This window comes from Ictalurus furcatus, chromosome 17 (assembly GCF_023375685.1).
Source record: "Ictalurus furcatus strain D&B chromosome 17, Billie_1.0, whole genome shotgun sequence".
Lineage (NCBI taxonomy): Eukaryota > Metazoa > Chordata > Actinopteri > Siluriformes > Ictaluridae > Ictalurus > Ictalurus furcatus.
The window spans coordinates 11,633,395-11,777,573 of record NC_071271.1 but is presented as its reverse complement, the minus strand read 5'-3'; the positions used below and the strand labels follow the sequence as shown (position 1 = coordinate 11,777,573).

General features: G+C 39.1%; 9 protein-coding genes and 1 long non-coding RNA gene across 13 annotated transcripts in view; 3 read left to right on the top strand and 7 right to left on the bottom strand.

The window, feature by feature from the left end:
- The window catches only part of ywhae1 (tyrosine 3-monooxygenase/tryptophan 5-monooxygenase activation protein, epsilon polypeptide 1), an 11,789-nt gene extending 779 nt beyond the window's left edge, over positions 1 to 11,010 (bottom strand). Inside the window, exons 1-7 of one of the 2 annotated variants that reach the window (XM_053646922.1) lie at positions 10,823 to 11,010; positions 8,657 to 8,856; positions 8,464 to 8,570; positions 7,570 to 7,776; positions 7,074 to 7,210; positions 5,310 to 5,351; positions 1 to 702 (exon numbers count right to left, since the gene is read on the bottom strand). The exon at positions 1 to 702 is cut by the window's left edge and continues 779 nt beyond it. In XM_053646922.1, the coding sequence (XP_053502897.1) occupies positions 5,344 to 5,351; positions 7,074 to 7,210; positions 7,570 to 7,776; positions 8,464 to 8,570; positions 8,657 to 8,856; positions 10,823 to 10,886 (723 nt within the window). In that variant the 5' untranslated portion in view covers positions 10,887 to 11,010 and the 3' untranslated portion in view covers positions 1 to 702; positions 5,310 to 5,343. The remainder of the gene's footprint in view (positions 703 to 5,309; positions 5,352 to 7,073; positions 7,211 to 7,569; positions 7,777 to 8,463; positions 8,571 to 8,656; positions 8,857 to 10,822) is intronic. The other variant, XM_053646921.1, reaches the window with a different exon arrangement.
- Positions 11,011 to 13,282: 2,272 nt separating this feature from the next.
- crk (v-crk avian sarcoma virus CT10 oncogene homolog) lies at positions 13,283 to 17,579 on the bottom strand. The gene is made up of 3 exons (XM_053646920.1): positions 17,056 to 17,579; positions 15,570 to 16,138; positions 13,283 to 15,489 (listed from the first exon to the last, which is right to left on the bottom strand). The coding sequence occupies exons 1-3, from the start codon at positions 17,273 to 17,275 to the stop codon at positions 15,352 to 15,354; spliced, it is 927 nt and encodes a 308-aa protein (XP_053502895.1). The 5' UTR covers positions 17,276 to 17,579; the 3' UTR covers positions 13,283 to 15,351.
- A 2,565-nt stretch (positions 17,580 to 20,144) lies between these two features.
- lrrc75a (leucine rich repeat containing 75A) lies at positions 20,145 to 44,316 on the bottom strand. The gene is made up of 4 exons (XM_053647302.1): positions 43,876 to 44,316; positions 38,658 to 38,786; positions 32,555 to 32,667; positions 20,145 to 22,130 (listed from the first exon to the last, which is right to left on the bottom strand). The coding sequence occupies exons 1-4, from the start codon at positions 44,128 to 44,130 to the stop codon at positions 21,275 to 21,277; spliced, it is 1,353 nt and encodes a 450-aa protein (XP_053503277.1). The 5' UTR covers positions 44,131 to 44,316; the 3' UTR covers positions 20,145 to 21,274.
- Positions 44,317 to 48,362: 4,046 nt separating this feature from the next.
- tmem199 (transmembrane protein 199) lies at positions 48,363 to 52,466 on the top strand. 2 transcript variants are annotated; one of them, XM_053647063.1, is made up of 8 exons: positions 48,385 to 48,452; positions 48,543 to 48,620; positions 48,713 to 48,907; positions 49,079 to 49,152; positions 49,664 to 49,753; positions 49,854 to 49,896; positions 51,580 to 51,692; positions 51,854 to 52,466. In XM_053647063.1, the coding sequence occupies exons 3-8, from the start codon at positions 48,739 to 48,741 to the stop codon at positions 51,947 to 51,949; spliced, it is 585 nt and encodes a 194-aa protein (XP_053503038.1). In that variant the 5' UTR covers positions 48,385 to 48,452; positions 48,543 to 48,620; positions 48,713 to 48,738; the 3' UTR covers positions 51,950 to 52,466. The 2 variants fall into 2 exon arrangements, with proteins under 2 accessions (XP_053503037.1, XP_053503038.1); XM_053647062.1 differs by having other exon boundaries at positions 48,363 to 48,620.
- A 184-nt stretch (positions 52,467 to 52,650) lies between these two features.
- Positions 52,651 to 72,187, bottom strand: smtnl (smoothelin, like). The gene is made up of 10 exons (XM_053647061.1): positions 71,916 to 72,187; positions 71,119 to 71,740; positions 59,845 to 59,926; positions 59,505 to 59,759; positions 59,359 to 59,412; positions 59,062 to 59,140; positions 58,777 to 58,920; positions 58,549 to 58,672; positions 55,098 to 55,249; positions 52,651 to 53,638 (listed from the first exon to the last, which is right to left on the bottom strand). The coding sequence occupies exons 2-10, from the start codon at positions 71,581 to 71,583 to the stop codon at positions 53,512 to 53,514; spliced, it is 1,482 nt and encodes a 493-aa protein (XP_053503036.1). The 5' UTR covers positions 71,584 to 71,740; positions 71,916 to 72,187; the 3' UTR covers positions 52,651 to 53,511.
- A 4,886-nt stretch (positions 72,188 to 77,073) lies between these two features.
- On the top strand, positions 77,074 to 81,600 carry LOC128621554 (uncharacterized). 2 transcript variants are annotated; one of them, XR_008388288.1, is made up of 4 exons: positions 77,074 to 78,425; positions 78,594 to 79,079; positions 81,293 to 81,360; positions 81,435 to 81,600. It is a non-coding gene; the product is annotated as an uncharacterized LOC128621554 (long non-coding RNA). The 2 variants fall into 2 exon arrangements; XR_008388287.1 differs by having other exon boundaries at positions 77,074 to 79,079.
- Positions 81,601 to 87,899: 6,299 nt separating this feature from the next.
- dhrs13b.2 (dehydrogenase/reductase (SDR family) member 13b.2) lies at positions 87,900 to 95,930 on the bottom strand. Its single transcript, XM_053647406.1, has 8 exons — positions 95,651 to 95,930; positions 94,135 to 94,320; positions 93,759 to 94,016; positions 93,313 to 93,642; positions 91,727 to 92,056; positions 91,422 to 91,514; positions 88,869 to 88,891; positions 87,900 to 88,409 (listed from the first exon to the last, which is right to left on the bottom strand). Exons 1-8 carry the CDS (start codon positions 95,721 to 95,723, stop codon positions 88,401 to 88,403), a joined length of 1,302 nt encoding a protein of 433 aa, XP_053503381.1. The 5' UTR covers positions 95,724 to 95,930; the 3' UTR covers positions 87,900 to 88,400.
- Positions 95,850 to 101,053, top strand: gemin4 (gem (nuclear organelle) associated protein 4). The gene is made up of 2 exons (XM_053647405.1): positions 95,850 to 96,296; positions 97,379 to 101,053. The coding sequence occupies exons 1-2, from the start codon at positions 96,284 to 96,286 to the stop codon at positions 100,555 to 100,557; spliced, it is 3,192 nt and encodes a 1,063-aa protein (XP_053503380.1). The 5' UTR covers positions 95,850 to 96,283; the 3' UTR covers positions 100,558 to 101,053.
- Positions 101,054 to 101,100: 47 nt separating this feature from the next.
- On the bottom strand, positions 101,101 to 106,709 carry dhrs13b.1 (dehydrogenase/reductase (SDR family) member 13b.1). The gene is made up of 5 exons (XM_053647407.1): positions 106,362 to 106,709; positions 104,408 to 104,526; positions 103,603 to 103,726; positions 102,793 to 103,119; positions 101,101 to 102,648 (listed from the first exon to the last, which is right to left on the bottom strand). Exons 1-5 carry the CDS (start codon positions 106,483 to 106,485, stop codon positions 102,389 to 102,391), a joined length of 954 nt encoding a protein of 317 aa, XP_053503382.1. The 5' UTR covers positions 106,486 to 106,709; the 3' UTR covers positions 101,101 to 102,388.
- Positions 106,710 to 109,422: 2,713 nt separating this feature from the next.
- Positions 109,423 to 144,179, bottom strand: part of sez6b (seizure related 6 homolog b) — a 178,003-nt gene continuing 143,246 nt past the window's right edge. The window contains exons 6-18 of the mRNA XM_053647675.1: positions 140,940 to 141,108; positions 140,365 to 140,531; positions 137,678 to 137,872; positions 136,642 to 136,780; positions 123,174 to 123,370; positions 121,612 to 121,806; positions 118,268 to 118,459; positions 115,573 to 115,767; positions 115,358 to 115,396; positions 114,362 to 114,470; positions 114,163 to 114,262; positions 111,797 to 111,909; positions 109,423 to 109,937 (exon numbers count right to left, since the gene is read on the bottom strand). Of these exons, the coding sequence (XP_053503650.1) occupies positions 111,829 to 111,909; positions 114,163 to 114,262; positions 114,362 to 114,470; positions 115,358 to 115,396; positions 115,573 to 115,767; positions 118,268 to 118,459; positions 121,612 to 121,806; positions 123,174 to 123,370; positions 136,642 to 136,780; positions 137,678 to 137,872; positions 140,365 to 140,531; positions 140,940 to 141,108 (1,778 nt within the window). The 3' untranslated portion in view covers positions 109,423 to 109,937; positions 111,797 to 111,828. The remainder of the gene's footprint in view (positions 109,938 to 111,796; positions 111,910 to 114,162; positions 114,263 to 114,361; positions 114,471 to 115,357; positions 115,397 to 115,572; positions 115,768 to 118,267; positions 118,460 to 121,611; positions 121,807 to 123,173; positions 123,371 to 136,641; positions 136,781 to 137,677; positions 137,873 to 140,364; positions 140,532 to 140,939; positions 141,109 to 144,179) is intronic.

The following is a 144,179-nucleotide window of genomic DNA, read 5'->3' as shown; positions in this document are numbered from 1 at the left end:
GTCCGCACCACTGCTAAGTATCACTACGTAACTCCTACTTTGTGATGTTAAGCATTTTGCTCCACATGGATAAAGAAACTTGCAAACTTGCTCTGAAAAACTAAATTGACAAAAAGAGCACTTTATTTTTGACTTGCCCTTTCCAAGGTTTAATCATTTTAACTGCATTTGATAATTGCACTAACACAAATATTACAGCTCCAACAACTAATAGCCTAATAGTAGACATATCAGTAATAGTAATAAAAGTTAATTTTGCAATTACATTAAGAAAAAAACTCATATATCCAGCAACTGATAAAATGTTGAGGAACAAAGCAAATAAACTTAAAAAAAAGGAACATTGTACCAGGACACACACACAAAACACAAAAACGAAACAAACAAACAAAAAAATCTCTAAGCTCTGCCCATCAGAAATTACAGTTGATGTCTGTTTCAGAAGTGGTTTCTTGTTTCAATTGAAGGGATAATAAAAAAATGAATATTAAAAATAAAACAAATAACAAAAAAAACCAAAAAAAAACAAAACAAAACGGAGGCATCAAGCTGTTGCGTGTCATTCTTGAGGTTGGGCTTAGTGGCCACCTTTATGATGGGCTTTGGGAAGGGGGCGAGTGGGCTGGAGTCTCATATTGGCTGTGATGTTTCACTGGTTCTCATCCTCCACATCTTGCAGCGCCTCTTTATTCTGTTCCTCACCTGCACATTGAAAAAATACATCAACATATCAGAATTCAGCATGCGACTTTCTTTGAATTGTGTATTTTAAGATTATGTCCTGACAGCAGCAAACAGCCAATGCACCAATAATCAGAGCATGTTCAACCAACACCAAAGCACTTCTAGTGGAGAACGCATGCAACGAGGAGAAATAAATCATTAACAAAGCAGACTGTGGATAAGGGAAAAAAACAAACAGTACCCAAGTGATCGATTCTCACACACATTCCTGTGGACTTGTACAACCAAGTGCCAAAAATGTCCACAAAATCCAGTTCTTACTTCGAACCATAACCAAGGATGCACAATTAATGATGGTTATATTTAGATGACAATTGTATAAAGTTGTATGTTAAATTCTCCAGCTGAATCAAAAGGTTGGTTGAGAACATTTTCTTTTACAGTTTGTCAACTGCAGACTCCAGAGGAAACACAGCATGGCAGTTGTGAGAGTAATTCCTGAACTAAATATCACACTTCACTATATTTGTGGGACACCGACACCCAATCGTACATGGAGGCACATCATGTATGGAGATACACTGACGATAAAAACGCTGTTGTAAGTTTCAGTCATTAATTGCAGAAGCCTATACAAGCAGTGACGCCATTTTGTACTGGAACCCGGAAGTTAGCATCACACTGGTTCCCTCGACACAAACCAGTAGGATTTTCCCATAGGCTTCTAGATTATCACAAAAAATAAGCTCTGTGATCAACAAAAGTTTACAATGCTAACATGTTTTCTCCATCAAGATAATTTTCACAAATGAACACAACCTTTATGAAGTTTGAAGCCTAAATACAATTGGCAGAAATAAAAAGCTAACCTTATGCTATAAATGAACTACACCACAGTTGCATGACTTCAACGTCATCATCACTGAGCTTCTGACAACTTTTCCAAACTTGATTTAAAAACAGCTTCCATAATATGGATTTACTCTGTTGGGTAAAAAAGGTAATGTTGACAAACAGTAAACAAGAAATTTATTTTCGTAGACTCTGGGTATTCTGCTAAAGCTAATGGTGTCGCATTACATTTAATGTCCCAGACAAGGTCTTTAGTCCCGTTTAGTAACTTGTTAGCAACCGCCTTTTTCAATACACATAAAAGCTTTAAAAATCATGAATGGGGTATTAGTGGCATATTTTATGTCGTAGAACAAAACATGAAAATATTTTGAGCTCGTGTTCACCACAGACCTTATTTCAGTCTTTTAACCAAAATCCCATTCAAACAACCCATTCAGGATGATGGAACCGGAAGGGCTAAAATGCTAACTCCTTTCTGGGTTTTGGCATACAAAAGCCACTTTTCCACTGCATGGTACGACTCGGCTTGCTTTACTTTTCCAAGCTTGCATTTCCACTGCAGTTTAGTGTCACCTCAACACGGGTGCCGTCTTCCACTCAGGTACTATCCACAGTGAAAACCCCCCAAAAAGCGAGCAGAGTCGAGTCGAGCCGTACCGTGCGGTGGAAAAGTGCCAAAAATGACATCATCCCTGCACCACTCTATTTGAGCTGTATCTGTTTTACCAAGGGAGGTATTATAATGCAGATGATTACGAACAAAATCATTAATTTTATCCCAGTACAAACTAGCAATACCCTTAGTTTTTCCCCCAAGTCTGGAAAGTTCAAGATGCCCTGATCTTACTTTGTCTGAATTTGATTTGATACCAGGCACAAACATCCTCTTATTCACTGAATCAACTTCCTGCAATCTTCTGCTGCCAAGCCATGTGAAACATCAATGGTACAATGGCAGTGTGCTTTAAGAGTTCACATGCAAGATCTGTCGTGTGAGTCACAGCAACATGCATTCAGTGATAAGTCCACTGCTAATCAATGTAATATATAAACCTGATAACAGACAAAGCCATGTGTTATAGTAGTAATACTGAGTAGGGATGCACTGTTGTATTGGCCAATAAAAGCAGTTATCCGTGCTATCTGACATCAGCCAAATGTTTAAAAACAGCCAATGATCAGGGACGATTATATCCTGTCGATCAAAAGGGGGACAATTAACCTTTACCTCATGCTGTGTGTGAAGAAAATGTCTCTTGTGTGGAATTATTTTACATTGGGTGACATTGACAGCAGAACTGCAATTTGTAAGCTCTGCACTGCTAGAAATTCACGAGGTGGAACAGTTGCTAAAACTTAACACATCTAATCTGATTACCCACCTTAAAGCTCAACACGAGAAGGAATATGACGGGTTCGTTACAGCTAAAGCAGAGGATGCTTTAGTTAAAAAGGGACGAGCTTCATCCCATCCAAAGGCTACAGTTACTCTGTCTATAGTGCAAGCGCCTGACAGCACGAGAACATTCAAACCAGACACCAGAAAAGCTCGAGACATTACTCAGAGAATAACGGAGTTTATTGTGCTTGACGTTCGACCAATCTTCGTAGTGGAGGACACGGCTTTCAGCGACTTGTAAAACACCTTGAGCCTCGGCGTTATTTTGAAGAAGTCTGCTTACTGGAGAACGTATTCAGTGTGGCGGATGATAAAGTTATTCTTTACATTTCTTTTAAAGTTGCGTACTTATCAGAAATTTGAATCAAGGTATTAAAAAACCATCAAACTATCTATATTGGTAGATTTCATTCTTAAATAATCTGATATTTTGTATCGGTGCATCCTTAATACCGAGTGTTTTGTCCACAATGATGCAGACATGTACATCTGGGTTATCGTGGCCATTTGTGCAAGTCAGACACTTTATCCCTTTCAAATGGGCCCATTATGTTCTCCTCAATAGTACTAATACTGTTTCCAGTTCATGCACTACACTCACAACAGCAGTATTTCACAGTCAGTCTCTGTAAGAGACCATCAGTGATCATCAGATATGCAACGATACTTGCAAAGTACTCAGATGAGGACATCTGGTCATGTGAATTATCCACATTCTTGATTTTTTAGAAAAACTGTAACTATAGGTACTGTAAACCCATATGCTGCAAAAAATCTTAGCAAGTATAAGATCATTACGGCTATTACTAGTCACATTTACTCACTTCAGGCTTAAAATGGCCTTATTCTATTGGCAGATATTTTTTCTTTCTAGAAATAAACTTGAGATAAGCAAAATTATGTGCTAATAGATTAAGATCATCTCAAGCTTAAAATGCATAGAAATATCCGGAAATAGGCTTAGTAATCTTATATTCGTTTCAGATCTGATAAAAAGAAATAGTTGAATTTCCCTATATTCAAAATATTTTTACATGCTAAGATAAAGCAATTTATTGAAGTGTAGATGTGAATGTGGTGATCCAGCTATTTAATTTAACACATTCGTTCTGAAAGCAGAAGGTGTGCTGAGAGTCCTCGGCTAAGAAGAAACTTAAGTTTTGTAAATATAACAGCAATAACATTAGGCCCATTACTTGATTAACCTCCTAATTCTTTTGGGAAATTTTCACATCCGTATGTCCAGACTGAACATAGTTAAGCCACTACTCATTAGATTTTAAAAATTAAGCTTGGCAGCCCCTTTGAAATATTATATTTATTCATATAATTATTATATAAATATTTAATATGCTCTTTTGGGGAAAAAGCCATTAAAAAAAACATTTCCTGTATTCGTGTAAAACTTCTCGTTAAACTAGTTATTAAACTGTTTGTATACGGTTCTTTTAAACTTAAGTTTTGTTTATTTGCACAAACTAGTATGCTTGTTAGATTTCATCCTGCAGCTCATACAATTCATCAATTATTTTCCTTTTATGGGATTCATTTTATATCAATAGAACCACAATTCTCAACGTGGTGTTCAGTCAATTACCAAAATTACAATATTTATTATTAGACTATCTGACCCTATCTGGTCCCTTAAGCTGAATGAATTCAATCCAAACCACAATTACTCCAAACAAGTAGACATGCAAATAATGTAAATGTGTTCTGTGAGTGTAACGTGGAAAAACTGTACAAATTTTACGAGAATATCTAAATAATAGGATAATATTTATTAAATAATCTGTGCTGAGGAATTCTGTGCATTTAAAAAAAAAAAAAAAAAAAACAGTTAAAAAGGGTCCCTGGCTACAAAAAGAGTTTTAATTAAAAAGTTTGTATTTAAACCATGTACTTAAACCAGCATGCTTTTTAGATTGCATCTTGGAGCTCATACAATCCATTAATAATTTTCATTTTATGGAACTAATATTATATAGATAGAGCCACGGTTCGCAAAATGGGGTTCATCAAACAGTTAAAAGGGTCCCTGGATACAATGACTTTGAGAACCCTGAGTTAGAAAATGTGACTTTTGGCAGCAACTGTTCATATTACCAGATGCCCTCAGGTAAGCATTTACAATTATACTAATACTAACGGTAATTTTTAACCACAAACACTTTGTGTTTTCCACAACGAAGCCTCCACATCTGCAGACTCATATTTCTCATATTTTAATCTCCATAAAACTGTTAATATCAAGACATGCTTGAGACACACAAGTAGTTTTCTGAACTTAGCAAACCTTAGCACAAAGGTTAAGGTGAGTGTGTGGCAATGTGGTTAGCAACAGAGCAGAGCAAGAAATGGGCTCACTTACAAATACAATTTGTAGGCAATTAACTTAACACCCTTTAGGAATCTAAACAGTAAGAAAGGGGAGGGGGAAATGGTTAAGTGGACGACAAATACATTTTGGACAATAAAGATTATATAGAAATTTAATACAGACTGCAGAGATTGTGTGTTTGATATTGATCCTAATTTCTCCTATTCATAGCACGAATGCATTTCAAATGCTTTATTTAATCTCCCAAGTTACTGATTTATTGAAAAGGACACAATAAATAATATTTAGATTGTTGAAATGTTTTGCTGGAAGCACAGTGGGAACTAGTTAATGCATAACTAGTTACAATTCCTTAATTAACATGCACAAGGGCTTCCTATAGTTATTTACCCAAGTGATACGCAGTACTCCGTTTCTGAACATAATGTACAGTGAGTCATCTGTATTACTTTACTCACTGTTTACAAAGAGAAACGCAGCACTCGTTATTCAGAATTCAAGAACTGGACATACTGGTATCCAAGCAAACTTGAATAAAAATAAGTAGAACTCAAAGAAACATCTGATTAGACTCTCTTGTTAGACAGTTAAAATACATGATTTTGCCTCTATAATTAGGTGTTTGTGGCTAGCTAGTAGCTACTGTAGAGTAACAACTGGCACAATTTATGCTCATGGGAGCAAAGTGTAAGCTTTCTAATGAGACTTTTTATTGTTAGAAATTTTTTATGTTAATTTCCAAGTGGTGACAAAATGCTCTAATAAAAAAACAAACAAACAAACAAAACATTGTAGCCATACATGGAGAAATAAAGGTGCCCACAATGCCAGGAAACATGCAAGAAAATCTTGCATTTTTTCCCCCACTGGCACTAAAATTTAGTGCTGAGCGATACAAATAATATGGATATCGTGGTATATTGATGTATCTGCGATATCGCTGGTATAGTGATGTATTTTTTTGTTTGTAATAATTACAAATTAAATGGTACTGAATGGATGCCTTTGATTTGATGTAACTTAAAAAAATTCTTTGTAGGCATTAAAAGAATCGTCAGTCATTTTAACGGGTTTTTGTTTATTTTACTACTGTTTTAAATTCTACATCATGATGCGAATTGTGTATCACAGAAATGTCCAATTATTGTGATATATTTTTGTCATACCACCCAGCCCTACTTAAATTACACCATACAGCCAAAGGTTTCTGAACACCTGACCGCCACGCCCATATGTTCTTCCCCAAACTGTTGCCACAAAGACGGAAGCACAGTAGTACAGGACATGTTTATATGCTGTAGCATTACATTTTCCTGCCACAGCCACTAATGAACCCAAACATGTTCCAGCATGACAATGCTGCTGAGCACAAAGCGAGCTCTATAAAGACAAGGTTTGCCAAGTTTGGATTGGAAGAACTTTAGTGGCCTGCACAGAGCCCTGATCTCAATCCCACTGAACACCTTTGGGATAAACTAGAACGGCATCTGTGCACCAGGACTTCACACCAGTACCTGACCTCACTAATACTTTTGTGACTAAATGATCAAATCCCCACAGCCATGCTCCAAAATCCAATGGAAAGCCTTCCCAGAAGAATGGAGGCTGTTACAGCAGTAAAGGGGGAAGAGATTAACTTTGCAATTGGATGTTCAACAAGCACATATAGATGTGATGGTCAGGTGTCCACATACTGTATATTATATTACACTCCTGTTCCACTAATCTTCACTAATTTCTTATGGCTATCCTCTATTTTGAAATCAGGTGTGTGATGCATGCTGACTGCCTTACCGTCACCCTGCATATCTGAAGTCCATAGTGTCAGATTATCACGTAACAGCTGCATGATGAGTGTGGAGTCCTTGTAGCTTTCTTCACTCAACGTGTCAAGCTCAGCAATAGCATCATCAAATGCTGCCTTCGCCAACCTGAAACCAATAATAATCGCGTTACTTTGTTGTACTGCCTTCCCAATTAAACAAGAAGGTAAGATATTAGACACAGAGCTGACATTTCAGCCCGAGCGTTCTCCCAGCATTAGTCACTGCCGATTCCCAAGCTGTCAACACGTGAACCTAAGATAGTAGGAGCCAAAATGGGCTTCCTCTTTAATTAGCCTTTAAGGATAGCGCTCACAGTTCATCTGTCTGACCGTTTGACAAGCCATATAAAAAGCTCAACAATCTACATAATACAGTGAGAGCTTGGCAAACTGTGGGCTGCTTCTGGAGTTATATCTCAGAGCTGCATTTAAAAAATAATAATAATAAAAATGCAAAACACAAACCTGCATGCACGGTCAGGAGAATTGAGGATTTCATAGTAGAATACGGAGAAGTTCAAAGCGAGACCCAAACGAATAGGGTGTGTAGGTTGAAGGTCTGTCATTGCAATATCACTAGCAGCTTTGTAAGCAACCAAACTGTTTTCTGCAGCCTCCTTCCTGTCATTTCCTGTGGCAAACTCAGCGAGATACCTGTGGTAGTCGCCCTTCCTATGAAATCAGAGACACAAGCCAAAAGTGTGATTATGTTGTTATATATACACATACATACATGTGTGTGTGTGTGTACATACATATACATACATACATACATACATACATACACACATACATATATATATACATATATATATATACACATATATATATATATATATATATATATATATATATATATATATATATATATATATATATATACACACACACACACACATACATATACACACATACATATACACACATACATATACACACATACACACACGCAGCCATTCACCACTTTCGTTTGAGGCTCTTCTGAAAATTTTCCCACCGTTACATCTGGCAGCTTTTTAAAACATCGCAATGTGTGATATAAACAGTTTAAAAACGATATATGTTGAATGCTTAATATGTATTATGTCTAAGAAAATAATGAATATTAAAAAAATGGCAAGCAGCAAAATTGGGGATGAACAGTTTGAGACGACGACATCTGTTTACCAAAATGAATTACTATGATTAGATCCAATATATTAACCTATACATATAATCCTTTTTGATATAACCATATTAATCCATCCGTGAGGTAATCCCCATTTAAGAAATCCCTTTTTTGTCGTACCCTTTTCCATATGTCCAAAATAGCATTAATACATGTTTCACTTGCACCTTTTTACAAGATGAATTACGTACATTTTGTAGTAGAACACCTTGGACTCTCCTGAAGTAGCAGCTGGAATTAGGTGCTTGTCCAGCACATCGAGGATGTCATTGCAAATCGATTTCAGCTCTGTCTCAACCTAAATATGAAAAAGATTCTGACTGAGACACAGAACAAAACTGGCAATTGTTTTACGATTGGATTAACTGGATCATAACTCCTTACTGTTTGCCTATACTCCCGGATCATCTTCAATTTGTCCTCTCCTCCCTTGCTTTCTTCTTTCTGCTCGATGCTGCTAATTATCCTCCAGGATGCTCTTCTGGCTCCAATGACATTCTTGTAGGCCACCGACAGCAGGTTCCTCTCCTCCACTGTGAGCTCGACGTCCATCCCTGCCACCTTCTTCATGGACTCAACCATTTCTATAAAAATTAAACAGTGACTTAGCAGAGGAATCTTTGCACAGTGGTGTTTGTTTCACTGCAACAATAAATCTCTTATCCATTCATTAATTATTGAGGCACACTTGTCATGCTATGATTAGTGATTTCATATTTCCAATACTTGACAGATACACATTATGACTGAGTGCTTACAAAACAAAAATACACTACAGTAGTATTTTAGCATCAGACTGTTCGGATCCACTGCTTAATTCACATGTATGTGAACATATTTCCTTTACAACAGGAAATATACCAACAGCATTCAAGATATTCCACACCCACTCCGAATTTAAACATGACCTGACAGTACCTTAGCGATCAAGCGAAATGTTGAACACGGTGAAGCGTTTAATAAGAGGGTTTTTTTTTTTTTTTAAACTGTGGAGCATTTCTCCACATATGCACTTTAACAACGATGAGATCCTAAACAACTATATATGGTGTGAATGACGCCGTGTCGAATTCTACTGTCAGCAGCACGGACGGTGATGGAGAGCTCAGTCACATCTGAATGGTAGATTAAAATTATATTACTTATTATTCCTGATGGAGAGGCCTTGACTGTGTAAAGGCAGAGTTTGTTTCTTGATCAATCTGAGGTAGTACAACATTCTTGAAAAAAACAGCTCTAGTTGGTAAAGCATGCTTCCAAGATGTTCTTGTCATATAACTGAATTTGCACAGATTGCACCCTCTTGCACACCAAGCAATGGAGAGTGAGTTTGTTTTTAAAGAAAGAAAAACAATAATAATGTGCAGGAAAACACACTGAAACCATGCTTGCTCCTAACAAGCTGCTATTGTAAAGCAAGACCCATCCAGTGGGTATGGACATCTACACTCTAGAGAGTATTTCATTGGATGAACACAAAACTAGTGCAGGATGAGTCATCAAAACGCTGTAATCATTTTACTCAATCAAATCACAAACTATAAAAGCAAAGCGTGAACATATCCAATACTATTTTTTTTGTGCAGATATACTGCAGTGTCCATAACACTAACTAACTGACAGGCATCAAATAGCTCTTAAAAGACCAGTTTAAATTTCAGGGGCATTTTAAACTTAAGTTAAACTACCGTTTAGTGCATGGGAATACACTGACCACTATAGTAGACTGGACCCACTGCTTCAGATAGCAGTCACCTAGCCAGTTTGACAAAGAAAAATGTCCTCGTGTTCTCATTACTATTATCTTCGGCAATATATCTTAAATGAATAAAAATGACGGTTAACAGTGTTTCATATTACTTGGACAAGTTCGTCTAATTCACCTGCGTATTGTGGTTTTTTTTTTGTTGTTTTTTTTTGCACCAAGCTGAGGAGAAAGCCTCGTCGACATGCAGCAGCGTTGCTCTATATAACTCTCACTACATGAGCTCAGCCTGCTGCTGTACCTACTTCAGGCTGTAACCTAACAAGTTTGGAAATGACGTTACTAACACCGTTGCTGTGTTGACAACCGAGATTTATTCAAAGAGTAAACCAGCAGATTTGTTTAATCACGATTACTGCAACCTATAATTAAATCTATCGGTGTCAGGTGGGGTGTAGAGGTCTGTAACTCCCCCCCAGCACCACCCCACCCCCCTGCCTTGGCTAGCAACAGCTCGCCTCGCCCAATAACTATCCGCCATTTTGTCTGTTCCACTAACGTCTCCATCTTCATTCCATCCCTCATCGAATTCTGATGATCCAAGTAGTTTGTTCAGGCGAAACGCATTCACGTTAACCGACCCAGAAAGCAGGTTAACTACACAGCTTTATCCTACCTATTAACCAGTTTAACTAGTTGTTTACATTTGCTGCATAAGCTAGGTGGCTAAAATTAGCTACCAGGCTAACTAGCGCTAGCTAGGAAACACTACGCCCGAGCTAGCGTTAGTGTGAGGTAACAGGCTAGAGTTCAGATAACACCGCTTCTTTTAACATTCATCTTACCGTCATATCTCTCTGCTTGTTCAGCAAGCTTAGCTTGATATACTAAATCCTCCCGATTAGCCATAGTGAATAATGTGCGGAGAGTGGACTTCAGCGACGGATTTGAAGAAGAGGCGCGTGAGTGAAGCAGCAGGCCCTCGCACAAGCCAGCAGCTGCAGCCTGAATGGTACTGAAGCGCGACCGCCGGTGAAACTGGAGGAAAAATGGCGGAGGCTTTCATCCGGGAACTTTGAACAACAGCAGGGACCAACCATAGTCCTTAGTTTATCCTTCAACCTTTCGGAAACGGTTTTATTTAAGATTTTAAAAAAGAAATCTATGATATTATGTATGGAAAGTATGTTTATGTATTTGTATTTAGCATAAAAAATAAATATTTATTGATTTGTTTAAAAAATTACATTTTGAATTGTCCTTATTGTTGTGATTTACGTCTCAGATTGTCCTGTTTATTAACACATTGTGGACGCTAAAGGATCAAGTTTCAGTAATATCCCCCCCCCCACACACACACACATTAATTTCATGAACGTTATTTAAATGTTGACAATAATATTTTGTCTATTGAATTTATAGAGCTTTTTATTCCTGAACATGTCACTGAGCGAACATGAAACTGAACTACAGGACTACGTTTTTGATTTAATGACCAGAGGATTAATTCAATTTGATTCAAGGACCAGGTAAACAGCCTAATAAGAACTTAATAATAAATCTACTAAGTTATATAACAGTGGGTTATGATTTATATCACTGTAACCAAAAACAAACAAACAAACAAACAAAAAATGAACCTCTGCTTCATGGACTCTGGAGGGTTTTTTTTTGGACCCTACATTGAGAAGCCTTGCAGAGTATGTAGACAAGAATCAGGACACACTTCTGTCTACAGAGAAGAGATGAAAAAAGTGTACATAACCATCAGCGGTGAAGGCTCTGGGTTACTGATCAGTAGGTTGGGGTTTAAGCCCCAGCACCCCCAAGTTGCCACAGTCTGGCCCTTAACCCTCTCTGCTCCACGGGTACTGTATCATGGCTGACCCTGTGCTCTGACCCCCAGCTTCCTAACAAGCTGGGATATGCAAAAAAAAAAAAAAAAAGAATTTCACTGTGCTGTAACGTATATGTGACAAGTAAAGCCTTCTTCTTCTAAACATGCCGGTAGGTGGATCGGCTAGGATTAATTGCCCCAAGATGTGTGTGAATATGTGGACATGGTGCCCTGCTCTGGCCTGGTGTGCCATCCAGACTGTAGTCCCATGTCAATCCCAGTGCTCCCAGGATAGGCTCTGGATATATTGTGATGCTGACAGGATAAAGCTACTGAAAGTAGTAAAGTTACTGAAAGTGAGTGAGTGAAAGTTCTAAATCTGTCCAAACTTTCTTTCAGGAAGGTGACTTTCAGATTTTTTTTTCAGACTTATTCATAGAACATGTTCATAGATCTTGCATTCTTTATAATGATGAAGATGTAGAGATGCTCCTAGGCCATTTCTAGTCATTCCTGGGACTTTAAATATGCCCCAAATTATTTCCAATTTTAATGATTTAAATTGACACCTGCACTGTTGTTAATAATTAATCTGGCCATTTAATTAAATTAATCATTTACTTTAGGTCATAATATAATTCTTTTTAGTTTTGACAGTTTTTTTATTTTTTTAAAAAAACATTCTACTTCTTTAAGATCATGAGACACATTGATGGCACTGTACTGGAGTCTGTGTGGTTGCACTGTCTAAGCTTTTGCATTATATCTCTAGTTATTTTATTTGTATGCTGTAATTGATTTGTAATGGAGGTCGTGTAATGGTGTGGGGAATGTCTTCTTGACACACTTTGGGACATTAATACCGATTAATCATCGCTTGAATGCCACAACCTATTTGAGTATTGTTGCTGACCATGTGCATTTCCTCATGGCCACAATTTACCCATCTTCTAATGGCTACTTCCAGCATGATAATGCACCATGTCACAAAGCAAAAGTGATCTGGTTTCATGAACATGACAATGAGTTCTTCAGTGGTGCAAAGAGAGGCCCTACCCAGTATTACTATAGTGTTCCTAATAAAGTTCTCAGTGAGCATACATCCCTAAAGAGCTTTAAGTGCACAGTACCAGACATGAGATCCTCTAAATAATGGTACAGTAGGTCCATTGAGTGTACTCAATGTTTCCTACTAAGGCCCAAAAACATGCCAGTAGGTGGACTGTCTATGAGAGTGTGATTATGTGTGCAAGGTGACCTGTGATGGATTGGCATCCTATCCGGGGTGTATTCCCACCTCACGCCCAGTCTTCCCAGGGCTTTGGATTCACCAGTACCCTTAACAGGATCAAGTGGTTACTAAAGTTCAATGAATATATATACGTGAACATGTACTGTATTTGACAGTGATAAATGCATGTATATCAGTCACATATGCTGCTCAAAATTACTGACACAGACAGAAGAACAGGGTTTAAATAGTTTACTATTGGGGGTTATCTTCATTGCATGTACAGGAACAGGCTGATCCAAGAAAAAAAACCAAACACATTTAGATGTTTTATGAAGGACTTAGATGAACATAGATTAATGTCACAAGAAAATATGTAAATTTTTACTAAAGACAATAAAAATAATACTTTAAGTTAAAAAAAGTACAGGGCACTGTCAATTCTCAGCCAGACTTGGACATAGCACACGGTGGTTTTTTATTTAGATGCATTAGTCATAATTACTAGGAATGAAACCAACAATGATTAAACAATCTTAGACATGAGACTCATCACAACCCTGTATAAATCTTCATTTTATACAGTTTGTGACAGAAATAGGGAAATCAGGTAGGAAGGTCATCTCAGTTTACGTTTCTAGTGGATGCCATCACCTGATGTTTTATGGCTTATTACATGTTTGGAATTCAATTTCAGCTTAGAACTGTAGAAACACTTCAAATGACATTTTACGCTCCCTAGTTAAATACTTGTCTTAATTGCATTCAGCACTAAAGCAGAAAAAAAAATCCTTCATTAATGTATGAATTTGACTTAATTGCTTAGATCTATATAGTGCTTTTCTAGGCACTCAAAGCACTTTACATTGTAATGGGGGGGGGGGGGGGCGGGGGGCACACCAGTGTGTAGAAAGTGACTTTACTATTTCTTCATACCCAGCCTTCACATTTCAGATATAATGGAGGGAGAGGTTTCTCAGGTGATTGTCCCTATTCAAATGATTAAACGTGATGTTAATTCTTATCATTCAAAGGACTGCTAACAATAATCATGCCCCTGGTGTTTTCTGATGGTCTTTCAATCAGTGCTATACATTTGTTTAGTGAATCAATTTCATTAGTTCCTTTTTCTTCTTCAAAAAGTGGTAAACAGTTACAGTAAGAGGAATACATTGTTTAAATACAAGAGGGCTCTTCACAATCCTTTTACACTATTTTATCCATTGTCTATGAGGCTATATTAAAGACGATTTGCTTCAATTATTCGGTGCTTTTGCAATAAAGGCAAACAGCTGGTTAAAGGAACTATTAGTGTTATATATAACAAGTGATAACATTGCCACTATGAAGCAGTGATGTGTGATTGCAAATATTGCTGTACAGTTAAACTGCTAATCAGCTGGCTTACATATACATAAAACAATCATACATGAAGACTACTGTGGTGTCCTATACAATTCTAGAGACATGTTTGAGACATTTACATGTTACACACAGTGACACATACAATCTCACGGTGTTTATCAAAGTGGTAAAATTAGTTGCATTTTAGTGGGGTGGCACAAAAAAACAGTTATAAGTACTACTTCTTTTAACAGACACACAAGTTCATTCAAGTGACCTTGTGCCCCCCCAACCAAAATTGATTTGTAACTGCTAAATAAAGTGTCCACGGTCCAGAAACCCTCCACCTGTAGTGATCAATAAGAAATGAAAGGGAGTTTAACTAACACTCAACACAAAAATACTTCTGTGTGCACAAAAATGCTTAAAGGAATACAAAATTAAGCATGTAATAGTAAACGATACATGTATGATCAGCATTTTCTCTCAGACATCTTGTAAATAATCACATGGTAGATTATTTGTAGTGTGATTGACAGCTCCAAATGAATCTCCTTCAATGCAGCCGGATTTTTTAGCAAATCAGTACGAGTAGTGTATGCTACTCAAACGCAGAGCAACAGTCCCTTATAACGACACCAAACTGCTTAAGCTTCGAGTCCAAGCAGACTTGCCCCCCCCCTTTTATATGCACAATATTCACACCAACATTCGGTCTATGGTAAACTATAGAAATGTCCATGGTGTTTAGTGTTTACTGAACGATTCATTTCAATCGTTGCATAAGATCTAATCAGGAAATGGCTGTATATATTGGCATGAACAACATGATGGCACAGAATGAACGGACATACAGGAAAAGGATCTAGTAGAAGAGGCTACTGCTGGGCACATCAGTTATGAGGTGAGTGAGGAGAGGGTGTGTGCATTTAAGGGCTGTATAGGAAAACTAGTCTCCAATCTCAGCTCGGGTCGTCATCGGGGTTGTGCTGATCCAGTAAGCGCACATGTGTGAAGGGAAAATGGCCTCTCTTTCCCTTGCACTCGCCCTCCCATTGCCCGTTTACGTTGATCTTCGTCACCATTACCAAGTCGCCAACCTGAAGCAGGGAACAAAATGTTAACGCAAGAACACAACAAGGACAAAAAGCAAAGTTGTACCTTCTCAATGATGAATTACCTCTAAAGCAAGAGCTGTCTTATCATAAGCATTGGGAACTCTTTTCTGAACCGCTCTGGCCAACACGGGCCCATTTTGCAGGTTGGGTAAAGATGTGGGCTGGGCATACGGGCCTGGCTCACCAAGCACAGGAGGGGATTGGGAATTGTGGCCATCTGAATTTCCCACAGTGCCCGTTCCTCCACCGCACAGGGTCCCTGACGTAGGAGAAGCAGGCCGGAATTTCTCCACATACGGCACGGGAATCATACCTACACGGCCTTCTGAATTCTGCGCATTCCACCACTGCTCTTCAGGCTTCTCCAAAACCCGCAGGACATCACCCTTTCGAAAGGGCAGGTCCTCGTCATCGTTGCCAGGAAAGTCGAACAGAGCACGGACATATTCCTCCTCAAGCCTCTGGGGAACTCCTCCTGGCCCTGTACAACCAACACCAATCCCCGAGTACTTGGCTTTGTTGATGGGCTCAATCAGAGTGGTGGTGTCTAGGTAGTGTATCTTATAAAACTCCAGCAGGGCAGGTAGTGCATCAAATTCCTGGTCTCCAATACGAAAGCGAGAAGCCAGGCCTGAGAGGGAGATGGAGACAAGAGATTATACAATTCCTGGTGAATAAATAGCAAGTTTACATAAATGCCTACATTGTCTTGAGTCGAAGCCAGTTCTGAGTGCTGGAATGATCTGGTCCAATGCAATTGCGCACAGACATTTATATTTAAGACTGCGTAAGAAATTGTGGACCAACAACCTCTGTTTAACCATTTTGCTAATATCTGAAGCATCATCAGGACTTAAGATGGGTCTTTATATCAATCCTTTAACATATTAACAATAAGATACATTTTAATTCACCTATTGTGTTCTAACCTGTCAATATCAAATACTTAAATAGTTTTCTGCAACACAAATATATGTATTTATAATAATGCAATGCTCAATAATGTGTGAGCATGGTGGGGTACAAAAGACAAAAATTACCCTCCACTCTTACCCACGTCTATATTTGTGACTTTCTACTCTACTGCATTACATGCTCACGGTATTTGACTGGTTAGCTAGCTTACAAGCTAACTAGCAAAGCTAACGGTAACGCATCATCTCTTTATAGCTCCTAACAAATGAAGATCAACTTGATTTGTCAATATTAGTCTAGGGGAAGTCAAACGGTTTTTCTAAGACGCCACATACATGAATAAAGTTTCCTAAAAGATGTGCACAACGTCAAGCAACGCTAGCTGCAGAGAACGTTAGCATGCAGCTAACTAACGTTAGCTAGCTCAAAAGCTAAATTAAAATACTAACGTTAGGTATCTATAGAAGCTAAACGTTTCTGGTGTTTAGAAGCCATTTCGTGGGGATAAAACTGCTGTGGATAAAAAGGACACACTTAAAGGAATAAGCGCGTTGTTGTTGAAGTGAAGCGCGCGTTAGTGTTAACGCTAGTTTAGCTTCAGTTAGCCAGGTCCATGCATTAGCGCAGTCTTACCCGGGGCGGACTGCCGGCTGTTGCTGATGCTGTTGATGATATAATGAGAGACTTTAGAGTTTTCTGACACGGACAGCACATAGTCTCCGGGGCTGGTAATAGAGTCCCGCACTAAAAAGACGCCATGTCTCTGTCCCTGCAGCAGGGACACGGCCTCTTGTCGGCTAAGTCTGCCCCAGTACCAGCTTCCCCGGTCCTCCGCGTCGAAGTGTCCGGCCATGGCTGCCACCCAAAAGCCGAGGCTTCACCCGGGCCTGCTGTGTGTCCGGATCCGCCAGTCGCGCTCAGCTCAGCTCATACAAAAACTTCAGCGCCTTTCCGCCGTTAAACTCGTCCCGAGAAGCCACAGCATCCGCCTTTACTCACAACCAGTCCGGAAAAAAAGTGTCACAGCTGCAGCGCACATGTGCACAACCAAACCCGCGGCCGCTTTCCCCCAGATTAGCAGATAAACTAACTGCACCGCGACTTGCACTATAAGTTGTCACTGGGTAAGTTCAAATATTTGAAATGGCGGACTGGTGAAACAATCTTTGCACTTATTTCCCGGATGTGACGTCACGAACCCTCCATAATCATTATCGACACCTTCCAGAAAAAATACAACACACTCCTTCTAGAAATAACCATTTAGATAAGGAAGAATTTTGAGAAAATTACAGCACGGTTATGTCATGAGAGGAATAACAGACACGGAAAAGTCAGACGCTGAAACGGAAAAGTCCATACTTTTCTGCTTCAGTACTCACAATGCTGAACATTAATTTGGGTGTAGTTTATTTGAAAAGTGAGTCATGACTGGTTCTTTTATCCCTTGTACACTGTGGAAAGATTAAACACCACATAATCTTCTGTCAGCCTGTCTATATGAATCAAATTATTATTATTATTATTATTATTATTATTATTATTATTATTTTTACACTTATTCTTAAAAGCATTGTCATATTTGCAGTGACTTGAATGACCACTGAATGTCGCCATCGCCTGTATCGAGGTGTACATGTAAATTTTCCATGAAATAATATTAATGTGCACAATTGATTGATTTAAAAATCATTACAGCCTCATCAGTCCCAGATTAAATTGATTTATAAAGAGATGCCCTACTGAACACCCCCCCCCCCCCAAAAAAAAAACAACAACAACACAACAACAAACAAACAATAGAAACCATAACAGGAATTATAATGGTTTCTGCTACAAATACCATTACAAACCATCAGCTAAAGATTAAAGCCATTCCCATTATTGCTCCTTAATGGTATTCACTAGACATAACATGCCACCAAAAGAAGGCAAGAAATTACCAGTAAAGACCCACAGGGACCATTACAGTTTCCATTAAAACCAATGCAATTCCCATTATAACTATTACAACAAATGCAGTCTATGATGGTTCTATTTTGTTTGTTTGTTTGTTTGTTTTCAGAAGGGTGACGAGTAAAATCTTTTGCTGAACATGTCAAGATAATTAACATGATGAGGTGAGATTTTCACCTCACCTGACATTTGCTAACTTTATTTTTAGGATAATCATCCAATAGGCTGTTTAATTCGGTGGTTTGTTTAGAAAAGATCAGATACAAGTCTAATATCTGTTCACCAGTAAAGAATCTAGTTTCTATTCATGATGCATGTGTAGTGTTAAAGCTGCAGTGGTGTTTGAGTCTATGAACCTGCAGAGACTACCCCTCCATGGTAGGGGATTCGAATCCCACCTCTGCCTTACATGCTCTTCCTGTGCTTCAGGGGTTTCCTCCCCCCAGTCCAAAGACATGCTGATAGGCATTTCCAAATTGTCTGTAGTATGTGAATGTGTGTGCAATTGTGCCCTGCGATGGGTTAGGACCCTGTCCCAGTTGTCCCATGACTAGTGCCCCAAGCTCCCTGGGATAGTTCCAGGCTCCCCCATGGCCCTGGGTAGGATAAGTGGAAAATAGATGGAGATGGATGGAGATGTCCACCTTGGATATGTTTTTACTGAAATATTTGCAATATGCTTAATGATTAAAGTGCTAATTTGTTGGTTGGTGCTGTATTTTTCTTATCCTTCTGAAAAGTTAGGGAACATGGGAACAATAGCACGGTTACAATGACGTTTAGGGCACATGGTGGCTTAGTGGTTAGCATGTTCGCCTCACACCTCACACACCGCCAGGGTCAGGGGTTCGATTCCTGCAGCTCTGTTTGTGCGGAGTTTGCATGTTCTCCCTGTGCTGCGGGGGTTTCCTCCCCCAGTCCAAAGACATGCATGGTAGGTTGATTGGCATGTCTAAAGTGTCTGTAGTCTAAAGTGTGTGTGCCCTGTGATGGATTGGCACCCTTGTGCCCGATGCTCCCTGGGATAGGCTCCAGGTTCCCCCTGACCCTGAAAAGGATAAGCGGTATAGAAGATGGGTGGATGGACAATGACGTTTAATAGGGAAAAAAATTTCAATGATCTCAAAAGGGATATCGGTCTTAAAAACAAAAAAGCAAGACCTTCTTTTTTCACTGAGCAGTTTTTAGTAAGATTCAATGTCTCTCTCTCCCTCTCTCTCTCTCACACACACACACACACACATACACTTTGGCAATCTACAAGATGTCACATATGATTGCATTGATGAAATTTTAAGCTTTAGAGTGTTGAGGAGGTGAGAGGTGGACAGATTAAAGGCTAAAGTGCTGCTGCATCAGTCTTTTAAGGTAGAAATTAAGCAAACTCTAACTCACCCCTATTCAGCAATCAGTCGAATGGCATTGTGAGTAATTTAGGAATTCAGAATTTCAATACAAAATAAATCTTGAACACTATTGAAATAGCATGCAAAAGAAAGCTTAATATGCAAATTGTTCAGGGTGAATTTTTTCTTTAATATGTTAATAAGCCTGCTAGACCACAGGCCCTTAGGTTACTTTGATAGGTCTGAATATAAAGATTATATTTCTAATATTTCTCCTGGCTTGAGGCTTCCGACAAATTAAATTCTGAAGACGTGTTATCCGGGTATCTGTTAACATGATGAATTCCTAAGTGCCTCACTATGATAATAAGAATAGTTTACATCAACCAGTCTTCAACATGAATATGGTCCTTACAAAATAAGATATTTATTACAGAAACTCTGTACAAGAGCAGAATAACAGAGTAAGACCTGAATATACTGATGATTGGACTAACTGGTACATGAGTATGCGCTGGTGAAGAAATACTCTGTGAATAAATATAAGATTTAAATGTGTCATAACTGGTAAATTAATATTTCAAACAAATAATCTATAATACAATGGTTGGGTAATTATAAATCGCAATTATGTAGCAGGTTAGAATGTCTGTATAAAAGGAAAAGCAAAGCTTTGATTCTTTTCAATATACTGTACTGTTTGATTCTTTTCAATATACTATAATCGGGACATTTATGTTTATTTTTATGTTATTTTGTTCAGTCTTTGGTGCAAGTCCATCATAAAGCACAACGATTTTCTATAGTTGAACTGAGGGCATCCTTGAAATATTTGGTTTCCTCTTGCTTTTCTTCAGAAGTACAGGCTGTTCTGACACTGCAAACAGGTTTTCTTGCTTGGGATGTAGAAGCAGATGCATAGACAGAGAAGGATATGTCCAAGCTAGACTAATAAAGTCGGGCTGGTTAATTTATCTCCATATCTCAATCCCTGTGTGCACTGGAAAAGCATGCGCACCCAGTTTCAGTCAGACCATCACACATCTGCACACACTCCTCTTTAACAGGGTCAAACAGGCACATAGGTAAAAGTTTGTTGTTAGGACCATATAAACAAGTGGTATTACCTGAAAGAGAAGCATATAAACTGCAAAGGGTATCTTACCTTTATCTTACCTCTATATGATTCTTATACCTCATAAATGGTATAGGTTTTAATTTTATGCATGATATACACAAAATATAACCACACAGTCCGTTTCTTTTAATTGAGTCAATATCCAATCTTTTACTAGTGTGACCTGTAAACAGTATAATGCGGTTGAAAGGCTACTATTTCTAAATTGAGCTCAGGTCTGGTTGCCCAAAGAACAAATGGTCTGCACTTATATAGCACTTTTTAACCTTAGCGGTTCTACAAAGCGCTTTACACTTATAATTCACCCATTCACACACACACACCCTCACACACCAATGTAACTTGGGGTTCAGTTTCCTGCCCAAGGACACTTTGGCATGTGGAGAAATAAATTGAAGCACCAACCCTACGATTAGTGGACAACCCTCTCTACCACCTGAGCCATAGACGCCACACAAGGCACCTGATCCACACCAGTGTCCTCTCTCACATCCCCGAAAGCTGTAGAAGAGTCCTGGGACTGACTAGAACATGACAGCTGTGAGCTCCGGCTATGTGTGTCCTCCTCACCTTCAGCCTTAATTGGTTTTTTCATACTATTTTGTCTTTCATATGGCCTTCTTGCAGCCCTTAGCTCCTCCATGGTCCACACACTGTCCTCATCATCTGGACCTCTAACCTCCCTATCAAATTCAAGCAGCTCCTCCATCATCTCTTCAATCTCCATCTCCCCATCCATCTCACAGTCTACCTCGGACCTGAGCTCGCCCAGGCTCAGCGTCTTGTTTGTATCATCAGTGTTGTCTGTGTCATCCTCATCTGGACGGGCATCTGGCTCACTTGCCTGGCTCTCTCCGAATTCCAGGATGGTAGGCAGGTTGCCCTGCTTGGGGGAGCGCTTACGCAGGCTCAACAGGAATGACTGTGGCAGCGAGAAGATATCCACGTTGTTTCCAAGGTCTATCCATGTGATGCTGGGAAAGCGATCGGGTTCCTTCAGTGTGTCCGTCAGCTCCTTCAGCACGGCTCGTGTCAGCCTGTTGCCGTTGAGTATCAGTGTCTCAAGCCGAGGCAGTGAGGCCAGCGTGGGCAGGAGCAGAAGAAAAGCTTCGTCTGTGAGCTCTGTGAATCCCAGCTCAAGGTTGGAAACACGAGATGCATGCCGCTGTAGATGTGAGCACAGTCGCTCCATATCCTTCACTGCCAGAGGAAAGCCGGAGAGGTCTAACGTTCCATTGGCTGGTGGATTAGAAAGGATGGCTTTCAGGCTGAGAAGAGGACAGAGAGTCAAGAGTCAAACACTAGACATACATATTTAAACAAAAAAGAGACTTGGATGTCATTTTAACATTCTTGAAACAGATATAGTAAATATAATGCTACTATAAGGTATTTATGCATGTCATGTCCAGACCTGGAGCTCTTTTTTTTTGGCATATCTGAATCATCCTTTCAGTTAAGTACCAAACCTTCCATTAGCTGATTTAACTGTGATGCCCCAAGCACAACAGTGCTATGCTGACATTAGACGTGAACACTGTCTAGCTGGTACAATCAGGCCAAACACCAGAATTACTGGACCAAAAATGATTGTATTACCTTTTCAAAGTTGTTGACCTGCACAAGCTTGCTTATTAATATACATAGGCAGTTAAAATACATTTAAGTGCAATCAAGACCATAATAAAATGTTGAAATAAATAGTCCCACAGTATGGAGATCAGTGAATGAGACAAAGAAAATCCTAAAAATGAGAATTGCTCAGATGTTGTTTTTTCTTGAGGTTGTCAGGTTCAAAAATCATCTAGGTGCCACCTCAACAATAATAAGCTGTTTGGAAAGGTTGTATGAAAAAAAGCCATTTTTTGGAGCGTCACATAAAAAAACACTGGCTGAACCTCACCAAGCATCATTGGAACTATAACTGGAACCATTTCAATTTTATGGCTTTGAACACCATCAGCATGTTTGATGAAAAAGGGGACCTGATATACGGAACCTTAACGACTTTTGTGGTTATGGTGCAGGGGTTATTGTGAAGAATAGATGGCATCATGAATATTTTCATCTTCATCTTCATCTAAATATTATTTTGCTTGCATCTGACAGAAGATTACTACTTGACTCTGGGCAGAAAGTGTTATCCCAAGATGAACTGGGATCTTGTCCAGGGAGATGCTAGTCCATCTGCCTTGTGCCTATTGTTTCAGGGATAGGATCCAAAAATATGACGGTGACCAGGATAAAGCAGTTATAAAAATGCAGTGTTCAAATTAAACTATACAGCATCCCCATATGGTTATGATCCCCATTAACTTATTATTTTTTAGTTTGTATATTTTTTTTATTAATGGTGCTAATGGAGTTGTGTAGACTAGAAAAGAATATATTTTTCTCCAGGAATAAAATATCATGGGGGAGTGGATAAAGACGATTTAACCAAACTAATTTTAACCAAACTACAGCAGAATGTTACTATATTAATTTCTGCTGTGTGTTTCTTCTGATAAAACAAAAGAGCTCTGTGGATACACGAATTGACTAAAGAGCTATATTAAGCCTCTGGATACCAACAGCAAGTCCCGCAGATGTTTATCTGCAGACAAAGTGTTAAAACGAAGCCAGCAAATGAAGCACGGCACTTGCTGCACAGTTTGAGAGCTAAAAATAAACAAAACTAAGAGCACTGACATTCCAGTAAACAAGCTCAGACATAGTAAGACAAAGAGGAGAGAGACAACTCTTGCACCTTTAATTACCATACAAAGGAAAACCAGAATTAAATTTAATAATCCTTTTGGCACCAGTGAACACAATAAACAGTCGCTGTAGTCATGAAGGGTGGAGAAGAGCTGATTTTAATTATGACTCAAGCTCTAAAAAATGCTGCTGGATTCTGAATCTACGCTGTTGTAAAAAAGAGGTTTCGGTTTTTTGAGTAAACTTAAAGTATTGAATGAATTTGTAAAGTTAATATGCTGTAATAAATGCTTACATTTTGTCTGTAAAGAACTATAAATATAATTCAACATTGTAACCACTAACAAATAGGGACTCAATACGTCAGCGGTTTAACATTTCATTTGACATTTTCAAAAGATGATTCAGCCTGGATTAATCACAACCAGCTCAGTAGTTAATTTTCAGCAAGAAAAACTCAACAGTAAATGAGCACTTTACATATAAAGTATACTGCTCACCATAAGAGGCTGAAGAAGAGCCATAATCAGTCTCATGGTTCAACAAGGATGATGTAATAAAAGTTTTCCATCCCTCTGAAAATTCATCCCTACAAATCATCTAGCTCTGTCACTGAACCAGCGAAATAGCTAAAACTGGAAGCAAATTTCTGTCTCGCTGATGTCAAGCTGACCTTTGTTTCTTTTCTATAAAACCCCTACAAAAAACCCATCCACCCTCCTTTTTCCCAAGTCTCTACTGCAAAGACTTATAAAAGTGCTGACAAGTAAATGTCACTCATGAAACCTGACACTCATAAGATTACAGGTGAGCTGCTAGTTTAGTCTTTATCACATTACGTCATCACCTTACAGAACAGAAATACTCTATATTGTGATATATTGGAAATTACTTTGCAGCATGTTTACAAATATATGTCTATTTGTTTACAAATATATGTCTATCAGTATGTACATTTTGCCTAATGTAATTTAAATATATTATTAAGTACATTGTAATATGCCTACATTTTAGCTACAGAATATATCAAACTCATACTTCTCTAGCTATATGGTGAACAACTTTAGTTAAAAACTAATTAGTTTAGAAAATTATAACTGTAGTAATGATGGAAGAAAATTAGTTTCCCTACACCCCTAAGTTTCTTTATTACTAAGCAGTTAAGGGAATAAACAAACAAACAAACAAACAAACAAACAAACTATATATATATATGTGTGTGTGTGTGTGTGTGTGTGTTTGGAGTTTGCATGTTCTCCCATTTCCTCCGGGTACTCCGGTTTCCTCACCCAGTCCAAAGACATGCATGGTAGGTTGATTGGCATGTCCAGAGTGTCCGTAGTGTATGAATGGGTGTGTGAGTGTGTATGTGATTGTGCCCTGCGATGGATTGGCACCCTGTCCAGGGTGTACCCCACCTCATGCCCGATGCTCCCTGGGATAGGCTCCAGGTTTCCCGTGACCCTGAAGGAAGGATAAGCGGTATAGAAGATGGATGGATGGATATATTTATATATATATATTTGCTACTGACAGCTAATTCTATGTTGCTGTATTTTTTATTTCAAAGCGTTTTGTGAAAGAAATTAAAGACTACAGAACTTTATATATTGCATGCATCCACATACTGTAGCTTACTACGGTCAGCTTAAACAGACCAAATGCTAACCCAAACAAATTTAAACTCTTTAATCCTTTTTCAAAATATTGTTTGTGGAGTGAGGTATAGCATTTATTCTGGATACTACTGTTGTATTGCGAGCTAAAGTGAATTTCAGTACCAGCAGTGCTACACTGAAACTGATACTGTGCCATGTGCATCTCATCAACTGTCCTCAAATATAGATATAAAGATAATAGCCTATAATATATATAAATCTTTTATACATCATCATTTACACTCAGTACATCTATCCATATAAACACAACATATGTGACATACATGAACTGTCACTGTCAATTCATACAGCCTTCTATATATGAAAAGTGGCAATTATCTGTATATTGTAAACTATATTTACAATATATGGTCAACAAATTATACAATCCAATATATTAGACAGTAATATACAGTACTGTCATATATTTTCTTTGTTATATGAAAACATATAAAGAAAGGTCAGTATCATAAAGCCGGGGTTTTACTGTAGGCTTAGTAAAGCACAAAGTCAGGTATGACTAAACGATTCTTAAAATAAAATGCAAGACAATACCTGCTGTGTGCGTATCAGAGACCTGATACTCAAGGTCAGGAAGACAAAAAGGACTCGCTTAATCAGCTGCTTATTCTGCTACTATCTATCCAGCACTGGCCTTCACTTGCAGTGTATTTCATGTCTCTTAAACGTGATTATCCCCCAGGCAGCAGGCCTGGAGACCTACACAGTGAACGCTTCCTCCTTCCTGTGTGAGGAAAATGCACAGGTGGTGATAGCAGTGTTTCCCATTATGTGCACAGCATGAAAGCCTGGGTTGAGACAACACTCCTCTTTCACAATCTGCTAAACAATAAAGGTGTGAGGATGGGTCTTGAGTAAACAGCCCTGCTTGCCTGCGTGCCATTGAAAAAAAGAGATGTTGGTAGTGGCAGCAGGTAGGTAAGTGGGTGCAGGAGACACAATGATATTTTATAGATCTAGCCTGCAGAACAATTTAGTGACTCTTTATGGACTTCAAATCCTTTATTCTGGTCAGCATCACGGCTGATACAGGGCCTGTCCCGGGAACAATATGTGCAAGGCAGGAATATGCCCTAGATGCCAGTCCATCAATGGGCATCACACATACATTCATACCAGCATGTGTGTGGGAGACTGGAAGAAATCAGAGCACCCGGAGGATGCCTACACAGGCATGGGAAAAACATATGACGTTCAGTAAATCCAGCTCAGGATCAAACCCTGGACACCAATATTACCTGTTGCCCTCACTATATTTCAGAAGGCCTCCCACTATGCCAGTCTCACTCTGTAATCTTAATTATAGGGCTTAATTATAGACATGGTTGGGAAAAAGAATCTTATGTAACTTATGTGAGAAACAAAACAAAATAATTAATGGTGTGATGTGGCCAGGTACAAAGCAGAGTTACTGTTACTACTACTGTAACCTAACATTGAGAATTTTACTTAAACAGCACATCTGAAATGTTCTATTCCTCTTATACCACTGCAATTTGCATTGGGTGTTTTGACACCTTTCTATCATAGCCAGCATGAACTTTTTCAGCAATTTGTGGTACAGTAGCTATTCTACAAATTAGAATAATATAAACCTTTGATTTACCTTATAGCCACCACTATTGTCAGTGCTGCTGTTATAGAAAAAGTAATCAACTACTTCTGACCAATCAGATTCAAGAGCTTAATAGCACTTTTGTATAAGAACAATTGCAGTGCAAAATAGGTTGTGTAATTCTGTTTAGACTGCTTAGCGCCTACATTAATTATGAAATTGCTTTATTTATTTATTTGTATGTGTGTGTGTGTGTTGAGGCACTTCGGATTGTAATATGCAGATTGTCCACTGCTAATGCACTGAAGCAATGATTATGTTAAATACACTAGCAGCAAAAGGGCATAAACAACAAACAGAAAGTCTGATTATGTCTTGGTTTGAAATGGATGGACAGTGCTGCCAGAATCAGCGTGGGAGAGAAAGAGTGAGAAAGCAACACACAGGAGGCCAGGAATGAATACTAATGCATCAAGTTCATTTGCATATCATACTCTGACCCCAGTGCTGCTCCTACATGGAGTACAATGACTGAAATGAGGAGCAGAGGAGGAGAAATAGAAGACAGAGACAGATATTATATATATAAAAAAAGGATTAGATCAAAGTAGATCATGGCCTTTAAAAAATTTATGGAGCTAAGCGTATGGGAAAGATGGGCATGGATAGAAACATAGAAGAAGGAGCATTGGGTTTGATGAAAGAATGAAAAAAGAAGACACGTACTGAGGTGGAGAGAATGAGGGAATGTTGGATGAGAGGAGAAGAAAAAAAGACATGCCTGAGAAATGATGTGATCCTTTCCAAAGGAAAAGAGCCAGATGCACCTCCTTGAACCTCTATAGACCTAGATTATAGCAGTAATGTGCATGATACACAGGAGCAGGTTATGACGAATGAGTTTATCAAAAATGACTATTCTCAAGCAGGACTAAACTGGAAAATTTCACCCAGAAAAAACCAAATGTCTTGTCTGCAGACACTAAAATAACTCCTCATCATCCGTTGACAGCACAATGCTGGTTGTTTGGAGTTATTATGAACTACAGACAGCAGTGCAGACAGACCAGACAGCTGCCATGCCTCACACAATTCAGTCCATCCAAAACACTCTGCACTGCCTGCACACATAAGCTGCTGCAATTTTCCTTCAGTTGTGCCAGTACTTAGTCTGTTACTATACAATGGATAAATCACTTTGGAACCGCAAAATATACAGTTCACGTTTATTTTATTATAATCATGTATTTAACACTAAAGAAAATCAGAACGATCAAACTTCTATAGTTTTCTTCTGCCCTGACATTTCAGTTCACTCAACATACAGAATTTTCATATTATGTAAAAACTGCTTATAAAATTACAGAAATAAAAGGACATGGACAATAACTATGATCAGTGAACATTATTAACTCTTCTACGAGTGCAGACAGATAAAATCAAAACAGATGTTAGGAATCATTACCCATGCGCAGTGTAGCCTTCACAGCTCTCATAACACAGCTTAATGTCTCTCATTATCCCTCATGAGACATTGAAAATGGGTTTATCTCTGCATCATGTTCTTAACCCTGGTAGGAGGCAAGAGTCATGTTTCCATGAAGTGGTAGGAAGAGCAGCCCTGCCTTGGAGTGGATCATTAGCTCATGCTAATGTCCCCTTTTAATTAAATACTGGCAGAAGGGACAGTGAGTGAGTGAGTCATAGCTGTTGGAGCAAGTTTAATAACTAATCAGAACTTTTATTGTAATATAAAAAGTATCTGGTGTTTGTAAGAGTTAAAGAAGTTTTGCCAGATATGGAAGCTATCCTGCCAAATGCATTGATAACACTAACCTAATTTATTATTCCTCAGAAACCCAAACTGCTCTTGACAAAGACTCACCAAGACTTTTGATATCCCTGGAGATCTCTCAAATCGTGTCAGCTATGCAACCTGGTTGAAGTTCTCTTTCTCATCTCATGCTGCTAACTTTACTTAGTCATGCAAGACTCTTATTTTTTGATTGTGGAAACTCTTTGATCGTGAATTCAAATCTTCACCCTCCTTGTTACCCTCCTTGGATGGTAGCTATTATGTGATAGGTGACAGATAGCTGAGAGTGGGTGGGAATTGGGTTAAAAATTGGATAAAGATCCAAAAACATATAAATAAACCCATTAAATAAAACATGCACAGTGCTGTGAAAAAGTATTTGCTTCTGTTTTGTGAATATTTCATACAAAATAGTTTTAGATCTTCAAGCAAAATACAACATAAAACAAAGGCAACCTGAGTAAACACACAATACAGTTTTTATTTCTTTTTTTTTTTTAAGGAAAAAAAATTATCTAACACCTATCACCAATGTGAAAAACTAATTACCCCCTTAAACTTAAAATCTGGTTGTGCCACATAGCTGGAGATAGCTGGAGATAAGTTTTTCGTTTGCTTCTAGGACTAGGACTTACTCCTATGCTTTGGATCATTGTCTTGCTGTATAATCCAGTTGCACTTGAGTTTCAACTTACGGACTGAAGACTGGACATTCTCCTTTAGGATTTTCTGGTAGAAAGCAGAATTCATTTTTGCTCAATTATTGAAAGTTGCCCAGGCCCTGAATCAGTAAAGCATCCCCACACCATCACACTTCCACCACCATGCTTGACCGCACGCCTGATGTTCTTTTTGTGGAATTCCGTGTTTGGTTTACACCAGATGTAACGGGAACCCTGTCTTTCAAACAGTTCCACTTTCGACTCATCAGTCCACAGAACATTCTCCCAAAAGGTTTGAGGATCATCAAGGTGTTTTTTGGCAAAATTCAGGTAAGCGTTAATGTTCTTCTGAGTTAGCAGTGGTTTTCACTTAAACGGATGCCATTTTTGCCCAGTGTCTTTCTGATAGTGGAGTCATGAACAGTGACCTTTATTGATGCAAGAGAGGCTTGTAGTTCCTTTGATGTTGTCCTTGGTGTCACGTATCGTGACGTGAGGAAGTTCAGACGGATGCAAGCACAGGATAACACTTTTATTTAAGAGAGAGACAGGCAGACAAATCCAAAACGTGATCCAAAACGTAATCCAAAAACAGGCAAAAGGTCAGGCGATCGGCAATCAGTCATACACTAGGCAAAGCAGGAATCAAGGTCGTGGTCACGGGATACAGGGTCGATAAACCAAACGAGAAACATGAACTATGACAGGGAACTGGGAGCAGATAACCCAGCGTGAACTAAATCTAATGATTAACTCTAACAAGGATCTAAACTATGACAAGGACTATGACTATGAACTACAATACAATCTATTCTAATCTAATCTACTATCTAACTCAATATTCCGCGTTGTGTGCTGGGAGGCGCACGGTATATATGCGGACATAATCAGCATTGTAATGGCTGACGGCTGAGGGTGATTCAGACACACATGAAACAACAACCAATGACAGAACGGGGAGGAGACATAACAGAAACATAAACAAATGCACGTGTCGAAATGTCACGATTGTCAACAAGGAAAAAGCAGGTGCTCGCGCACGTGCTCGTGCACGCGCGCTCGCATGCTCCACAGCACGCTGCTTAAAGGGGAACTCGTGACACTTGGGTCTTTTGTGACTTCCTGGATGTGTCATTGCGGTGCTCTTGGGGGAATTTTGGATGGTCGGCCACTTCTGGGAAGGTTCACTACTGTGCTGAGTTTTTCCATTTGGAGATAATGGCTCTCACTGTGGTCTTTAGGAGTCCCAGAGACTTTGAAATAGCTTTGTAACCCTTCCCAGACTGATGTATTTCAATCACCTTCTTCCTCATCATTTGTGGATTTTCATTCAATTTTGTCATAGTGTGTTACTGGCTAAGACCTTTTAACCAATTTCATGCTGTTGAAAAAGTTCTATTTGGGGGATTAGTAACTACGGGGAAAAATAAATTTTCACACAGGCCCAGCTGGAATTGGATAACTTTTTTATTTCAATAAATAATATTATCATTTAAAAACTGTATTTTGGGTTTAATCAGGTTGCATTTGTTTTATCTTAACAATTTAGTATGAGATGTACAAACAAACAGAAGAAATCAGGATAGGGGCAGATGCTTTTTCACAGCACTGTAGCTCTGAGACCTCATCACACAGTCACCCGTGCAACTGTAAGAGATTATGACCAGAAATGACAAAAATCCCAGCCACTGTGCCCACATCAAGGCGCATAACAAAGATTAAATGCAAACACATTTGAAAAAGGGTGAAAATAGCATGTTCCTAATAGGTTCAGCATGAACACGTGCTCTAGGATTTTAGCCGAATGGAGATGACAGGAGACATTAATGAAACTGAGAGGTCCAGGTAGCTTTGAGGCTTTTATCTCTTCATTCCTCAGTCCAGAGAGACAGAGCAGCAGGTCAATGCTCAAATGAATTCAGCACAGAGGTCAGAGCTGCAGTGACTCCCCAGAGTCCCCAACAAACACAGGCTATAAACAGCAAGCAGAATTTCCCATATACACACACTCAGACTCAGTCGTGAGCAGCTGGGGAAAAGCAGGAACCTGAGAGCAGTGCCGACCTGAGTGAAGGTACAATAGCATGAAGAATGCTGCACACCTCCTTTCATCCTTTTTTATATCTTTAAACATCAACCTGACATTTGTGTCTTTTCAACCCCACAAAAAGTGAGTAAATACTCCTGATCTTTTTCAGGACGCTTGCAAAAAATATAGTAAGTTCGTTAAGTAGCATTATATACTGAAACTAACTTTTACTATTTTATATACTGTCCATGTGCTACTTCGAAACTTGTTTTGGACTAAAGTACACTTCCAACTTGTTTTTTCTTTTTTAATTTACTATAAAGAATACTTTGAATCTACTACTACTACACTAGCAACTTATTACTCTACTTAAATGTAAACTGTATAATGCATACAAAGTACATTCTCAGTGATTAACAAATCATTTATATTAATACAGCTAGTTCTTCCCTTATCATAACATGATAACCCAGCTGAGAGAGTTCACTTGAGAGCTGTTGTGGATCACTACGTTATTCGATGTAGTGATGCTCATGAAACTTATCAGGACCTAAAGGCTCTGATAGACGAAGGAGAGAGGATAGCTATCCTCAGCATCACTGGGATTCGAAATCGTTATTTCCTGACCAAAGGGCAAACACTCATGAACCTGTAAACTCGTTTTAAAACCAACAAATTGAATGAATTCTGATATGTGCAGTAATTTGGGGCCTGAAGACCAGTTTCAGTTGAGATTTAATTTATTGCTGTCGTTTTTAATTTGTTTACTCTCACAGTGCTGACAAATCAGTGGTTAAAGAAACAGCTGGCACAGTGATGACTTCAGCTGCCTGTTATGAGGAAGCAGAGAATGTTTTATTTTCACAATTCAGCTAATGAATAAGGACTTGCATTTGGCTCTAATGGGTGGATTTGGAGATAGGCCAATCCTTTCAATCATCTGTGCTTGAATTAAAATTGAAATGCAATAAAAAGAGAGCAGCAGGCCTTGACCAAATGCTGTTGGTAGAGGAGGATATGTTGACTGGAAACCTAATGGAGAGACAGAATACATCATACAAAGAGAGAGGGGGAGAGAGAGAGAGAGAGAGAGAGAGAGAGAGAGAGAGAGAAATGGCCCAGGAGCAGAGTAAAAACAGAAGCCGGTTGTGCCAGTAAGCTAAATGATGTGTCAGATACTGTACAATTCCCGCTTCCACAGGTCAACCCCTCACCTCCTGGTTCCTCAGCCCATGTGCTCTGTGTGCTTACCACGCCTGAGGTTTCCTCTTCAGCAGGCCCTGGCGTCTCCACTGCGAGTGTGGACTCAAGTGGTAGGTCAGCTGACGGCACACCTTCTCCATCGCCCCCAGAGAATCGCCCTCCTGAACAGGCAAAGAATGTAGGAAGCAGAGAAACAGAAAGAGTAAGTCATGTAATAGACAGAATAGCTTCATGTGAACTACAGTGATGGTGGGAAAATCTAATTTCTCTGGCAAAAAATAAAGATTTCTTAATTCTGTTTTTGCCATTAGTTTATCTCACACAAGCAATGGTGGCTCCATCTGTGTGTTATGTGTTTTATGAGTTTCTTTGCAGCTCTCTATATTTCTTACTCATCAGTACAGCATAGTCTCTTACAAAAAAGCTTCCTTAAGCAGTCTCTCCAGGATTTAGCGATTTTGTGATCGCAGAAATTAATGCAAAATCAAGCAAATACCGCAATAATCGGAGGAGCTTACAATGTTTCTAAATCACAGCAGATTTTCCGCAGATTTAGGCCAAGAAATGTCAAATGATGTCATCACAATGCACATATAGCCAAAGCCCTCTTTGATTCATGTGCATTGAACATGAATACAGCTAAAAAGTCTCATTTACCAACAAACATCACTGTGAAAGACAATTTTGTGTAATTGCAATTTCTTACAACTGCAACACAAATTTTGAAAAAATATTTGCAACAATCACAAAAACACTGCTAAATCCTGTATGGACTGCTTAAGGGATACTGGGATAGTAGAATGTTCTATCATCTGAAAGCAACACTAAATTTCAACTAAATAACCTTTCGAGCTGTCAATGTCGAGATGGCAAACCAATAAACAATAGCAAAGGTGCTATAGGAAACTTTCTTTTTTTCACTATTAAAAATCATCCATCCATCCATCTTATATACCACTTAATCCTTTTTCAGGGTCACAGGGAAACCTGGAGCCTATCCCAGGGAGCATCGGGCATGAGGCGGGGTACACCCTGGACAGAGTGCCAATCCATCGCAGGGCACAATCACATACACATTCACACACCCATTCATACACGCTAATCAGCCTACCATGCATGTCTTTGGACTGGGGGAGGAAACCGGAGCACCCGGAGGAAACCCCCACAGCATGCAATTCCCTCCGCACACACAGGGCCACGGTGGGAATTGAACCCCGACCCTGGAGGTGTGAGGCGAACGTGCTAACCACTAAGCCACTGTGCGCCCTATTAAAAATCTAAATTCTATATTAATAAATGTTTATTAAAGCTACGGTACATAGGATTTTCCCCTGTAATAGTACTGGAGGGTCAATGTTGTGCCTGAGGTGAAATTGGGTTGAAACTAGTGGGAAATATTCACACATCAAATGCCAGCTCAGAAACATTTTGAAGAGAAAAAAAGTAGTTGACTGAATTAACATTCTTCATTGAAACTGTCGTATCCATTACAATTAATATAACAGTAACTGTATAACATCACCAGATGCAAGGTAACTTACTAGGTTTATTCCATTACAATAAGTACTACAAATTAAAAGGATATCATTTCTGAATGGTTCACTCGACATGGATGTACATAGCATCATCTTAAATCTGACACTGTGCACTTTAATCTCAGAGTAAACTAATGTGTTAGAATGAAGGGTGTGTTTTACAGTGATTTTATCATGGATAAGATTGGTCTTATGCATGACACTGTAGTAACTGTAACACAAACTTATTGTTTTTTGTTTTGACAAAAACAATATGATGAAATCCAGTGTTCAATAAATAATGAAATGTATTAATAATATTCACAATAAACAATTCTCATGCCACATAATTTAGTCTGTTATCAGTAAGCTTTGGTTGCGAAGCAAACATAACAGGCAAAGATTAAAGCATACTGTGGATAGAACTATAGCTTAAGTGTCATTGTTTTATTGCTTTAAAAGCTGGTGCATTAATACAGAATTCAATTATTGAATTATTGTTTTGGTCACAGGTATGCGTATATTGAGGATTTTACAACAGCTACGAACACCAATTAGATATAGTATACTGGCGTTCCATTCCACCAACACAATGGAAATCAACTTTCAACCAGTATAAACAAATGAATTATTTTATCACCACAAGTCTGTTATAAGATTAGTCAGAACACTGCTGGGTTTCTTTGTGCAGAGTATCACACTGTATGCAACTACCATGATAAAATGATAACATTTAAACCTAGCAGGCTAGGTACAAAAAGAGAAACTTATGAAAAACTACAAATTCTTAAATCCCTGAGTGTCTACTTTCATATGAGCCATAACCCACTACTGTGGAGTGACATCACAGACAAATTCAATGCTGATCCCAGGCACCCCTAAAACAGGAGGAAATTCCATTTTAATAATACAGAACCAACATTTGGCTCAATGCCTCTTGCCTCCATACTGTACTATACATTATGGAAGATCTTCTGCAGTCTTGGATCTTGAGCAGTCTTATCTTAGAAGTCCTATTGCAGTAATATTGTTATTGTTCGTGTTTGTGCTGGAGAACTGTTGTTTTATTAGAAATCAGCTGTTAGAGAGGCTTTGCCCCAGAGCTGAGCTGGCGATTTGTTCCGTGCTATTGGGTTTAATTTGCTCCATTAAGTGCAGCAGCATTAGCAGAAGTCTGCTAGAGAAAACAAACTCATCTTCACAATGTGACTCATCCATGAGCAGAACACTAGTGCTGTCAATCACACTGCCCGGCTCATAATCCCCCCCTCTACCTGTCAATATGTTTGCGACTGAAATAGCTTTCCTCTTTACTGCTGTTAGCAACATTCACTAATGCTTCTGAAATCTGGTATGATTGGAAAATAGTCAATATGTACTTCACTTAAATGTCATTTCCTGTATCTCATGTGGCTCGCTATGACAGACACATCATTAAAACCTAGACCATACAGACAAATAGGGATATTTGTTGTGTGTGTTCGTGCACATAGATAAGATCATATTTGTGGTTTGATATGAAAAAAAAGGATATGCCTTCGATTGTCCTGATATTCAATATCAAAGCTTTTTGTCATAAGTACACTCATTTCCTGCATCTTCCCAGCAGAGCATTAAAAACAAACATCTCCATCCTTCAGACAGACAGAACAAGAAAAGGATCAATTGACTGCATAGATGCACCTACATATGATTATATTTAATCTAAGAAGAAAGAGTAATTACACCTTTAAAGACTGTTGTTTCCATTTTTAAGAGTAAAATCAACAGCACTTTACAAATCATTTTATACTGAGAATTAGAGATGGAATTAAAAAGATGCACTTGTGTACAGTATGCTTTCTATCTCCTGCATTGTTCATTACTGTGGTGTTCAAGCAGGACCAGCAACCTGTCCAGAGCCCTCATAAGTGATCTAGTTGTACATGGATTGAGCTGATTTACATTTACATTTACATTTATGGCATTTGGCAGACGCCCTTATCCAGAGCGACTAACATTTCTTTAATTTATACAACTGACATTTGAGGGTTAAGGGTCTTGCTCAAAGGCCCAGCTTGGCATCAATCAGAAATTCCCAGCAGTTCCCGCCACTAATATTTGCACCCTTGGTAAATATGAGCAAAGAAGGCTGTGAAAAACTGTCTTTATTGTTTAACCTTTTGATCGTTTGTTAAAAAAAAATATAAAAATACTCTGCACTCATGGATATCAAACAATTGCAAACATACACAGGTTTATATAAAAAAAAATCTATTAAATATGTGTGCAACAATTATTGGCACCCTTTTAGTCAATACTTTGTGCTGCCTCCCTTTGTCAGGTTTTCATTTAATATCTGTTGATATTTGATAGAGTCTATGATGCCATGTATCCTAACAAAATGTCCAGTTCCTCTGGCAGAAAAACAGCCCCAAAACATTAAAGATCCACCACCACATTTAACCGTGGGCATGAGGTACTTTTCCATATGGCTACCTCTCTGTGTGCACCAAAACCACCTCTGGTGTTCATTGCCAAAAAGCTCTATTTTGGTTTTATCTGACCATAGAACCCGATTAAATATGAACTTCCAGTAGTGTCTGGCAAACTGAAAGCACTTGAGTTTGTTTTTGAATGAGATTAGAGGCTTTTTTCTTGAAACCCTAGTTTTGTAGTTTTGGAGACTTTCTGACCCCAAGATGAAACTGACTTCTGCAATTCTCCAGCTGTGATCCTTGGAGATTTTTTGGCCACTCGAACCATCCTCTTCACAGTGCGTTGAGACAATATAGACACACATCCAATTCCAGGTTGATTCATAACATTTTCCAGTTGACTGGAACATCTTAATTATTGCCCTGATGGTGGAAATGGGCTTTTTCAATGCTTTTGCTGTTTTCTTATAGACACTTCCCATCTTGTGAAGCTCAACAACCTTTTGCTGCACACCACAGCTATATTCCTTGTTCTTACACATTGTTATGAATGACTAACGGAATTTGGCATATGTGTTACCTCATATTTATACCCCTGTAAAACAGGAAGTCCTGGTTGAACAATTTCCTGTTCCTAGTCACCCAGGTGTAGTAAAAAATGTAAAATATCAATGGAAATATACTTCAAATATATTATTCTCATATGAATTTATAGGGGTGCCAATAATTTTTGCACAACTATATTTAACAAAGTTGTTTTTTTTTATAAACCTGTGTTGTGTTTGTATACCATACCATACTATAATGTTGTCAAACCTATTAACAAATTCAAAATGACTGGATAGTGTTGCAGACCAACTGAGAAGTGGACATTCATGAACATCCACTGACGAAGGCACAAACGACGTGATGCTGGCAAACTGTACATAGTCCCCTATATATATATGGAGACTTTTGGGACACTCTCTGTAAATGCCATATCCATTAAAAAGCATATTTCTCCACAGATTTTTTTTCTTTTTTGTTTTCCACATTTTTTCCCTAATTTGGTCACATGCCAATTCCCTCCTACTAGCCAGCGCTTCCCTATCTAGGCTAATCTTCCCTAGGCTAATGTGCTTTGTGAAGCCGGCCATGTGAACCCAGCCAACTGCATCTTGTCGAAATGCTGCTCGTGCTGTGTCAGAGGGCAGCGTAACACACTCAGTGCCCTCTTGCACATACACAAGCTCACAGACACCCACAAATGCCTAATGTTGGTAAATGGTAAATGGTCTGCAATTATATAGTGCTTTTTTAACCTTAGTGGTTCTACAAAGTGCTTTACACTGGTTCTTATTCACTCATTCACACACACACTCACAAACCAGTGGAAGCAGAGATGCCATGCAAGGCTCTAGCTTGCCATCGGGAGTGTCTTGCCCAAGGACACTTCGGCATGTGGAGTCATGTAGGCCAGGAATCAAACCGTCAACCCTACGATTAGTGGACAACCCGCTCTACCACTTGAGCCACAGCCTATGATTGCTATGTTGCTATGATTGACAGGAGAGGGAAAATGCCATCCCTCCCACCCATGTCCAATTTTGTTCTGCTGGCTCCTGGCCATGACTGGCTGTGACATTATCGGGATGCAAAACTGTGATCTCCCAATGATAGGGCAAGTGCTCTTCCATTGCAAGTCCTCATGAAGAAAACATGACGGCACTCAAAACACATACATCCGGAAATACTTGCACCACAGAATAAATCTCTCTAAAATGAATATGAAGCTAATGTTATACAGTAACGTTCTTCAGGTCTGTGTGTTTTATTTGCACAATTTTATGCATGCATACAATCCACCACAATTTTCAGGCACTACTTAATGCAGGCATAGTCTAAACACTTGACAACACTGGTTGATAACCAAAACTTCAATTCAATCTTTTTTTTTTTTTTTGCAGTGCTGGACAATGCTATTAAAAATCTATTAAAATAAATGTTTATCTGTGATATTTCTGTAATTACTGTTTCATTTATAAGCATAGATGAACATAATGAAAATATATTAGCATAATTTATGTCATCCTCCAAAAAGAAAATGAATCATAAAAATTCAGCATTGTTTTTTTTTCTTTTGGTTTTCAGTATCAGGTTTCAGCCCAGTGTGTCCTAAGTGTACTTTTTCAGTCAAGAATTTTTATTTCAGTGCATCACTAAAGGAACAAAGCACTCTACCGTCTTGGGGCAATGAATGTATCTGGCCAAACTGATAATGAGGTCGTGTGTAATGGGATCCACCAGGTTCCGAAAGCTGGCGTAGCGATAAAGGACGTCATCCAGGGAGGTTGACTCCATTCCCAGATCCTACAGCAAAAAAGATGGAAAACTGAGCTTTTAATGACTTCCGCAGCAGAAGACAAAGCCAAGATTAACAGCAAGCTTTCACTTTATTTAAAAACTTTTTCACAGAAAGATATATTTTGCCATTTTACATTTATTACAATGTACATTTTGCTTTACAGAAAACTGGTGCATAAGATTACATTTATGAATATATCTAACCAATGTCTAGACCTTTAAATAATTTGATGCTTGAAATGGTCTTGTATTTTTGGCAGATAATTTTACTTAAATCAAACATTTATTTCTAGAAGCAAATAGGTTTAATATTAATTATAATCCCATAATTAGAATTATTCCATAAATTAGACCATGTACAATACATTTTTATTTGATTTCTTTTTTTTTGCTGTAAAAAAAAGAAAGTGACTATTCAAACCCATCACTTGAGAAGACAAAATTGTGAATTATTCAGTGTAAAAGTCCATTTAAATGTGAAAATGAGACACTTCTGCATTTCCTGCTGAAACCTGAAAGTCTAATTGACATCAGCTAATGATTTTGTGAAATACATCCAACGGTTTTGTTGTGTGCCTCAAACACTGACCATATCTGAATCACTCTGCTAAAGATTACAAGCATTTCTCTCTCCCTGGATAATTGTGACATATTTCAAGGGTATTAAAGCATGACAGCTCCCTGTCACTATATGAAAAAAACAAAACAAATTAATAATAAAGCTCTGCAAATAAACAAACCTAAATGTGAATTTAATCTACTTTACCCCAGGGCTTTGTTACCTACACAGCAACAACACAGGTAGAAGAACCAGCTCACCACATCACTCAGTGGCTTGGGTTAGTGTTCAAGAAAAGCAGAATTAACATATCAAGAACATGAAAAATAAAGGTGTGAGAATGAAAAGGAAAAATGTGCATTAAAAAAAAAATCAAGTGACATGAAATATAAATGCACAAAACATTCACAAGGACACAGAAGATATATTCTAAAAGAACCAGTGAGGAAAATTAAAAGGGGTTTCTCCTCATTAATGATGCCCCCCCCCCCAACAATCTTTCTTGCTCATTAAAACAGACCAACAATGCACAATACTCATCCATGGAGCTACATTATTAATCATCTTCTTTTCAAACAAAGGTCCATCCATTATCACATTTCCTTAGGAAACGGGTGCACCTAGCAACCAAAGGCATCTCACCTTCGTTCTCTTTCTCATTAAGTGCTCTTTCAATTTATATTGACTAACAGACTGAAATACCACTGAACTGCGCAACTGAAGTGACACACGGACTGAAATCCCACACTGAGAATCATGACTTCATGCTGTTACAGTAACACATATGGAAGATTTAAAAAGCGTCTGGCCCTGGCCTTGATCCCCGATCTTCACAGAAGGTCTGATGATCACAGCTCACCCTTTTCTATAGGATTATTAGGATCCTTTATCATCCATCATTTTTATCTATTGCCATCCCAGTCATATGTGAGATGACCACAATGAAGAAGTTAGACAAATAAGAAAAGAAGAGAAATCTGTTCAATCGAAACAGTTATAATGGAAGTTCAAGGGCAGTGGCTGAATTATGTCAATAAATGTTTAAAATGTGTAAATATAACATATTCTGTACAGTATAACACAATATATAAAATAAATAACTCAAATTCAACACAATTAGACCATTAAAATCTGACAATAAAGGTTTTAGGATGAGACAGCCATGAGAGTCTTATCATAGCTGATAGTTTTGTCCTATCGTTCATCTTCAATAACCACTTTATCCTGCTCAGCGGTGCCTCTCTCAGAGGTAGCTCCGTGACCTATTTCAGGAACACTCAGCATGAGGCAGGAATACACCTTGAATGTGACTCCAGTCCACTGCACTCATCCATTTTCCATACCCCTCATCCTACATAGGTTCGCAGGGGAGCCTGGAGCCTATCCCAAGGAACTCTGTGGACAAGGTGGGGGATACCCTGTGGAAAACCAATCGTAGGGTATAATCACATACACATTCACACACTACAGACAATTTGGTAATGATAATCAGCCTACAATACATGTTCTTAAACTGGGGGAGGAAACCAGAGTATCTGGAGGAAACCCCCGAAGCACGGTGAGAACATGGCAACTCCATGCAGAATTCAAACCCCCAATCCTGGAGGTGCAAGGCAAACATGTTAATCACTAAGCCACCGTGAGTCTAAGAGAGAAGATGAAAAACTCTGGCGTCTTCCTTTAGTGGTAGACAGAAAGCACAGATAAAAACACTCAACGTCAATGCTCTCACTGATGGTTATAAGCCTCAATAGGGCCTTCTTTCCATCCTCAATCTCCCTACAGGAAATCCTGTTACTCCTACACTCGCTTCCTGATCCCTCCATCATAAACTGCAAGATCTAGAGAGTAAAAGCACAGTAATACATCACATAGCTATTCTATTTGCATCAGCAGCGCAGGAAAGTCCAGACACTGGGCATCTATCAAAACAGCTGTTATGGGGGTGAAGTATGCATCCACTAGGGCATAGTGCTGGCAGGGAGTAACTACACATCTGTTCTGTAGGTGGACTTGTAGCAGAAGCCCCATGGAGCCTGTGGGACTTCTACAGAGGAGACTTAATGCTTACCAACACTATAATGTCCATGATATAGGGCTTGGGCTTGATATGCTCTCTACTCTCACGTTGTCTTATACGGATAACTACTCATTCTGACCTTGCTGATTAAAGACATCCAAAGGAAAAGCTACAGTATGGCTCAAGTTTCAGTGTATTATATCACTTCTCTTTGAAGAATGCTTGTTGGTTAAGGGTAAGGTGAAACGTGACACCAATTCAAATATAAATAAATGCCAAATATTTATAATGTGTCGCAATGTGTTACATTAGAAGGAATTCCTTAACTGCTATTCATTTACAGAATTTGCTAAGTGTAGATGAACTACAGTGGAGTGCAAAGGTTTGCATACTTTTAGGACAAAAAGAAGACAATTAATGAAACTGGGGATTTGTTGCTACAGTTTTTTATTGATGTGCCCGTATTATTCAATCATCATTCAGTCATCTTCAGTAGCTGGTTTTTACCTGGTCAGGGTCATGGAGGATCCTGAGCCTATCCAGGGAATGCTGGTAAAAGCAGGAAAATCCACCCTAAATGCCATGTACATCACAGGTCACCAAGCAACCACACATTCACACCTAGGGGCAATTTAGTATAGCCAATTTGCCTAACTGCATGTTTTGGTTAGTAGGAGGAAAACTGAAAACCCAGAGGAAACCCACTTGAATTCCACAGAGGCAGTAACTAGAGCTCAGGATCAAACCGGAGACCCTGGAGCTGTAATTTTCAAACTGCTGGGGCGGTGATCCAGCACTTCAGGCAATAACAGACAGGTCTGACTCGGTTAAAAAAAAACAATCAAAACTTCCAGCTCCAGCTGAGACGTTTCTCATAGAGGGAATCTCCTACAAGTGATAAAAGGTTAACCGCGCTTTGACACTCACTGGTGCTTAGTAATTGTGTGTTGAATCAGTATCACTAATGTTTCAGTATTTTAAGTGACATATGCACATATTCTGTATTCTGAATTGATTACAGGAACATTCCTCAGATGACATTCTTCAAATAAAGTAAGTAAGGCTTGCTGGGAAAATGTTTAGCGAAACAGACAGTTACTACAGTGACAAACGGCCTGCTGTGGAATGTGAACATGTCTTCAATTTTTAAAACATATTTTAGATTTAGCGCTATCTAACTTCGTGAGCTAATTTTTTGCTGCCTGAGGAGTAAAATGCTAAATGAAGTGTGTGTGTGGTCAAATCAAACTACTCTGATGTTTAGTAAAAAGTCTGTTGTGCCCTGTTCCATCCATCCATCCATCCATTTTCTGTACCGTTTATCCCAATCTGGTTGGGATTTGTGTCCTGTTATTGTATTATAATCAGACCCTGGCTCCAAATATCACTAAAAGCAAATTATATAGTCATTCTGTATGTTTTTATAGACAAATGGTAGATGTACCTCTTCTCTCAGAGAAAAACCTGATCACAGCCCAGCATCCCAAGATCTAAGCTCCCAGGAAACAGACAGGTATGCATGTAGAAGCTAGCGATGGTTTTCAATCTCTTTTGTACATTTGCCTGTCTCTGAAGCACCTCAAAACTTGCAGATTGATGTGTCTTGCTTGAAATTGGAAGCTCATTCATTTATTATTGTTGGTCATGGGTTTTATTTTTATTGCATTTAAAATATGCTGTCTATTTAAATCGTTTGAGTAATGTAATTTAATATGCTCTATAATTTTCCATAGAAGTGAAATATACTAAGTTAACCCTAGAATAAGGAAGCAAACACTGAGACATTTAAAGAATATTTAAAGAATATTTGCTTGATGTTCTACTTGCAGTATTTGTTGTGATACATGATATCTAGTTTAAATATCATTAATTAAAATTGGATTAAATATCATTAAAAGCATCAAATTTGGCCCCACCGCCCTTATAAGTTAAAAAATGGGTCAAAATGACTATACACAGTATGATGAAATATATATATATACACATATATATATATATATATATATATATATATATATATATATATATATATATATATAAAGATATTTAAATGATATCAGTTCAAATGTGCAATATAAATATTCTCTACTACCTAATATACTAATATTTTCAACTTTTTCCTTTAGTCCTGTAACCAGCTCCTCTGCAGTTGAATTCTGTCAGCTGTAGTGTTCACTTCTGCTGACTTTGCTCTGTTGCCACATGCAGTCAGTCTTATAAACACTTAACTGCCTCACAGACATGATGACTGAGTCCCTGAGAGTATTGTGTTCAGTGCTTGAGATGCAATAAATTTTATGTGCAGTATTTATCTGTGCAAAATTCTTTTTTTTACTACAGTGTAATAGTTATATAGTTATATAGCCTATTCACTTCTTTTCATAGCAAACGTGAACCTGTGTTGTCTATGCTCTTGTATTTGTTATGTTTTTGTAATGTGTAACGTAGTGTACCTAAAGCACGATTCTGATCATGGAATGTGATAAGACTTAATTGTGCCGATTCGACACCCGTACCTGTCGCAGGGTTTTGAGCATCTCTGTGGCCTCGTCGTGTTTGCCCTGCTTGGCCATGAGCATCATGTCCTGGATCATGCCCACACGGCGCTGGTATGGAGGCGGAGGTCCGGCGCGCGAGAGTCTCTCCCCAGCGCGCAGCACTAGCGAGGCGCGCACGTCATTACTGCGCTCGCGCGTCGGTGTCCTCCTGCAGCGCGCGCTTTGAGGGCTGGTGCCCGCTTCATCCGGGCTCTTCGCCTGCTTCGCTCCCATGACTGAGCCCGGACACTCACACTCAGATTCACTCACTCGCGTCCCGCACTATCGCACAGCATCTGAACGTGAACGCGTGTAATTAGGGAAGCTTGGTCGAATAACACAAGTTTACAGCCGCGTCACTGGTTTGTTTACATCACACCTGTCCCGGAGAGTGCTGACGATTAGTCTATACGCACGAATCTTTCAAGACAAAGAGAACTAAAGCTGTGCATGAGATGTGCATCAAGTTCAAAGACGGGCAATACGCGCGAGCTCTGAACAACGCTTTCCACATCACCCGCGTGCATCACAAACTTCAGCAATTCATTCCCTTCCGCTCACTAAACAAACAAATAAACAAATCAGCATGCCTGAAACGTCCGGTCCAGGTGCAGCAAGGTCCTCCAAAATCACCCTTAGCTCAAATACCTTAGGAACTACCTTGAATGAATAAACCCATCATCCAATTAAGGTCAATGCGACAAACAAGACATATCCCCCAATCTAAATATAGGCTAGAGGACTAGAAGGCTATTTCCTTTCGTGTCCCTCAGGTAGGGAAAAGATCGGATGAAGATGCCTGGAGCATGGCCGCAGACGGGGAGAGGAAAATAACAGTCCGATAATGCTCAAACTCCCATTCTGCAGTTATCTCTGCACAGCAATCCCATGTGCTGGACAGATATTTTGTGTATCTTTTTCTTCAGGTCCGTCTGCACCCCGAAGCCCAGTAAAGCGAGGTCAGAATGGAAGAGAAGTGCTCGCGTCGGTAGTGTCTGTTTTCCTCCTCGCCAAAGTCATCCCAGCTCTTTCCATCACGTGCACTCAGCCTATATTTCCGGGACGTTTTTAATCTCTGGTTATGTTTGTAGCATCAACGCTTTCTTTTCTATAATGTGGGTCCTGTCCGATGCTTCAGTGTTTACGGATTGGGTTTGTGTCTTTCTCTGAGACGAATGCAGGCTGTACCAGTGGATCATGGTGCAGAGAGCTTCCCACCCCATTCCCCCTCCATCTGGGAGGGGTCGGGCAGTGTGCACATCATCCTCCAGCAACTCGCCAAACATTGAACTCAGTCATTTTAAACCGGAGTGCTTTACAAAGAGTGACTGCTTATCTAATTGACCTGGTATATCAGGCGGATGCAGATTGGAATGATGTGACCTAGTTGCATTTAAGGGTATGACTTATAGTCTATAGTATGCTATTGAAATAAATAAACCCAAAAAATGTATTTCGTATTTAAGTAACAATGTAAGAAAAAAAATAATAAGTGGGCATTTGCACTGTGTCAGACAGTGTAACTGCGGCTAAGAAGCTCATCCACTGCGTCTGTTTCTCATTTACACAATGCAAATCCGATGTCTTTGCAAAGACCCGTACTGATTTCCACTACACTGCATGCATTTCACTCTACTGACACCTGGCGCTGAAGGAAGTGCGTTTATTCGTAAAGCACCTATAAAACGCCGACTAAAGCGCCATATTTAGCGAATAACTCTTCTTTAAAGAGGTCTTAGTTTTCTTAAATGTGGTTTGGAACTCTTTCTAAACAGGAAAAACTGTTGTCTGAAAAGTCTGGGCACGAGGTAGGAATATACACCCTGGATGGAAAGCAGGACACCATGCACATTCTGACACTCATTCACACCTAGAGGCATTTTATAATAGCCAGTCTACCTACTTAAAACTAGAAGGAAACCAGAAATCCCAGAGGAAACCCACATGAATATGAATCGAGCATGCACAGAAAATCCACAAAGACACAAGCTCAGGATCAAACCAGGACCCTGGAGCTAGGAGGTGTCAAGGATATCTGATTCACCATGCCACCATGCCTCCTGATTTGATATGTTTATTAGTTGATCTTGGTCTGAAATTCACTGTGAGGTATGGCACCACAGCTAGGCTGGCCCACTGCAGATAAGATTAGATACCCATGGATTATTTTTGAGTTTTCATTATGGGACATGGGAGGTGAGGAATGTCTGAGTTCATCTGTTGGACTGTTCCTGGGTCCAGCAACAACAAAAACATGATTACACTGACCAGCCCAAAAAGTGCTGAGATGAAAAAATATGCATTTCCAAAATTACTAGGAAATATTCATGTCTATAACATGAACTGGGTCACTAGGTTTTGAGCTGATGATTTTAAGATTGTGAGCACAGGACTGACAGAGAGCCACAGTTGGGATCTTAAGCAAAACCCTAGCCATAAATTGCTCAGGCATGTTCTCTAAACTAGAATGTGTGTTTTCTGAGACACCAACGTGCTAAAAATTGATATATTTCCTTTGCTTTCTTATATAGGAATGCTGTTCCTGTATGTTTATGCATTTAATTACTTCATATATGGTCTTTTCTATACAATGCTATCAAAATGAAGTAGGAAATGCCCTAATAAGTCTTGCCCAATAATACATGTATTTAACTCATACACAGTTTTGATATTTCATAAATGGTTTTGCAGGCCCTTATTATTCAAAGATAAAAATATCAATATAAGTTTTCAGTTTTGACATCCATATCAGATTATTTGCTCTTAAATGCCTTAAGTCTGAATTATATGGCTTCTTTCAATTTATTTATCTGTGTTTACAATAATGACTGTAAGAAAAAAACACATGAAGAAGCAAGACTCATGCAGTCTATCAGTAATGGTCGAGCTTCCCAAAAGCATCGCAGCACAAATATCATTGTTAATGGTAAATGGTAGCATGAGAATCACATTGCACACTTGCGAATCCAATTAAGATCATCCTAAATTTCAACGCTTCAGCACCTGTGAATTGATTAAACAGAATTAAACACCATGCAGTATGAGTAAATCTCCGATGTTTTTTTAGCCGATGACAATGACACATCCTTCACACGTCATTAGCAGTGATCGAGAAGTTGCTTGTGAAATATATTACAGATTTAATGAACATGAAAGCAGTGGATTATTTACTCTATCATCCCTTTCCTCCACACAGGTTACAACTTTTCTTTTTACACTTTTATGTTTTATTCAGAGAAAATATGCAGTGACTCTAATAGGTCTTTATGGACTTTCAACACTTATCAAAGAAAAGGACAAAACACAAATACAGCTGCCTATCTGCCTTTAAGTGTGTAGTAGTAGTTTGCCCCACATCATTCTTATTATGCCATAAGTAAGACAATGAGAGCTATTGATATATATTAGATTTTAGCCTCCTACTGTCCAGCTGTCACTGGTTAGAGATGTCCACTAATATATGTTGAAGACTGGATGAATGTTGAAGAATGCTGAAGAACTACATTTTATTGACCAACCAGAAATTATGAAGTGGAAGCAAGCTGGTAAACCGAGTAGCCTTTTTACAAATTGCCAGTCAAATTCCTTGTGATAGTGTGTAACTGTACAATTCAGTCTCTGGACTGCAGGACACAGCTTAACTGTCAGGCAACAGGGACTGTGATCAGCTATTCATGGTCAGCTATGTCTGTCAGCAGGGCACATGAGGGGATTCAGCCTGGTCTGTGTCCAGTTTTCCAGATGGCTTGTTGGCATTTCAAGCTTGCATAACAGCCGATCTGTCCACAATAAATCCATATATTTGATTATTGCGTTTATCTAAGCCAGAAGAGGAAGTATTGATGAGTGTTGGAGCCTCGAAGCAACATGGTAATGATGGAGCAGGTTGAGTGTGTATCCCAAGGAAATAGTCATATCACCTTCTCCACAATCACAGTGTCTGTGGCTGTTAACCCAGCAGGTAACAACTTCATGGAAGTAATAGATTTAATCATTTCAAAATTAAAACATTCTCTATAATAAAAGTAAATATAAATAAATAAAATGTTTCTTTGGCCATAGTGACTTGCAATGTATAATATAATCTATCATTATAAAAATAGGTTTAACTCCAGACTCTACTGAATTTATTTTCAATGAATGCCTAAACTTGTTCATATATAAATAACTGAAAGTGGTGTAAAAGCGTCCATGTTAAGCAATAAAGGTAATGTCTCCTTAAGTATGTTGCATATTGCCTTGCAGCCTTTATTTAAAAAAAAAAAAAAAAAAGGAAAGCGTGATGTAAAAAAATTACTAGATTGATGATAAAGCTGAAATGTTTGCATCATTACTCCCATTGAAGTAAATGTTTGAACAGATAGTTACATGTGTGCAGACTTTATTCATCCAGCTATTTACAAAGAAAACACGAACGCGCTGTTTTTGTCTACGTCATGCTCACGAGAAGCGAGCCACAGGTTATGTCATCATTAGGCGACAAGTCAGCTGATGGGGTTCCCTAAACGACTGGAGCTAGTCAGCTGTAGTTAGACTTGTATCTATCGCCAAATATGGTATACATATAATGTACAATATATAATTTATACTTATTTTTGAAGGGTACAATATAATTCTAATGTAATGTTACTTTTATTTGGTTGGAGTATACGGTGGTTCGAAAACTGTACATCTCCATCAGCTAACTGCTAACTGCTAACAGCTAACAGTTAGATTCATTGTTGGTAAGCATTCTGATGATCAGACAAATCTAGCAGTATTTTTGGCTCATTCAGTCCATGATGTATCCCTTTGATGTTGATTCATCCACACACAGATTCTCCACGTATAACTCTGAACGCCATGGCGAATTCATTTAAACTGGGTGAAGGATTTCATGAGAAGATAAAAGAGTTGGAGAAACAATGCTGTAATTCACCGGATCTCCTTGAGGAATTAGAAGCACTAAAAAAGCAGACGATCATCTCATTCAAGACTGCCAGGAAACTGCAGAAACTTCTTCAGCAGAATGGTAGAAAAAGCTAGGATCAGTTTGAAACAAGGGTCTACACTATACATATTCAAACTATATACACTAAGACATTTACTACGTTTCTTGTACATCCAAAATAGTGTGATTGAATAATCTATAATTATATATAGTTAACATAGGGAAACTTACACAGATCTTATTTCTCTGCAGGATATCCAGTTTATCTTCATGAGCTGCTTGAAGACAGCATGCTTCATCTTCCGAAGGTGGAGCCACCTCCAAGAGTAAGTGAAACTATAACATGGCTGAATTGTATTACTTTGAACCACTTTCATGCATAGTGTCCACACTTGTGGACAATAAATTTAAGGCTGTATTTAGGAAACTATAAATCACTTCAGCATTACCTTCATTTAGCATCAACCATTATCCTGATTATATTTACTCTCTGGAATACTTCCCTTTCTTTACAAACATTTCACTCAAAATCCTGAATTTTAAAAAATTGTCAGAGAACACCGGTGAACTATTTTATTATTATTTTTTACTTCTGAAATCAGCTGATAATGCAACATGTTCATTTTGTACCACTTTTTTGAAACATCTTTTTTACTCGTAGTATTTCTACACATTGACAGTTCATTTACTTTTTCATACGCATGAGTGATGTTCATACAATGTTTTGCAATTTTAAGTAATAAAAAGGGATACATTTTTTTCTCTAAAGATGTTTTTATATAAATGAAAGGGTTAAACATAAATGAAGTAATTTCCACAACTGTGCACTGTGAGCAGAACCCTCAGTTAGTGGCTCGTCTGGAGAAGATTAAAGCAAAACTGGCAAATGAAGAATATAGGAGAATCACACGGAATGTAAATCCTCAGGTAAGTGCTGATTTTCTGTTTTCACACTTGTGTGTTATCATCAACATAAATTCATTATGAACTTTTGTAAGTTTAAAATGATATCTTTTCGCATTGACAGGAAATTAATAATCATGGAAGCCTAGCAGACTTTGGAAGACAAGGTCAGCAGATTCCTTTTTTGGGGGAGGTAACTGGGGTTTTAAGGGAAGATGTAAGGGACACCATCAGTGACAGGGAGTGCATGTACTGTTAACACCACAATTTTGAGTTGTATGTCTTTACAAGTGTGTCTTTACAAGTGTTATGAGCCTTAGGGTTCTCCTTCTACAGCTTTTATCCTATCTGGTTCAAGTCTGGTTCTGAATTTAGCCATATGCAAGTTTTTGAATGTACTTTTGATATTTAAATGGTAAACGGCGCACTTATATAGCTTTTATCCAGAGCGCCCTACACTGTGTCTCATTCACCCATTCACACTGATACACCAATGGTAGCAGAGCTGCCATGCAAGGCGCTAACTTGCCATCAGGAGCAACTTGGGGTTCAGTGTCTTGCACAAGGACACTTCGCCATGTGGAGTCATGTGGGCCGGGAATCGAACAGCCTACTCTACGATTAGTGGACAACCCGCTCTACCACCTGAGCCACAGCCGCCCCATTTAAAAGTGGCTTTTTAAAGCATGTATCCATAAAACATTAATAAGCACAAAGATACCAACCTGGAAGTGAAGCCATAACTCGTTGTCTATGTAACAAGGAACTGTTATTAGGCACACATTGTTTTTGTGCATCTTTTCACAACAACAAACGTTTAACCTAAATATAAGAGCCAATTCTGTAACTGGTATGAGTTGTTCATTTACAAGATCAAGCTATAATGTTATTTATTTTGTAACTGGTTCAAAAGACTTCCTTCCTTACTTAGTGACTTCTGCCATTTTAAGTGGTGTCATTTATAAAGTGCGTGGCAGGGAAAGGATAAGTTTTCTTACTGTCTCTCCATCTCTCCACTATTTTGACCTTTTATAGGTGATGTAAGGTTAAGAACTGAAACTTTACATATTTGTTTTAAGGAGTAAAGGCTTTTTTTGTTGTTGTAATTTTGTATTCTTTGACTTTCTATGTTGTTTGATAAAGCATTTTTTATGGAACCATCTAGACGTGTAAGAAACATTCACCCACTGTCTGATATTGTCAAGTTAAGGAAATGTTGGACCTTGCCAGTATACTAAACTTAGACTTTTTTCATGGGTTTTTGGCTCTTATAGACTTTGTTTTATCTAAAAAAAAAAAAAAAAGTATTTGTCTGTAGCATTACATCTGTAACTTATAAATGCTTTGACAGATTTTCACAAAACATAACAGGTTCATATGACAGATCATTTTGAGGTTGTCTGAAACACTATGACAAGGTGTGGCACACCAAGAGCCTACAGTTCAAACACTCTTATGTTTCTATCATGATTAATCTCATTATAAATATGGATAAATATATTATTCATTCTTGCTAACAGAAGGTCAATATCATCGGTTCATTTCATACTTCAAGTCACTAAGATATCTTGAAAATACCCTGAAAAATATCTTGGACATCTACTTATTTAAATCTCAAATTCCCCCTGGTTATATATTCTCCTATCTAATATTATTGCAATAATTCCAGGTGTTTCCCTGCATGTCCTTGACCTGTACTGTAAACATATTCTGTATATATAAAAAAATACAGTTCATTCAATTATGACTGAGATACATTTGAAAAGAATGCTTCAAAGTCTGAAACATTCATATTCGTTCTCATAAACTCTCACTGAATCTACATTATTGTTTGCATTTGTGTTTTACAGTGCGATCTGTCAAAGCAGTCGTCGTTACTGTGTTTAATTTCTTGGTAACGGTGCTTGCAGCCTTCGCTTGTGCCTACATGGGTAGTCAGTACATCTTCACAGAAATTACAGCGGTAAGAGACATACTGTTTAAAGAGCAGAGTAACCACAGACTGTTAAGAGCATGTTAATTGAATCTATATTTATATAATTAATTACATTTCTGTGGTTGTCCAACTCGAAGTAGAGAATCGTCTGAACTGATAAAATTCTGTCCCCCCCCCCCCCCCCCCAGAGAATAATATCTGCAGTGATTGCAGCATCTGTAGTTGGTCTAGCAGAGCTCTATGTCCTGGTTCGCACTATGGAGGGTGACCTGGGAGAGCCGTAACATCAGCCAACACTGGAAAAAGCTCATTATTTCCAGTTGTCAAGAACCATATTAGACTGTATTGAATCCTAATTTTCCATCTGGAAAGGAATGCAGATCTTCAAAATAAAGATTTTTCAATATACCCCAGAATGATGGGCGCTCTGTAATAATCATATGAATTCAAGATAGTAAGTGTGCAGCTAGAAACCCTTGTGTTTCAACTCAGAGTATAAACATTAATGTAAGGATGTAATGGATGTATTTGTGTGTGGGAATTTATTTGTATACATTCAGTTCAGTTTGTATCCACTAGATGGCACATAAATCGTACAAAAATTGTAAATGGGCTGGCATGTTATTCTGTGAAGCTGGATAAAGGCTACTTTATTAACGCGTACTCGTATGTTATTTTTGTTTAAGAGAAATAAGAGTTAGGTACATCGTTGATTTGGGTCTGGTTATCCAGATGTACAATAACAAATCAGGATCATCTTTATACAGGTGAAGTTTTGTCCAATAAAAATGGTCGAAAATGCTTGCCTGATCCACTGTGGGTTAATAAGGACTGTTTTCATTTTAAAATAGAAAATTTCTAGATAGAAAAAGGTCTTAAAAGTTGTATGATGTCTGCTTTAACATAAAACTCTCAAAAAGACTTTTTTGTATTTGGAGTGAAATTTCATTTCCTTAAATATTTCAGGGTGACAGACATTCTCATATTTGTGTTGTATGTGTTTATTTCTGTGTCTCCCACATAAAAAAAATCAGTTATTAGCTGTATTTCAGTGTAAGTATCACATAAAAACAAACTCTGATCATTCTTTAATATGAATCAAACTCCACAAAGTCCAACGTGGAGTCGTTTGCACCCTGAAAATGAACGCATATGCAGAAAGTGCTGAAAAGACAAAAAAAAAAAAGTTACACGTACTAACTCATAACCACTACTGTTAATCCAGCTTTATTCTTAACAAAATGTACAGCATGTAAATCTATCAAGTGGCATTTGTTTTGGATGCAAACACAATTGGCTGTTCATGGTGTAAAGACTTTGGCAAAACTTGTGAAGTTTTATAAGTATAATGAACAAACACAAAAACCTATGCTTGTATTGAGACCATGTTTTTATAACAAGATAAATAAACAGCAAATAAAAAAGTGGTCTAAATTCTTAGAATATATTGTATGCTTTTCTGTACACGTCTATGTCTGAGTTTTGAAAAAAGTGTCGTGTTGTTGCAGTCTGGCATCTTTGCAGGTAATGTTCAATTCCTTCAAATTCTTTTTGACTTTTGTAAAAATACATTGACGCATAAAACCTCCAGCTTTCCCTGTACTGAAATATCACTAACAGTTACACAAAAAGGAAATAAATTGGCTGTCTGGGCCTTTCTTGGTAAAGCATAACCACAAAACATGAGGCATATTAAACAAGAGCAAATCACACAGGTGTTCCTCCTTATCTTTCACCTCTCCCTGTCATCATATGGTGTAGTAGAGTCACATCCAGTCCAACAGGGGGCAGTGTAGCACTTTGGGCACTTTCTGAACAGAAAAAGTCTCACACTTAATAAGATGGCTCACTCAAATTTGCGCAGGTGGTTATAGAGAGACTGGACGTAGGTGAAGACACACATGGGGTCAGGTTTTCTGCCCATCACCATCATGTCCTCCACCTCAATGAGTCTGTCACAACCAGCCTTCTTCCTGGAAGAGAAAGTTTCATCAAGGGTGAATGAAGTAAGGAAGGTTTAGATTTGCTATGGAGTTGTTGTTCTTTTGTACATATAGCTTCATTAAGCAAAAGTGGAAAATAATTAAGCCGTAAAAGTTCATTAGTACACTTACACTACAGTATTAGTAGTGTTAATACACTTATGTATACTCCAGTATAATTTCTGTACTTTTGAGTTTGTATGAGTGTGACTGAAAATATATTTGTACTCTTACTCAATTACATTTTTGGCAAAAGTTTCATTTTCACTTATACCTAAAGTACTTCAAGTACTAAAGTATTTCATTTAGACCAATCACATCTTCCAAATCTCAAAGATCGTGATTGCAATGGTCAATAGAGTCGATCAGTAACATCATTCACATTTGAACTTGGACGAGGTGCCAGCCCATCGCAGAGCACAATCCCACACACATTCAAACATCCATTCACACGCTATGGACAAATTGGAAACACCAGTTAGCCTATAACGCATGTTTTTGGACTGGGGGAGGAAACCCCTGAAGCACAGGGAGAACATGTCCTGACTTTAAATTTCAAAGCAAATTCAGTAGTTTATTTTGTAGTGTGGCCACATTCAATTGTTTTTATTTAAGTATAATACTGACAAAAATTCTTATATACTATTTATTATTGTTATGATCTCATTTATTTATTATTATTATTGTTGTTGTTAAGAATAACAATAATAATAACATTTGAAACATATAATTATGTTTCATAACAATGCAGCTCGACAAAAAGTATAATACTAGATTTCCTATATATGATATTATATAATACATACTTGCAATTTGTAATTAAACAAGATTTTAATACAGTACCCATACTGAACTTGAGCAAATTTTTTTCTGTACTTTTTCTACCCCTGTAAATAACTGATATACATGTGTGCACCAATATTGAGGGAGTTATAGGGTTCATTAATGTCTGGCTCCAGTAATGGAAAAATTGAGGCTGTGGGCAAGAAGAGGCCTGGGGTTAGTTGCCTTGGCTTTGCGGTTTAAAGAGTGGGATATGTTACAGACATGCAGTTCTCAGATGCATCGGAAAGTCGGTAACAGTATCTCTATTGCCAAACTGAGGAATGACGTGATGCAGCTCAACTAGAAGATCAGCTCATTTTAAAGCATTCTGCTAAGGTCAACATCCTCATCAGTCAATCTTCACTTCATTTCACTTTTTAACACTATGTAAAGAAGTGTATATTTTGTAACTGATATGTTTTTTTTCCCTGAGAATTACGAATAGGACTGTCCTTGGTCCTGGTTTGCAGAGTTTTATGCTCAGTTTTCATCATATACTTTCTCATTGCTGAATGTGAAGATAGATTAGGTACACTAATGCACTGCAGATGACTGTGGAGATTATGGCACCAGGAAAATATTTTCACATCAAAGCTAAAGAGTGAGGACGTTGCTTAACACTTACTCTGCGGTGCTGAAGGCCAGTTCAAAGTTGTGTTTGCGTTCGGTAGGGGACAGGGCATTGTAGTCGAACTCAATGGGGAAGAATGAGTGGACTAAGGCGCAGAAAGCCATGCCATCACTCCAACTGGATGAAAAGTTCTGGATGTCGATGTTCTATATGAAAATGAAAGAAAGAATTGAGGACATACTATATAACAGTGTTTTCTAATCCTGCACCTGGAGTGTTGGGCACAGAGTTTGGTTTTCTTTTGACAACAAACAGATATCACAAAGTTAAAATGGCTCCATCTTCAACCTGGGCCATATGGAAAGACAAGCTCAGCTGTGAAGGAGAACAGAAAAGGCAGTGTGTAGTTCAACTCACACCTGACATAGAGAAAAATGCTTTTCTTGCCAAGAGTACACATAGTAACACTTTAAAGCAACTCAACCATAAATCTGTTGCAAGCTCTGTGAGGTAAGAGTCATGCTTAAGACTAAAAGGGGTGAAAAAGTGATGATACCCAGCAAAGTCTTCCCATATACATTTACAGTATTTAGCAGACACTTTTATCCAGAGTGACCTACAGAAGTGGTTAACAGTCTCCAGTGTTAAAATGGCTGTTTTAGAGCATTAGAGCATGAAAATAATAGTCAAGGTAATAATTTCACGTGTAAACTGAAGGTCTTGAAATTATGAGCTTACACCAGCTATATATAGCGTGTACCTAATCAGCCAATCATGTGGCAGCAGCACAATGCATTAAATAATGCTGATACAGATCAAGAACTTCAGTTAATGTAAAAAAAAAAGTCGCAGCACCCCCTGGACAGGGTGTCGATCCATTGCAGGGCACAATCACACACACACTCACACACCCATTCATACACTACGGACACTTTGGACACGCCGATCAGCCTACATGTCTTTGGACTGGAGAGGAAACCAGAGTACCCGGCGGAAACCCCTGAAGCACGGGGAGAAAATGCAAACGCCGCACACACAGGGCTACGGTGGGAATCGAAGCCCCAACCCTGGAGGTGCAAGGCAAACATGCTAACCACTAAGCCACCGTGCCTACTTTTTTAAACATTGATTAAAATCTGTCATATAGGACAATATGATTCCATGGTCCGAAACTATATACACTGCAGAACACAAGCAAATGTGTGATTTGAAAACGTTAAAAAAAAATTTTTTTTCCGGTAAATCATGTGTTCAACACCCAACTCAAAAACAGCATTAAAAGCAACTTGACCTCAAGTCTAAAGGAAGGAAAATGATTGTTGTTTTCCCTATATTATATTAGAAATTCTACCAGTCCCTTACATTGACCATCTATTAATTATTTTCTCCTAATGCAACACAATGGGTGTGTGATTGTGTGTGTGATTGTGCCCTGCGATGTGTTAGAACCCCGTTCACCATATCCCCTGGCTTGTGCAGTATGGAAAATAGAAAATGGAATAATAACACACTAGATTAATTAAGTCTTTATCATCTTCATCTGAATGTAAAAATCAAGTTCATACATTGTAATTAAAAATGTTTTAATTCAAAATACAAATTCTAAATTCAAATTAAGTGATGCATTATTTCTGCAGACATTTGTATTTGGCCATTTGGCCTGTAGTATACATGACACAATATGGTGTATGAATAATGTTCATCTGCAGGGTTCTCCCACTGGATAGCTATAATCCGAAGCACGTTTGGAGAACTTCTGAGGTTTAGGCCAAGTGTTTGTCGATGTTATCTGTCAAACATTATTTCTGACTATGATTCTCACAGGATGAAGTCACCAAAAAATGAAAAGCTGGATTTGTAACTTTATGTTAGATTGAATGGTGTAATATTTTACATCTACCCCTCCTGCTTTAAATCTGTCTTTCGAACCCTGCCCTTTAATTCTATGCCCTCAACCCCATTTGGTGAATGCAACCCCATTGATCAATGTAAAAACATACATCATAGTTGTCATCAATCCAGTGTTCTAGTGCTCTGTGTTTTGTATATTGTTCTGTTTTTGTGCTTAATGTGCCTTGACCATGACGGCACCATCTTTAACTAGGGCCATATGGAAAGATGAGCTCAGCTGTGAAGGAGAACAGAAGAGGCAGTGCGTAGTTCAACTCACATACTCCCCATCTGACGTACAGAAAACTCTTTTTTTTTTTTCTTTTTTTGCTCAGTTCACACAGTAATACTTTATAGCAACTGCTCCATAAATCTATGAGGTAAGACTCACTCGCAAGAACAAAGAATTCAGTTTCAGATGACAAAGGAACTGTAGCCAGCAAGTAGTGCTGCATTTACTGTATTTAGCAGATGTTCTTATTCAGAGCAACTTAGTTTCACAGTCTCCATAAAAAATAAAAAAAAATCTTCATGCTAGAAAAAAATAGGTCAGTGTCTGAGAATACTGTTAAGCTAAAGCCCTATTAGTGAGGATTTCGTATACCAAGTTAGTATAAAAATGAAAACAGAGTATACTGTATCTTTCTGGATTTAAGTGCTCAGAGAAGAGGTGGGTCTTCACTCTTAAGTTCTCTAAATCCTTACTTAAGATTTGCCACAAATTGCCATAGAACATTTCTTTGAATGTTGTTTGCATCATTGGTGAAAGGTCTAATTACCATGCTTAATTACTGTATTTTACATTACTTTGTTTACATTGTCTGTAAACTAGACGTATTGGAGAGCTTTTAAGAACAAAATTTTATAGTTAAATTGAAAGAAGTAGCATTATTACAAATGTGTGGTAAAATGTGTCTAACAAAACCCTCAAAATAACAAAATAATTAAAGGTCAGATTTGTTGGGTCAGATTTGACACTAGTTTTATTTTTTAAAGATCACAATGAAAAAAGGATTAAAATGACATTAAAACAAACAAACAAAAAAGGCAGTCACCAAAAGTGATGCAGAGTTAACCTTTTTCTTGCTGATCAGTTAAGATATATTAATTGTTAGCTAGCTACTGAACAATTAATTAATTCATTTGTTTTTTTCATTGAAAGTACTTTAATTTGGTCAAAGCCATGGTGTAGCCAGAACCTATACAGGGAACACTGGACATGGGGTGGGAATATACACCTTGGACTTGAAAACAAGCCATGCACACATATTGACACACTCATACACACCTAGGGGCAATTTAGTGTCACAAATCTGCCTACGAGCATGTTTTTGGCTAGTTATCCTACAGCAGTTAATATTAGCTGGCTAATTTGCCAGCGCTTTATCCATCTGCATAGTGTTTTCCACTCTGTTTACTGCCTTGTTTTTTAGTTGTCTAGCTAATAGATGGTTAGACCTTAAACGTCTGAGATTGGTTGTGTCTTCTATATTTGAGTCAACTGACATATACCCAAAAGTTACATTATGTACTGCTGCTGCTTTAAAGAAGTGTCATACTTGCTCAAGCTTCTTGGCTCTTCTATTAGAAGTAATATGCATCTGAAATGCCTTACCTGATATCCAATAGTTTTGGAGCGACACCACTCTAAAAGAATCTGTTTGATGCTGCTTGCACTGGACACACCAAAGCTCTGAGAGCGCTTCAATTTGGGTTTAGGGTCCACGGGTTTGGGTTGACTGAAACAAATAAGAAGCAAAGACAAAGAATGCAAAAGCTTAGAAGAAAGAAATATGAGCATAAGACAAAGAGATTGTGGAAACAAGGCTAAAAATCCTTCTACCTGTTATTCTCAGAATCCAGTCGCTCAAAAATAGACCTGCGTGCCTGGGCCCCAATGCTGCGGGGGAGAGTTTGTGACCTCACGAGCTCACGTTTGCGCTCCAAGCCCCTGCCAAAGGACAGCTCTCCTGCAATATCTGCATTCCTGATACACACAATATCCCTATTATATGCCTGTGTTATTCAGGGGGTCTTTACAGTATGTCTCTGGAATGGAGCACTAAAGTATTGTGCATGTGTTCTTTTGCCAAAGTGATTATAGCATTCAAGTTTTCTTGAATCCAACCTTTCTGCGTTGTGCTGGTTGAGCGCAGGGTAACCTGAATAAGCCACAGATTTAGAAGGCACAGAAGACGATATTTTCTCTGCAAATTACAGAATATATAAACAGTTAGATTAAGCAGGAAGCCAAGTCTGTATTTTTTCCTTCGTTCCATAGATTTCTATCCTCTATGTATTCTCCGGAACTCAAAACAGTAATACTGTCATATAATGAACCACATCATTTAGTAACTGAATATATCAATGATTTGCTTAAACACACTAATCAGATAAGCAAGTTTGATAAGCAAATTATTGATACCTGAATAGCCCATTGTCCTCACTGGACTCGGAGTCCATGTTTTCACAGAAGACACTAGATGAACAATTCAGACATACAAGAGTTAGATAGAAAAAGAGAAAAGGGACAGAACCTGTCTGGCTGTTATGACTGTTAGCCATGTGTACCTGCATGAACTGGAGATTCAAGTTGTGGCTCGTTGTTATTGGAAGCTGGTTCGCTATCATGCTGTGTGTCTGTTACATTTGGCAGTGTTTGCATTGGGCTGCTTGGCGATTCAGGGCTTTTCAGGCCAGAAGAGTCAGCTATCTTGGTAGTGGCGGTGATTGGCAAGTGTGGCATTGCCATACATACAGTGGAAGAGTTTTGTCGTGACACACCAATAGGTGGAGAATTCTCTCTTGCAGGCACAGTGGAGTTTTCTGACATAAACAGACGCAGCTGAACTATAAACGTGGATAATCAATGGTATGTATTATGTCTGATTGAGAAGCAGTGGACCATTACCTGCTGTGGATGTGTGTCCATTCTCCAATTTAGAGGGGGCTGGAGCTGGATCCACCTCGATTGGCTCTTCTCGCTCAATGCTCTGGAAGATATAAACACACCATTCATTCATGCGTTCATTTTCAGTAGCCACTTTATGCTGGTCAGGAACATGTTGGATCCAGAGCCTATCCTGGGAACACTGGGCTTGCGGTGGGAATACACACTGGATGGGTTGTCAGTACATCTCAGGACATCAATTTAGCATATCAAGCCAGAGAACCTGGAGGAAGCCCACATGCACAAAGGGAAAACTGCACAGAGAGTAACCCGAGCTCAGGATCAAACTAGCGAGCCTGGGAGGGCAATGCTAGCTGCTAAGCCACTGGACCATGAACACATAAGTAAAGTAAACTCCATAATATTTAAACTCCCAGGCTCCAAAGACTAGGAGATGAAATATGCTTGAACAATATATGGTTTATGAACCATTAATAAACCATTGCCCATTTTCCTTGTCACGGTTTTGTTTGTCAGGTTATTTTTGTGCTAGGAAATTTGGATAGGGAAATACTAAGTCCCTTGGGTTATCTTCTGTTGCTCTGCCATTAACAAGCCTAAACAGCTGACCATGTCTGTGACGAGTGCTTGTCTGGCAGCACTGTGTTGAGAATACCAGCCTGCTACTGATACACATTGTTTCTGAAGGAACCCATCAGGTCATGGAGACCAACGCAATATTTGTTTTCATGATGATATGAAAAACAGTACCTGAATAGGTTTTTGTATAATTATAGGCACCCATTATGGTAAATTGTTTTGTGGTAATGTATTATAGATAAAAGACACTCTGTATGTCACTGCTGTATGTAAACCGAGTTTTACTAAGAAGAAAAAGCCAGATTAACATGACATTTGATGCAATTATCCAATAAGGCCTAATCAGAAAGATCAAACAGTCTAACATTCCTCTGAGGCTCCAGATTCTCGCCGAGGACAGGATCTCATCTCCTGGAGCACTCAAATGGATGGCTGAGTGATTTAATCTAATCAGTCTATTTTGACAGCCAGATTTATGCATTTCCTATCAGAACCACTAGTGCAGTCTGTCTGCCACTATCACCTCCAGTCTCTGTTAACCTAAAATACCTGGACTCAAGGACTAAACAGGGTTCTGAACTAATACACACATCATGCAAAACCAATAATCTTGTACTTATTAAAAAGGTCACGTTCCCAGAAATATATGACACAGCCTTTTGCAGACTCTTCTTACTCCATCCAGATGACTCCTTATCTGACAAGGAAATGCACTTTCATTTTTTCTAGAAACTTGTTGCTTCTTCATGTGTGTCCACACAGGCACCAACACGCACAAACCTACACAGGAGTGTAAAAACCCAACATGCAATCATGCACTCAGAATATAAAAATAAAGTTGTACATTCACATATGCACACACTTGGCAGAAAATGAAAAATAAATTCCTAAGAATGATACGCAGAGGGTAATTGAATCTTTGGAGGAGAACAGAAGTGACATAAGCTTAGAGGAATGTTGAAGGGTGAGTTTTTTTGGAGGGTGAGGGGCTTGAACAGCTGTGAGGTAGAGGGGAGATAGAATACACCATAGAACCATGGAAATCATGCAGCTCCAGTTCTCTGGCGGAACACACAGCCAGGTCCACGTCAATGAGCTGTGCTTTATGTGGCATTATCCTCAGAAGGAGTGCTGTTGACAGGTCAGGCTCTCAGGCTAGCAAAGATAGACAGCTTGCAGTAGCAAGCCCACCATGCAGTGCATGCACTTGACCCATAAAAAGTAGAAGATATATTTACGCATCTTAAGCCTTTCTGACGTGTTTACCTTCTGCACTGAACAGGGAGTAACTCAGTTACTCTGACTGAAAAGATAACCTTACAAACACACACATAGGCACGCGCACACACACACGCACACAGCATGACCTACACATTCATGCAAGATCTTTTTCTCTTTTCCCGGTATAATCAATCATTTTATTTCCTAGAATGCATCATAACATCAGTAGGGAGCAATACATGAAGACCTCATTCTAGGCTATTCTAATTTGCCAGAGAGATCAGGAGAAGAGCTAAACTCTTAGGTCTATAGTGAACAACACTATATTTCCTCCTGGAGGTTCTGAGGTTCTCACCTGAGGGCTCCCAGAAGGTGATGATGATGAGGATGACCTTACAGGCACAGCTTCAACTCTAATTTATCAGTTAGAGATTAACACTTGTGCTGCTTCTGACCAGGACAAGCCCTAGTACAATTCTTGCTAGGGCTTTTGTGTAAATTAAGAGGATGATGTCCTATTATCCTACAACATGCTTTTGAAGCAACCAATTTAAAACAGTGAAATCATGACCTTGGTGTTATAAGGTTCTACCTGGGTTAATGGGAGATGAATGAATGGATGATACCTTATAATACTAAGGACATGAACTGACAATTGGAGAAATGTCTGCAATTAGAATGGCTCACAAATGAAGAAGCCTTCACCCTATCATTGGTAGAACGTGAGTTTGAATCCCAACAATGCCACAGCCATTCTTATCTGGGAACCAAGGGACAAAAATTGCCCATGCTCTCTGGATTGGAAGAATGACACATTCTCATATTATCCCTCCCCTGTCAATCACAGCGACACTAACCAGTCATGGGTGTCTGTGAGCTTATGTATGCAGAAGAGGACAGATAGCACTTTCCTCTAAGTGTGTTACACTGAACAGCAGTTCAAAAAGATGGGGTTGGATGGCTTTACATGTCTCAGAGGAAGCAGATGTTAGCCTTCACCATGCCCAAATAGTAGCTGTTGTAGGATAGGTGAGAGCTGGCTAGTGGATGGGAATTGGCAGGTGAACAAATGTGGGAGAAAATGGGGAAAATCCCAACAAAATGAAAGCTTTTGGCCATCAAAGCCAAGGATGAAATTCTTAATTCAGTGGCACAGTCCAAGATACAGTACCGGCATTGTAGAGCAAATCACCATTAGATTCCATTGTTCATCATTGAAATTGTTATATGTCACATCCAATGTAATGTGACATTCATGGCACAAGTGGGAAAACATGCATCTTGGTAAAATATCATGGCTATAAGCTTGAATAATAAAAAGTCCAAATAGGTAAAGGTATGCTGATAATGTTCAGAGTTTTGAATTTGAAAACACTTGAATTTGAATTTGAGTTGTGAGTGTGTGGTGTGAGCGCTGTCTGTTTATTCAAGCAAAGAACCCTCATTACCAACAGAAGGTGGTTCCCTGTTACTCTTTTGTTTTTAATTAAGCATTGTTGTGCAAAATGGTCTATTTTACTCCATGCATGGAAAGAAGAAAGCAGCATTGGTTCTTGTGCACAACCTGGCCAAAAAGTGGAACGAGAGCCAGCAAGTGAGACAATGGAGTCCACTCAGAGAAAGGCTTTCATGTGAGTTTAAATGTCAGACTTGTCCCATGTGAGCATGCTGTACTAAAATGAGAATTCCCCCATGCTGGCTGCCTGCCTAAAAAAATGTTGGGGTGCGAACAGGAGGATTATGTGTGCATGATCACCGGCTCATTCTGGACGTGTTCTCACAGCAGCCCAGCTGGTTAACATAATAAGAACCCCACAAAAACTGGGGAACTTCACACTGCGGCTGAGCAGGCATGTAACTGCCAGAGCTATTGTGCCAATGCTCCACAGCCTACACAAGGAAAGCTGAATGCTTTGGTAAAGAATATGAGGGGACAGTGGGATGTTAGATATATATGAGATGAATATTTTAGCTTTCGACATTTGAGCAGTGTGGGTGAATGGAATGCTGACTACAATGAGGGCATGTTGTGAGAAAACTCTGGAGTCTCAGATGATTCCACATAGTGACACTAACACAGTGACACCCACTAACCCTGCTTTGATGTAGAAATGTCTTCGTGAAAGTACTATTCTTATGTCCCATCATATACAGCTCTGATCGAGAACAAGAATGAAATTGCTTGTAAAATTTGTGGGAAATTTCAGCTTGACAGTAATTTGACTACTCCTCCTTGTTTCTGTGAATGGAAAGTCAGTGAGATGCAAATCTTGTGAAGCAGCACGCAGAAACAAGCAAAGAGAGGACGGTTTTATCATAGGGGCCTACGAGGGTCTTTGCTCTGTAATTTCCACCTGGAACTTGCATCTTTGTAGGAAAAGAGGCTCTAACATCTGTTTTTCAAAGGGCACAAAGCCTGCAATTTCTATTTCCAACGTCGGACGCAACCTGAATAAAGGCATCTACTGTAAGCAGTGAGGGCTTAGAATATGTTGCTTCCCACTGAGATAAACAACAGACACATTATCTATCAGTTCAGTGCTGCATGCAAAAATGTGCAATATAATACACTGTTTACATATAGTGTTTACATATACTGACAAGGAAATTAATATGTGCATTAGCCTTGCAAATAGCCATAGTTAATTATTATTAAAAGTATGGAGGCTGCTCTTTAGATTAGTGTTATGTGACCGGGTAAAGAGGGGTAGTTTGATTTCTAGTGGGCTTGGTGCAGGGTACAGGGACACATACAAGCCCCTTTTGATATGTACTTTTGTAGGAATTCAGTGCTAATTAAATGGGAAAGGATTAAGTGTGCACGGAAGATAGGAGTCCCAGGAAACTTTGATATGGAAATGAAATAGGATAACATATTGTTCAATTTCTGTGAAATTACTGGAAGATATACATGTGGAAAAAAATTAGTACACCCCATGGAAATTTTTGCCTTTTTTGACATATTTGGATAAGCAAACATTTGATCATTTTTGAAACAGTGCCTATTAATAAAGTTTATAAACTTGAACAAAACCACAAGGAAAAATAGTAGAAGTTAGTATTGCCCTCTTTAGCAGAAATAACTTCTTGTAGTCGTTTTGCATAATTGTCCACTGGTCTCTGACATCAGCTTTCTGGAATTTTTGACCACTCTTCCATGCAATATTCTTTCAGCTGCAAGATGTTTGAGGGTTTTCTTGCATGTACTGCATGTAGAGTGCATCACCTTTATTAATAGGCACTGTTTCAAAGGGGATCAAATGTTTGCTTGTCCAAATATTGACACATTTTCAAACATGACTGTATGTGAAATATATTGGGCTTGGTTGAATAATGGGAGGAAAGTCTAGAATCAGCTAAGCAGAGGAATGGGAAATTACAATAATTCAGTAAATAAATAGATGTTGGGCATTTGCACAGATAATAAAATTATGGCAAATTCAGGACAGATGAATGGCACAGTCCAGGATGTGATAATTTATGAGCAAAGTAAGACAAAGCCAAGCCAAGGGTCAGGCACAGCACTCGGACGAGAAATGGAGGGAGGGAGGAAATTTTCAGGCCATCTTTCCATGATGATATAGCAGTTGGCACCCTGGATCTAAGAGCCCTTAGGCTGGTTTAGGGTTTCAGATCACCAGCTACAGAAGATCTCGACCCCTTTGGCAGACTCAACTGAAAACAAGAGACATATTGGGGAAAAAAGACACTGGCTGGAGGAAGAGCTGAACCCAAGTGTCACAGAACGTCTTGTGTTAATAAAAGTAATAAAACCACAGGGCTCTCTGTGAGTACACACACACACACACAAACAAACAAACATGCAAACACAAACACACCTTTATGACAGGAACAATAAGTCTAGAGGCCAGAGAGGTCACCCTATAAACTAGGAATTATTAACTTGTAACCATGGAGATGAGAATACATGGTATTGCCTGGAAATAATCAGGAGAGCCAGGGGGCAGCATGGGAGCGGTTGAATTCTTCAGCCCCCTCACCCACCTCCCACACACACACACACACAGACACACGCGTGCATGCACGCATACACACACACACACACACACACACACACACTGCTCTCCACTTCACTATATTATTAGCTACCCTATAGTTTTTGTTCCATTCCTTATACTCTGGCAGGAACCTGTGCTGAACATAGAGATCCAGGCAGGACAAGAGGAGATTATATACTCCGTTCCATTGTGAGAGTGCTGGCACCTGGCCAGGATCCTCTGTAGCCAGGCTTAAAATGTCATGCATATCACACACACCAAAAGAGAGAGAGAGAGAGAGAGAGAGAGCATCAAGTAGCACATTTCAAATGCCTATAAAAAACATCTATCTATAAAGTCTATCTAACCAGGTGTGTTGTTTAAATATACAGTATGATTTCAAGACACTACATGCATATCAGCTTTTGCTAATACAGGCATGAAGTCAAGCTTGCATCTTTGCCAGAGTGATGTCAAGGCCTGTCTGCCATATGTGGAAATGAAGAAAAATGGAGTAAATTAGGCCATATATAGATCCAAGTGTATGAGGTGAATAGACATTCCTCAGAGCTTAATTTAACTGAAATACCCAGGATTAAGAAAAGCTTTGGACGCATTTAATGGATAGCCATAAAATCAGATCTGCTGGCACACTGAGGTAAATGGGGTAATAATATACACTTTCCTGCCAAACCCCAACACACTCACATGTGCTAACCATGTGAGGCAAAATCTCAGAGCCAAAAGTACTTTGGAACCAGTTAGAAAACATCCATCTTAGACCATACCAAGGTTCATGATGACATAATACATCAGCTTATTTACGGTTCAGTACTGATTGTAGCATGCAGAAGGAAAGGTGATAAGACTGGTCTCATGAACATGGATTGGTCCTGATGAAGGCTAGTGAGCCAGTAATTTGTGGTACAACAGTTCAGCCTGGCTGTTCAGTGTAAGAACTATGTCATCAGTTCTGTCTTGATTAAATCTAACTTGCATCACTGGTTAAGAATTTCAGATGCAGATATGACAGACAAATTTTGGGTCAAATCCCAGTGTGGTATATAAAATGTGTGGGTGTTTTTTAACAGTGTTAAAATATTTTGGTATCAGGTGTGTCTGTGTTCTCTCACCGAGACACACACTGTCCTCTGGTGCAGTTTCCACAGATCATAGCCATGGACAACTTATCTCACTCCACACCTCTTCCACACACTCACATGCACACACACAACACTCTTTCTCAAATAAACTTCCCGTCAGAAGGCACTTTGTGATAAATGTTCAGTGGCAGTGATATGCAGTGGTACTGAGTAATCTCAGATAGCCCACTGAGCCAAGAGCAATTTGTCGACCATTACCAGGAAAAGGCAGTGCTGAGTATTTCAAGGTACAGCACGGTATAATTACTCATCTGAATCCAGAACCATATGTACTCTGATCAATCTATATATTTATATCTCTTTATTTCTTTATTATACAGTATTTTGCACCCCACTGTGTGTTGCACTCAAAAATACTGAAAGCACCTGCGAGCTGGAAACAAATTCCTTGGTCAATAAAGCTGTTTCTTCTTCTTCTATTCTTCTATCTCTGTCCCTTTCTCATTGCATAATGGTACTCATTAAATTTTTCCATTGTATACGAAGGGAATGTTAACAGGTATCATGCTTAAGCACAATTGAAATATTGCTATTGAAATTACGGTGTTGTAATGCTAAGTATAAAAGCTTCCAGCTAGCTAATGCTTTCTTTTAAAATAGAGGTTGACTTACTCAAGTGATGGACCCTATCCAGCACCGGCTTGTGACCATAAATTTGGGTGGCCCAGAATGACATAATAATGATACCTCAAACAAAATGAAGTTGACAGGATATGACACTTGACTTATGCTATAGGCTACAATCTAGTGCATTTTTAGAGTAACTCCTTAATAGGCAGTTGAGAGTCGACAACATACAGTCATCCAGCATACAGTCTAGCGGCTCGTTTTGAGTGGTTTTAGACACACTGTACCTTTATTCAACTGTGTTTGATGCGGCAGCTGTGTTTACCAGGTTTCAAAAACACATACAAAATACCTGAAACTACACCATAGAATGGAAATGGGAGACACATTTTTCTTATGTTTCAGCCTTTGCATGAGAAATAAGGTCACTATGATGCACATACATTTCTGATGTCTAGACATTATCCACTCCATAATCCCCCTTTCCCTCTCCCAAACTTTGCAGTATAACTTATATTGGTTCTGTACATCACAGACACACTAATGTCTGCGCCTGTTTGTAGAAAGGTAATAGATTTAATTCTAATTGTTTGCTATAAAACAAGATCTTGGCAGCCACAAGAATTTTTAAACTAGCCCAATTTGGCAACCCTGTCATTAAGTGTCCTGTCAGTTGCTCGTCTTCAACTGAAAATGTTCACAGAGTGAGCATGGGGCAGCATTATTCCTGCCCTAATTGGCCTCTATTAGCAGTGCAGTAATAACTCTCTGGAGCTAAATGGGGCAGTGAGCATGCTGTCCCACGATTGAACAACTTTTAGAAATGTGAGCAAATCAATGGAACGTTGTGTTATATCTGTGAAATAGCAACATTTTTTAAATTGTTGATCACTCAAAAGAGGGTTAGGGTAGGGTTAGGGTTAACTGAGGAAACGTTTGACCACATGTGCCACAGAATCGGTACAAGGAACCGTTCAAGCCAATTGTTTGGAATTGTCGCCTTACTGTATCAATCCTAGTTTGCACAGAATTGTAAAAACCTCGATTCATATGTTGTTTGTTGCACTGTTGTTTTGTCACTTGTTGCTGTTGCTGAAATTTTGGCTCTTTGAGGAACATGTACATAGAAAATTAAATTTTATTGCTTGGTAGTCTGAACATAAGGTAACTGTCCCTGACCTATGAGGGTGAGTAAAAGGAGAAAAGCCAAGAGGCACAGGGACACCTAGAACTGTACAAAGACCAGTGGAAAAACAGGTGCAGGGAGGGAAGTTCTGTTCTGGATGTTCATCTAATCCTCACTCTCAATGTACTTCAAATGAGGCAGAATGTTGACACAATGGCCCAGTGAAACTGCAGAAATGCAGAAGTAATTGACAACAGCAGCACAGGCAGCACAGAGCAGAAGGGGGGGCAGGGGGGCTTAAAGAAGATATTATTTATGGAACATTGAGGGAATTCCACTTGTATATAGTCTTGCTGGAGCTGGAGCTTGACGTTAAGGGAGGTGAACCCAGTAGACCCCCTCACCAAAGAGACTGGGTTAATGCAACCTGGGCATTAAAGAGGTTACAAAGGCCATGTAGTGACAAAGTAAGTATGTGTGTGGGAGACAATCTAAGCAATGGAGAGAGAAAAATTGGAAGAATACATTGGCTACAGACCAAGTCTAAGCACAGGATAAAAAAAAAAAACAACCATAGAGGGATGGAAGACGGAGATAACCAGGGCTACAGATATGGAGAGAGAAGTGAGTGTGAGAGATCAAGTGTGATATTTGGTAGGTATGATGTCTGCAGATGTTCATAGCAGAGCTGCATATACAACTGCTATGGGACAGGCTAGCACACATCCACACATGGAGTTTGCCTCCGCTCTGTCCTTTTCTCACCCTCTCTCCAATACAGCATAATAGCCTGGAGCAGAGGGAGAGCTCCTCACACCTGCTGAAACACTCTCTGTGCTGTCCAAGGCCAGAATCATATCTCTCTCATTATGGAGCTTGCAGGTGTGTATGTGGCATAAAGAAAAAAAAAACTTGTGCTCACTCTCCCTCATAGCTAAAAGGACAACAGAGAAAAGAAATCTGTTAAAACCAGAAACAGCTTAGCTGTTCGATTAACAGGAAGTTATGTACTGTATTACTTACACAGGGTCACTCCATCTCAAGTGGTCCAATAATTGCAAAATTGGTTGCTTGGAAGTTTTTAATTTGTCTATTTTTTTTGACTGATTACCTCTATGTATTGGCATTGCAAATCCACCATTTTTTTTTTTTTTTAATTATTTATTTTTTAAAATATTTTTTACTTGGTTTAACTACAACAACCTGTTGTGTTATGGCACACAACAAATTTTGGTTATACAGCTGTTTATGGAAACCTCAATATCTTGGCTCAGGATGGTCCGAGCGCTTTGGTCCAAGCACATTACATGAACATATATAAATATTTAGCACATTCTTATTCCTTAGACTTAGAACTTAAGCCAAATGTAATGCTCAAGATTGCTCACAGTTCCACATTTAGGGTCAGTTTATAATGGGAAGGATTCGAGTTTCAGTCTTAATTTTTTTAGGGGGTACCTACAGTAGGTAAATATAGTGTGCATGCAGAACATTTCAGATTTGATGCTTCTCTTTTTTTGTGCCAGGACACAAAGATGGCTGTTGTAGTTAAACCAAGTAAAATAATAATTTTTAAAAATGGTCATTTTGCAATGACGATATATAGAGGTAATCACTCAAAAAAATGTTTAAAGAAAATTAAAAATGGTCATGCAACCTGCATTGGACCACTTGAGATGGAATGACCCCAAAACCAATGATTACTGATTTGCATGCACTATACGTAACAGTTTGTCATATTCTATATGAAGGTGAAGTGAGGCAAATGTGCTGAGCTTGAGAGATAGAAGAGGACTGAAGAAATATATATAGTGAATGTTGCTTTAATTGTGTATGGGTCTGAGTGGTTGAGTCAAGCATCACTTTGAGTTATAGACTGCAGCTGCATGCTGAGCTCAGGAAGGAATGGGGTCACTTAATGGAACAAAAAATGCTCCTGTTAGACTGCAATTGCGAGATTGAGAGTAATTTCATGTGCAGGCAACACGATGACCTCTAAACTATAGCCTTAAGTAATCTTACTGGAGGGGAGTCTACTTGAAGAAACTCAAAGAAAACACCAACATAATTAACCCTTAATCTAATTATGGGAAAATGCCATCAGTTCTGGTTTGAATAAATCCAGCTTACTTTACTTTTTAAATATTTTTCTGGTTTCAGTCAGTGACTGCTAATAGCAGAAGATTAAATTTCAATGAAATAGTGAAAGTTAACAGCTCTTGCCCAAGGCCAGTTTAAAGTAAATCTGTAAGACACACATGGAGACAACTCTAAATAATTCCATGTGTCCAGTGGTCATCTTGTTGTACTTTGATTTTGGGACCCATCTTAGCCCTCATATTCATCTTTTGTAGACTAAACCTTTGAAACCATCTTAGTTGTTGGAAATGTTTTACAAGAGGCATAGTGTAAAATTAAATCTTGTCCAGTCACGCACATACTTTTCAAATGGTTCTTTAGTATCTGCATGTCTAAATATTTCCAAGCTTCACTTATACTCATAAAATCTGACATCATTGCACTTCTTGGCTTAGGAAACTCTTGGCTTCAAGTCTTCTAACCCATAAACCCCACCCTCTTGTAACCAATGTTCTTTTGCTGCTGAGGTGTGTGTACTCACGTTGGTCTTGCTGCTGACAGAGAAGGTAGCTCTGCTGGAAAAGCGCGTGGTAACGGGGCTGGAGGCCGAACCACTGGGGGTTGTCGCACTGCTGGGTGAAAGGGGTGACTGGGTTATTGCTGTGCTACTTTGGGGGCGGGTTGGCATCGATCCTGAACCCAGCAGAGCACTCCTATCGCACACAGTGCCTGTCAGCATCTCCACCTGGCGCGTAAGGGCTTCCAGCTGGCTACGGAGCTGCCGGTTTTCCTGTTGCAATTGAGCCACCGCTTGGCCAAGCGGGCCACTCATGTGCAGCGCTTCTTCCAGGCGACGCTCTACACCCAGCTTGAAAGCACTGACATCCACGTGGATCTCACGCACAGCATCATGCAATGTGGTCTCGTAGCGTGCTAAGGCAGCACATACCGTCTCACCTTCTGGAGGACCCTCGCCTGCTAGTGCCAACGCTGGGCCAGTGTCCATCTTGCCCAGTCCAATGCTCTGCTAATGCTGCTCTCTTCACACACTCTCTCAGAGATCTGGGGTTCTCAATTAACTGCACTTCACTGAGATATTTTTTTACTGTTAGTAGACAACTTAAAAATCCCAGACAGGTCCACAAAGATCCACCAGCAGCTTCCTGTTGAGTCAGCACCAACTTGGATTAATTTCCCATTCAATCACCAGAAACAACTTTCTTGTAAAGCTAGATGAAACTCTACCAACACATAGCATAGTGAGAGCATGTGAGCTGTGGCTAAAACCATTGAAACCATTTTTGGAACATTGTGAATATTGTGTATATGTCTACAGACCTGTGTTGCAGTTGTGTCTTCCTACTGAACCAGTTCTGCTTTCCCAGTTGGGTGAGAGTGAGTGCTCTGCCTGCTGTGCTGTTTTAAAGTACAACTCAAACAGTCAGGTTAATCTCCCCCTACTCAGCCTGGGGGAGGGAACGGAGAGAGAGAGAGAAAGACAGAGAGAGAGAGGGAGGGAAGAAGGGAGGAGAGTTACACTCTATCCTCTCCCTCTGCTAGCAGTTGGAAATAGTCCCCTTTTGTTTTTGTTGTCTGTTCTCTCCTTTCTCTCTCCTGTCCCTCTTCTCCTCTGTCCAGTGTATTTGCCACTCTGGACTTTCACAATGCTTGTTCTCTCTTACTTTCTATCTCTCTATCTGTCTCCCTCCCTCTCCTTCTTTTCTGTCATACATCAGAACAGAACAGACAGGCCTTTTGTTTGTTCCAAATCTCACTTTTACAAACCCAGAACAGTGAAGGGCATAGGGCACTCTTGGGACACTCCACCAGTCCAGTGAGACTTTTTGGTATCATAACATTTTTGTTAAACAGAATTTATGTTTTATATATTGTTCACCAGAATTTCAAAGGAAAACTAGGTTACCTACAGGCCATGGGAAAAACAGAGGACATTTACCCTTTCAGAGATCATGCAGGACTTTTGTCTTTTCAAGATAAGTGTGCACATTGACCTGAATGATGAATGATTTTACGAATATAATGTCCCATTGTGAAATATGACACCAAAGTAAGTAACAGATTTAGGGGTTTTCTGTGTTTTCTGAGTGTGTGCATGTGTGTGTGTGTTACCAGATCCCAGGGAGAACAAACTTTGCTTATCAAAAGAATGGCACAGAGGAGGGGTGTGAGGGTGTATGGAGGCATAGTGCCAGTGGCCACGCAGACCCCACAATGAAGCCAGGCACACAGCTTGAAACAACTTTACATTCCAATCCTCTGTTTACTGTAAACACTGATGGGTTGAGGGCTGAGAGACATAGGAGGTAATTTATGAGTGTCCGCCTGGACAGTCAAAACCCCTGCTGACATTACATTACAGATCTGTGTGCGAACATTACACATATGACACTCATAGGAAGCATCCATGCTGAGCAGTAAAAGAGAATCTAGTATAAGTTTCATCTATCCATCCATCGATCCATTTTCTATACTGCTTATCCTACAGGGTCACAGGGAACCTGTAGCCTATCCCAGGGAGCATGGGGCACAAGGTGGGGTACACCCTGGACAGGGTGCCAATCCATCACAGGGCACAATCACATACACACTCGCACGTGCCAATCAGTCTACCATGCATGTCTCTGGACTGGGGGAGGAAACTGGAGTACCTGGAGGAAACCCCTGCAGCACAGGGAGAAAATGTAAACTCCACACACAGGGCCACGGCAGGGATCAAACCCCCAACCCCAGAGGTGTGAGACGAACATGCTAACCACTAAACCACCATTCACCCTACTATCAGTATTAGAGGACTGAAAACCTCATTTCAACAATAATGAGTGAAAGACGGAATGGTGAGGCTACAGATCTGGCAGATTCTGTTATATGATTTCCATCTTGCAGTGATAGTGAGTCTTCACGTTAAGCTCAGCTCGTAAATGTCTCGCAAGATTAGTGGGAGAAGCCAGGCAGGGAGGTCTAAACCTGCGTAATGGTGCACTTATCCATGGAGGTTTGTTATTGTATCTAAAGCTGCAGGGCTTTCTTACCAAACCTTGCTTTGCTTCTTATCAGATGCAGTATGGAAGCCAGGAGGAACTGATCCCAGCTGCACGTGTGGAACCAAGTGAACTCATCATGTAGACATAGCGGGACCTCACAGGCTTGGACTAGAAAGAGCATGCTTATCAGATCAGATCACTTCAGAGTGATAAATCACTCAGATATTGCTACTCTATGGAATTCTGACAGACAAATAAGGAGGAAGTGACCGAAAAAACAAAAAAAAAAAGACATAACATTTCCTTGAGAAATTCCTTGAGAAATGTCTTAGGATTGGACAACACAGACAATTTGATATGTTAGTCCAAACTCAAGTTACTGAACTCTACACCCTACTTGGCTCTTAGAGACTCATAATAAATACCTAATATGCAAATGCACTTGTAGTATTGGATTTCCATATGATGAGGTAAACAATGACCAGGGCTGGCAGTATTTCAAATACACTGGAAATACTGCCATTGGAACAGCACAACAGCTTCCTAATGCCAGCAAATTCTATCCAGCATGTTGCAAAAAATCATGACTATTATTACTGTGTGGTTAATACTGGGTTCAGGGGTTGACAAATCTTAATTATATTCTTGCCCAGTCCATTTTTTTTTGGTTGCCAGGAAACCTAATTGACTACACTAAAAATGATAGCTAACATCATATTGCAATAAAGTATGGTGAGTGATTTGGCTCATTAATTGCATTAATGCAGACCAAACAAGTATAAATTCCTGCGTAGGGGATGACTCAACCATATCATTACCCTTTTCTAAGAAGATATCTGAGGGAGCACATAGTGTTTGTGCTAGTCTATGTTTTTTCTTACATATTTAACCATGAGGTGACTGCGCTAGCTGGCGCTAACAGAACAGTTATATGAGAGCTTACTGTTGCACTTTATTTTGCCTGGTTTTGTCTGAGTTTCCACACACTTGTGTGATCCTGATACTGAAAAGACATTATCTATGCATGTTAATTAATCTAACTGAAAGCAGATATATATTGTGTACTGTAGCAGGCAGTGCGATTCAGGAGGAGTAGTGCATGCTAAATTACATGCTAAAGTTATGTGCATTACATGTTTTGTTTAATATATGTTCAACTCAAAAGCAAGTAGGTGTTTCCCTTATTCTAGTTGTTGAACAAAAATGTGCTGATGACTACTAGTCTGTTGAGCCTACTTGTTTTCTGGGCAACTATGACAAAAAAAACAACAAATAAAAACTAATAGCCCAGACATACAATCATCTTGTTCTGGTGATTTGCTAGTGATTTGCTAGTGATTTGGCCTGTGTTTAAAGGATTCCATGTGATTAGTACTGCCATCATAGTTTTTGCTAGCTAAAACCTGTATGCTAGCTAAGAGGCCATGTATGTGAAGTTCTCTCCAGCACATATTAACAGATTAATTTGTGGTACAGTAATACTTTAGAAATGAAATAGTAATAGGTTGACCCTTAATGATTTAGTACAGACCACCAGTCTGGTTTCTGAAGGATACCTAGTGTTACCTATCATCCAACAGAATGCTAACAGCAGCTGATTTCATGCACCCCTTAAGTATTTCTGTATATATAAAATTGTCATTGTGTTTTATTTTATGTACTAGTTATAGTTATAGTATTTTGTCATTTTGAAACATTTTACATTTCGGGTTTATATATTAGCTAGAGATAGATACAGAATACTTTATTGATCTCCAAGGGGAAATGCAAATTTCCCCCTCACTGAATGAGTTAATCCATTAAAGTGTTTTTGATAAAATCTGAAAAATCTGATACTGAAATGACTCATGATTCCCTTATTAATAATACATGTAGTATTTTTGGAAATACTGTAACTGTTAGGTCCTTCCCACTTCCATCTTTTGTAGACACATTTAACTTTTCTTAAAACAGAGCCCTTCACTCCATCTGTGAGAGATCAAGTGAAGTATGGTGTGTGTATAGCAGTAGTAAACATTAATGAGGGCAGCTGAAAGTACACTTATTGCGTCACTGCACTTTTATACATATTCACAAAAAAACAGACAGTAAACCACTCTCCATACTCTACAGCTACTCTATATACACACTTATAATAACCTCTACACACTCTCAAACATACATAGCTTATGTCTTTTGAGTACTCCCTTGTTTACACTGAGAAAAATATTTATCACACCATTTGCCTGCGAGATGATGCTCTTCTCTTTTTGTGTATAGAGGGAGGAGGTGAAGGAATGTGGGGAAAGATGTAAGCCCTGGTGGCTTTTATCCGGAAAAAAGCTGATGACAACCTGCTGATCCTTTTAAAACACAGCTCCACTTATTTCCCTGCATGCTGATCGTTGCTACTTTCCTGCATAGCAATTACATCAGCGTTTCCATGGAAACCTTAACATCCAAACACATCCAAAAGAATAACAACCGGTTTGATGATGTCATTGTCACCTAAGAATCGTAACGTAATTAGGTACATATGTTGCCAAGAGACAGAGAGGTAACAGAGGGAGTGAGAGGAGGGCTTTGAGGGGCAGACGAGAGTATGTTAAAAGTGATTTAGACATGTTTGTAAAATATTCTTGGCAATATGCGTAACGTGTGACCACAGGCAGCCTTTGACAGGCAGAGGCAGGAGGTGATTTATGAGGGACAAGAGGCTCTGCTCATACAGCAGGACTGAACTGCAGGGGGTTGTGTAAAAATCTTACATACACACTCTGCACGTACAGTCAGCATTAGTCATTACACACTTGACTAGCAAAAGACAGACACACCAATGAACACATCTTATATATTGCATTAATCAGCTGTCTGGTCTTCCCGAAAGTTCTTCACTGTCCTGATGGTGTAGCACACAGGGGTCCAATGAGAGCTCCACTGGAAGAGGTGACCTTTTTGGCGGAATAAGATAGAGTATCGACTTTGGTATCAACTTTGGTATTGAGTATCGTGTACTTTTGTTGGTATCGGTACTCACTACTAGATTTTTGGTATCGTGACATCCCTAGAGCAGACACTGCGCTGTCCTTCTACACACTCTGGGCTCCAATTTTAGTCTGATGAAACCAAACACACACAATCAATGCAATGACACTATCTGTATTTGTATCTGTAGCTGTTTAATATTCAAAATATCTGTATCTGTATCTGTATTCACAGTTGAGGCGTGGCCTTTTTTACCACTGTGCCTCTGGTAACACTGTAAGAACAGAAACCCAGAGGTGTCTCTGACAGTTCCTCATCACTCATAATCGGTTTCAACTAGAGTTATTATTTGTGTTTGGACAAGGTCATGATATTTTCTAACAAATTTAGTTGGGTCTATTTTATTTTGTTTTTATTACAATCTAAAAACAATCTAGTTGCCAAATTTAAAGCATTGCGCCCCTGCTCAGTCAGTTATTATGCACTAAATGCATCATGCAGCACCACACATTTGTGGTAATGAACAAGAATTGTTCAGTTGGGTGTTTTACAAATGAACAATGTCATGAACAGAGCTATAGTGTTGTTTCTCCTGTGATAAAAGCAGTATGTGACTACAGCTCAGAAGTCACTTACTGCAAAAGTTTTTACAGCAGAATGCTACTATAGAGGACTTATTTCTGTGAAAATTTCAGGTTCATATCTGGTCCCCCACCAGAGATATTCAACCCGAAAATGAGGGAAATTTTCGCCCCCCTAAAAAAAAGAGGAAGAGCGGTCTCAAACTTGACACGTTCTGAATGCACAATATACATGCATAGGTCCCTCCTGAAAATTAAGACTGAGACTCGAACTCTTCCCATTATAAATTGACCCTAAAAACGGAACTGTGAGCAATCTTGAGCATTACATTTGGACTTGCGTTCTAAGTCTAAAGAATAAGAATTTGCAAAATATTTATATGTGCTCTAGAGATCAGTTTTCGTTCCAAGGAGCTATGATCATCATGAGCCGAGATATTGAGATATCCGTAAATAACTGTATAACCAAAATTTGTTGTGTCCCATGACACAATGATGTCCGTTGTGGTTAAACCAAGTAAAACAATGAAAAAACAGGTGGTTTTGCAATGCCAATACATAGAGATAATCACTCAATAAAATTTAGAGAAATGGACAATTGTGATGGACTGACCCATCTGTTTAACATATTCTGCTCAATTCAAATAGTCTATTCATATTTGTTTACATCCCTACTTGTTTAACCTACATAAAGACTCACTTAAGCTTCCCAGTCAACACTCCTTCAAGTCATGTCTCGCTCCCTGCTTACTGTACAAATCCTGCCAGGACGTGAGGACTAAGACATTCAATTCACCTATGGATAAATGAAATCTTCAAGAAGCAATATAAATCACTGATAATAAATAAAGTCTCAAAGCATAAGTGTCATGAAATGGATTCAATTTGCAATTCAAAAGCCTTTTTTCATTATAGGTAACAAAAACTGCTGAATAGTATTCATTCATCCTCAGTAACTGCTTTATCCTGGTTAGAGTCGTGGTGGATTTGGAACATGTCCCGGGAACACTGGGCACGAGGCAGGAATACACCCTGAATGAGACATCACAGGGCACTATGCACACTCACATTCACACACTCACGCACACCTAGGGCCAATTTAACATTGCCAAGTCACTTACTGCCATGTTTTTTGTAGATTGTGGAAAAATGTATGCAGACACAGAGAGCACTCTCCAGGAACTCCAGAAAATCCACACAGACAGTAACCTGAGCTCAATATCAAACCCAGAACCCTGGAGTTTGAAGCAGTGTGAAGCAGTAATGCTACCCACTACACCACTGTGCCACCCCACCATATAGTATATATAAGTTTAGATATTAATAGTTCACAAATCTAAAAAATTATATCAAAGTATCTTCATTTCTTAATTGCATCTTAATGTCTCAACGTGATATAAATATTCTTTAATAAGATGTATGCTCACCATTTCCCTTTGTCTATTTGTGTGTTCTCTAAACATATTTAGGTTTCTTTGAGTTGCAATAGTCATTCCCCCAATTTACCTGACATACAAAATCTGTCACAACAATGTCAAAGACAGCCTTTTTCCAATCTGAGTGACAGGATCATGGTAAAACTTCCTTTCTGTTGATTCTGTTTTTTTTTTTGTTGTTGTTGTTTTTTAATAACATCTTGGAATCCTTTTTATTTTGTAGATAAAATATAAAATAAAGGTACATTTTCAAGTTTTCTCCCAGACACAATGATTTTTTTTATTCAACTGTGCATAAGCAGCAAGTTGAGAGAATGTGTGTGATTGTCCCAGCCATTCATTTTCCATACCACTTATCCTACACAGGGTTGCAAGGAAGCCTGGAGTCTATCCCTGGGAACACGCAGGGCACATGCACACCCCATTCACACACTATAGACAATTTGGAAATGCCAAACAGCTTACCCCCATGTCTGGGGGAGGAAAGTGGACTACCCGGAGGAAACCCCCCAAAGCATGGTGAGATCATGCAAACTCTGCACACACAGGGAGGTGGTGGGATTCGAACCCCCAACCCCAGAGGTGCGAGGCAAACATGCTAACCACTAAAAAAAAATCTATATATAATTTAGCTATAGGTAATAGGGAAGACAGCACCTAACTGGCACTGGAAATTGTACTGACTGCAAAAAGGAAGGGGAGGAAACCATCCTATCAACACATAAAGAAAGCCAAACATGCATCTCCCTCTATCACAGGGTTTCAAACAGAAGCTAAAGTAGTCATCCTTTTCCTGTGAAGCTGGAACCATCAGTCATTTGGTAGTTTAGACTAATACTGATATGTCGCCGATGACACGTTCTCAAGGAAGCTGTGTGTGCGCACTGATGTCATAGTTGCAGCTTAAGCCAAAAGACATCTCTATCATATCCCTCAGTCGTTCCCACAATCTGCCTGTCATGTTCCGAAACCCGACTAAATCCCTCCAGCACTGAAAGTCTCGTTCAGCATGACATCACCCTCTCCCTTAAGGGCTCATGGTGTATGAGATTGACCAGCCTCTAGCAGAAACACGCACACACTCAATACACCATCAGAACTATTAACACAAACCTCAGTAATGGCTACAGTATGACTTCTTGCATGACTGAATTTGAGTTTGTCAGTTTGCCAAAAAGTGAAATAAAAACAGAGTGTTTTTGGCATGTACACATATGTGACATCAAAACCACATTCATACTTGGCAGCAATCTTCAGATTATACACTGCAAAAGAAAAGCTGTTAGACATCTAACAATGTTGGATTTTAAAAATACATTTTGCAGTCAGACAACTACTTCATAAAATACCAAATTGGTGCTTTAGCATGATTCACTTTCTCCAAGTTGCTAAAGCAGGTGAAAATGTTTACTCTCTCGATAATAAACCTTCACAGCCAAACAAAGGTTTGTGTAAGAAAGCTGCTTGCTGCAAAAGATTCATGTGGTGTGAGATTTTTACTAGCATGAGGCCTGGTTTGGGTTGAAACAAGGGGATTTCTGCAGGTGAACCAAACTAGGTGTGTGTGAGCACACATTCAAATTCAAATAAATTTTTTATTGGTGACACACACACAACCACACACAGTACGGCGTGCAGAATTGACTTCCATACAAGTAGGAAAAGAAAAGTATAAAAAATATATAATATTAAAGGATTACAAATGACCACACTACTTCTTACAGTTAACACGTGTACATCAACACATCTTACAGTACACCTGCAGCAGAAGCGTTAGTGGTACGTGCGATGAGTAACCGTAAACTCTAGCCTGTCACTGAACACACACCGTTACTGACAGTTGTGCATGTGCTCACCTGTTGAAGGGAACAGTGCCAGGTGTTGTTGATCACTCTGACACCTGTAGATGAGTGAGAGTGCTCTTTTTGGCACTGCTCAAATGAGCTCATCCACAGCAGCTCTCAGATCCACCTCTGTTTGAAAAACAACATTACTGCCAAATTTTGAAAGAATTATATGTTTACAATGGGAAATAAAGTCACCAATTTTGATGCACCATGCACATCAGTTACCCAATCACCTGAGGTAAAACTCACTTCCAACGTTTAAACATGAGCCTTATTGCTGTCTCTTCACTCGACTAATCACTGTTCACCCAACAGCTCGGAATGCTGTGGACAGCCAGTATCTGATTTTAAACTGACAAATAATTTGATCAATTGAGAGAAAAGCATTTAGAATTGAGACATTTTAAGCAGATTTACTGCAGTTACAGCTGCATTTATTAAGCAGGCAATAGAATTACCAAAACCCCCCTAAAAAAAACAATCCCTATTTTTAAAAATAATTTTTGGCTGTTTTACAGACTTATATGAATATGCAGTGAATATATATACAGTGGGGTCCAAAAGTCTGGGATCAATAGTGAAACTGCTTCTGTTTGGCATTCTTTTAACATAAAGATTTTCGTTACAAATGATATTATCAGCAATAACCTTTTTTCTTTTCTAAATTCTAAAACTTTCTGTTTATTTCTGGATTTTCAATGTGTACTAGTAAGTTCTACATCTGGTTCTGCATCATGCCTGCCTTCCCTCACGTTATATATGTAGGAGAGGGAATGATGTAGAACCAGATGTAGAACTTAAACATGCATGTTGACCATTATGTAGTTTAGCAACAGATGTGTGGTAGAAAACTGCAGTCCTAGCCCAACAGTGATTTCATTCTAGGGTCTTTCCACCTGAGTATTCTTTCTGTACTCTGAGATACAACACCATCTGCCCAACTTGCATGCCAGGTATGATATCATGTCTGAAACAGCTATACGCTTGTTTAAACCTAGTACATATAATTCATTTATTCATGTAACAGGGGCCCATCCAGATAATTTTCAGAGAAGTGGAAACAACATTAAGAGGTGGGTGGGTTTTCGGGAGCATCAAAGGAGAAATAATGAGGACTGCATTTAGCATGGATGTTAGTTAAGTACATTTGTGCATTTGCTAATTCTATACTTAAAAATAAATAAATAAATAAAATAATCCATGTCACTTTAAACCCTGTTACTCATTTTGGAGCAAAATCTCTTTGCCAGTGTCAGCAAAGAAACTTCATAGTGAAACTACATAGTGAAATATAGTTGCCTGAGATATGGTAATAATAAATATGGAATAGTTAAATACATGTTTATTTAGAATCATTGTTGGAAAATTATTATTATTACTTTTTAAAAAGTTCAACAAGTTACAAGGGCTATTATTACTATTAATGTGTATTTGTAATGCTGTTCATATACAGAAATCAGATGTAGAAATATATTTTGCTAAGTTATGTTAAAATATTGCATAATATACTATATTACAAATGCTCTGTATAAGAGTAGCAGGATGTGAGCTATTTGTGAATTCTTCACAAATACTATAATGCCTATTAGCATGTACAGTGCTAAACAAGTTTATTTTTATCCATCCATCTTCAACCGCTTACTCCTTTTCAGGGTCAGGGAGCATCGGGCACAAGGCGGGGTACACCCTGGACAGGGTGCCAGTCCATCACAGGGCACACAATCACACACTATGAACACTTTAGACATGCCAGTCAGCCTACCATGCATGTCTTTGGATTTGGGGAGGAAACCTCCACAGCACAGGGAGAACATGCAAACCCTGCAAACACATGGCCCTGGCGGGAATCGAACCCCGACCCTGTTGGTGTGAGGTGAACGTGCTAACCACTAAGCCACCATGCACCCAAGTTTATTTTTATGTGCCATTAAATAATCAGTAGGCATTATTGTGTACATTTAACTCAACTTTGAGGACGTTGACTTGATAAAGCCTATCGCTTCTTTCTTTTCTCAATGAAATTGTTTGCTAGTTAGGATGCTTTCATTCACTTATTGTACATGAAGCTCCAAACACCTAGTGGATAGAACTGACTGCCGCTGATTCTTCTTCTTCTTCTTAATAATAATAATAATAATAATAATAATAATAATAATAATAATAATAATAATAATAATAATAATAATAATAATAATAATAATAATAATAATAATAATAATAATGTTTTAAAGCAGTTATCAAAAACACAAACAAATATCTGTTGCTCTTGTTTCATGTTGTAGCTAAGGCTAATCCTAGCAGCGAAGTAATATTACCTTGTTGACGTGCTTACTAACTGAGCCACTAAGGCTAGCTTGATGAAATTTAAAGTGCTACTTTAGGACATTTTGATGTAACTGTAATTGTAGACACAGTTAGCAAATGTAGTTAGCATTAGAATAGATACGCAGGGACAAGTATGATTTCTTCACATTAGCAGAAGTCTGTCATTTTCTTCTCCCCATGCTTTCCAAACTCGCATTCATAAACAAATGCAATCTACGTATTCTAATGGACTACCAACCCCACAGTTACCCCACAGCAATCCCTCCATTTTATCCGTTTCTCTTCGTCACTGCATTTGGATTGCTGGGTTGCAGTCAGGAAGGCCTGGTGGGTGTCAGTCACTGTTAACGATAAGAGCAGGGGAAAAGACAGTCAGGCTGAGAGCCTGCTGGAGATTATCATTGTGGGGGAAGAGAAGTGCTATGAACAAAGTGTTGGTAGAAAGTTTCCTTCTGCCCAGCTTTGCTGACACTCTTAAAGGAATATGCCAATATTTTTAACCTAATCTCTATCTACTACATTTATAGTGTATTTTCACAGATGATAATTTTGACAGATTTTCCAACTTTTAAACTGCAGATAATTGCAGTATCATTGTTTTCCATGGCTATTTTATGTTAGTAACCCTCTGAAAGCTTAGCCATTTTTTGAAGGACCATTTATACATATTTAGAGCTTTGATTATACCTTTAACTAGGTTAGTTTTTTTGACTACTCCAACAGCTGTCCTTAGTTATCCATTATTAGCAAGTTTCGAGTAAACAGGTTTTCTGTTCTTTTCCTAGTACATGCTTAAATTATTTTCTTTGGTAATATACATGCACATACTCTAGAGCTGAGGTATAGGTTAGGCTGAAATGGAGTATTCCTTTAATGTATGGCTAAGTTTGTCAAATGTAACTTGGTCAGCATAGCATGAAACAACCTTAGGTGATTATGGTTTAAACAAATAAAGCCAAAGGGAGACATTGAGTCTTAGCCAATTACCTCTGCGCCTACACCCTACACTCCCTCTCTAATGATTAGCAGTAGGTCTGAGATCCAAGGCTGGGCTGCTCTGACCCCAGGCCATGGAAAAGGAGGATCAATAGCCACAGTGCACCACTGTGAAAAGAATGCATCCCAAATGTATATAACCCAGTAAAGAATGTAAGATTTATGGACATAGGAGCAGAAGTAATGAGCCCTGCCTCTGGGTCTCTAAACTGTGATCCTGTCCTCAGTTCAGTGGATACTGATTTACACCACTCCTTATTGCAAGCAAAAATGAAGAGTGAAGGACTTAGTGATGTCATTGTTTGAGGACAGTGTCACTTCATAACAAAAACACACATCAGGAGATGAGAGCAAGCTTTTAGTTTTAAGAGAGAGAGGACAACACTGTGTGAGAAACCCAGAGTAAAAAAAAAGAGAAAAGAATCAAATGTCAACAAGAGACTGAAATGGAAACTGAGTAAAAGTTTAAGAGAAAGGTGGAAAGGCAAAAAGTCACAGAAAAAAATAATCATAGTGAGAGTGAAATAAAAAGGGAGAAGTGCTGGCCCCTCAGAGGCCTGATAAAACATAGTGTGCATGACTTCACTTCCCAACAGTGAGGCCTGAGGGTGTACAGGGAAACAGCAGGCCTGCACAGTTTTCCATTCCAGTTCACTATTTTTCCGGATGGGAATCTTTTCACGTGACCCTTCTTGAGGAATACAACAAGGGAGGGGCCTGATCTTGACCTTTGGCTCCTCAGCTCTCTTTCTCTCTGTCTCTAAAATAGCTAATGTCTTTACTATTTTTTCAGCCAGTCATATGGATTAGATTACCTGTCTAAACACAACCAAAGTAGCAGGATTCCTGCTAAGCATGACTCATTTTGTCAATTCATCTTCTAAGAGATTAAACACTAATCCCCTTATGAGGCTCACAACCAATTCAAATCTCCATTGGAGGGGTCTGCTGAAGAAGATGAATGAGCTGTGATAGAGGGTTTATTTCAAAGTTCCCAATTTGCAGCCTAATTTACCATTAGAACAATAACAGCTGAGTGTAAGATTGCACTTAAATGACATTGCAGAGTAATAATGTATGGACCCATGTGGAAGTATGGGCAATCAACCAGTGCTGTGGCATCAGCCTATTCTGAACCTCACTTAAATGATTTACTTTTCATTGCCGTTGCGTCTGAAGCTAGGAAAGGTTTAAGAGAAAATAAAACGCTGGAACCATTTTTTTGGCAGGCATCTGAAGCTAATCATATGGAGCTTGAGCACTAAAGCTAGAAGCAGTGCAATGTGTTGTAATACGCCTGACGCTTACATGAACATAAACATATTCAGCGCTTTCATTTGCCATTGTGTTTTTAGCTACATTAGTTGTTTTTAGTGTTACTGCTATATCTCGCATCTTGCATCATGCCAGCTGTGGAGAATTTATTTCATTCATTCATTAATTCATTCATTTTTTCTTCAGCACTCACTTTACCCAGGTCAGGGTCATGGTGAATCCAAAGCCTATTGTCGGAACACTGGGCATGAGGTGGGAAGACTGGATGGGATGCTGGTCATTCACACTTAGGGGTAATTAATCATAAACAATTCAACTTTTGGCATTGAGAGGTGGGAGGAACCCAGAGGAAACCATGAGAACATGAGGAGAACATGTGAAACTGACAGTAACCTGAGCTCAGAACCAAACTGGGGACCCTGGAGCTGTGAGTCTGTGAATGTTCCTAGTATACTTATTTGTATATAACCTGATTAAATTCCCGTTTTAACATGTATAATTTAATTTAACAATATCATTTAAAATACTTTGAAATCTGGATCTTACACTCTCTTTTTTGAGCTGTAAGCTATCTATAGATATAATTTATGCACTTATATCACTTACAGAACCTACAGTAAATGTCATATGAATCATATTTCACCATATGAATTCCACATTCAATGTGTTAACATAATACACTGCCCATGAGAACATACTGGTTTCTTGCACCTATTTATACATTTCATTGCCAGAGGAGCTCACTGGGTTTATCCCTAATGGTTCTTCTCTTCATTGCCCCTCTTAAGTGGAACATCAATAAAACTGTGGCCAGCGCTCTGGCCGCCTTCTGCCATATTTAGAAGTACAATCCATCCCACAAGTGTGTCCTCAGAGTTCCTCAAAGATACTGAGAAGAGACACTGTGTATCCATGAGCTATTTCACAGGCCAAAAACAACCTTCCCATGGTAACAGCTGGTCTCTGCAGTGGCTGACCACAATAACAGAGTGAACAGAGACTGAGGGGATTGGGGGTGAAGTGTGTGTGTGTGTGTGTGTGTGTGTGTGTGTGTATGTTTTTGAGTGTTGTGAAAGTCAAAAAATATGGATGGATTACACAAAGAACCAGGCCTAGAGGTTTTTCCATGCCCAGGACATGGTGGGTGATTAAGCTTAAGAGTGCAAGATGAGCACAAGGACTCTGCTTTCACTGCAATGCCCAAGCAGGAGAGGGGATTTCATTCTAGACCCAAGCAATTAAAAACACTGGGACAGGATGTCATTAAGGAGTAAACGCATGCAGACAAAGACACACACACCCAATGTGTTGAAGGTCAGAGCAGTGAACAAGTAATGAGGTTCGAGAGTTCAAATTAGGTCTAAACCATTGCAAATGTTATGGGATAAAATAGCCGGTGATTATGTTACTGGCTCACTAACTACAAATGATGAACAAATGCTTTCAGCAAAGTATTAGGTCATCTGGTAAAGGCAAAGAAAACATCATTATTGTGCACGCGTAACCGCAAGCCCAACTATTTGTGCCTGGATCCAACCCGCATCTCCAATCTCTGCACCATAATGAAACGTGATCTAATACCGTAAGCATACTCTCATTTCCATAGTCAATATCCAATGCTAAATTATCTGCTGGGTCCAAGAAACGTTTTAGCTGCCCATTACAAAACACTAATTCATTCATTACTGATTTTCCCAGAACTTACAGCCCTGTCAGTGGGATTACAGGTGCATGTGCTGGCAGACTGCCCTAGACTGCCCGGCTTTGGAAATAAAACAAGCTCTCCCTGGCCACACGTTGACTTTTATTAGACTCCCTCCTGCTCCCAGTGTGAGCCAGGCCTGTTTGTTTTTCCTCCCCATCTGTAATTAAGTCAGAGCCACATACTCTCTCACTGAGAAAGAGATGAGTTGAAGACTACAGACGCTTTAGTGCAGCCGGCTTGAGGAACTCACTAACACCACTCAAGGGGTTCGATTCAAGTGGACCGGCCTTTCCAAGGTCTTAACTCTAAACAAAACAGTCTATTATGGAACGGTTCTAAAAATGTCAATTGACTAAATGGAAACCGAAGTACGCAATGGCAGGATGAGAGTCTCGCTGATGTAATGCAAACTTTTCATTTTTCCACTCTTAAGCTGTATTTGAGCTGTTCCCAGAGGAGCCATTTCCACGTTAGCCATTTCAGCACTGTGGTGTGTGGCCAAATGCTGACCCGTCTCTGTTCTGACTGCTGACCCCCCAGGCATGTTTGTTTCCAGAGATCCTTTTGCCTGAGCCATTCATCTGCAGTTCAGTGTACATTTTTATTCCACACTCAACTGGCTATTCACTGTCGATAACAAATGGTAACCTGTAATGGTAAGAATCCAGTATACACTGGATTGAAAGTATGATTTTCAGTATTAACAGGAAACACAAGATCATAAACCACTGACCTCAGTGAAGATATGTAATTGCTCGCTGGGTGAAGAGATATCAGACATGTTGGAGTAGGGAAATGTACCGAGAAGCAGTGAGTAACAGCTGTCATTCCTAACTGAAGTGTTTATAGTGTGGTAGCTAACAGGCTATGGGGGAGCGCAACATGACCACTTCATAGGCAGAGGTGAGGATTTAGCCAAGCATATGCCTGAATACCTCAAAAGGTCTCCAAGCTGGCCATTGGAGTCATGTTTCAGCCAAAATGAAGAGTAACAGCACGAACATGCCCTAATCATCTCATCCATAGTGCTGATCTTACTGGAGTTTACCAATGTAGAAAATGAATAATCACTCATATAGCAGTTTGCAATTTATAATACTCGGATGTTATAAGGTTCTATCTAACAATTCTGTGATTTTAAGATATTGAGCCTCAAAAAGTCAACGCAGATATAACTATTCGACTTGAAATGAACTCAGTGTAGACGATATCTTTTACATATATTTATTTTATTATTAGTGAATCCTGTAGAAATATCTTAAATGTAAACTGACTTAAACTGTTTAGGTCTGCAATATTTTCAATGATGGCCAGAGATGTGAGCCAGCATCAGCCATCGCAAACAAACACAAATTATTCACAACATCTCTTCTAATTATTATTATTTTTTATTATTTCACGCTATGTGAATTTACTTATAAAAACATCATACTGGCAGCCATCTTACAATTAGGTTCAGAAGACTTTGATATTCTTCACATATGGCTCCATTAGCGGGTGTAAACACCCTCATAAAGCATGAGATCAGACACTGGTGTTCACAACAACCTCTTTAGCTGAAACAGCTTTTCCAGCGATGCAGCAGGTACAGCAGAGGAGGTGGAGGGAGAGGGGATGAGGAAGAGGTAGAGAGAGGGATGTGGTGTTGTCTGTCTCCATGGAGTAGAGCTATAATTCCTCTGGCATGAGCCCTCAGAACCTCTGCACACAGGAGACACTATGTAAACACGCAATGTAAACAGACACATGGCAAACATATGCACTTATATCCTAACAAGTACCTAAGAAACTCAATGTAGATGACAAACCTGTATTTCTTTGAAATGTATTGTTATGAGCACCAGGCAAATGTCATCACATGTATTCTCATATAAATGATCATTCTTATGTATTCCTTTCATTACAGGGACATTTGGTTCTCAGAATGGTCTAAACATGCACACCAGAGACATAATTATTAATGCAGCTAATTAATGCTATGTCTACACCTAAACTTAATCCCAGTAACCAGAAGGAAACTGCTCCACAAGAAAAACCTTTAGAAAAAAAAAAGCTTTCCTCATGGGAACCAATCAAATGTCCATACAAGATGGATACTGTCAGATTTTCCTATCTTTGTGGGGACATATATGGACACAGTTTGAAGAATGTTTCCCTCACCTTGTTTGCTGCTTTTCTTCTTGCTGTGACAAAGAAAAAAAAAACAATCACATTTTCATACTGCACTGTTATTAGGTACTACAATTATATTAGCATAAAAACTTCTCATTTACTATCTTATTCTAATTGAACAGTATAATCTGTTTTTCCCCTATTAATACAATATTTTGAATCACCAATGATTGACAAATTTCAGAAATGGCCTACGATAGGGGTTCTCAATAAATATTTTACCAGTCACAGACCCATTTAACTATAAAATAAATAAATAAATAAATAAATAAGTATATATAATAAGAAGTTGTTCATGGATCCCCATTAATATGGATTTATTTCACAAACTATTAAAAACATTAAGCACAGGGGTGAAGATGAACTTAAGCACCTTAAGAAGTGAATCCAAAGTGACTATTGGATTCACATGCTCAAGGCCCTATCTAGTTCTCAATGATGACACTAACTTTTCTCCTTTCTTGTAGCCTCTTTCAGGGGTTCCATTTGGGTTTGGGTTTATATGCATCAGTTCATGTATTTACTGTATATATTTTATGTATGTATATGCAGTGCATTCAGCTTGTACATGTACATAATGTTTATTGTATATATATATATATATATATATATATATATATATATATATATATATATATATATATATATACATATATATATATATATATATATATATATAAATTCCTGGTTTTGGACTCTTTGCTTTGACAAAAGTGGCATGGGCAAATTTTCCTTGCCAGTGCACCTGTGGCTTTTATTTACTAGATGTGCTCTTTGCACTACATTACTTGACATTAAGCAAATTATTTCAGTTTGTACAAATAATATTTATTGGCACTAGATAGTTCCCAGTTATTAAAATTATCATTAGATTCCATTTGGCATTCTATACAGCCATAATGTTTTTGATAAAGATGTGTTCAAAATTAGAAAATCATGTACTGCCAACTTGAAAACCACATTTATATATTATTATAAGAAACAACAACAACAATAACAACGAAAATAATGATTAACTTACAACCCCAATTCTGAAAAAGTTGAGACAGTATGGAAAAAAGCAAAAATCCAAACAAAAAGAGTCATTTAAAAATACAATTCACCCTGTACTATATTGAAAACACATTATTAGCACATTATTTGATGTTTTACTTTGTGAATTTAATTTATTTTGGAAAATATACACTCATTTCAAATCTGATGACTGCAATGCACTACAAAAAAAGGGACAGTCGACTGTTTACCATTGTGTAACATCACCTTTTCTTTTAACACTTAAGTGTTTGGGACTGAAGACACCAGTTGGTTAAGTTTAGTAAGTGGAATTTTCCCCCATTCATCCATTATGCATTTATTCAGCTGTGTAACTGTACAGGTCTTCGTTACCTTATTTTTTACACTTCATAATGCGCCACACATTCTCAATCAGAGACAGGTCAGGACTGCAGGGAGGCCATGCTAGCACCCGCACTCTCTGCTTACGCAACCATGTGCTCGTAATTCGGGCAGAATGTGGTTTGGCGTTGTCCTGCACAGGATGGCAGCCTATGTTGCTCCATCCAATGCTCCATCTGCATTAATGATGCCCTCACAGATGTGCAAGTTACCCCTACCATGGGACCTGACGCTGACAACAGCTTGTATGGTCCCTTTCCTCTTTGGACCGGAGAACAGGGTGGCTATTTTGTCCAAAATCTATTTGAAATGTTGACTCGTTGGACCACAAAACACGATTCCACTGTGCTACTGTCCATCTCAGATGACACCAAGCCCAGAGAAGTGGGTGGCGCTTCTGGACAGTGTTGATTTATGGCTTCTGCTTTGCACAGTAAAGCCTTAACTTGCATCTGTGGATGCAGCACTGAATGATGTTGACTGACAAAGGTTTACCAAAGTATTCCCGAGCCCATGTCAGGAAATCCATTACAGACTCATGACGGTTTTTAAGACAGTGACGTTTGAGGGATCGGAGATCACGCACATTCAGAAGTGGTTTTCGGCCTTGCCCTTTACGCACTGAGATTTGACCGGATTCCTTGAATCTTTTAATTATATTGTGCACTGTAGAAGGTGAAATGCCCAAAATCTTACTGATTTGTCTTTGGCGAATGTTGTTCTCAAAGTGTTGGATTACTTGCTGACGCATCTGTTGGTGGATTGGCGAGCCTCGACCCATCCTTCCTCTTGAAGGACTAGGCCTTTTTTGGAGGCTCCTTATATACTATGATTAGATGATTGCCTCACCTGTTTCACATCACCTTCTCATTTCAACTTGTCACATCGCTATTAGTCCTAAATTGCCCAGTCCCAACTTTTTTGGAACGTGTTGCACGCATCAATTTCAAAATAAACGTTTACTTTTAAAAAAAAACTATGCAGTTGATTAGGTAAAACATCAAATACCTTGTCTCCTACGTTTTTTGTTTAATACAAGTCAAAGTACATTTACAAATCACTTCTTTTTATTTTTATTAGCATTTTCCATACTGTCCCAACTTTTTCAGAATTGGGGTTGTAACATGATTTCACAAAAACTCTTACCAGCAATAAACTGAGGCACCAGCCATTTCAGAATTCCTAGCATGACAATTATGAATCCAAACACCAAGATGTACCACAGTGTGGAGTCTTGCTCTAAAAAGTGAGAAAAAAGAGAAATTCAGACAGATATAAATACTTCTAGCCAAACGTCAAGTTTAAAGATCTTACACCTTGTCTGCCATCTAGTGGTAGATGTATGGTAATTTAGGGAGTTTCCAAGACGGGAAATTCCAGTTTGTTTTCACAATACATAATAAACACAGTTTAATTTTCTGGTGAGTGTAACCAAGTCTGCTGTGTTCTACCTGTGACAATGAGCGTGAAGCTCTTGCGGATTGGTGTACGCAGAGACTGGTGTTGCACCCGGCATGTGTACTTGTATCCTGAATCTTCAAGGTCAGGCTGGAGCAAGAAAAAGGCTGAGAGCGAGTATGTGCCATCCTGATGGTGGCGGTGGCTGGAGTACAGAGTGTTCCTCAGAACCTGAGGCAGGAGGCCTGAACCCACCGGCTCTCGCAGCCACTCGATGGTCACGTCGAGAGGATAGTAGCCCTGAGTGTCACACACCACCTTCTGCTCCTGACCCAGGGTTAAAGACAAGGTTGAGCCCACGTTCACTGTTACACGCGGTGGTTCTGTTGGGACATAACAGACAGTAGCAAACATGATTAAACTCTTGATTTAGCTATAGGGACACATGTAATGGCAGAAATGGGAGTACAATTGCAATAATGAGCAAGATTATATTGTTGATTAATGACAGTTTTACGTAAAAATTTGGATATAAGAATTAAGAATCAATAAGAATTTGTAGTTTGTTTCCATTTAATATGCCATTAGCAATTGTAGTTGCTCATTATGCTCAGCTTTCATACAAAGCAGTTTCTATAATGATTAAGTTTACATTTGTGTAGCAGCCTACAAACCCTTCACATGGTGACATTTTCTACTATGTATAGTTCTGACTATAGACTGTTTATACCACATTGAATGTTTATAACTATTAAATTGGCTCCTTATAAAACATGCTCTTTATAAGCAGATAACAAGTCAAGGTTATAAAGTAAATAAAATCATTCCCATGTCGTTTTGGTAAAATAGATTCTTGGTTTCTTAAAGTTGCGGTACCAAAGTACACTATATGGCCAAAAGTATTTGGACCCTTGACCATCACAGCCACATGTGCCCATTCCAAAATCTTGGGCATTAACACGGACCTGGCCCCTACTTTTTTTTGTTATAACAGCCTCCACTCTCCTGGGAAGGCTTTCCACTGGATTTTGGTGCATGGCTGGGGGGATTTGTGTTCACTCGGCCATAAGAGCATTAGTGAGGTCAGGCACTGTTGTCAAGAGAGAGTTCTTGGGGCTTAGTCAGAGTTTCAATTTATCCCAAAGATGTTCAGTGGGGCTTGGGACACCCGTGTTCAACCTTGGTAAACCAAGTCTTCAGTGGACCTCGCTTTGTGCACAGGGGCATTGTCATGATGAAACAGGTTTGGGCCCCTTATTTCCAGCGAAAGGGAAATCTTAACGTTACAGTATACAAAGACATTCTAGACAATTGTATGCTTCCAAATTTGTGGCAACAGATTCAGGAAGGCTTACATAAGGGTGTGATTGTTAGGTGTCCACATACTTTTGGCCACATGGTGTATGTTAAACTCTGTGTTGCAATTTTAGCTAAAACCCAAGATTTGCACAAAATGAAAGCATATACTGGAGCAGTTGAAAGTTAAGGACCTTATCCTACAGCACAACAGTGTCTTTGTGGATCATAAGCTTTTGGTACAGTACAGAACCATAACTGCTTATCTACAACTGCTCTACCACATTTATAACCACTACTTTAAGTTTCTATTACTTTGAAAAGACATGCTTGATTGTCCCACCTTGAATGTTGAGGACAATGTCACTGTTATGTTGGAGTGGTGGGATGAAAACAGAGCATGTGTATGTGCCCTCGCTAGTTTGCTTAGTGGGTAGTAGTTTCAGAGAGGCATCTCCTGCTGCAATGGTTTTCACAGACACTCCGCTGCCTTCACTCTTGCCTATGCGGCTCGAGTAGCTGAAGAGTTTAGTGCGTTCTCCACGCCGCTGGTGCACCCACTCCACTGTCACACTCGCCTGCTTGTGGTCCACAGCGAACTGACAATGCAGGTTCGGCTCCTTCATGAGGCCCACGTGAATGACAGGTGTGCGTGTCAGGACAGCCATCGTAGCTGTTGAAACAGGGAAGAAGGCCATGCTATCAGGATGCAGCAGAGGTAGATAATACCATGAGAAAGCTCTGCTAGCACAGAAACCCATCTTTTAGATTGATAGTGTTCATGATTACCTGTGGTGGTCAGGAGCTCTCTGTCTCCTATTTCAATCCTCTCCTGAAAGCCTTCCTGCGCAGGTGTGTGTCTGAGGAAGGTGGTGAGGTGAAACAATCCCTGACTATTGCGGAGAATACAGGTGAACCAGACATCATGTTCTTGTGCACCCAAACCAGGCCAGCGCATCACAATCCCTTTAGTGTTATATCTCTGGATCTCACATTCCAGCGAGTCCTTGCCACCTTCTAAATAACGCCTCATATCCACCTTTGATGCTACATAAAACATATATATAAATACACTTTTAGACACATTTTTGATATATCACACAGGATATTCCATCTTTGACCCATTGAAATGGATCTAAAAGCTTTCTGCTAATCATATACTCACTTGTGACAAGGAAGGTGATAGCATCGGGGTTTATAGGACTGTCCCCTGAATTCCCAAACTGCAGTCCTGCATTCCGATGGTGAAACTTGACATCCTTATGCCCCTCATCATTTATTTGTACCGTCTCATCCTGAAATTGGCACGGCAGCCACTGGACATCGTAAGCCGATTGCGTTCCACATACACCTGCTCACAAATAAAATATCATTAAACAAATTGTCACTGTAGGTTCCAGCTGGAGATCAAAATAACGTTACTTGAGTTTAGCATAACTAAAAGCAGAACAAAGCATGATAGCCGTACATCATGTACTAGATATACTAGACGAGCAGCATGCCTCGCCTTCAACCAGCCCAAAAGGACTCATGTCACACCCCTCTTCATCTCCCTCCACTGGCTTCCTGTAGCTGCCTGTATCAAATTCAAGGCCTTGATTTTCACCTACAAGACCTTGTCTGGAACAGCACCGCCCTACCTCAACTCTCTCCTGAAGGCTTACGTTACCTCATGCAATCTGCAATCGATTAATGCCCGACGCCTAGTAGTTCCCACTCAGCGTGGCTCAAGGTCCCTTTCCAGAATCTTCAAACTAACTGTTCCTCAGTGGTGAAATGAACTTCCAACCTCAATCTGGACCGCAGAATCTGTCACTATCTTCAACAAAAACCATGAACACCTAACTAACCCCTAAAACACCAACCCCACATTATTCTTAAAAAAAAAACAACTTACTCTGGCTCTTACACCTCTACTCTGCACACTTTGCTTCTCTAGAACTAAATAATAAATCCTGTTTGGTAGCACTACTTGTATTGTTCTCAGATTGATATGTCGCTTTGCTTGTATTTCCTCATTTGTAAGTCGCTTTGCATAAAAGCGTCTGCTAAATGAATAAATGTAATGTAAAATTTAGATTAAAACACATTCAATTTCAAGACTAAAGGCAAATCCCTACAGGCAAAATGACAACTATGGTCATGTCATTAAGTCATGTGAAAAATAGAAATGTCAGAACTCAGCAGTAATATGTTTACTGCACATTCACATCATCTTAAACATACTTTTGAAATGTTATGCCCCGCCCACTACCACTCAATCTAAAATTTCAGTTTCTACATAACCTGCATTCATGACATTTTACACGCACATTTCTATTCCTGTTTAGAAGACTATTACAGAGGAATTCTTCAAAATGTTAATTATGGTTAGATTTATGGCATTAAAAACAATGCAGTGGTGTGGTCTCGAGTAAATGACAAATAAAGGACCTTCCAACAAGCTGTTCTGTAAAAGGCTTTCACCGAAGAGTGTGTTCACAATGAAATTTTAAACATTAAACATACATTTCATTTGAATAACTGCCTGAAATCAAAAGTAAACACAGCTCAGCAGTCCAATGACTTACAGAAGGTAGGCTGTGAATGAGTATTTCCTAGTTAGGTATGATGTAATATGTCATATTAAATATATATAAAGAAGAAGAAGAAAAACCACACCAGACATTAAACCACCTCACCTGAAAACAACAAAGCAAGAAAAAGTCCACGAAAAGCAGTAATCATGATAAACCCCGTTTCAGAGACCTGCATTCGGAGTACCAACAAACCGCCATGCAAACTCACTGCTTTCACTTTCGTTTCACAATAACTGCAAGTAACACCTGCTCCTACACAGCGTCACGCGCAGCACATTTCTCCCTCTGCCTTCACCAGGACCTGAGAAACTTCCAGCTCTTTCCTCTTTAGAACTTGTTCAAAACTGACTGGAGCACTGTTTTATAAAATACACGGAAACAAAACGGCAGCGAATTAGCCAGGACTGTATGAAACTCCTTGAACGGACGGGGGCGCTACATACACAGAGCCACACGTATTTGTTCCTGTAAGTTTCTCTTCTCTGCACTCGTTGATGCGGAAGTATGTACAAAGTTATCTGCTTTTGAACGTTCATTCCGCTTTACACGGTAAATAACACGTGCGTTAATCTCACAGAGCAAATAGACAGTTCAAATCATAGTCTCTGCGTCTCATAGTATTCAGGTTCAGTATTGCAGTGTTTTATTTATACACGTTGTCAGTTTATCTGCAAGGAATAAACACATGGACCATTTGGTCTGATTTTGTTTCCCACCATAGTTCCAAGCTAAGCAATGATGGACCGAGGTAATACAGTATTCTTTTATATTCATATCTCATGCATATTCTCATTCAGTTCTGATGATGGTGTCTGTGACTCGTCTATGATATATTTTCACTAAAATCTACAGGTTCTTGCAGCGTACTCATTATTTGACCTGTACTGCATAATGAATTGTATTTTAGTCTGTTAATATTTTAACTGTAATTTGTTGCATAACAAATCCATGTGTGAATGTGACCGAGACCATTCATTCATTCTTCATGCATACATAGTTAGTAATTACGTAAACACTATATTCTGCTCAGGAGATTAGTGGATCTGTAGTCTATCCCTAGAATGGCAGTTTTTCGAAGGGCCTCACACACTCATACACACTGTATATACACATTTATATAATATATATTATATAATGTATAAAGAAAGGACCGTTTTTTGTTTATTTAATATGACAAAGTGAAATAAAACCATTTATTTTCTAATTTGGCTGAATAATTGTAATAAATAATCATTATATTGGGTAAAGAAATCTATTTTTAATTATTAACAGCACTAATATACAGTACCTTCAGGATTTTGTGGTCACAGAACAAAATCAAGGAAACTCTGCAATATTCTGATGAGCTTGCAATTTTTCAAAATTACTGCAGATTTGGGCCAAGACGCATGTGATGTCATCACAACGTGTTCAGACAAAGCCCCCATAGAGTTACGTGTCGAACATGAGTACAGCTAAAAGGTCTCATTTATCAACATCACTGTGAAAGACTGTGCAAAACAATTTTTGCAATTGCAAATTTGCCAATTCAAGTAGTTTTCTGAAAAAAAAACCCAAAACAAAACAAACAAACACAAAACACTCTGCAAATTGCATCGCAAATTTTGAAATTCTTGGTCGTAACAATAAAAAAAACCCCACCAGTGTACCCCAAACACCCATGAAACAATTATTCCGTAAGATATTAAGACTACAAATACATGACTAATGTGTCTGGCATTGCAGTTGTGAAGCATAAAATGACCTTGGTACAAAAATATGCAGGCTAAAACTGTGATGGTGGGAACTGTTTTAACAGCTACCTTACAGTGTTGTCTGTTTTGCCTTCAGAGTCCTGGCTGAACTGTGAGAAGACTGCTGTTTTGCAGGGTGGATTTCTGCTGGCAAATCAGTTATGCCAGCCAGAGCCTCTATCCACTTTGAGAAAAGAGGACTGGGAGCACATTGGACGCCCTATTGTTCAGGCTGTCACTGAAGTATGTGGACAGTTGTGTGCAACCAACCATGAGAAGCTTCACTGGAGAAAGAGGATTCTGTGTATTCTATGGAGCAAAATTTTGGAAATTGAGAAAGGGGAAGATATTGATATCAGATGGAGGGAAAACCCATTATTTGCCATTCAGAATACCCTCCCTGATATTAATCATACAGTACTGTTTGAACTGATCAAATCCATGGACTTCTTCAGCATCTATGTTGAGTTGCTGCAGTGCTTTGACTCAGTCCAACAGTGCACAGAGCTGGATAGATTAGTCAAACATGTTACAAGGGACAGCACAGAAGCTGATGCGAAATTCTTGCTGGAGGTGTGGTGGGAGCTGTTGAAAGGAAGAAAAGAAACAGAGGACAATCTAGACCAAATCTTTAGTTCCCATTGTGTATGCTTTACAGAGACCCTCTCTGACTGCTCACCACAAGCTTCAAAACGATTTAAACCAGACCCAGATTTGGATGTGTCCACCACGTGCATAATGTCCATCCTATACCAAGGACTGAAGGACATAAAGGACACTATAACTTCATCTGAGACATGTTATTTGGCTCTCTCCAACTGCCTAGACATGCTGTACACCTTCTATCTGTTGAACCATGCAACAGACCTTCCAGCTGAAGTCAAACTCCAAAACATTGCCTGCTCAGTGAGCCTGCGAAAGAGAAATAATCCTTTGGGAGGGGTTGATCTTATTCAGGCCATACACGAGTCTTACAGAGATCTTGCTGCTACACTCACTCCTGCTCAGAACAAGCCACGTGGAATTACACTGATCCAAGCCATGGACACAGCACTTGAAGTAATACACGTATGGGAAAAAAGAGGGTTACTGAGGATGCCCACTAATGACCCGAGTGCTTTAGCAATCCGTCTCAAGGATAGTCTGGGCAGAGTTCTTAAGTCTTTGGAAGTCCAGTCTGGAAACCTTGGGGAAAATGGTCAGACAGTAAATAGTTTGAAAAGAACTTTGGAAGATTTGCTTGCATCCTCGTCATTTAATGTGCCTGAAAGTCCATCAAGTGAAATAGCAAGTATTGCCATAACGATCATTGATGGCAATCTGAAGGGTTTTGAGGATCTTCCTAAACTTTTTGCCTCCAAATTGAGCCAGACTTTCAGTGATGCAGAGTGGCTAAGCTGCCTTGAGAGAAACAAAGGTGCATTTCAGGAAAAAGACCTTGTCATGGCCTTAGTCTCTTCTCTTATATCCAAATGCCAAAGTGATGCTGATGTAAAACACTGCAAAAAGTTCAAGGATATTGTTGTGGAAATATTTTCCCACCTGCCTTTACCAGACAAGAATGCAATTCTTTCAGAAATTCTTACCTTATCAAAGAAAGGTTTGCATGGCTGCCTTCCCAGCTCTGTAACAACAGGCTATGATGAGGAACTCAATCTGGCTTTTAATTGCCTCATTCAAGGTGAAGCAAAAAGCAGCCTGAGCTCAGCCATCAATGCTGTGGCTCTCATGGCCTTCCAGAACCCTGAGGCTACCATGCATCGGTGCTGCCACATGGCTGTGGTGAACCTCGGCGCTCATACTCTCCTTGCTCAGATTCTCCAGCAGCTCTCTGGACTTATGAGCACATCAAAAAACCTGAGTGGGACAAGAAACAAAGAATACAACTTGTTATGCAGCTGTCTGCAAGATACTATGTGGAACAAACTCTCTTCATGTAAAGAGGAAGACCAGTTTCTTTGTTTCCTGTCAGCATTAATGGAGTCCAAGATTACTGGCCAAAGGGGAGAAGAACTAAGCTTCCTCTTACCAGAAGACATTGTACATGCGTTTGTCTTGCCTTATCTCTCCTTTTCATGCCCCAAACCCTGCAGACTTGAAGTGTGCCTACGACTTTTCCAATCAGCTTTGGTCCGTATATCCACAGATGATGATATGCAATGGATAATGAACTGCTCTCCATTTGCTCTTCTATACTGTCTTGCTCAGCTTTTGAATAATTGCAGTAGGTGCTGGGACCAACAATTAGAGGGTGATATTGGTTTGTCTCTTGAATCCAAAGAACTGTTGATCTCCATTCTGACCACAGTGGGCAAGGCAGTTGGGAAGGAAGTGGCTCTAGCTCCTAGTACTTGGTCCAGAGCACTTTCTTGGTTTTATGCGAAAGTGGAAGAACTTGACTGGACTGTCCGCATTCACCTAAAAGTAGTATGGGGAGAGCATTTCAAATATGAGGTGCCAAGTTCTCTCATGGCTGTATCTGATCTTTCTGAGCAGGAATGGTCAGGATTGGTGTTGCCTCAATATGGTCAAGGCACTGGCCTGTTGGCCTGGATTGAATGTTGTTGTCTCTCAGATAACATTCAGGAAATAATGCTGGACTCCCTATCTCTAAACTTGCTCAACCCAGAGGAAGTAACCATGTTCAGTAAAGGCTTGCTGGTGGCAGTATCTCAGGTTCTTCCCTGGTGCACAGTTAGCGAATGGCAGCGACTACTGAAAGTGTTGCATGAATTGCTCCAGTCAGATAAGCTTCATGTACCATACTCACTGGAATATGTGGACTTCCTCCCATTACTTGACCTTCGTTTTTTTGCTCATGAATTACAAGTGTCCGTGTTCCTGCTGCGTACGTTTCAGCTGCTCTGTGGCTCCAGCTGTGCAGGGTGGCTGCCTCTACAAGGCTGGGCACATGTAGGCCGGCTCTGTGCTACAGCCATGAGGGGCATCATAGACTCTGTGAAGAACAAAGTGCCACTCCAATCCACCACCACCTCTCCTACAAGTGGAAATCTCAGTCAGGAGGTTCTGTTTGTGCTGACTCAGCTGTTCTGCCATGTGCTTCACATACAGGTGATGATGCCTGGACAGCCAGAGCCTTTGTTTCTGTGTGCACTGGACATTCTGTCCCACTATGAATCTCTACTGGCTGCATACCCCAAGAGCAGCACTGCTCTACAGGTAGCTAATACACGCCACTTCCTTACCACCATTTCAGACAATCTGCAGTGCAAAGACATGAGAGCTGTCCTGCACCAGAAGATTGCTCAGCTATGAGGATAAAATGGCAAATGTATGTTATTGATTTATAAATAAATCTCTTTAGACTCTTCCATTTACCCTCACAATAAAATGCTATTAGCACAGGATTTGCTTGTCTCTTGTTAACTGATTTGGGAGATAAGAAAAACAAAGAACCTTAAAACATTAGTTAAATCCTCTTCTCGTTTTTCAACTGTAAATGGGATCATTAAATTAAACTACAAATTCAACTGTGTGAAATGGGACGATCAAGTCAGTCATTTATTTTAGTTTCTCTTTTGATTTGGCATTGTCTTAAGGTTGTCCTAAAGTTGTAAATAATGCTTAGAGGCCTTTACAGATGCCAGGTCCCTAATATTTTACTGCAAAATAAAGTGAAATTAAACCTTGTAGACATAAATTTTATGTTGACCACAGAATGGTATATTGTATGTGACCAAATTTATTAGATATAGTATATGACAGCTTTACTCCTACACTCTGAACCCCTAGCAATCACACTATACTTTATAACAGTATTCAGTCTTTTTACAGAAAGACTGATCTTCTGGATAGGGGTCATAATTTTAACCTTGTCCCAGATGAAAGGGATCTATCTGAAACTAACTGGTACATTTCCAAAACACTGCACATTGTACTGCAAATTAACATATTGAGACGTGACTACACCCCATCCAGGGTGCCCCAAGTCCCCTGGGATAGGCTCCAGGCTCCCTCATGACCCTATGTAGGATAAGTGGTACAGAAAGTGGATGGCTGCACAAATGAATTCCAAAATAAAACTATCAAACTGATTTCCTTTCATAAACAAAAGGTACATATAAGGAGCCCTGTTTTTCCATGAAAACTAAACTGTATCTTCCACCCTTTGCAAATAGTCACCTTGAACATATTAAGAATTACCTTCATCTATGGATACCGGAAACGAGGAACATGACTGTCCCAGATTACATAAAAAAAGTTTATTGAACATGGTCCTGAAAATCCTAACCGATCAAAGGCAATGATAAGAACATGGGTAGTGCTGAGTGGCCACTGGCTTGTTCTTGTGGACACTGTATTAAGTGCAAATACAGAGAAGGTTTAATTCTACATGTACATGTAATTCTTGTATATGTTGCTTGAAGCAGAACTGAACATGTGCCTTCAGTGCATGTAAATCACTAATTTTCACTCAAAGCTAAATTCATTTTTTTCTAACTTGTCAGTGCAGACAGTTGTTTTGCTTCCCATATAATATTTACATAAGTAATCACAAGTCATTGAGTTCTGGCTATAAATACTATCCATAAATTACTCATACATTAGTCCAGAGGATAGCATTGATGGGTTTGACACCATTAACCAGCAGACTGAAAATGTGTGCTCTGATCAACTATAAAAATTCACTTGCTCGATGCCCTAGCCTGTCACGTGCACAACATTTAAAAAAATAATAAAATAAACTAGCTAAAAATGTATTTAGCTAAAGCAATTCAAATTAAGCCTAGCTTTAAAATTAAAGTCATACTTGGCAAATACAACCTTTGTCATGGGATTGCACACATGGAGGTAATTTGCTGCCTCATGAGTGTAGGAATTTCATCTGGCAACTGCTCATTGTCATGTGGATATATTATTAGAAGTAAGAGAGAGCTTAAGCATGCACCATGTTTTTTTGTTTTTTTTTTAATAAGCTGGTCAAATGTGCTGATCTTTTTTCTCCACGTACACACACAAAAAAAAAATTCAGAACATCCCCAAAATATGATAATCCGATAGCTTTGGTTCTTGGATAACACACTCCACACAGAATTTATGAAAGTCTGAACCATTAGAGCACAAATCTATTTGAGTACAGTTTATCTCAGGCCAGGCCGCAAAACTTCTCGCTCACTTCCCAGAGCTTCTTAGCCACTGCGTCATCCTGAGCCATGGCCCGAACTTTCTTTACTCCACAGTTGGAGAAATATCGGCCACTCAGGCCTTCAATGCCTTCCTGGAGTGCACAGTATAGAGTAGTCTGGGCTCCTGACTCCACATCTTTGAAGAACAGGGCTCCTATGAACTTCAACAACTTCTTGAACCCTGGCTGCATATTGCGAGTCAACTCGGAATTGATAGCGCCTGCAAAACATACGGAAAGACACATTTAAACCAGGCCTTAAATGAAATTATGAAGAATAACTCTATAAATAAAATGGCAGGAGATTTGTAAATATTGTCATGGATTTCTTATCACTACCCCGTAGGGAAGACAGAATTGCTGACCTGGGTGGAGGCTGTAGCAGGTGACCTGAGTTCCTTGAAGCCTCTTTGCAAGCTCGTGTGTGAACAGCACATTGCACAGTTTACTGTTGCTATATATTCTAAAGATATCCATGTGATAGTTGCCTTTTCCAAATTCCTTGTGAGCACTAAGGAGGTTAAAGTCAAGGTTCCCAAAGTCATGACAAATGGAGGATACAGTAACAACTCTGCTTGGCCCGCACTCTTTGAGTCTGTCCAGTAAGAGATTGGTCAGGAGGAAGTGACCGATATGATTGACTCCAAACATCAACCCAAGACCATCCTCTGTAGTGCCCTGCATATAAACCCCTAAAAGAAAACCACATTTGAGCATTAAGAAAATGGGCTGTGGAGGAAATAATCAAAGTATGTAATCAAACCCCAAGAACTATAGATATCAGGTCACTCCAACATATTCAAAATTCATCTGATCTCAGCACATAATATAGCTGTACTCAAACAGTTATAGTAGTTACCCATTTCATAGAGAATCAAATACAATCTCATATAAGGCCTCACCACATCCTATCTCTCTGACCTCCATGCACCTTTTCGGTTTTTCCGGCCCATCAATATGGATCTACTGGGGATGGCCAAGACCAAACTGACAGGGGCAAACCTTTTACTATTATGGCACCTAAACTTTCTAATACCACCCACCAGGACCTTCATGACTGTCTTCCTTCCCCCAAGATTCTTTTCAAAACTTTAAATTATCAAGTGACCGTGAGTGTTAGATCCTGCATACAGTAAACATGCTACTGAATGGTGTTGTACAGAACTCAACCAAACCTGCATTGTTGATAAGAATGTCCAGCCTTTTCTCTGTTTTGAGGAAAGTTTCAGCAAAAGAGCGAATAGACTTCTGACTGGCCAGATCCAGCTGCATGAACACCACGTTATTGCTTCCGCTCTCCTGAGAATAATATTTTTCATGAAATAACATTGTGCGGAGAATTGTGGTCAAACAAAAGAAACGGTTAAATGTGTAATGGTCAAAACACTGACACATTCTCTCTAATTGCAACATGATTGTTAAGGTCTTATCCGATACCAGTCAGAGCCAAAATCCGGACCTCGCAGTGACTGATTTCCTCTCGTCCAGTATGGGGAAGGAGCTTCACACTGACACTGAGTTCAGTGCATAAGCTTCTTAGTTTAATGCTCACAAAGCATAGTATATATACACACAGGAAATACTGATAAAGAATGATCAATGTCAGTTGGAACAGGCCACAAATAGAACATCTATTAGATCTATTATTATTATGTAGTTTCAAGGGTTACTAAAGATGTCTATTCTACCAGATAATAATAAGAAGAGCAGAGAGAGAAAATAAGGACGAGAGGCGGGGTGATTAAGTGCTTGCAAAACAACACATTCCAAAAACAGAAAACAATTCTATCTGCCCTGGTACAGAAACATTGTGACACAGACTAGAGACCTTCAAAACTGAGACACAGCGATCATGCCTGAAACTTATTAATGATTTTAATGAAAATTACATTAATGATGTTTTACTTCTTCATTTCTTATTAGCATTGCACCACAGTGCATTTAGACATTGACAGAAGAGTAAATGTAAAATTCTCTTACTCTTTTGACGAGAGCCAGAGCCACTTCAGCACGTACTACACTGCGGCAGGCCAGAATAACACGAGCTCCTCTCCGGGCCATATCTACAGCTGTTTCTCTTCCGATTCCTGTGTTACTGCCTGCAGACCCAACAATAAAGGTGACAATGGTATGAATACATGAAAGTAACATGTCATGTTAAGTGAGCAGGACAAGATATTGATCTCAGAAGGTAAAGTTACATGTTATTCTAGAATACAATGCAAATGATAAGACAGCATAAGTTAAAAAAAAGAAAGAAAGGATAAGGAAGAATAAGGATAAGAATATACAGAACAAAGAAAGCTGTGCAAATACACAGATAAATAATGATAAAACCATGCAGATATACACACACTGTGCACTTTATTAGGAACACTATACTAATATTGGGCAGGGCCTCAGTTCTTTGTGGCATGGATTCCACAAGATGTTGGAAACATACCTTTGATTTTCTGGCCCATGTTGACATGGTTGAATCATGCAACTCCTTTTCAGGAATTGCTGTCCCAAAGGTGTTCTACTGGATTCATGTGCGATGACTGGGAAGGCCACTGAAGAACACTGAACTCATTGTCGTGTTCACTAAATCAGTTTGAGACGACATTTGCTTTGTGACATGGTGCATTATCATGCTGGAAGCAGCCATTAGAAGATGGGTAAATTTTATCCATGAAATGATGTACATTCTCAAATAATCTGTGGCATTCAAGCAATGATTGCTTGGTATTAACAGGCCCAAAGTGTGCCAAGAAAACATTCCCCACACCATTACACCACCTCCACCAGCCTGGACTGTTGACACAAGGCAGGTTGGATCCATAGATTCATGCTGTTGGTGCCAAATTCTGACTTTAACATCTGTGTGCCTCAGCAGAAATTGAGATTCTTCAGTTTTTCCAGTCTTCAACTGTACAGTTTTGGTGAATCTGTGCCCACTGCAGCTTCAGCCTTCTGTTCTTGGCTGGCAGAAGTGGAACCTGACCTGATCTTCTAATGTTCTAGCCCAATCGCCTCAAGGTTGAACATACTGTGCATTCTGAGATGCTTTTCAGCTCACCACAACTGTTCAGAGTTACTGTAGCCTTTCTGTCAGCTTGAACCAGTCCGGCCAATGACGTCTCTCATCAACAAGGCATTTACCTGACACTACTAACCTGTATCTTATCTAATCAACCAATCCTGTGGTATCAGTGCGATGCATAAAATCATAATTTTATGCATCGCACTGCTACCACAGAATTGGTTGAGTAGATAATTGCATGAATGAGTAGGTGTACAGGTGTTCCTAATAAAGTGCTCAGTGAGTGTACATACAGTATGTACCCATGTACAGTAGTTATTCAATTACTATCAGTTGCAAAAGCAACTACTCAAATCTGTAAGTACTGCAAGTTGTATACTTTAAATAAAAACTGTGTAAAGCTCACTTCCTTTTCCTACTCTTGATCTATTTGTACATGAACAAGTTCCTGAATCTGATGTTCCCAACTCGAGTTCCACATCGCCTTGTATGGTTTCAGGTCTTTCCTGCCCCTGCACATCTTGTACAAATGATAACGTGCGATGATCATTTCATCATCCAGCTCATTTCATCATGCAATTTGATCAAAGTTGTTCTTTCTACGCGATTCATCTGGCTGTTTTCCTCAACTTACTGTCAGAGCTGTTGATCATTTCACGTGCACACGCGTGAGCCTCGCTGTCTACACACATCTTCAAATAAACCTGGATTACATTCTCTCTCCATGGAATATACCCCGACCCCAAAAGTTATGATACCCGAAAGCGCCCTGCATACTTCTGAACACACTTCTTATTTCCGGTCCACAGCAACACATCAACACAGGTATCAAAGGTCGTCAGAATAGCTTTAAATCTCGAGACCGAAAATAATAATAATAATAATTGACAACAAAGTGACACAAACACTTACCGGTAATGATGACCGTTTTGCCGTGCAGCTGTACCTTGCTCTTACATCTCTTTCCTGCAACAAATTTCCGAATTAAAATAAAAACTCCTGCGAGAACTCCGACGAACAAGATAAGGGCAGACATGGCTACTCTGATTTATACACTCTTCCGGTTCACACACGGAGGTCAGCTTTAAAACAACCACAAACTGGACCAACGGGTTGAGCTGCTACAGTCAGCTAAAACTATGTAGGAGAGAAGGCGGGGATTACAGAGCGAAGAAATGCAAATACGCGCACACATGATGCAGTATTAGATCATATGCAAACAATAATAAAACTAAAGTTGAATCCGGGATATTTTCTCAAATGTAGGTCTGAAAAAGAGGACGTCATGAACCAAATGAACAGCACGAGGTTGCTCATGTGAGCAACGACTGGCAAGAGAGAACCAGTGCTCTAATCAAGCAGCTGTCTATATTGTGTTATGTCAATTTGGTTTTAAATGAAAATTTTTAATCCTGCATATTTGCATAAGTGTGCACACATTTAACCGAATACTTTGTTGAAAGCACCTTTTGATTTTATTACACCACTCAGTCTTTTTTTTTTTTTTTTTTTTTTAATCAGTGTGGCACGTCTTGACTTAGCAATGTTTCCCCACTCTTTCTTGCAAAAACATTCTAGATCTATCAAATTATAAAGGCATCTCCTGTGCACAGCCCGCTTCAGGTCACCTCACAGATTTTTAGTTAGATTCAGGTCTGGGCTCTAACTGGGTGATTCAAAAACACAACTTCTTTTGGTTAAGCTATTCCTTTGTTGATTTTGGATGTATGCTTTGGGTCAGTGTCGTGCTGAAAGGTGACATTCCTTTTTGTCTTGAGATGACTAGCAGACACGTAATTGGTTTTTCAATACAATCAACTGGTATTTGTAGCTATTGATTCCCTCCTCTCCGCCTTGATAAAATCAGCAGCTATGGTTGAAGAAAAGCAGTCCTAAAAAGCATGATGCTGCCACCATCCACTGTATGATGTTCTTTTGGTGTTTTTTTTTTTTTTTTTGCAACATAACTTTTTGAATTATGAAATTATTATACCTTTTGGAATTGGGCTCATCAGACCATAACACATTTTGTCATGTGATTTGGAGTGATTAAGTTGAACTTGGATGGTTCATGGATCCTACCCCATATCCCAGACATGTGAAGAGTGTGACATACTGTTGTCACATGCAGAGAGTAATCAATACTTGTCAGATACTGTATTCTTGAAGCCCCTCTAATGTTGCTGTAGGTCTCTTGGCAGCCTCCCTGGTAAGTTTTTGTTTTGTCCTTTTATAAAGTTTGGAGGGACGTCCTGTTCTTGGTTATGCCACTGTGGTGCTCCATTTTCTCATTTGTTGGTGATGGCCTTTATGGTGTTCCATAGTACATCTAATGTTTTGTAAATTCTTTTGTTCCTCTCTCCTGATCGATACCTTTCAACAAGTTAGATACCATGCATGCTTTATAAGCTCTCTGCGGACCATGGCTTCAGCAGTTGGATGAAACCAAGAAGATGTGAAGAAACAGCTGATCTTTATTTGAGGTAAATCAGAATAATTTCATTGATGACAGCTGTATGATTATTACTTTTCAACATGAGATTGAATGTGATTGGTTCATTCCCAAACACATCCCAAACACATGAACACATTCCCAATTATAAAAGCATGTAAGGTTTTTATACGTTGTAATTTCACATTGAGAGTGGAAAAAGTTCTGACATGATTTATCTTGGTTTCTTTTCTTTTCCTTTATTTATTTATTTATTTATTTATTTATTACATTTTACGTCACAAAAACCTGACATTCTAACGGGTGTGTAGACTTTTTATATCCTTGGTATTAGGGGAGAGTGGGATCAGTTGTGACATTTGTCACTTTTATGAGTAAAATATTCTAAAGCTCCAGTTTTGACATACAGTAGGTACATTTGTCTGTTAACCATAATTAACAAATGCCATTGTCATGTTAATATCATTAAGATATACACTCACTGTCCATTTTATTAGGAACACCTGCAGTTTTATGCATTTATACATTTATGCAGTTATCTAATCAGTAAATCATGTAGCAGCAGTGCAATGAAAAAAATCATGTAGATACAGGTCAAGAGCTTCAGTTAATGATCACATCAAACATCAGAATGAAGAAAAAGTGTGATTCTTTGTGGCATGGATGTTGGTACCAGAAGGGTTGGTTTGAGCATTTCAGAAACTGCTGATCTTCTGGAATTTTCACACACAACAGTCTCTAGAGTTTACACAGAATGGTGCGAAAAACAAAAAACATTGAGTGAGCAACAGTTCTGTGGGTGGAAATGCCTTGTTGATGAGAGAAGTCAGAGGAAAATGGCCAGATTGGTTCAAGCTGCCAGGAAGGGTACAGCAACTCTTGTAATTGCATTATAAACACAAGAGGACACAAATATATAAAACATGCATCAATTTATTTGACAAAAGAGAGTGTGTGTGCGTGTGCATCTGCATGTGCGTGTGTGTGTGTGTGTGTGAGACAGACATACAATAATCAATTTGATTGTTTATTTTTTTCTCCAAAATAACATTTCTGTACCATAATCGGAATGACTGATCTATTGTCACATTCATGAATGGAAAACAAAATTCCAGTTCTACATGTTTTATTACAGCCTCGCTGTGCTTTTGAAGAAGACTAGAACACTTAAATGAATAATAATAACAAATAAATTAAAAATGAATTATAGAGAGACATCAAATGATTGGTGACAGTAGGTGCATGTCGAAGTCTAGGCTTCAATCTACACTCTAAGAGTTTTCAGGAATGCATCTGGTGTATCCTTCACAACCTGCAATAGCCCATAAGTCTTTGTGGCAGTCTGAAATTTGAAGAAAATGACAGAAAGCAAAGGCACAAGTACGTAATTTTTAAAATCTAATTTATTATGTTTTTTTATTTTAGAAAACATGAGAAGATGAGTAAAGCTTCTGTCCATATATCATGTTTTTAAATTAATATAAGATAATGTAATGATCAGTTACTGTAAAACATACTTAGTTAAGCATATTTAAATGTGAATTTCTTTAGTGATTTATGCCACAACTGCAGGTGTGGAGCTTCTCCAATGGTGTGCTCATTTGGCCTTTTTGTGCCTTTACTTCTCATTTTGTGTGACTAAATAATTAAAAGGAACCTGCCTAGGCTGCAGCCTAGACTTTGGGATGCAGCTAGTCTTCAATTTCAGTAGTTTCATCTCCAGATTTTTTGCTCCATAACCGGATAAAAACTGTAAAAGCACTGCTGCTAGACCACTGATATTGAATCTCTACAAAAATAAGATCATATTCTCCACACTCTTTGCAGTACTTGTGGAAATTCTCTGACAAACAGGATATTTACACCCGACCAGGAGAGGAAATGTGGAGGGGCAAGAAGGGCGAGATGATGATAAGAGGAGGTCAGAAAACAGGCGAAAGGTGCTGGGGAACCTCCACAAGGCAAAGAAAGGCTTAAGGTCCTCAGTGTGGACATAAGCAGTATGTCTAAATGGAGACTTCGTACTCTCTCGTGTCCTGTAGATCATAAAAAGAAATACACGTTAAAATGCAGACCAGGACAAATAAAATAGATATTTTGTGATATATTAAGGTTCTCAAAGTGAGGGTCCAGGGACCTCCTGGGGTCTGGAAAGCATAAATAGAAGGTTTTTGCTTGTTTGTTTTCGTTTTTTGTTATAGCGGTGGAAATCACAGCCCACCATTATCAAAGTTATCATATAGAGTACTGTGCAAAACTCACCATATTTTTCTTTTTTTAATACAATCTTTCTTAAAGATTTTTATTTTATGACTACATTATCGAGTCAGGACACAATTAAATGTTTGTGTGTCAGTAAAGAAAGCAGCATATTACATAAGAGACCACTTTTACCAAAACTAAGAAGCAAGTGCAACATTCAAAGTCTCCAGAAGAACTGGTTATGCAAGATGCTCAGTAAAACCTATCAGCTAATTTCCTTATAAAACTACACAAATTGTACCGGAGACTAAGAATTTGTTAAGCAAAGGATCATCACACCAAATACTGACTTTGTTTCATTTATTGCTGTTTACAGCTCTTTGAAGTATTTTTATTATTTATTTTTTAATTTTTGCTCTACAGCGGAGGTTCTCAACCTTTTGTAATGAAAGCTCCCCCATATATATATATATATATATATATATATATATATATATATATATATATATATATATATATATATATATATATATAACTTTTATGATTTTTTATAATAACATTTATGACTTTTATAAAACTATATAACGGACAGGTATGGAGTGATCAAAAATGTTTCTGAACACTATAACTACTTTGAACAAGAGAACTAGGCTGTAATAACGTGTATTATTTTACATGTAAAACATGTTGCATTACATTTGTCTTGCATTCTAAAAACATTCGCATATGAACGATGTAAATTGGGACGAAAGACGCGTCTCGTTATCCATGACGTTGTTAAATCTCCAGCACTCAGCCGCTCACTGAACAGAGCAGACGCAGAGAGAGGTGTGAGTGCAGCGGGAAAGCAAGACCTCGCGCTTGCAGGACAGTACTAGTGATATTTGGAAAGTTGCTAAGATTTGTCCAAAAAGTCGCTAAATTTGTCGCTAGGAGCTTTTTTTTTGCAAAAAAATGTTGCTAAAGGGGTCTGAAAAGTCGCTAAGTTGGCAAAACTGGTCTGCACTGACAGCTAGATAAAAGGCAGGCTAAGATCTGCCCTGCCCCAGCAAAAAAAAAAAAATACAGAGGGAGAGGGAATGCGGGGTTTTTCATTTATGGACATTCTATTTGAAAAGCAATAAAATACATTGAGAAGCAAATGATGCCCTGTCTGTGTTTTTTTTTTTCTTGAAAACAATTCGCGCCCCCCTTCCGATCCCTCCGGACCCCCCTGGTTGAGGTCCACTGCTCTACAGCATTTATTTTGCACAGTACTGTATATTACTCTGAGTTCTAATAGTTATTGGCCTATTTGACTGGTCAGTTGAATTGGATAAATTTAATCCAAAGCTCAACAACTGACATGTTGGCCTATAAATATTGTCACTTTGACCTACATCAGTGGAAAGTTCAGAATAAAAAGCTTTTTGGCTCTGATAAATAGACAAATTATTATTATACATATTTAAATAATGAGCCTAATATTTGTGTAGCCGGATTATGTTCATAAATCTGTGCTGGACTTCATTCTACAGTTAAAGGGGTCCTGGGCTGCGAAATGTTTGAGAACCCCGGGTATAGACAATGTAGCTGTAAGTAGAACTATAGTATGCAGCTGAGAAAGAAAATACAAATCAAAGACAGTGCAGATGTAAATGCAAACTTAAGAGTGAGATGGAAAAAAGACACCCATCACAACTATGGTTCCGACCTTCTTTGCTCCAAACAGTGCTATTCCACCGATCAACTCTCCTTACAGGCTTTCTCATTACAACAGTATCCTATAGGGAAGAACCGCTGGTGTCTGGGCGCAATGATCACTCTCTGTTCAAACATGAAACCATCAAAAGAAAGGCAATGCAGAGGTCATGAAAAGCCAACCAAAGTTGATGAAATATTTTTTTCAAGTAGTGCAGTGAAAGAGAAACCATGGTTTTGGAAAAATGTCAGTGTACCAATGTCTGGACAAAATAACAGAAAACAAAAAAGGTATGAAACAAATCCTAGACTGTGTACGCAGTAAGTTCATACTGGGTGAGATCACGGCTGCCAACCATCAGGGCATTTTTACTTTAGATTTGAACATTTTGTATGTGCAAACTACTGTGGCAGAGAAGTGTAAAACAAATAACAAATATGAAAACAAAATAACAAATCCAAAAATAAAAAACAAAACAAATTATAAACACAGTTGCAAATATAAAAACAAAATAACAAGGCAGAAAACACAACGACAAATCCGAAAACAAATTAACAAGTCAGAAAACACAATGAGAAGTAGGACAAAATGGAAAAGGTAGGTATATTTTGCAAATGGATTACTTACTGCTGATTGGACGACACATCTGTCAATCAAGATATACAGGAAGTAAGAAATTGTAAACAACTTTGTTTCTTGTACATTAGTGGACTTCTGTGTTTACTTTAAACCATTTTATGTCCATAGTGAAACTTTCAATCTTAGAAAATAAAAGTTTACATTGGAAAGAAAAGAGAAAATGGAATTTATTCAGCGCTACTTTGAGGAAGGACATTCATATGCTATGATTTAGGATATTCTGTTAACATACCATGATTAGCTTGCATGCTCTAAAAACACACCTAAAAACAGGTCTGTTTAGAAAATAAAAAACTATTCCCCATTAAGTAAGGAATGCTATAAGAGCAGAGCTACGTGGACCAGGACAGTTGTTCGGCTACGGGACAATGCGTTTCAGCAAAAACACAAGTTGTGTGTAAAACATGATGATGTTATGCGGTTGCTGCAAGAACTTAACCCACAGGGGACAGATCAGAGGACACGTTGTAGATGTCTCTTTTAAAACCTTGAGATTTTTTCCACATGAACTGCAGAAATATGGCAGAACACCATATTTTAAACTGCAGACCGGACAAAACATTTTAACACATGCACACATGAATTGACTTTCCAGTACTGGCTCAGTGCCACAGCCTGCTGTACTTCCTGTACATCTTGATTGACAGATGTGTCGTCCAATCAGCAGTAAGTAATCCATTTGCAAAATATACCTACCTTTTCCATTTTGTCGACTTATTGTGTTTTCTGACTTGTTAATTTGTTTTTGGATTTGTTGTGTTTTCTGACTTGTTATTTTGATTTTGGATTTGTTATTTTTTTAATATCTGTGATTTGTTTTGTACTGCTCGGCCACAGTAGCAAACGGCTCCTAGCCTGAACCAAGTAGAGGACAGCTCAGATATAAAAATAGTCCACACATGAGGGAGCTCATCTCCAAAGGCACTGTTTCCATTCACGCCCGATGGAGGTGCTAATGAGTCTGTCTTTGCTTCTCACTGACCCACTTAATGTGAACACACAAACAGACTGGACCCCTGGGCTACAGATTTCACAGCACTACATGGAAGTGCATCATGTGGTCTTAATCACAGAGAGACGTGTCAGAAAACAAACATTACAAACAGAAGGTGTGAATTGAAGCCACTCTGTGATACAAGCAGCCCATAACAAACAGTTAATGGAATTGACTAAGTGCTGTCAGATATCCTCACCTCACTGTTCTTCTGGGACGCAGAGAAAGGGAGAGGAGAGAGACAGAGATTCACAGTGTTAAATCTTTAGAAATAGAAAGTGCCAGGAGGACTGTAAGAGGAGACCAAGGACATTATGATGATGATGATGATAATGATAGAATGACCAAATAACCTTCAAAATGAAGGTTAAAAACATGAAACATATTCATCAATGGAATGAATTTTTAAATGAATTTCATAGTGTTATAGACATGAAGCTTGATAGGGTTCCATACTACATTTCTAAAGGTGTGGCATTTCATTTAAAATCCTGAAGCTCCTAAAGATAATTAGATTTGGCACATGAGCCTGCAATAAGGTAACACAGATGGTGTTTTCAGATCATAATTTTAAGATCATAATTTCACTCCAGATGTACAATCATAGTCGTGAACAGCTGAATGCAACTTTGTCATGGAAACTAAACAACCACAGAAACTACACATTATTGGAGGAAGGATGAAGCGGGTTTGATTTAGAATGTGGGGTATTGAAAAATGAAAGAGAGCTGATGTGTGTACTTACTGCTGTCTCGTAGATGGGGTTCTCAAAGGCTGTCTCGCCTCTGATCTGGTCATACTGTGGTGATGCAGACATGGGCAATCGAAAAGTCTTGCCTTGCACCCTGAAAACAGAGTGACAGAAAAGACTATACCTTACACTTATCTACCAGAAAGTGGAATAATGAGAGCCGCTTCAAGAACAGCTTTTTATCCAAGCTTACCTTGAAAAATAGAAGTATATGGACATGATGATTAACATAATTATAGCTACAGGGATGAAGATGGCAAAGACCACATTGGCTCCTTCCATGCTGAAATCTGTTCCGGCAACTAGACAGAAATATTGATTAAGTTAGTGTAATACAGTACAGTATGTATATAGCAGTTTAAGTTTTTCTAGTCAGAAATTTATCACAGTAATGCTTATCTAAAGCTAATGTCATGCTGATTGTGGTATGATTGCCACCAATAGTAGAGGCCACTGTTTAAAATAAGAATGGGGCAGCATACAATGTTCAACGTGATGGCTGTATTACACAAGTCTTGCCCCTGGATAAAGAAATGGCTGGCCTATTCGGGTCTTACACTGACACGTACAGATAGGACATGATTCTCCTTAAGTAATGGAGAAATGTACTGTACATGCCCAGTAGCTAGAGCAACCTGAAACAATATACCTGTATATATTTTTTTCCATATTATTTGATTAAAAAAACCACATTATTAGCTCAATTTATCAGATTTTAATTCCAAATCTGTTTCTGAAAGGTCATCTTGCCGATCCATTTCAGGTTCATGGGTCTCTCCTCATTCAAGTAGATACAATAGGAGCCTGGTCTTGAAAATAACTGCCTGGGAGTATTGCCAAGATGGCTGCCGAGTGGATACTAGAAGAACTTCTGTTCAGGTAGGTGCAATGTAGAAAATCCAAATGCTGGTGTGCCAGGCTGGACAAAAAAAGGAATCACTGGTCTCTAAAAAGTGGAGGAAGGTGAATTTTTTGTGGCAAGCTACCAAAAAGATACAGCTTTTGCTCTCCTATTAGCTGAGTGCCATGCAGAAGTTGAAACCAGTTGACCTTTCTGCCACCGCACTCATCTCTGAGCTCAGTCGTAGGGAAATTGGATTGAAAATAATGTGTTTCAAAGCGCTGAGGCAAATTTTTCCTGAACAGTGTGAAACCAGCCTAAGGCAGTTAAAAAACTGACAGTTCTTACCATCAAGCCTGCGCTCATTTACATACTCCAGTGCTGCTGCTGAAAGGAAAGGAGGGATTTTTAGCAAAGAAATTGACAAAAAAACAAATAAAGAAAGAAAACACTTTAGATAAATTTTATTGTACATAGCACTACTAATAATTCAAATTGCAAGACTATCAAACAGTGTAAGAAGAATGACATATGCTTTACAATGGGCTGAAGATATAGGCTACCTTTACACACTGGAGGTGGGTGACTCCACTTCGCTGGGCGACTGGGGACACAGCGAATATTTGCTTCTCCGATGAGCTTATAGCCACTCTGGCAGGAGAAGTGCAATATCTCTCCTGCTTGGTAGAACTGCTTCTCTGATACCTGGACACCAAATTCTGGGATTCCAGGGTTCCTACAGGTTTCATATGTATCAGCTGTACAACAGAGAATGAATACACACACATGAGTGTATATCAACTTGTCTAGGCCGTGTTTACATCGTTTTTTTTGAAGATTAGCACTACTAAGACTAGTGCTACAATATATTGTTATTTTGTTTTGTTTTTTTTGCAGTTGGCACTCACACATATAGCCAACATCAGCACAACATGTGCAATTTACATCTCAATGACACCGGATGCAGCTCATTTGATAAAAATGCATGTCATTTTTGGATTATCATTAATGCATTTTCTAAATATTCCAATTTCATAGCTGAATATTTTTTCAGGTGCTGATTGTACTCAGTCGTGTGTTACTGGCTAAACAATGGCAAACAAAAGGTAGATTATGTTGATTAATCACAGGAGGAAAGTTGTGTTAAGGGATCTTGAGTTGCTCATCTCAGGATGACAGTGTGGAGATTAAATATTATCAAAATTAACAACAGCGGGTGCTGTCTTACAATGCTGATGAGTTTAAATCATACAATACTCTCATGAATGTTTCAGAGGAACAAACAATCTTTTGCAGATGTATTGCCAATTAGCAAACAAGCGGCATGCAATGTCATTGAGATGTAAATCTGGGTTTTGATATGAGGTTGGAGGATTATAAATGCCTGCACATGAAAGATAATGCAGAGATGCGCTATTATCCTCTTTACTGCACTACAACACCCTTGATTCTAACTAGCAGTTTGAGCAGTGAACAGTCTGATTCTAGCTAGTTTGCTGTGGTTTAATTGAGTAGCACAATACATTACTGCATGGAGAGGGTGTATTGGGAATTAATGAAAATTCGGTCTGCATTGTGAAAGGGACACTTCACATTAACATTCCCTCCTTGTTTATGAAAAAAAAAATAAATAATAGCAACTTCGGCCTTCTTCAGCACTGGATATTCCCAGCACTGGATATTCCCCATGGCAATATCACTGGTATATCCCAGCCTGCCTTACATGCAGTAAGCTCCTGCCATGTTCACAGAGAATCTGACACACATCATATATGAAAGCAGCAGTTTGTGAATGCATATAGATTGCCCAGGGAACTGAAGTCAGAGACTGGTTGCATAATTACATGCACTTCCCATGAAAGCATATTTACATACAATATAAAAGTATCCTTTCTATTAATGTGGTTTGTGATGCAATGGCAGAAATAAGGCTGCAACACCCTCAGAGAGTACCAAAGGACAGCATAGGGTTACTTTGATGTCTTGCAAAATTTAAGGCAATCTTTTGCTTCCTTCTCTGCCTCACTTCAGCAAACCATTTTATTTACAATGTAAAGTGGTTTTCAGTTTATTAGTAAACTAATAAAATGACTGAATGACCGCAGTGCTTTGTGACCATAGATATGGGGCATAAAAAACAACATAGCCTTTCCACTTAATTTTGGTTGAGGCTATCATGCTTGCCACCCATAGGCTTCATACTACCCTCTAGTGAATTCTAGGGACCCCTTTATCCAGTTGAGTGGTTTTATACATTTGCTCTACGGTTGCCAGGTTTCAGCAAAATTTCCAGTTAAACTTCATCTCAAAATCTGCACTAAAGGCCTATAACTACCCCAAAAATCCATGCAATGGAAAACGCCAACACATTTTTCTTCTTTTTCATTGCCTTTGAGTGGGAAAAACCATGGTGCACACAAATTTATGAAGTATGGACATTATCCACTCCATAATCCCCTTATCCCATTCCAAAGCTTTGCAATATAGCTTACAATAGAAATGGTTCTGTACAGCATAGACACACTGTCTGCACTTACACTTTGTTTAAGGTAATTTTTTTTATTTCGATAGATTAGATTTTCTGATTGTTGCTATAAAACAAGATCTTTGCAACTGTGGAGTATTTTAAAATATTCCAATTTGGTATTAAAAAAAAACATGACCCTGGCAACTCTGTCCTGTCTTGCACTGACAGTGCTCATAGAGCAAGTATAATTCCATTCCCAGTGTGACTTGTTGCAGTTCCCATTTTTGACCACTACATCCAATAATAACTCTATGGAGCACTTCCCCACAATTGTGCAACATCTGCTAAAACGAGCAAATCAATGAAACACTGTTGAAATACCCAAAGGAGGTCATTGGCATTTCATTGGAATTTAAAATGTATAACGCTGAGGACTTTCTGAAGATTTGTTTAATAGTGGGGATCTGTCTATGGATAAGCTGATAGTGATAATAATATCTCCACAACCTCCTAACTAGTACAGTCAATCCTACCATTTTACACATAATAAACTCTAGTAGCTCTTGATGTAGGCTGTTGTACTTTGCATCATCAAAACAGGGCTCATCTGATTCTCCAATCTGTTCCCCATCCCTCATATGGACATGCAGTAATAGAAACTTAATCAAACAGCTACTAATGAAAATGTCACAGAGCAGTTCTGGAATATCCATCTTCTAATGAAACAGCTGGACAAGCTTATTATAGTTAATGAATCATGCTTAGTTCTGAGGAATGAAAATGGTACTCACAGATGCATTTGGGTGGTTTCTCACTCCACTTGGGTCCAGTGGAATCGCGGTTGTAACAGGAAAGGAGACTGTTTCCCGACAGAGAGTAGCCCTTGTTGCAGATGTACTGCACTGTGGAACCCACAATCAGTCGAGGACCCGACATCACCCTGCGGCTGTGCTCTACCATGCCAGGGTCTGGGCATGACAGCACTGAAGAAACACACATTAAAATACAGGATGGTTTGCTACCAACTCCTATTCTTCATTCTTTTATTCATCTTTAGTAAGTGTTTTTTCCTAGTTAGAGTCACAGTGGATCTGGAGCATATCCCGGGAAAACTGGGCACAAGACAGGAATACACCCTGAATTGGAACAAGTCTATTACACTAACACCCACGCACTCTTTTAGACATAGTGGCAATTTACAGCAGCCAGTCCATTCACCAGCATGTTTTTGGAAGCTGGGGAAAAAGTACCTGGAGTATCTGGAGAAAACCCACGTAAAAATGAAACAACATTTGAAATGACAAATTGTGTAGTGGCTGCTATAACCATCTCTATATGGCATTGCTCTGTTGCACCATCCCTTCCACATCACCAAAATATAAAAATTTTTCAACTGCTTCAACAGAAATTTCTAATTAAACTTTATTTCCCCTATATAAGTATTCCCTTGTTTCTACCTTGCCAAAAATTATTGTACTTTTCTTTCCCCTCTGTTTTTTCCCCTCCTTGTTTATCGACTTCCTTCCTTGTTTCCACTGTGGGTCATTCTGACACAACTTCAAGGCATAAATCTAAGTTGTTTGGGAAAATGTTTAATGTGGGTTTAATGACAGTAATATACAGAATACAACATTTAGACATTCTTTGACAGTGTTTGGTATAGAGTCTCATGATCTTATCATGTAGGTTAATTGGCTCGACAGTGGTTGTTGCCGTGTTGCTGCACCATCTACCACTGTAGTATGGCCAGAAGACATTTGTGGACCCTGTCTCTCACCTGTCCTCACCATCTCTATATGCATATGTAATTTACAATGAAACTTGATGTTTTATACCTGTTTTCACCCTTATGATTCCCCAAAATGTCATGCAAGACTCAGTTTTACCAGTAGGTGGCATTAAAGGACCATAACTATAGTTAAAAACAAACAAGAAAACAAAAGCCTTGTACCAGAACAATTTATAAAATACATTTATATGTAGAGAGAAAATTCGGGAAACCTTAAAACTACATCTTGTGAAATAGGCTGACAAAGGTTTACGGTTGTTCAAACCATAATTAATTCATTCATTCCTATTCTGTAACCACTTTATCCTAGACAGGTTGGCTGTGGATCCAGACCATATCCCAGAAACACTGTGTGTATGTGAGGCAGAAACACACCCTGATTGGAATGCCAGTCTACTGCAGGGCAACATGCACACACATTTACACACTCATTCACACCAATGGACAATTTAGTGTACCCATGTTTTTGGGAGTTGGAAGGAAACCAGAGAACCCAGAGGAAACCCTTGTGGAACCTAACCCAAGGAGAACATTTGAAACACAGCAAGCTCGAACCCAGAACCTTGGAGCTGTGAAGCAGCGACGCTACCTGTTGTGCCATCATGCCACCGTTAAACCATAGTATTTTTATAAGGTACACTTTAACTGTGATTTATTAAATGCTTATGTATTTTCCCCTCTAAACCACTTTGTTTTTAATTATCAGTCACTGGAACACATTCAGTAGACTGATAATGGTTTCAGATTTAATGTTACTGTGTTTTATCACTCCTAAGCTCCAGTTTGTTTACTCTGGCTACCCTATTCACATGATTCCTCAAGGTGCTTCTATGAGGACAAACTACAATTACTGAATATAGCAAGAACACCTGGATTTGTTCCCACCCAGGCAGCCAGCCAGAGAAATGCCTTGATCTGCCTTTGCAGTGGGGAAGGACAGTCATCACAAGTAATAGAAGGACAGCCTGTGTCCTCTAGTCTAGAACACAGAATAATAAAAACCCACACACTAGCCCAGCTGCAGCACACAAACCAATTTCTTTCCCTAGCAGGACAGCATCAGGTGACAGGATACTGGGAGCTGTGCATCTCTCCCACTCCTGCTGCTGCTTCTTTTATGCTTCCAGAGCAGGACAGAAAACAGCAGGTGCCTGTTGTGAGGCTAAGACAAAAGCCTGAGCTGTTATTGCAGTCTGCATGTTGACTCACTGAGCATGTCCACAGCTGATGCAACAAAGAACAGGCAGAAGTTCAATCATGTCACTGCACCAATGACATCTGCTACAACAAAACACAAGATGTGCAGCCACCCTGAATTCACCGTTCTTTGATAACAAAAAGGGGCCTGTAGGGGACCCTTGAGGATTACCAGAGGAAAGTCACAGGCAATGCTTGCAAACGTCTGATGTGTATGTAAAAGCGGCCAAGGGATAACGTGAATTGAAACCACACCTTCAACCTTGAAGTCCCATGCAGCGGAATTGCATGTCATTATCCATCAAGCTCTGTTTTCCACTACTGTAAAGTTCAGTGCTGCAAATAGAATCTAAAAATGACATTTAGTTGCTGTCCAGAGCATCATTTACATTTACAGCATTTGGCAGACACCTTATCCTGAGCAACTTACATTTATCTCATTTATACAACTGAGCAGTTGAGGGTTAAGGGGCTTGCTTAGAGGTCCAGCAGTGGCATCTTGGCAACATCTTAACCACTGAGCTACCACTGCATTATTCCTGATTAGTGCCCTTTCTAAATTGGTTCAAGAGTGGTGCAAAAATAATTTTACGCACAATAGATATCTGTGTTTATTAGGAATTTATTACAATGTCGATACAATTTCTGTATCTAATTGTTTAGTGCTCCAGATATTTGTATCTGTATTTGGATTTAAACAGGCGTGGCCTACATTGTAAGTATAAAAATATAGAAATGTGTATAGGGCTGTTTTTTGTTTAATTCCAGTTGTGTAAATACTATTTTTGTTTGTACTTGCCCACAACATTTTGTAACATTCCATTTCCCAAAATATAAACAAACTATTAATCTACCACCACAACCCTGACCAGGCAACTCCTAAGGATGAATGAATGAATGAACATTGTAAATTTCCCGTGATTGTCATATAACTGCTTGTCCATCACGTGAAATGAAAAACTTCTAGCTCGTGTGACCTTTTTAATGTTCTGTAAACTTTTCTGGCAAACGTTAAAAAAAAATTATATTGAGCCTCCTGTTTGTATCTCTATTTGTATCTGTTTAAAACACTTTATCTGATCAATCAAAATAATGCATTAATATTCAGTTACATCCCTACTTTTTTTTATGAGTGTATGCATGATTCACCTCTCTCACAGGTAGGCAGGTCTCCACTCCATGTCAGGTCCCACTGGCACATGAGCATTTCAGTGCCCACCACCTCGAAGCCTGGGTAACATTGATAGGTTACTACTGTACCATGCACCAGTTCAGGGTGAGAAGTAGTCTTCCAACCATTAGTGATCTCAGGAAGCTCTGGACACGTGTCGTTACGAGGAACCTCTGCAAACAGACAAAGAGGGAGAGATTCAACATTATACAGCCCTCACTCATCAGGCATTGGACTGAGAGGCAGCTGCCAGGTGATTTGCTAGTGCCTACTTTGATCATGGTGAATCTGGTGAGGGCATGTGGCTAATGAGTACAAACGTGTCGTAATTGTCTGCATCGTTGCCAGGCCAAATGGCCAAATCCCATACACCTGCAAGAGCTGGCAGACGTTTATTCACATGGGGTGTGATGGGACTGCAAAAATCTCCATTCCAGTCCTTCTGTATTCTGCTACCCACTTGCTCCCTCTTTGCATGGAATTCATTATGTCTTATCAGATCTCATTTTATATTTTAGCACCAGTGAAAGCTGATGGAATGGTAGCCTATTCTCTATCCCAGGGGGAAAAGTGCTAGACTTAAAAGTCAGCTGTCTCTCTTTCTTCCTGCCTCTTTCCATAGTCCACATGAGCCCTACCCGCTGTTCTGCAATAATAAATTAGTAAGGCTGAATGGAGGGATGATATCTGTTTCAAATATAGCTCTAATCAGCAATTAATTATATTTTTCACTTTTATTACTGCATACAATTGTATTTCAAAATGCTCAAGATGACATGGATGCAGTGCTTCTTTTCTTTTCCAAATTAGTGTTGTAGTAGATATATAATAATAAATGCAAATAACAAATACTTTAAATGGCAAAAAAATATTCAAACGGTTACACAAGTCCCTAATTATTGTCACTTCCAAGGGAACTGTGAAAATGTGTGTATAAAATAAACTTTGTGATTAATGTTTTTTTTCCACTCAAGCTGGAAAAACTACTTACCTTTCCTCCAACAAAAATCAATCTCATGAGAACAAGATAATGACCCCAACACACACATCTGAATCAATAAAGAAATGGATGCAAGACACAAAATCAATGTGTTGCAATGGTCATCTCATCTCTAGATTTGAACCATGCTAAACACATGTGGTGTGAGTAGAAAAGGGCAGTGCATGTGTGCAAACACAAGAATTTAAAGCACCTTAAAATGTTGTGCAAGGAAAAAGGTCAAAAATCCGTAACAGCCGAGCTACAGCAAGAGGCTCAATGCAGTGTAGGCTTCACTGAATATTAATTGTGGGGTGTCAGTACTTTTGAACACAGCATTTTATAGGGAATTTACATCTAATACTGTACAGTATATATTGTAGTGCTATAAAATAAAATTATATAGTGCTCAAAATGTCATTAATTGCATGTTGTTCATTGTATACTGCATGTTCATTCATATATTTCCCCTAATGTGTGCTTGTAGTTCTGGAGTTGACTGTATGTCAATAGAACAAACCTATTAACTGACACAGCCAGTAGATTTCTGTGTGCTCTTACCAAAGAAGTGCACCACAAAGCCATTGTTGTAGCCGTAAACGTTGGTGGCAGGGTCAGACTGGAACTGGATGGTGACATCAGCTGTAGATGTGTAGAGCTTGAAACGCGGCCGAGAGCCACTGTACTGGCCCAGTACCTTAGCAGTCAGGTCGTCTCCATCATAGAATGTCAGCAGGTCATTCATTCCCATGTGGAGGCTGCAGGCAGGCAAGATACATATTTAGTGAATCTCAGCTTTACCCCCAGCTTTTTGCAGCATTCAAGGGCTGTTTATTTTTCCTATTCAGCTTCAACTTCACCACTTTTCTGTTTTACCCTCTGAAGCAAAAAAAGCAGCTTTATACTTTTTACCATTCCTCTCTAGAAGTCGACCAATAGTGGATTTTACCAATACTGATAACTAAGTTGAGCAATACCTGCTGAAAACCAATTAATCAAACCATAGTTTTTAAAACTGATACAGAATGAAAACATAACACTCAAAGTAAAATATTGCTGAAATTAATTACAAAAATAAACAGTACTGACTGTACCATGAAAATATACTGTACTTTTGATGAAATAAATGAAATAAATATATACATATTGTATATAAACTATTAATAAATATTAAAGTAAATAAAAGATATACATCCAAACTAAACCAAAACGTAACACTCCAAATAACAAATCAAAATAGAGACATCCAAAAAAACCACTGAATCAAAAACACTTTAAATAACACAAGAAAATTTTGTCAGTTATAGTTATATTTTGCCTCTAGAGGCCGCTCTCGTACTATATAATGACACTGGACACTTCTCAGCCGCTAACGCAACAGACGCAACTGGGAAAAACTATCAGTGTGGATTTTTGCGAATAACTGATACAGTAGTTCCAGCAATCACTTAACGGTGCTGATTAATTGGCAAGGCCTATCAATTGGATGACCTTTATCCCTCACTGTTTTTATTATGTTCTAATGGAAGGTGAACTACAATTAATTAATGTCATGCCAAACAATGAAATTATTTGTATAAGTAATAGCCATATAGCAATAACAATCATATGCACTAGGAGAACTTCACTCTATGCATATAAATGTGGCAGTCTTGGCAAACCTGTCTGATGTTTCTGTGGGTGAACATTGTCACCTCTACTTTAATTTAACGTTGTCACCTCTACTTTTTTTGCTATTTGGAAACATTTTATTAAAAAGGCCGACCCTTCTCCCTTTTGGCGCTTTCTTGTGGGTAGCCATCCCACTGCTGCCACCAAATGTGATCCAGCAGGTCTGCTGGAGGGGCGTGCTGATGCTCATGAGGACACAAAATGTGTGAAATGATGGCTCAACTCACCGTAGCATGTGGGTGCAAGGCGGATTTATTTACAGTGTGCCAGTGAAAAGTTAGGGAACTTTTTAGAGAAAAGTTCAGCGGTAATGCAATATTTTACAGGTGAGGAGGAAGAAAAAAATTAATTACAAAAAAATTAAATAAAAAAAAAAATCCTTAACAGCCAAAGAACAAAAAACAAACAAACAAATACAGTGAGGGAAAAAAGTATTTGATCCCCTGCTGATTTTGTATGTTTACCCACTGACAAAGAAATGATCAGTCTATAACTTTAATGGTAGATTTATTTGAACAGTGAGAGACAGAATAACAACAAAAAAATCCAGAAAAACGCACATCAAAAATGTTATAAATTGATTTGCATTTTAATGAGGGAAATAAGTATTTGACCCCTCTGCAAAACATGACTTAGTACTTGGTTTAAAAACCCTTGTTGGCAATCACAGAGGTCAGACGTTTCTTGTAGTTGGCCACCAGGTTTGCACACATCTCAGGAGGGATTTTGTCCCACTCCTCTTTGCAGATCTTCTCCAAATCATTAAGGTTTCGAGGCTGACGTTTGGCAACTCGAACCTTCAGCTCTCTCCACAGATTTTCTATGGGATTAAGGTCTGGAGACTGCCTAGGTCACTCCAGGACCTTAATGTGCTTCTTCTTGAGCCACTCCTTTGTTGCCTTGGCCATGTGTTTTGGGTCATTGTCATGCTGGAATATCCATCCACGACCCATTTTCAATGCCCTGTCTGAGGGAAGGAGGTTTTCACCCAAGATTTGACGGTACATGGCCCCGTCCATCGTCCCTTTGATGCGGTCAAGTTGTCCTGTCCCCTTAGCAGAAAAAAAACCCCAAAGCATAATGTTTCCACCTCCATGTTTGACGGTGGGGATGGTGTTCCAGGGGTCATAGGCAGCATTCCTCCTCCTCCAAACACGGCGAGTTGAGTTGATGCCAAAGAGCTCCATTTTGGTCTCATCTGACCTCAACGCTTTCACCCAGTTGTCCTCAGAATCATTCAGATGTTCATTGGCAAACTTCAGACGGGGATGTATATGTGTTTTCTTGAGCAGCGGACCTTGCGCGCGCTGCAGGATTTCAGTCCTTCACGGCGTAGTGTGTTATCAATTGTTTTCTTGGTGACTATGGTCCCAGCTGCCTTGAGATCATTGACAAGATCCTCCCGTGTAGTTCTGGGCTGATTCCTCACTGTTCTCATGATCAATGCAACTCCACGAGGTGAGATCTTGCATGGAGCCCCAGGCCGAGGGAGATTGACAGTTCTTTTGTGCTTCTTCCATTTGCGAATAATCGCACCAACTGTTGTCCCCTTCTCACCAAGCTGCTTGGCAATGGTCTTGTAGCCCATTCCAGACTTGTGTAGGTCTACAATCTTGTCCCTGACATCCTTGGAGAGCTCTTTGGTCTTGGCCATGGTGGAGAGTTTGGAATATGACTGATTGATTGCTTCTGTGGACAGGTGTCTTTTATACAGGTAACAAACTGATATTAGGAGCACTCCCTTTAAGAGTGTGCTCCTAATCTCAGCTCGTTACCTGTATAAAAGACACCTGGGAGCCAGAAATCTTTCTGATTGAGAGGGGGTCAAATACTTTTTTCCCTCATTAAAATGCAAATTAATTTATAAAATTTTTGACATGCATTTTTCTGGATTTTTTTGTTGTTATTCTGTCTCTCACTGTTCAAATACAACTACCATTAAAATTATAGACTGATCATTTCTTTGTCAGTGGGCAAACGTACAAAATCAGCAGGGGATCAAATACTTTTTTCCCTCACTGTATATACATATATAAATATATATACTGAAAAATAATGGCTCGCTGCACCTCTGCTGCCCTCACATAATACTTTTCCAAACTTCAACACTTCTACAATCCAGTGTTGGTCGGTTGACCTAAAATCTTAAAATGACTTCCTGAAAGGGTGTTTTCCTTACACATTGAATGTTGACTTTCATCAAGTTGTTAGATAGTTTTTTAAAAGTTGCTTTTCCAAGCTGAGCTTAGCAAATGAAAGTTAAGGGCCTTGTGCAGGAGCCCAACTTTATCAGCTTGTTGGTACTACTACTACTATTATTATTATTATTATTATTATTATTATTTTATATATCAGTACCAGTATTTTTCCTTTTTACCTTTCCCAGCACCTCTGCTACTTGCTATCTCTTTGTTTATTTGGCCCTGGAACAGGACAGAGAGCAAATGAATTGACGACAGGGAAGAGAACTCTTAGTTACACCCTTATGTACCAGCTCTGTCCTCCCTAATCTTTAGAAATAGCTGGAAAATCAATTTCTTCCAGCACACCAGCCACTGTTAGACCATACTGTAACTCAGTTGTAGCAATCTCATGGGGAAAAGCAGCATGACAAAAGAGTGATTTCACCTGTCACTTCCCCGTGTTGCTTTAGTAAGACTTCAGCAGCTATGGAGACAGGCTGGGTTCAATTACCTCAGCAATTATTCATGCTGTAGCAACTGAAAGTACTGTATTGGACGATACAATTTCAAACGCCTTATCTAATATCCAGCAGCGGCTCCCTGTCGGTTCGCTTTAGAAGCTCAGAATGGAAGGCAAAATTGAGTGAAGTAGAATGAATAGTCCTGGGAACATATGACCTTCTGAACAATCTAAAATGCTATTAAAAATGTTGAAGCCTTAACAAAAGTGACCAAAGAAATTCTCTCTTTTGGGCTCGACAGATGTAAAAAACAGATATGGACAGCCTTGATAAATTAAATCCTAACTTCTATTTTAAAAAAATTGACATGCTAACCCTATTAAGAACTACATAAAAAAAAACTTCTATAATGTAATATTCTCCAGCTATTCTTCCAGATTTACTTTGCATTGTGTATATCGTTAGATAGCACATTGCAGACTCTAGCAGGCCAGCAAATAGAATGCAGTCCAATGGTGAGGTGACACACGCACTCAGGCTTGTCCCTAATTAATCACAAGTGGCCGGTGATAGAACTCATTACACAGGAGAGAGAAATAATTAATCTTCTTTGGTCTACCATGGCGGCAAACATAAAAGCAGTGTTGCAGAATGGAGACAGGATGTTCGACGTGTACAAAAGTCGAATGCAAAGACATATGTCTAGACGCAGGTCTACACACACACTATTCACACAAGTTTTTTCGATGTGTTTGCATTAAAGCATTCTGCACCATCTTCTTTTTTCTGCTGTAACACAGTCTCATTTTGCCTTACAGCCCCTCACCTGCTCTCACGACTAGAAAGCAAAAAAATAAAAAACCCAAAACCCTGTCTCTGCTTATATTGGATTTGTTGAGATAAAGTGAAACAAGGATTTGTGTAGCCGCATGTTGTATCTGCCGAGAAAATCTATCATGTATTCTATTTGCTAGGAGTAATTTCATTTTGTTTAATCAAAAAACAGGTTCAGCTTGACTTGGCCCACAGCACAGCTGCCACCTCACACCTTCAGAATACATTAAACTTGCATGCAGGCTTTAAAAAAAAAGAAGAAAAAAAAAGAGAAAGAAACCCTAAAGCATGACAAAAATGGCCTGATATTTTCAGCCTGCATAGCTTGAAAATGCCAATTCAGCTTACTGTTTCCACCTCTCAAACAGAATAACAGAATATAAATGTGTTTTGAATAATACTGGCAAAGACTGATCCTATTTCATTTGTTCTGCCAAAGACAGGAACCTGATTCAGCATGAGTTGAATGGCTTTGGGTAAAAGCAATGCTCAGAGATAGGTCATCTGTCATAAACACTAAGCTAAATAATTCTTTTGCACCACATTCTGTTTCATGCAGACTAAGCAACTCAATTGACTGCTTTGTTTAAACTAAAGAGACCAATAACTTATGCTACGGAATAGATTTTAATGCTTTTTTGAGATCTAAGACAAAAAGAATGAGTTTCATCATACTTATTCATTATCTTTTATACCATGTACAGTCCATGTGTATATTATGTATAAGATGTGTGCATATGGATAGGCATTTAGTGATGGTTAAAGCCAGAACTGTCGGTGCTTTCTAAGAGGAAGTCTACATGCAATAATGAAAGCACAGAGCATTACAGATAACCACTGGACCATGTGTTTGAACTAGACTTAATTCTACAATAGCGAGATTGGATGAGATGAGGAAAAAAAAGGCACGCATGATTAAATGTCAGTGACGTGCTGGACAGCATTGCCACCACTAAATGTTAGACAAACAGAAGACATTAAACTTTCATTCGAACCGTCAACATTATCGGAAAGTCTTAAATGGATAAATAAAGGAAAAATGAGTTTGGTTCTTTTCAATTAGGAAGGTAAATATTGGCCAGAAGCTGCCAGCCTGAGATCTCGCACACACCCGCACAGCCTTAACATACATGATATTTGAGCCACAGAGAGAGAAAGAAAACCAACAGAAGAAAATGCTGAAGGAGGCTCATCCTTATCCTGGTCTTGATTTATGATAACATATTTCATCTGATCAAACAGTAGATGTCAAGCCAACAAATCAAAGTGGATCCTCTTGTACAGGGGTCTCAAACTCCCGGCCCGCGGGCCACTTCAGGCCCACCTTCCCCATCAGTCCGGCCCGGGACAGGATGTAAAAAAAATAATATAATCTGGCCCACCAAATCTAATATTTTATAGCAGTTTCTTGCCAATTCAACCTACCCTTTTGAAATAATTAAAATAAAAACACAATTCTGTTTTTTAAAAATGCATTTCGTTTGTTATGGCAAAGGTCAAAGTTGGCCAAAATGTGCACAAAGTGCTGAAGAACAAAGATGTTGCAGTCAAAATCAAAACGTAAAGTGGATGATGAACACAAACTGTTTTAAGAAAGATGGACTACCCAGTTTTTTTGTGGAGTTTAATAGAAATGCTACCTGCCTGATATGCAATGAAAAAGTTGCAGTTTTAAAGGAATATAATATCAAGCATCGTTATTGGACTAAATGGAGAGCAGTACGAGAAGTATGAGGGAGATGAGAGGGCAACACGAGCCACGCAGCTACAGAGAGGATTTATATCTCAGCAAAGTATTTTTCATAAAGCCAAAAAGGATGCTGATACTGCAGTTGAGGCAAGTTATGTGGTGAGTGAATTAATCACCAAAGCCGGAAAGCCATTCACTGAAGGCCTGTTTCTGAAGGACTGCATGATGAAAGTTGCGGATATTTTATGTCCAGAAAAAAAGAGCTTGTTCAGCAATATAGCGCTATAGGCTAACAGGGTGGCGGAGCGGATCAGCGAGTTATCAAGTGACATTTATGATCAGTCACGTGATAAAGTTAAAGCTTTCACGGCATACTCTGTGGCGCTTGATGAAAGCACAGATAAAATTGACAATGCTCAGCTCGCAATTTTCAAAAGGGGTATTAATGAGAAGTTCGAAGTGACAGAAGAGTTGCTAAGTTTGTGTCCAATGCACGGCCGCACCACATCCAACGATATTTTTTACAAAGAAAATTAGAAGAGGAAAAAGCAGGTCCAGCAGTTGTTCTGCACTGCATTATACACCAACAGGCACTGTGCAGCAAGTGCCTGAAATATGAACGTCATGTCTGTTGTCCTGAAATGTATTAATTATATCAGATCCAGGGGTTTGCAGCACCGCCAGTTCAGGGCCTTTTTGCAAGGAACTGAGTCAGTATATGGTGATGTACTTTACTGAGGTGCGCTGGCTCAGCAGTGGAAATGTCCTGAAGAGATTCTTTGAGTTAAGAACAGAGGTGAAGAGATTCATGGAAGATGGCAGAATGGATGTTCATGAATTTGATGTTCCAAAATGGGTGATGGATCTTGCCTTCCTAGTGGACATAACACATGAGCTAAACATCCTTAACCTGAAGCTCCAGGGCCCTGATCAGCTCATTACAGCAGCTTATGAAAACGTGAAAACCTTCTCCATAAAACTGAGATTGTGGAAATGTCAGCTTTCTGCAGAAAACCTTAGCCATTTCCCAGCATGCAGATCTCTTGTGGAGGAGGGCACATCATTCAGTGGTGATAAATATACATCTGCTATCGACAACCTACTGCAGGAATTTGATGAGTGCTTTGCTGATTTCAAGGCACACCGTGACACTTTCCAGCTGTTTGCAGACCCCTTCTCAGTTGATGTGGAGAGTGTCCCAAGTGTCTTGCAAATTGAACTTATTGACTTGCAGTGTAACAGTGAACTAAAAACTAAATTCAAGGAGGCACAGGGAAAAGCAGATCTCATTGGACAATTTCTGAGAGACTTACCTCCATCCTTCCCAGAACTGTTAAAAATGTTCAGTCGGTTAATGTGCCTTTTTGGAAGCACATATCTGTATCAAAAACTTTTCTCAACAATGAACTTTAATAAATGCAAGTACAGGTCCAGGATTACTGATGCCCATCTTGAAGCTGTATTTAGGGTTTTGACTACAACCTCCATCAGGGCAAATGTATCTCAATTGTGTGAGAAGAAGTGCTGTCAGGTGTCTGGCAAGAATTAAAACAAAACAAAAATTTGTGTGTGTGTGTGTGTGTGTGTGTGAACTATTACTTTTATGTTGAAATTGGTACCAAGTTATTGTTATGGTATTGTTATGGTTATGTTTACTACTACTAAATTTGTTTAATAAAATATGTTGGTAATGGTAATAAAAAAAGTACATTTTGAGAATATTGCACTTTCTTGGAGTACTTTAATGCTCTTGCGGCCCACCTATGAGATGACAGTAACAAAAGTGGCCCCAGGGCAATTTGAGTTTGAGACACCTGCTCTTGTATATAAGATCTAAACCCAGATCAGTCAATATCATGTACACAATGCCTCCAGCAGGGGGCTCTCTCAGCCTCGAGAGCTACCTGAAAGCATGAAGATAGTAATCCATTCCACTATAGCAATCTTTACTGGCTTTGAGTCTGAGCCAGGGCAGTTGTGCCAGCTGTCACATGTGTTGCCCACCTACCCAGCACACAGTCTGCCCCAATCTCACAGCTCAGGAAACCACTTCAGTGCTTTAGGGCCCTTCTCAGCAAATGATTTAATCAGACCTTGGTACACCTCAGTGTTCGTGTGTAACAGCGAGTACAGGGTGGGTTGATGAATTATTACAGGGGAATGGGCGCACCCTCATTCTTAAATCTCTGTAATGAGCCTCTGGCAGGATCTGGTGCTTCAGAACATGAGGGGATGCTGGTCTATAGCAGGGGCAAGCTGGAACGAAAACACAAGAGGCAAGAAGAGTTCACAACAGAATTGGATTTGTTGTATGAATCTTCTCAGATTCATTAGTGCATATTTTGCCTTTCTCGGCTAAACAGCTGTTGTGGAAGTCCTCCTTGCTCACTTTGTTTCCATTTATACTTGTCATTTGGTGTGACAGTAGTAGCAGTTTGACTAATTTAGTCATTTGAAGAGGGGAGGAAAGAGTGTGCCACCATGAAGCGTTGCTCCTCCCACTTTCTTGTCCAGACCTGTCACACAAACATGGGGTAGTACATCATCTGTGAAGAGATGTACATAAAAAGGCCGATTTGGCTGGCTGTTGAAAAGGCGTGCGTTAAGACAGGACACACTGAATTGACTTTGCATAAACAGACAGGCCATATTTTCATCATCAGCTCTGACAACAGATAGAGAAGCCCTGAGTGCTGAAGCTATCGTCCTCCATTCCCTACCCCCAACCACCAAGCGAACAGGAAATTAATTATGCTGGCAGCTTCTCCTGCAAAACATCCAGGATGTCATTTATTACACAGCTAAACAATGTAAGTGGTGCAACCAAAAAATAAAAATAAAAAATACACAAGCACAAGGAAACATGCAAATGAATGAATCTTAATTAAGGCATACTAAATTACTGAATGCATGAATAATCTATCAGTGGCTGACACAGCAAGGTTTTGTGTTGTGTAGCCTCACCTGACCGAGCAATCACACTCAACACGCGCTCTCCTGCTCCATATAATTGATTCCATATTCGGGAAAAAAACAAAACATCCAATTTAATAATTGCCTTTCTGTGGAGTTTATTATTAACCTTTGTCTGCTGCCGCCTACTGATATGCAAACTACTTCCTCGATCACCATGTTTTATTTCTTGCACATGATAAGAACACAAGCTATGACATCTGTCGCTTGTGTATGATTTTCAAGGAAAATAATTTGGATACACTCTTTGTATCGAGACAGAAACAGAAATCCTCTTTACTTGAAACTTACTTAAGTCTGAGGAGGGCTCCTGAGTTTGCTTATGTTTATGTGCAACATGGGCAACATGGCAATATCATATCACAAAAATAACATAGTTTGTATCATGATACATAATTCTGCTGGGGTTTTGCTAACAAAGTGCCAAGAAGTGTCAGTGTAAGTTCAGAAATTTGAAAAGTACTCACAAAGAAAAAGAGAGAAAATGGAACAAACAGTACAAAAATGGCTTTTAATATCCAGTCATTTTTTTTTAACAGAAAGTGATCACCTGACTACTAATACCCATGATCACCTGATCATGATGATACTTAGAAAAGTGTATCATAATGTGTATATATAGTATATCGCAATAATGATGTAATTGTGTCATTTTGCCCAGTCCTATTGATGAGGTTTCAGTGGATCCATGGGATCATGGGATCACTGTGCACAAAATGAAAATACACCCTTTACTAGATGCCAGACTATTCAAACATCCATAACCAGGAGCAATTTAGGGTAACGAACTGCTCATGAATTTTTCAGTCTGTGGTATTTGTAAATCGGTACCACTGATTCTTTTCAGAGATCCTCCGTTTTCCAGGGAGGAATAATTTATGAGGATCTGATGGCACAAGGACAACACCAAACCTTAGGAAATGTGTAAGTAAGTAAATCTTTATTGGCAAAGATCAACTGTTCTTCAGTTTTTCATTTTTTTCTCAAAGAGAAACAGGTTGAAATTTTTGTCGACATATTCCCCAGGTCAAGTGAACTAACCTGAGACAAGTTATTTCAAGTCCCCAAAATTTCCTAAGAATTTCTAATATGAAAAACCTCATGTGGTCTAAACTAGTGTAAACAAACTGCTCTAAATCAGACATGCCCCTCATTTGTATCTTCATAACCTGCCTAACTGCAGTAAATACACATTTTAAGCTACCAGCACCTGAACAGTAATAAAAATTTGTATTGTATATCATTTTAATAAGGTTTCGCATCAGTGAGAAGATGAAACTAGGCAGTCGTTTTAAGCAGAAGTACGATAAAATCTCAAAGAGTTTGTTCAAGGTCTTAAAATTAGTCCCCTTGATACCTCCATCTTTGAGCTTGCCAAAGGCTGTATTGTACGCACTTCACTTTGTAAGTAACGTCAGTGAGCTGGGACTGAACGGGTTAGTTGGGACTGGATAAAGTTATGTAATAGCAGTGCAATCTGAGAAGCTCACTGTCACAGTTACAGGAACAAAAGATCCTGCCAATTAATGTCTAAAAAAATTCTGACAGATGAAGTGAAAATATGTGAAGGCATCGGATATAATCCACACTACAATTGATTCACACTTCTGTCTGGAAAAAGTATAAAGCAGATGCTATGCAATTATTATACCACATTATATCACACTGTTGAATTCTTGAATCTGAAGATTAGAAGGTGTTGATTAATTTTCGAGAACGGCAGCTCTGACAGCAATGCTGTAATTCAAATCACAGGTTTATATTAATTCACTTGTTCGAATACATGATCATTTCTATAGTAACAATTGGTGGATGCTCTATCATAACCTGAGCCTAATCATAAATGGATTTTAAAAGTGTATTGTTATTGAATAAAGAAAAGTAAAGTCTTCAGGACAGAGGGCTTTGCATTTTGTCTTTTCTCTGTAAAATGATAAGCTGCATTTATTAAGTTCAAGTGAAAGAAAAAAGGAGGCTGTGAGGGAATGATTGCTTATAGTTGCATATACCGTAACTGATAACAGGAAATAACTTGTCTCACAGACCCTCCACAACAATGGATAAAATATATGACATGTAATTCCATAATAAATAAAAAAATGTTTAAAAAAAACCCCAATTTTTTTTAAACAGCTGGAAAATTGCTGTATATAAATGGAATAAAGCATTTTATTCAACTTCTGAATGTATCCCGTCCCTTTGCGTCAGGCTGCATCACACCACCCCGCTGTTGATTCTTTCTTTATTCTTTATAACAGCATGCCGCGTTGTTTTTTCCGTCTTACATATTGTCTGGGGATGATTATACATTTATATAACTCTTTAAAAACGACCCAGATTGAGTCATAGTGCTTTCTAGCCTTTAAATGACAGGTAGAATTATTCTGGAAAAGTAAGAGTCCCTGCATGGACACTGATAGAAGCCCTCAGGTGAAAGATCTATATACTGATTCAGTGTCTGAAATGAAGAAAGTAGGAATGAAAGCAGAAGCCGTGTTAGTCATGCAGAGGAGGGAAAGCTGTAAAAAAAGGGCTCCTGCAGAGACAATCACTATCTGAACTTGTCCCAAAAGTTCATTGATTAGCACAACAATATCTACAGTATGAGCAACAAAGAAGAAGCTCTCACACACGATACCAGCATCTGACTTCAAAAAGCTGGGTAAAAAGTAGAAAATTATACCATCACTACACTTTTAGAAAAAGGGGTGCTTTACTAGGCTTTCACTACAGTTACCTATAATTCTAGCTTACTAAAAGTATTCTTTTCTGAACCTTCTCTGAAAGGGAACCTCTCTGTTGTAGGGTCTAAGTACTATACACCAAACAAGATAAGATTGAATGATGACAGTTACTTTTTAATGCTTAACCATTACTGATTAGTTGGCTATAAATAAGACACATTGATTTAAAGTGATTATGGATTTTTTTCACAGTGGAGTTTCACATTACCAGTTTTGACCAGCACCACAGACTCAGACTCACTATATTTTAAGTGCTCGGTTCTATCCGCTGAAATTCAACGATAATCTGCCAGTTTATGACCGCTGCAAACCAAAGAAATAATTTGTTGTGCTAGATGGAAATGTTTTTTCCCCCCAAAAAGTGTAGGATTTACCACAGTTTCTACTTGAAGCCAGAATACATTATCCACAAGTTGAACTCCTTAATTACTAGATTATTTGCCTTATTATTTGCAGAATTAATTTTATACTGTTATTTTTCCCCCCTACTTATTAAGCCCTAATTTCGATAAAAAGATATTTAAGAAAAAAGAAAAACAAGATTAATCTGTGCAGTGGATGTGGCTCACAGGGACCATAAACTGAAAACCATACACGAAATGATATACAGTAGCTGCATTTCTTATACTGATACTCTATTTATAGCACAGTGATGTGTTGCTATAGTATCCGTATCTACCGTAATATACTTGCTGTTCAGTAAATTAAAGTTGGTATCCTCAGTTTGTTTATAAGGTCTTGTATATAACATTTGATTATTTACTGACTAGAAGACTGGAGCTTTCGAAAGCTGAAAACACAAGAAGCACAAAATAAAATAGCAACATGAAAATGCCCAACATTGTAACATTGTTATTCAAGATAGGGCACTTAAGACTCCCCCAGCTAATCTAGGCTGAGTCATGGTGCAGGCATCAGGGGAAATCTAAACCTCATAGGAACTGAGGGCCCCCTGGCATTTTTACTGTGCTGCTTATACACAAAGAAAAGAACTAGAAAAGATCTTAACCTTATATTATTTATGGCCTTTACCTTGCGAGAAAGTACACTGCATAATTTACACACTGTATATAAATCAGTTATTTGAATCGCACTAAATCCCAAATGTTAAACGAGTCGTATGTAATAAAACGGAAACAGCCAAGATCTGTTGAATCATGTATGAATTGTGACTGAAGCTGGGGACGGAGTTGGGTAAATGTTAACAGAATGCAGAAATTAGTGAGATCTGTTACATGACAAATTTATAACTCAAGTTTTAAGTTGTAACTAAGTTTTTAAGGTATCTTTGAAATGACATGAACAGTACAGGTCTAGAAACACTTAATGATAAATGGCAACTTTAGTGAGAATTAGATCCCTACAAATAATCTTGGCGGTGCATGAACGAACTCCCTCTCCAGGTATAAAATAGCCTACTCTGAGCTAGAAAAGAATATTCCCTAGTAAGGACGGACTGATTGATTTACGTACACTTGGATGTCAAGCATGATCCGCTTGTCCTCCTCCACATGAATACCCCAGATGCAGTCCTGGCCTTTATCATAAGCTTCAGGCCAGTTTGGAGACAGCACCACTCCGGCAGAATCAGTGATCTCCCCACTACACACCGCTGGAGTAACATACACGCACACACACACACACACACACACACACACACAGACATGCACACACGCACGCACGCACACGCACACACACACACACACTCACACACACACACAGACACACGCATGCACGCACACACACACAACACACACACACACAGAGAGAGAGATAGAGAGACATAAGATCAGATTTTTTTAAGCATATTTAAAGACTGTAATTGCAAAGGTTAAGGCATTTATTATTCCTCCAGTGATGTCAAGGGTGAGTCTGGGTCCAGGGGCTGGGGAAAACTGACGGTTTGAATTAATGTGAGGTGCATGCAGGAGATATTTCCAATAAAATTACCCTGAAACAGATTCACAAACAGTATGACCTCCATTTTTTTGCTTCCATCTCACCAGGCACTGGCTTAGCCATGCAGAAGCATAATATTTTGAAACCGAAAAGTGGTTGTCTTGACCCACTGCTGCAGCCTTTGTGATTAAATCCTTTAAAACCAATTTCCACTGTGGGCTTTGAGCAATGCATCCAAGCATAGGATCAGATAAGATTGCAGCATTGTATGTTTGGGCTTTCTGTTTACAATATTTTTGCCTCTCTAACTCTAGGCTCTGGCGTTCATGGATAAATTCTTTTAGCACTGCATTAGACTCCAGTCTCTAGCCAAATGCACTGGAGGCTGAAACCAGGTGAAACACACTGAAGTAGATAACACATTTACAGCGCTAAAAAAAAAAGCTCCACTTATTATTGCACATAGCCGGCCTGCTTATCAGGTCCATCAGAAATTGCTTATTACTGTAAGCACCACAATGTAAAATCTAAAGATGCAAGGGAGAGACTCTGTTTATTCCAACACACACACACACACACATACACACACACACACACACCCCACACACACCTCGGCAGGCAGGCTCAGTTTCATTCCACTGTGGGTTTTTGGGGTCCATGCACTCGATGATAACGGAGCCTTGTTCCAGCGTATATCCAGGATCGCAGCTAAACTCTACCACTGCACCCATGGCGTAGCTGTTGTCACTGCTGGTGAAGTTGCCATACTTGACAAACGGCTCATAGCAATGCCCTGGCGCGAAAGCTGCAAATACACAGACACACAGCACATGCAAACAATTCAGTGCAGACAAACATGACAGAATATCTGTGTTGAAATAGTTCAGATATGAAAATAACAATATATGTACCATTTCCATATTACCATGCTTTCACATGTATTAGTCCAGTTTCTGAGTCCGAATCAGAGTAAAATTGATATTTTTAGCATATTTGCTATTTGGTTTGGTTTACTTTCACACTGTACCACATAATTAAACAAACCAAAAAGTAAAAAATGTTGGCTGTGGGGTGTGTAGGGCTGAACCCATAGTCTTCTCATTCATTAGACAGAAATACAGCAACAGGAAAAAGGGGAAATAAATTATTGGATAAATGCTGTATATACAGTAAATAAGTACTTTAAACATTTTGTGTATTGCATCCTTTGTTTTTTTGGTCCAAATACCCAGAACACTCCATTTCTGCAGCACTAAAGGCTCAGTTTGCTTTACTTCCTGCTGTTGTGCAAATTCAGGGTTGAATTAATTTGTCACTGCAATCAGACCATGTTAGATTTAGCTTGGAACCAAAATCATCTGAGTCAGGTGCTCTTGGTTCCAAGTGATTGTTGTTTTGATATGAAATTGCTGAGTTCTCATCTGCCTAAATGAAGCAAACGAGTGTGGAAATGCATCAGCTCTCAATTCAAATGGACTAAACACTGCATATGTGAAAGCACGCTAGGTTTCAAAACTTGTTCCAAGGTCTTCAGTTGCCCTTAGAAAGCAGACTGCTAATCGCCTAATCATTCTTACCACCATTGTTTCTGACAATTTCTAAAAAGCACAGTTAGCTGTTCCTTGTAAATAAATCTAAATGAACATTCTCACATGAGCCCGGTTGATTGGTTACCAGTATATTTGCCCATATTGGAATGTGGGGCAGGAAATTAAATGAGCAATTTTTAGAATCCAGACTGGCCTTGATATGCCTCCTGCTACTGTCTCCCTCACTGGCATGCTGGAATAGATCATTCCTCATGCTGTGGGCCTGCCAGGATGTTTTGAATTCAGCTCTGCTCACTATATAGCACACACAGGTGATTCTGCAAATTACAGCACCATGGTTCAATCTCAGCAGCCTCCACTCTTTCCACATGCATTATTCAGCCTCTGACTTCAACAACACGAATGGAATCAATTCATTTTCATCAGCTCCTGATATTTCCTTCCATATTACCAAACTATCAGACTACCATCATTTCATAGCCTTCCACACAGGTAGCTGAGATTGGACATGGAAATATGTAGACGTGTGCCTCCCCTAAACAAGTTATTTTGTTTAAAGTTTTGATGTCCAAATTTAGCTTATTTAACTGTCCTGGATGTATTAATTTGCACATTAATTTGTACACACACACTTATCATTCTTTAAGTGACTTTCAGGTTTGGGAAATCACACTGAGGGTGCTAAATTTGCACTAACACCTCCCTGTAATTAGCACTTTTTGGTAGAAATGTCCCAAAATGCATATTCATTAAAAGCAAATGTACAAAAGGTGCTGTTTTGTTCATTTGATAGACACAGTCCTCCATAAACTCTGCTAGTAAATCAGTTTGCAGGGTTTTTTCCCCACAATTGTTATCAAGTTTGCACATTTTTAAACACGCAAACCTTCAGTAAATCAGGGCATAAGCATATTTAAATCTCTCAGCGCACTGTGTAATGAAATAGTACATGGATTTGGATGAAAGTCTGTGTAAATACTTGTAAGTACATCTTAACATGGTGAGGCATGAAACAAGCAAACTTACAAATGAATGCTAAATGTCTTGCTGGTGTCAATCATGTTACGTGAGGAAGTGACATGTTTTGAAGGAACATTGTTTGTGGCATCATGATTTTATTTAGTCAGTCTTTATTTGGCTTGGCGTTGTTAAAGGTCACTGCCAAAGTGCATTAGACAACCCCTGATAGTGAAATCTGGTTGTTTTTGTGGAAAACAAGATTAGGCTCCTCTGAGTGGATAATGATTCAGGTATTAAGATGTGCAGCTGTACATATTCAAGGAATAAAATGCCTGTAAACACTACTTCGGCCGTAATGACCATGTTGTTTCGCTAATGCAGACAGCATTTCGATAAAAACCTTAGTTGTCTTTAAGGACAGTTGAGAAAGAACTATATCAATTGCTGTGCCAAGAAGATGCTTTTGGAGCATTAATGCTTGGCCAGTTCCTAAAAGAATGGGGAAAATTATAGGAAAGGATGAAAGATTGAGGTAGCTTGTTCTACAGAACCATGTCTTCAGGGTCATCAGGCTAAAGTGCCAAGGGCCCTCAAGTGAACGCGGCCAGCTGAAATAAAGCACCATATAGCAGTCTGTAGACTTTTTCAGCTGGGGCAATTACTGCTTTTAGAGGCTCAAAAGTTTGAACAAAAGCCTTGCCCCACTGAGCACAGTCCCGTCTTTTTAGCTTTGAACATCATGATGTGCAACCCAGTCCAGCATCCAGAAGTGAGGCCACACCCATACCTTCATATCTGATTGCGGCTCCTGTGTTGGTGCCTGAGCCGTCGGTGGTGAATTCGATAAAAAGGTATCTAGAGGTGCTGACGATGCCCTCGTTGGGCAAATATTCCACTTCATAAGAATCGTAGAGCGTCAAGGAGTCAATGTTGTTCCCATTTTTGATGAGTAACCTGCAGACAGAACACACAGTTGATAAAGCAATTTCTCAGAAACAGTCAAAAAGCAATGCAGACCATTTGGCAGCAGAGTCTGTCTTTTGGCTTAATCTCCTTAATCTCCTTTCTTAATCCTCAGATCAACCTCTAATTTTTGTTGCTGCATTACATCAATGAATAGTATTTCATTATTTACGAAGAGTAAAAATGAAAGCTCCGAAAATTTCAGGCAAAGAAATACACACATACATCCACCGCCTCACAGTATCCCGTCATTTCAAAGAGGAGCTAATGTCCTGAAAAGGCTTGTTCAACTATCAGTTGTAGAACAAGTGAGGGATGTATGGTATGTTTTACATTAGAGCCTGTGTTTATAAAAGAGTGTAATATCTGATTCTTGAGTGGGCAGGATAATTGACTAACCTGTCATCATCCTCAGCAAGCGCCACCTTCTCAAAGTGAACATGAAGCCGCTGTCCTTCTGGAGCCTCCATCACCCAGTTGCATGTCAGATTGTTGCTGTAGTTACTGGGGAAACCAGGAGACACGATGCGGCCAAGTGTGGCGTTCTTCATCATTCCACCGCAGGCCGCTGTTGAAAGGTATTGAAAGTTATGTACTATATGATTAATCAACAAATGTGTAGCTGCTTGGGGGAAACCCTTCAGGTGAGAAATTTTGACATTCTCTACTATTTTGAAAACCACTTCCTGAAGTGAAACAAACAGAAGTAAATTTTAAAATCAGGTTACTTCTAAACGTGAAACAGCAGAAAATTGCATTTAAAAAACCCTGTTCCAATTCCACTGAAAGACACCAACACTTTGATTGGTAAAAAGTGTAATGATCTGGCTCTGGATCCACCGTGACCCTGCTTAGAATAAAGAGCTTACTGAAAATGAATGAATGAATGAATGATTTAATTAACATGACCGTGATAACAATGGCTATCTGTATACCCACCTTTATTCATAGCCTACAGTCGTTTTTGCAGCCATGTTTTTGAAACTGGCTCCTTATCTACCTAATGTGCCCTTTGCAGAAAGCCAAGGCAAGTTTTTAATTAGAAATGTCTAAGTATGTTTGGCAGCCCAATTTTGGTTAAACTTTTTTTTTTTTTGCTATTCTTGGCTGCTTTCCATGACTCATGGGTTCAATGGGTTTCCTCGACCACCACACTTTAGTTTAATAAAAATCAAAACACACCTTTAAACACTGATGTACCATAAAAAGTGAAGAAATGAAACAAAATTGCAAGTCAAAAAGTAATAAAAAGGCTATCATAACAGACAGATAGACCTGACAGACCAACGATAGATCTTTGTAAAAGCAGTAAAGGTTGTTGGAGAGGGTATATGTCACAGCCAATCAGGTGACTGTGAGCCAGGCAGACAGAGCTTGATTAAAGTAGAACTTGAGCCTCACTCACTCGCTGCCTGCTGATCAGTAATCAAGCCAGTTGTGCCATGATAGCATTCAGAAACACCACAGCATTCTCCTTAAATGCCACATTTGAGCTCCTTCCCTTTGATCAATAGTGTAAATGAGAAAGTTCTGGGCTGTAGCTGCATCTGCGCTATTCATGCAGTCGATGCTGCACCTCCAAACAACTAAATGAGATCCATCATCAAAACAGGACACTTTTAGTTAAGCCAACCTTGCAGGCTTATTTAGATTCAAAGAGCGAAAAACAGAAAACTTTCTGTGGCTTTGGGGTTCTCTTTCAAAGACAGATTATTTATGCAGCCTTGCCATTCAGGCAGTTGCCGGAGGAGAGTTGTTAATATTCACCCCTCACAGGCACATGCACAACGGTTAATGCAATTACAACCAAAATCAATGATCAAACTCCAATTAACATTAGAGGAAGAGGTATTGAAAACATAGGAAGTTGCTCTCCAATCAAGTTCAATTAAACCTGTGTGGGCAAAATATTTACACTCAGTGCTGAGTGCTGCTTGATATTGGTGAAAACACTGAGGGCATTATATCTACATGAGTTAAGGTCTTGTGGGTGTTTCGCAGAGAGCCACAAATGGCAACTGTAATTGCTACTGAGCACTCACAAGATTGCTCCACAATGGTGTAAATAAGCATGCACGAGGAGACAGTTGTTGGATTGATTGACCGTACATCTCAGTTAAAAGAAAGGGCTGTTTGAGAAGATAAGGATGTTTAAGGTGAAATGACTATTATGGTACAGCTTTAGGTTACAACCTAACCTTATATTTGCAAGGCAGAAATAAATCAGGACCTCAGTATTATAAGGTTTTACCTGCCAGATAATCATGATCTAACTTGAACGTAGATATGTGGCCTTGACCAATCAGTATCCACATCCTGTTTACACTCTGACTGAAAAGAGAAGGAGAAAGTAACTTTTAGCTGCAGATATTCTACATCTGCTTCATGATGAAGTAGAAGAAGTGTACATAAGTACACTTATATAGTATAGGTCTACTGTGGTTTTAACAATGTATGGACATTCTGGCACATTAGAAAATCTTCAGCAGAGCTAACGACACAGCTTCATCAGATAAAATGAGCCTTCAATATCACTGACATTATCTAGCTACAGTACATGCTTAATAAATAGAACTTTCCAGTGTAACCAGTGACTTGCTTCCTGAGACACATGAAGCCAGCCATAACATCTTTGGGCCTGTTTACACCCGGTCACTTAATGCGTTTTCTCTGACCGGATAGCTTTCCGATTGTGAAAAGACCAGGTGTAAATACCTTCCGAAACGCATTCGAGAGGAATTTAAATCCGATCGCTCAAACCACATCAGGAGGTGGTCTGGGACACATTCCAGACGAAAGTCTAAATGCATCTGGTTGTTGGAACCACATACATCCACATACGTTTCTCCTCTCAAACGGAAGTACAGACCATTATAGCCTGACGGAGATGAGTGTGCCTCTTCATTAAATTGCTTTGCAGGCTGACACAAAGATAATCGAAGGTCCGGCACCCCATTCGAAACTGGATAGCCAGTCTTGTTCTGTTAAAGAAGCCAGCACTATATTTTCCCACCAGTGTTGACTCCAGGCTTTCATCTTTCATTTTTAGTACTGCCAATAGTGAAAATGCTGCACATAATAAGTGCTGCCTTTTGTTGCGTAAGCGTTGTAGCAAGCATTTTCGTTTTCTTTTCGACTGCATTTGCCAACCCAAATAGAGCGAAATAACGGTGGCTGTCATTTCAGTTCAGCCGAAATGTGTATTTGCATTTTGATAGAAGATATAGAAGATCGGATTCATATCCGTTTAGCTGAAACACATCATGTGGCCAAGTATAAACGGAACCGTTTTAACAAATCGGATAGCTATCCGATTAGAGAAAATGCATAAAGAGACCAGGTGTAAACAGGCCCTTTTTGTAACAAGTAGCATAACACATTAGGAGGAAACCTACCTTCTTCCACATACAGTACATAAGCTGCCAGACACCCATGATTGGCTACCGTCACCATCACGTATGCCATCCCTCCCACCCTTGGCTCCCTGGCACAGATTGCTGTGGCAACATCAGCATTTGAACTCATGATCTCCGGAAGATATGGTGAATGGTTTTTTGTTGTGGCACTCGGGAGCCCCAGTGACAATATAAAATGTAATGCGTTTCTTTTTATGTCAGAGCAAGTCAGTGGGTTTCTCAC

Bases quoted from the DNA above. Each gene is read 5' to 3' on its own strand.
- dhrs13b.1 (XM_053647407.1), bottom strand. From the start codon at position 106,485: ATGTCTGCCCTTATCTTGTTCGTCGGAGTTCTCGCAGGAGTTTTTATT. The intron at 104,527-106,361 runs GTAAGTGTTTGT...TTGGGTCTGCAG, and splicing joins CAAAACGGTCATCATTACCG to GCAGTAACACAGGAATCGGA. The intron at 103,120-103,602 runs GTTTGGTTGAGT...GTTTTCTTTTAG, and splicing joins CATTCTTATCAACAATGCAG to GGGTTTATATGCAGGGCACT.
- smtnl (XM_053647061.1), bottom strand. From the start codon at position 71,583: ATGGACACTGGCCCAGCGTTGGCACTAGCAGGCGAGGGTCCTCCAGAA. The intron at 59,760-59,844 runs GTAATGGTCCAC...TGTTTATGTCAG, and splicing joins TGGACACACATCCACAGCAG to AAAACTCCACTGTGCCTGCA. The intron at 53,639-55,097 runs GTAAGTGTTAAG...TTTCTCTTCCAG, and splicing joins CTGGCCTTCAGCACCGCAGA to GAAGAAGGCTGGTTGTGACA.
- dhrs13b.2 (XM_053647406.1), bottom strand. From the start codon at position 95,723: ATGCAGGTCTCTGAAACGGGGTTTATCATGATTACTGCTTTTCGTGGA. The intron at 92,057-93,312 runs GTGGGACAATCA...ATGTCCCAACAG, and splicing joins CATTGTCCTCAACATTCAAG to AACCACCGCGTGTAACAGTG. The intron at 88,892-91,421 runs GTAAGAGTTTTT...TCTTTGTCACAG, and splicing joins GGTGCCTCAGTTTATTGCTG to CAAGAAGAAAAGCAGCAAAC.
- crk (XM_053646920.1), bottom strand. From the start codon at position 17,275: ATGGCCGGACACTTCGACGCGGAGGACCGGGGAAGCTGGTACTGGGGC. The intron at 16,139-17,055 runs GTAAGACTGCGC...TCTCCCTCTCAG, and splicing joins CAGCCGGCAGTCCGCCCCGG to GCCTGGCTTCTCGCTTTCGT. The intron at 15,490-15,569 runs GTAATTCATCAT...TCCCTGCTTCAG, and splicing joins AGACAGCTCTTGCTTTAGAG to GTTGGCGACTTGGTAATGGT.
- lrrc75a (XM_053647302.1), bottom strand. From the start codon at position 44,130: ATGGGAGCGAAGCAGGCGAAGAGCCCGGATGAAGCGGGCACCAGCCCT. The intron at 38,787-43,875 runs GTACGGGTGTCG...TTTTTGCTGTAG, and splicing joins TGCTCAAAACCCTGCGACAG to GATCTGGGAATGGAGTCAAC. The intron at 32,668-38,657 runs GTAGAGTGCTTT...TTGCCTGTTCAG, and splicing joins ACATTCATTGCCCCAAGACG to GAGGGCGATTCTCTGGGGGC.
- tmem199 (XM_053647062.1), top strand. From the start codon at position 48,739: ATGGCGAATTCATTTAAACTGGGTGAAGGATTTCATGAGAAGATAAAA. The intron at 48,908-49,078 runs GTAGAAAAAGCT...ATTTCTCTGCAG, and splicing joins GAAACTTCTTCAGCAGAATG to GATATCCAGTTTATCTTCAT. The intron at 49,153-49,663 runs GTAAGTGAAACT...CACTGTGAGCAG, and splicing joins AGGTGGAGCCACCTCCAAGA to AACCCTCAGTTAGTGGCTCG.